Source organism: Paramormyrops kingsleyae, chromosome 19 (genome assembly GCF_048594095.1).
Source record: "Paramormyrops kingsleyae isolate MSU_618 chromosome 19, PKINGS_0.4, whole genome shotgun sequence".
Lineage (NCBI taxonomy): Eukaryota > Metazoa > Chordata > Actinopteri > Osteoglossiformes > Mormyridae > Paramormyrops > Paramormyrops kingsleyae.
Window position 1 is genome coordinate 17,297,399 of NC_132815.1, and position 102,391 is coordinate 17,399,789.

Below are 102,391 nucleotides of genomic sequence, written 5' to 3' on the forward strand. Positions count from 1 at the left end.
TTGGTTACCAAGTTACTGAAAACAAAGCGATTGTTTTATCATGCGTTGATGACAATTTTCAAGTATTAAGAAAAATAAATACCCTACTATAGGATTTATTTCTTTGGCTGTTTGCAAATCACAGTTAACATTAAGGTAGGCTAATTTTAAATTAAGGAACCTTGACTGACCTTGATCTTGACATTTCAGGCTCTACTCAGGAACCTCATGTATACATTTATGTGCAGGCTAACTGAGTCAAGGAATTGAATTATTATGACCTTAACTGATCCTATGAAAAGTGATACACGATATTCCTCTGTCTTATGGAAATGTTGGAATAAACAACAGGACATTTTGAAATCTCTTTTTAACGGTACAAAGTGTCGTGTGTATATGAATGTAATATGTTTTGTATGTGTGCATGGTATGTTTGGACCTTGAGTCTGCAAATAAATAAGAAAAAAAGGAAAGTTAAGTAAGGAAGTAATTTTCTTTATGAGTTCCTTTCAACACATGATGGTCGACATCTGCAATGAATGTTTGTCCGCATCATGGTGGCGACGCATTCAAGACGCCTTCCCAGCAGTGTATAATGATAACCTTAATATTGCTAAAACAGCTCAGCCAGAGGACCGCTGTAACAAATCACAGCAGCCCCTAAACACCTGTATCGGGTAACCGGGGTAAACAGTCAGCCCGTCTATGTAAAGCGGACGGCTTTAGGACGGGGCGGAGAGGGATGCGCACCGCCGGCTCTCTGTTCCCTTTGCAGGCTATAGAAGTTTCGCCCTTTATTGTAGCGAACAGAATAGAGGGACCTGCCGGGGATGACTTCACTGTCTCCGGGCAACCAAAGCCCCGAGCAACCCCCACCGGGACCTCCTCTCATACTGCCGGAGCTGCCGGTTCTTTGCCCACTACCTAAGGCACAATTTAGAGTCACTTTAAAGCAACTTTAAAGGTGGAATCGCATGCAATAACAACATCTGGAATCTGACAGGTGAGTCCGGGGATTTTTGTTAGAATCAGTCGCAGTTATAACGTTCCTCTAAACAACTTTATGAAGTTTTTTTTATGGAAATGCGATCGCTATATCGACGTTTTATGTTGTCAAATGCCTTCATATAAATTAATATAGATTAGCCTATAAAAAAGAAACACTGTGATCATGGATATAGCCGTTTTATTTGTCCGTCCGGTTGTGTCGCAGAACGGGAAAGCCGCGCTTAAAGCGATTTAAGTTTTATTATTATTTATTTATTTTAAATCTGAACCTCGCTACCGGGCTGTCGGTTTATAATATTAATATCTAGACCTTTTATGCTGATGCTGATCACATGTCGTTTACCCTACTTCGGACTTCAAGGGTTGATTTGCGCCTTCTGTATTGTTGCTCTGCTTTCTCCAGCATTGTCGTGCACTGATACGGTACACTGACATCACGCATGGTTTTTATATTCAGCAGATGATACTTTCCAAAAAGTTTCCAAAAAGAGCGGTACGGATAAACGGCATCTAATGCGCACAATAATATGCACAATAAGCCTACAACATGCCCACAGACTGACAATATTGCACAATAATGTGCTTATTGTGTCACCATAAGCCGGTAGATTTCAACCCATGACCAGCGGCAGTCTGTGCAGGTTTTCCATCCATCTAAGCTCTGTTGAACCAATTTAACAGGCTTTCTCATTACGGCCTTGTCTGTGCTTTTTTTTAATATGATCACGAGCCACTCTTATCAGAAAAAGTGGAAAAAAAATTTTGAAAAGTTTCTAGTATTTTTTCATTTTAACTGGGTACTCGCAGGCTGCACGCTGTGGCTCTGTATTCAGCTTTTATCATAATAAGCATGTGGAAAAGTTACACCTCTAGGTCGAAGGAGCCTGAAGAAGCCCAAAGATGGTGAGAAAAATGAAGACAGCAAACGGCGATGAATGACCTATAGTTACACAGGAGTGGCTGTAAGTTCACAGCAGTCCTGAAGTTAACCCTGAACTGCAGCCATGTTAATCATGTAGGACTATCAACAAATCACTCATTTGTCTTCTTTAATAAACGACATACAGTCAACAGCGACTAATCTTGTTTGTTGTTGCATGAGTGTGTTTCCATTTAAAACACAGCTTTTCAATCAAAGATCAATTTGTGTAGCTTAACAATGCACATGAGTCATCATATGAGAGAATTGAGTATGTAAGGTGGTGCTATATGACTCTATGACAGGAGATTTCTGTGTTATTGCCTTGAAATTAATCCCAAAAGAGAGCAAAGAGAGACCGAGAGTGAGAAGCTCAGAAGACTTTGGCTATCGTCCACTTGGCAGCACGTGGATTACATGTGTGCTGTGAGTTGATTACCATGGTACAGTGCGTCATTGGCTTTCCTGCTATCTACGCCTACCTGAGATGGTGTCTCACCACCGAACGACGAGCGTCTGACACCTACTGATGTCCAGCTCCAAGCCGCTTCAGACCCCTCGCTTAAAAAAATCACTTTAATAAGCAGGGTATTCCTGTGACAAATGAGGACCAGCTTCAGATCACTGGGTTATAGAGCAAAGGGTGTGGTCAGTCATTCTTCTGGGGATATACTGGCTCTTCAAACCACAGCGGCTCATACTTAATGCAGTGGGATATTTTATTGACTTGGTTCCTTATCTCAAAGGTCCAATGACCGCATGCCTCTTTTGGCTTCGTGGTGTGAATCCATTTTCCAAATCAGTGTGTGCTAACTGCTATATAAATAGCCTGACTACATAGGTCATTATCATTCGTTGTCATGGTTCTAATGTACAGGCCTGCATGAGCTGCATGCAAATACATAATGTGAAGGATTCCTTTTGCAAGGCTGGGCTTTGTGTGCTTGTAACGTCTATAGAAATCAAAGGCTTGGAAAGATGTGTACTGGATTCACCAGAATCTCAGATAACCTACCACCTCCCACTCAGGCTATCCAGAGGTTTCGTCCCCTAAATCTTTATAGATTATGCTTCTCAAGTCTTGACCAGGAGAGGGTGCCTCACACACTTTTAACAAAGTTGATTATAGGAATCCGTGAGAGTATGTGTGATAGTGAGAAGCGGCCAGCAGGATTACAGGAAGCGTGTATTGGCTGGTATCTGTGTGGCCGGTTTGGTGACTCTGTGGTAGATCACAGTAAGGGAACTGACTGAAGAGCATGTTTACGGTTAAATGAAATCATAATGGCAGGTATAGAATGCACTTCCACTAGTCACCTGCATGTTTAAATCTATGTAAAGTACCACAAAGTGATCAGATTCACATTCTTTTCATTAGGATGTTGGTCTGATTATGCTTTTGTTAGTAATAATGCTTTTGTTCAGCGCCATGGGGAAAATTCTCTTTTTGCCTACGCCATCTTGCTTTTCATAACACGCACAGACACATATGTAGGTGAGAGCAAGCTTGGCAGTGAAGGACAGCCACCTGCAGTGGCACCCATGGAGCTGGGGCTTAAGGGTCTTACTCCAGGACCCACAGACATGATTATTTCACTCAAGCTGGGCTGGAGCTGGTGACCTTCTGGTCACAGGCACAGTGGCTTAGCCCACTGAGCCACAGATTGAATTGGCTACTTAAAACTGCACAATGCAGTACTTCCTGCTTATAGAATACTTCTACTGAGTCCAAAAATGGAAGATACCACCTGCTTAGTATCAGAAATCCAACAAATACATGTCAATAAATGGCATTTTCTTTAATTAACCACTTAGAACCTAGTAATTATCTGTTATTGGAAGCTGATTCTTTTTTTTTAGCTGTCTTTCAAAGTATGCGCGCCATATATTTTCAAGAAAATAAAGTGGAGAGATGGATCGTGCTCAGTAGAATGGAGCTCACTTATTGAGAAGCACTTCTGAAAACTGAAAGTATTCAAAACTGTCGTGTCTTTGAGGCAGAGGCCATGTAGCAAACCTGTGCTCTATCATAGACCCTGTAATAATTTCCTGGTACCACTGGACTTTTCTGTGAACTTGGTGTTGTGTACATGGTCTTCAGTACACAACACCAAGGCAAGTCCTGGTGTTTTTGAAGAGCACTCCATAAATGTAAATGTTTATCATGTACTAGTGATGGCCAAGTGAAGCTTCATGAATCATTTGTTGTATTTTCTGATCCCACTAGATGGTGCTCTCTGTTCAAAAAAGAGCTCAAAGCATGTCCCAAAGCAAAGTCAGAGCACCATCTAGTGGGGTCAAAAAATATAGTGAATGGTTCATGAAGCTTAATTTGGCTATCAGTATCATTTACCATTTTCTTTCTCAATGGCTTGTTGGCCCAGTCCATTCTCAGTCTTGACTATACTTGTGTTCTTGTGTATCGGTTTTTCGTCATCGTCCACTGCCAAAGACCAGTTCCTACCCCACACACCAGTTCCTAAGTACAGAGACCGGTAAAAATCTGCTCCAAATATCAAGGATACATCGGTTGCATCCTTGCAGCATGAAACCAATCCCATGATTCATTGCACCCCAAGTTTGTTCTTGGAATGCAAGTTAGCAAGCCCGGTCTTGCCAAGACCACAAGTTCAGTCTTTGCATTATCAGATTTGAGATTCATCTCAGGTATGGTATGTTTAATTCCGTGTTTCACAAGAAGTTAAAAGGAAGTTTGAGTGATTGCCATCTTGCTGTCCCAGAATTTGTGAGTTCAGTAACGTACTGGAAATGAGTACCCTGAATGGGTACCAGGAGCGTCAACACTTTTGATTCCATCTGTTGGTATGGGAACCAGTTGATTATGGAGTGCAAAAGTTCCCACTGCGATGCTGAATTATATGATACCGAAATATTATATATCATGAAGTATTCTCTTTCTCAACTGTAAGAATACTTATTCTGTCGTTTGTCTTGTGTGTGTGTTTTTTTTTTACTAATGGTGGACATTTTGGCTTCATTTAGAAGCAAGTGTTGATGTATTAGTGATTAGGAACAGGTTAATGACTGCATGCATGTGTTCTCTGCTGTATGTAGAAACAGTAAGCACCATTTGCTGTACCAGAATGAAAAAGCAGAAGTTACTGTTTAACAGATAAATAGCTTCTATTATGCAATACAGGGTTCAGCGCATAGTTTCTGGACTTTAGGTCCACTGGGATAAAGATACCGTATTTGTGTCATCCATTTCAGAGTTAGAGGAGATGATGGAGGAATTGAAGGAGCAGTGATTCAGTGAAACTATTAGGAAAAGAAGAGGCGGAAAGTTCAGGTCCAGAAAGTACAAATCCAGACCAAGATTTTGTTTCAACCAACCACTTGAGTATAAAGAGTCACAGTCACAGAGTACTGAACTAGTTGGTTGAAACAAAATCTTGGTCTGGATTTGTACTTTCTGGACCTGAACTTTCCACCTCTATATCCTGTACATTTTCATGGTATGTCACCTCATCGCCTCCATCTGCCTTGGTAGAGTAGAAGAATTCTCATTTTGTGGAAATAACTTTGTCAGCACTTGTTCATGTTTCCAAAAGGAGAAATTAGTTTGTTTGGATGTTAATGAATAAAACATAAAAGGTCATGATGTGGATTTCTTTTGATTTTTCCAGGTTTGGCTTTTTTTAGGTCTTAAATGGTGAATTAACCATGGATGCAGTTGCAACACCCCAGTGTGACACAGAGGCTGCAGGTAGACCAGAACTTGCTGGTCCCCATGACGACCACCTCAGGAGTCTAAAGGCACTGACAGAGAAGCTGAGGCTGGAGACCAGGAGGCCCTCCTATCTGGAGTGGAAGGCCCAGCTGGAGACTCAGAATGCCCAGGATCAGCTGGCCCGGGATCAGGGCCAGACCAAGTCAGAGGAGCAGAGGGGAGCTTCTAGGAGATCCAGACGAAGCACCGTAAACTCCAGTTTGGTCCGGGAAGGTCAGCTGCCTCCAGCAAGTCTGAAAGGGTTTGACAACATTGATGAGGCCCTTGAATGGCTCAGGAAGGAACTGGTAAGAGTTTACTGAAGGGTGATGGGGCAGGTATGTTATATGTTATCTGGGTTTTAGGATTAACAAACTTCCTTTTAATTGTGATATACCTGGTAAACTTGGCATGGATGGTTTACTTAATGAAGCTATTGAACACAGCTCAATTATCATCCTCAAGATCCATTGCTTTAGGAGTGCTTGCAGATTTCTAATAGACATACAGTTGTTGCACTTCTATTTGTGACCATAAGCTCACCCAAGCAGCCTTCCTGTTGACAAATACAAGTGTGATAACTGCATGTCACCAGAAAATAGAACAAGCTTCACAAACAATTGATGCGATCAGGGAATCAGCAGTGGCATGGAATTAGCAGAAGCTTATAAGCACAATCGGAGAATCAGCACAAGCTATCAGCACAATCAGAGGATCAGCACAAGCTATCAGCACATTCAGAGGATCAGCACACGCTATCAGTACAATCAGAGGATCAGCACAAGCTATCAGCACAATCAGAGAATCAGCTCAAACACATACATCTGGTGTCTAGTTTCTGCATTTCTTTAGACTTAAAGTGACAGTTACGATCTGTGCAGGAGAGGGCGGCTCTGATTAGCTGCCTCGTTCACACACGTGTCCACTTCCTGTTCACCCACTGACGTGGTCTTTGGCTTTCATTCACGGGCCGTTAAAGCCAGACACGTGAAAAGGGAGCACGTCAGAGGAAAGGCACATTTTCCTGCTGCCTTGCCCATCTCGCCATTGAAGCTGCTTTGCGTGAGGGGTCGGCTGGCACGCGTGCTTGCCGGAGGCTCCTGGGGTGACTGCATCGCTGCCTCTTCCTTCAGTGCTCCCACCATCTTTTCTCTTCCCTTGATCTTAACTTTCCACCCCTGTGTACCATCAATTCAGCATCGCTCTATAGCCACCTGCATCTCTCCCTTCCCTGGGCACTGGCGGCGACAAACTGGACGGTCAGTTTTGTCTTCTGCCAGGTAAAACCTCTGAACAAACAACAACTCTGATCCACCCGAATCCCAGGCCTGGATTCGTAGCACATTTCTGTGGTTGTTCGTCATGGGTAACAGCTCCTTGTTTCCCGTCGGCCATAATATTTCGCTATTAAGATTCATCGATGCCTAAACGGGAAAGCAGGGAACGGGAACAAGAGAAAGTCGCCAGGAAAATAATCCCGCACTATCTTTAGCGTTTCCTAGCATGAGTTGTATAGCCTGTGCAGTCACGCCCTGTCCCCCACTCCGTCTGTGCAGGCAGACATGCGCGCACAGGACCAGCAGCTGGCCCGGCAGCTCATGCGGCTGCGCAGCGACATCAGCAAGCTGAAGATCGAGCAGACGTGCCACCTGCACCGCCGGATGCTCAATGACGCCACCTTGGAGTTGGAGGAGCGTGACGAGCTCTCGGACCTGCTGTGCGACTTCCCCGTCACACCGGGCCTCGGCCTCTCCGCCCCCCTCCGGCTCATCGGCGTCACCAAGATGAACATCAACTCCCGCCGTTTCTCCCTCTGCTAGTGGCCACAGCAGGGGGCAGAGGGGCAGGAGCCAGGCGGATGAATCCCCAACCCACCCGAATTTCATGGACAGACCATGGCGTGAGAATAATTAAAAATTAAAATGACAGACAGTAAAAATCGTTATGCCTTTAGATGCTTTAATCTGCAGTTGATTATACCTGGGACCAAAACCAGTGTGTTAATAGAATTGTTGTTATTGTTATTATCATTACATCCTTTTTCTGTACACTCTTGTCATTTTGTTTTTGTTTCTGTTGTTCTTTATTTTAGTATTATTATTTTATAGAAGGTAGAGGAGCATATACTCCTCATTCATTTATATAATCAGTTGAGGGCTGTAAATTTCCTCCCCCCCCGAGAAGCCAAACCCTAGAGTATATGAAACTCTTCATCGTACTTTACAATGACATTCTTATACCTGTAGAGAAAATGAAGTGCATTCTGGCATCTCTAAGATTTCCACAGTTTCTGTTTCATTTACTTTAGCTTTTAAGGTTTGTTTGACTTTCAGACATTTAGGACCTTTTGTTCTGTAAATAATTACTTTTTGTTTGTTCTGCTGCATAAACTCCTGGCCACATCAAAATCAGGTTTGATGCATTATTGCAATGTATGTACCTATTGAGACCAACGGTGACCATGGTCTAACATCAGTCCATCGCTTGGATAAAAGGTGCATCTGTTCATCTGTCAGTCCCCTTCCTCTTCTCTTGTTCATGTTGAGTTTTTCCACGATACCACAAGACTCATTGCCATGTCCTTCCTGTTGACTTGCCCTTGCTGGAACTGACCACAGGCTAATGCACCACCGATTGATTGATGCCGTGTGATCTGTCAGTTGCATTTTATCTAGATGCCCATTTCCCATGAAGCTCTGGAGTACGGTGCACTGGTCCCAGTGGGGGCGATCCCAACACGCCTTACTTTGCATCCTGTTGGAAAGTTGTTTCTACAAAGACTGTAGCAGTTGTACATGAGATGACATAACTTTTTTTTTAAATTGCAGATAGTTTGGCTTTTGGGCCCTATGAAGCATATCGTATTTGGCCCCCAACTCAGACCAATCCAATTGTTTTCCAAAGTTTTAAGGGGCCCTGGAAATGATTCTAATTGTCTTCCCCTTTACAGCCCCCCTGCAGATAGTGCTGTGGTTTTTTTTTTTAACTTGCTGTGCGAGGAGGTTAAATGTCACATTGTTTCCCAGACAACAGCAAGCTTCCCGCCCAGGTTCAGGCCCGGCTCCATAGGGAGGCTCCAGTCCATCCAACTCACATGCCAGGCAATCACAGAATTTTTTTTTTGACCACTGTGAATAGGAAGGAGGAAAGCAAAACTACATTTTAAGCCTGACTTTGTGAGCTCTCACACAAAAATAACCCCCCTCCCCCTGCAACTGGCCCTTCCAGAGAGATCTGTGGCCCATTCAGTACAAGGAATAGAAATGGATGAGTCAAGCTTCCATTCTCAGAGTCGGTGGGGGCGCACCCGTCTGCGGACTGTTTCTGCAGTGACTTGCAGAAATCAGCTCACTTCCGAAGGGCAGGTCAACGGGGCTGGTTTGGAAATATCACAGACACAAAGGCTAATTCCACATCTCTTTCTGCTGCCAAATACCAGCGAGGGGTGTGGGTTTTAATTGTATGGCTCCCGATTTTATCCTACAATATAAGTGCAGGAAGGCAAACAGGCGTTTGCTGCTCATTTATTCTGTCTGTTGTGCAGCCCTCTAATCCCTGGCATGATGAAGCCGGGAGCAGAAACCATAGATATGAGACAGGCCGCCCTTTCGACGTCTCCCCGTGCAGCCAGAGTTACACTGTATCTGCTCCGCTGAACGATGCCCAACTGGCTCGGCTTCACAGGCATCTCAGCTGGAGAAGATGATACTCTGCTCCTGAGGCCACTGAAGTCGCAGGGCTTCCATTTTTCCCTCTTGGCCCATTTTTCACAGTAATGTCTCGGAAAGGCCAAAAAAATTGAGTCGGTGCTGTTTGACATCATGCCCCCGTACCATGCATGTGTCTGTGTATATGGGTTTAGATGATAGATAGATAGATAGATAGATAGATAGATAGATAGATAGATAGATAGATAGGTGATAGATATATAGATATATAGATAGATAGATAGATGATAGATAGATAGATAGATAGATAGATAGATAGATAGATAGATAGATAGATAGATATAGATGAAGTATTGCACGGAATTCTGTAGTAAATAATATCAACACATCAAACACTGCATTCTGTCAACTCAGATGATAAATACTATGGATTTGTAGTCACAATAAAGCAATCAAAATGATGACGACTGGGTCCGAGCTCTGATGGTTTGTATATCAGTCCCACTATGTGCTCCGACATTATGGAGAACTCATGATGCAGCTCTAGTAAGATGCAAGACATCAGAGTTCAGATCTGATCTCCATTATTTAATAGTAAATATACATACATACATACACATATAAATAAATGGATAGACAGACAGACAGTGGGAGACCCCCTTACTCCCTGGGGATCGTGGTGATAACGGGGGGGACTATTTGTGCCTCCCTGTAGCTGGGCCCCTTTCAGGCACATTGTCTGCCCCCCAGTTCCTCTGGGACACCTCCTGGGAACATAGATACCGCATTTACATCCCATCCCTGGCAAACTGGAGCACGGACCTATGAGAGAGGTACTTTCTCGCATAGGCATGTGGAAATAAGCCGGTCACGTGCACACGCTTCCTGTGTGACCTTCAAGACTGCGTCTTTCATCAACAATCTCCGGGAATTCCTCTGTGGGTGCGATGATTTATGAGTAGCGGTGCGGTAAGGCGATGGCAGTTAGCGTCAAGCTAACCCCTCATTATTACCTGCACCGTGCACCAGGGACATGTGACGTCTGTGCTGTCTGCTGGCAGCAATGAGGATGTTTAGCATTTTAAGCAGAAGAAGTCGATTGTGCAACGTGTGCGGAGATAAATCGATACATTCCTGGTGGCGATGGAGTAGAAAGTATTATCTCTGTCTTTCTTGCACTGTTCTGGTGTCCAGCTTCAGTCGTCATCAGTTCGTCAATCAAGATTTTTTTTTAAATGCTATTTGCAATAGTACAGTCGTGGCTTTTTACTCCATTGCCTTCTTTAAAAGCTCAGAGGGTTATTTTCAACTTTTCCCTGTGCTGGCAGTTTGGGTTTTTGTGTTTTCTACTCCTTGTGGGAAAATCCCTAGACATAGTTTTGCAGTAGCTTCGTTGCAAAAATACTCTGTGTAAAAATGGTAAGATCACCCAGCAGAAGTGGTTTAAAGATGGGTGGATGGATAGATACACACACAAAAAAAACTGAAGCAATTTCTTAGAGTTTAGCTAGTTATAAATCTGCCTTTCATGCATCCAGTCATAGCTGTTGTGTAACATTGTGATTCGTCATGAGCATCTGTAAAGTGGAACAGTATTTGGATATTTATTATTATTTTGCAGTAATACACAGGGATTTTCAGTATGCTTCAGTGTCACCTAGTGCTTAATGCCTGTATTGTTAGAAAATAAGATGCACGACTCAGTAATGAACACATTAAGCCAACCTGAAGTCAGCTCTCTGTGTCAGTGGCTCCCATTCTGTGTTACACACGCGTTTGTGTTCCCTCAAACACAAACCAAGAAATGCTTCTTTTGTGTCAGCATGATTAACTCATTAATAAATCATTTTAATGCATTCTAAAGCATGTTTTGTAACCATCACCATGTGTTCGCACTGATCACTCTAGTGCGTAGTTAATTATTTAATTTGTCCCCTAATTAAGCAGTAATTCCATACCACTCTAAGTCCCCTTCCAGACCGGCTGTGCTGTAGATGCCACAGGACCCCCCAGCCAGCCCCCCTACAGCAGACGCAAGGCGACCTGCGAGTGACTTTAGGGTTCCTGACCTGTCCAAAGCTGCTGCAGAGGGTCGCCATGGTAACAAGTGCCACTCCACATCACTACTGACCGTAGTCACATACTGACCAAACCGCTGCTGGTTCTCTTCATTAAGCCAGCAATACTTTACAACATGAATGGGTGAGGAATTAAGCCTCAAATGCACAGAATTTATTAATCCCGGTGCAGAAAATCTCTCTCTGCTTAACCCATCTTGCTCCCCACTCGACACACAGTGCTGGGTCAGCGCCCTGGGAGCTAGGGGTTAAGGGCCTTGCTCAAGCGCCCACAGGCATGTGACTTGGCTGTCTAGGCCAGGGTTGGAGCCAGCGAGATTCTGGTCATAACCACAGAGGCTTAGCCAGCTATATCACATACTGCTCGAATACAAACATATACATAGCATGCATAAAAGAGGAAGATTAAGGGGCAGTGGTGGTCATAGGGTAGAATGATACGGGCAGACTTCACTTAGTTCCTTTACAATAAATCTACAAAGGCCATATTTCAGTTGAAACATTCCACCAGCAATGTATGCACATTAATGTAGGGGGTTTAAAACCAAACTCCAGTCCTCAAATTAGCCATTAATAAAGTCATCATGCCAGTTGAGGTAAAGACACCCAAAAATGGAACATTTCCTGAGAAGGATCCCCATTGTTCATTGCACACTAGCGGGGCATTTACCAAAATAGACTGGATTACTGGGGTCACCAGGTGGTCATTTAATGTCCCACACCCTTTGAGAGGGTCTGGACCTACTGCAGGCAATCAACCTCGCCCGAGAAAGTCAAGGATCTCTAGCGCCACCAAGGGGCCATACGGTGCCTTTGGGCTTGTGCTGAGAACAAATAATGACCCTCTGTTTTCTAATGGAGCAGGAATTTATAAAAAAACATGAAACTGCGTGAGAAGGCGTGACTCCCTCTGCTTAAGACTTACGCACAAAATACAAAAATACACAACAAAGGCGTGATGCAAATCAATCTTTATCGCACAATGAAAATATTCTACAAAAAAAAAGCAATGAACAGAATTTTATACACAAAGCAGTACACAAACCAGCACATACAAAATAAAATGAAAAGTTAAATTGAGAAAAAAAAAAAAGCTTTTTGAACCTCGTCTGATTCAAAATCTTGTTGCGCACAGTTAAAACATTCCCGGTTATGTGTGATAGGTGGTGGACGGGCGGCCATTTTGGTGGGAAAGCGGAGGTAGAGGAACAGCACTTCTACAGCATGCTCTGCCTTCCAGTGGTACAAACGCTACACAACATAGCCACCCCTTTGGGTCAGCAGGCATGAGGCTGTGTTCTCTGACCACAATAATGCTCAACACCTTCAATGTTAGGCATAGTTCACATGCTCGGTTATTCCTTAGAAAACCGCGAATGAAATAAAGGCATAAACTAGAGCATTAGTTACGCTACATGTGTATGTTACGGATTTACAGTACAACTTCTCACAAAACTGGTGTGGTTTCCTACCTCTTGGCTCTTCATTCTGTTGCAGATTAACAGAGAGTAGTACAGTACTGCCACAAAATGTACTCACCGAAGGACCCTTACTGCGGTATCCATCTCATAATTACCACCACGAACCAGGACTTCAAATACAGATTAATAACAAGGTGAAATATTTTTTAGGATTAGAGAAAAATAGCAGAGGGACAGTCTAATTTAAAAAGTGTTGACTAGGCCATAAAAGCAAAGTTTTATTAAGTTGAGGAAGGCAAGTTAAAGACCCCAAATTGCGAACCCAACCCTGCAAACCCAACCTAACAAACAAATCCGGGCTTACTCTAGCACCTACCCTATCCTCACTCCATTTCTCATTTTTGGGGTGGTGGAAATCAATAACTGCCCTGAAGATGGGGTGTGACACTGCGCAGCAATATCCAAAGCAAAGAAAACATGCAGCCTCTCAGACAAGCCAGCAGAACATCACAGCAAACGTAATTGGGGGTGAAAAGTATCAAAAGTATCATCACATGAGTTTATACTGGCTTTGCAAATCAACAAAACACATTAGACAACTTCCATGATTTTACTGGATCTATGTTTACATTTATTAGTTTAACAGACACTCTTATACAGAGCAAATTGCTGCATTTTATATTGCAGTGTGACATAAATATCTTGGACCGTGAGACAACCGCATGTTTTCAAAAAGTCTCTCTACATGAGGATTAGGTCCCGGTTTCCTTCCAAATTATTTTCATTTTGCAAAAGTGCGTGAGTTTGTCCATAGTGGGTGTATGTTTTCTGTTTTTTAAAGGCATCTGGCGTTTAGGAAAGTAGTTGCTTTCAAACTTGCTGACAAGTGTTTCCCCTTTAATCTGTTAAGAACAAGCAGTTCTGTAAGAAGGCATTAATAGGAGTAATTCTTTTAGAATTTTATTTCTGCATTTTTGGCATTGAGTACCACCTGACTGGGTATATAAATAACCGCTTGTGTCATTTGAATGCAAAATCAAGCAGAACCGAGGTTTGGGAATCAGTCAGGGGGAAGAATCTAGCGGCACAAACCTGCTGCTAAGCAGTTAATGAACAGAAAAAAATGATGTGACAATGAATTTAAGACATTATATCCAACAGACTTCATCTGACATCAGGGTGAAAAATAATAGCTATGAGAGACAATTCAGGAATTTGTTCTCTATTGGTATCCTTACTTAGCCAAAGTCTCTCAAAGGCTTTCTGTGTGAAATGTTGTCGAGGAATTAAGGCAACTCTTGTTTTTTTTTTTTTTTTTAATAAATTCTGTTAATTTCTAACATAACTGAAAAAATCTAGACACTGCTTCATGTCACATGCACGGCACATATTTAGGGAACCATTTCTCGGTTTCTTTTATATCAATTTTTTAAAGTCAAGTTTTAAGCCAGCAGGATAATTTTCTACTATTGTATTTGCTGGGAGTAGGTCCTTGATGGAAATGTGACATTCCTATTACACTTCTATGTTTTATTCAAATTTATTTGCTGGAAATTCGCGCTGCAGATGTGAGGCTAAGTGGTGCATTGAAACATGACAATCCTGAACTGACATCCGGTTGCCTGGTGACGGGATTCATTTCCCTTTCAATACTTTCAGCTGGTTCATGCACTCAGCAGTTATTCTCCCAACTGAAATAAACACAGACCAAATCGTCGCGCGAAATTTTATGGTGATGCAACTTTGACACCAGAGCCTAAAGAAAAATACACAAAGGGATTTAGGAGTCTTAAGAATTATCAACCATAGACTGGCCTTGTCAAATTCAGCTCTTCTTCCCAATGTCTAAGAGGAGCACTCGATGGAAGCGGCCGAGCATCAAATAAACGGTGCCTTCATGTAATCGAAAGCAAAGCATCAACTGTAAATGTAACGTACGGCTACCAATAATCGGGTCGGACTGGCAGCCGCAAAAAGCATTGAGTACATCTTGCAATGTGGAGAGGAGAAAAAAAAAAACAGTAAAACATGCTTCAGAATTAGCCACAATCTCTCAAACTCTGCATACATTTCAGGATACAGTGACCTTGGGGATGGAGGATACAAACCAAATGACGATATTACAACCGCAGCTATATAAAAGCAAGACTTCTGTACTTTCTTCAAGCCTTTGAAGTTTGGAGGTCTACGTGGGTTCTCGTAAGGCGGCTCAGACGTGTCCTCATTAAGGTTCAGCAGATACTGCCGATACAGGGTCACCCGTGTGCGCAAAGCTTTCGGCACCAGCTGTCACACTCTACAGGCTACAACAAGGCAAGAGATACGGAGGACATCGAACTCGGCTACAATACTGCTGAAATGGCATCCGGTCCTCAGAGCATCCATGTCGCGACCGTCCCAGGTCGGCCTCCTCACGAGGAGTCCTGGTCCATGCTGCAGCCCAGCGCCTCGATGTCGTTGCTGATATCCGAGATCATGCGGTCCCAATCGTCGCCTTCGGTGTTTACTGGCTGCTCGTCGACACCTTCTGCCGCTTCATTGCCGTTGGTGGTCGAGTTAGAGGTGGTGCTCAGGGTCCGCCGGTACCTCCCAAAGCTATCGGTGATGATTCCCCGCCCGTCCTTTACACCGATGGTCTCCAAGAAGTTCTCAAAGTGCTGGCTGTCCTTCTCGGGGATGAAGGGCCTGAGTCCTACATAGGGGTCACCAAAGGAGTGCAGAAGAAATGGAAAGGGATAAAGAAGAGAGCCTGGTAGATGCTACTAAAGTCCAATAAAGAATGAAAAATCCCTTTTGGTAGACCATCCTCATCTAGCCCAGTAAGAGAGAAGCAAAATAAAAAGAAATTCAGATTCTTAATTACAGAAAAGGAGCATATGCTCCCGTTATTTTTCCATAATTTGTTGTGTGAAGCTTTGCAAAACCAGTCCTAGGAGGAGGACCACAAACTCTTACCCAGGAGGAGGAACTTCCTGCTGTCACCGTAGAGCTGCCGCAGGTTGATGCAGAACTCGTGGATGGAGGAGCCGTTCCTGTACTTATGCAGCAGCGTGGCAAACTGCTGGATCTCCTGAGAGGACAACTTGGTCCGAAGCTGGACAGGCAAACAGATGGTTTGACAGGTCTGTCAAAGAGGAACTAAGAGATTTCTCGGTGCCTACATTCCCTGTCTTGGGACCTCTGCAAATTCATTATGAATAACATTCAAACTAGGAGGCTGTAAACCAAAGTCCTCACATCTGAGACCCGGGGCTCCGGCCAGACTAACGCTAACCCTGGGCCTTAGCGTACCGTGGTCATGTAGTCCTGCAGCAGCTCTGCAGCCGTGGTGCTCAGCTCACTGTCACTGGTGGCGTGTGCCTGCGGAGACGCCGGTGTGGAGGGGGATGAGGCCAAGGAGTTTCCCCCCATGTCTAGAGGGCCCTGGAAGGGGCTGTGCAGGGGCAGACGGGAGTGTTACAATAAATATCACCAAGCTCATGGGTACCAACTCTGCTTTTTCAGAAAACACCATGACCCTGATCTCGGTGCAGGAAGCCATCTTTTTTATCTTAGCGTTTTCAACATTTGAATTTGACTTGCTGATCATCTATCTTCGCGGTTAAATTTGGTTTCGTTTCCCTTCTGATTTCCAAAGAATTTCAGAGACACCAGTCCAAAAATTACCAGGGTTGTCAGAATATCTGTAAATGTAAATTAATCCATTTCTCTCTTGCTTTTGGGATGAGTATATAAGGCTCCTCACAATCACATTGGCCATCTCATTCTAAAATTAGAAGATCTGAAACCCATGGCTGATGGGATTGCGTCAATCGGTTATGCTACTGGGAAGTAAGACTGAGCCAGTGACTGACACCACATTGCAATCCTGGTCACCATGGGTGCACATGTTTAATGAGAAAGTTAGCAAGATAAAGGATTAGTGAGTGAGTAGTGAAAAATGGCAGTTGTTTAGGAAAAAAAAGGACATTGTGCTATTTACTTATGATTGTCAACTTCATTGTGACAAATCTTCTGACTGGTTAAACCTGCTTCCCATTGATTGTTTCCATTGAATGTAACTGTCCCAAGCCTGAGAATGACAACCTAAAATTGGAATTAAAGCTTCTCAAGACTTACAATTCTTCAGTGTCGTAGGGCTCCTTCACATCGACTTTGCTTGAGGAGTCATCTGTGAATTAAACACATAGAACCGTATGAGCTAAGACTCAACTTGAATGGCTGAATGAACTTGGAAAAAAAACATATGACATTTGAAATTTTTCTGATAAATATCGTGGTGTTTAAAAAACAAAAAATTTACCCAAAATAATAAAATCTATTTAGCTATAGCTTATTATCTACCAAAAGATTTTGTCAAATAAGCTGGTGTTGCCACAGTTGTGCCAACAGGCAGAAAGTGGTACTGACTACTCTTTTGTTTTTGCTCAATATCATCTCTAAGGAATCCAAAACACGCCCATATGGCGGAAGATGAATGTGACCAGTTTTTCTTCTCTTTTCTCCTCCTCGCCCATTTTTGTTAAATTTCTCTCAAATGCGCCGAACATATCGTCCAATAGCAAGGACGAAAATTATTCTGATTGTCTCGAATTGTGAATGCAGAGCAGCAGCGGTAAACTTTACACGTGATTTTTTTTAAGATACTAGAGAAAATCTTGAAGAGGAACAATCATTAACATTGCGAAGCTTGTTACGTTATCACAGGATAAAATGTCAGGCCTCTTCTCTATTTTTAAAAAGCAGATTAAAACATACTTTTTTTATCCTGGCTTTTAGATCGTTTTTGCTGTGTTAAAGTCATGTTTGTTTGTTTATTTATTTCCATATCTTAATATGATTTCCTAATGTTTGATTGATTTATTTTATTATTAACTTGATTCTATTTTATATTATTTTTATTCTTTTTGCTTTTATTATTTTTTTGTTTGCGCTCTCTAAAAAGCACTTTGAGCTGCATTCAGATGTACAAAAAGGTGCTACATAAAAAAGCTATTATCATTTGAATAAAAATATTTTAGTGAGGCCTGCAGATGGTCCTCCTATGATGTGACAATTCATGTGTATGACATCAGAATTGGAATACCTTTACCATTCTGCAGAAAACTGTTCAACATGCATTGTTGATATTAACATATATATTCATTAGCACATATTCTGTAAATGGTCCCATATATATTATCATAAAGAATGTATATCAACAAGGAAATGTACTTACCGCTGTACAATGACAGATGTCTGGTGGGTGTCGAGGCCCCATCGAATATCGCTCTGTCTAAGAAGTCGATGGTAGATTCTGTGTAAACTATCTGGAAGACCTGGCTAAGAAGCAAACACAGCTCCTCAGCGGCAGCCTGTGGGAAACATGAGCACGATCAGAAATCAGGCACTATCGTGGCCGCCTCAGGATCACTGCGCTACTGGGCTTGGGGTCCTGATGGCCATACTTTGTTCTCCACAGCGAGCACCAGCAGGCTGCACACGTCCAACAACATGGGGCCACTCTCGGGCAGCGAGCTCAGGGTCTGGGTCTTGGACGCGTCTGGGCAGGTGCTTGGGCAAGGGGAGCCTCCAGGTTCCTGGGCTGGAGGGCACAGGGCAGAGGTCTCAAGCTGGGCTGGGTCTGAGGGCAGGACACGCAGCCTGCATGCTTTGTGCATGTATGTTAGCATGCATGAAAAGATGTGCTGAACACTATTTGAAAATATCACATTTGGGTACCAATGGAAGAGAAAAAAAAACTACAGTGGGTGGGATTACCCAGCGTTGTCAATCACTGGCTCACCAATAAGGAAATAATTATAATTTGTGTAAAACAAATAAGGACCGAGCTAAAGGCCCCCAAGTACTCTTCCATGTTGCCAAATTCCAAAGATAAGTAGGTTTAATTTTGTCTTCCCATACCTGTCTTAAGTATTATGAGGTGCAGGGAGTCGTCACGGATGTAGGACACGGCGGCGATATCGTGGATAGGCACCCGCACGATGATGTCCTCGCCATCACGCCACACCAGCTTCACGTTGTAGGCTGAGAGGCTGACCAGCGCATCCTGCTCAGCTGTCAGCTGTCCTGGGAGCTGGTGGGTCTTCTGTGGACAGCGGAGGGAAACAGTCTGTCAGCCGGCTCCTTGCACATCGCCAGGGGAGTGTTCAAGCAGATTTATTAAACAAAGTCTGGCTGTAGTTTCCAAAGCAAATGAAGTAATTCAAAGTGTCCAAAATCTTTCAGCTGTTCCCTGAAAGGGGGCTGGGTGGCCCAAGTTTGAAGCAAACAGCTGGATCTTGAATCTTGAACATCTTAGCTGGCACACTGTTTTACACTATGCCATTACATTACAGTAGCAATTCCGTACCTCATGCTGGTAAAATTTTGAAGGAGAAACCCTTACCCTGGCATTATCAATCAAATGCAAAACTTCTGTCCGACTGGAAGGATTTAGGTACCCCGGAACTGATGTTAGCTGCCCTAAATACTTTAAAAACACAACAAACACAATAAAATTGATTTCTTTATAATGCACACTGTGAAATTACTTGGGCATGAATTTCAAAAGTACTGAGACAGCATCTTTGGATACATATCTAGTGAACATTGACAGCTTTCTGACCTTGACTTCCTTCTCAATGTAGTCATTGAGCAGGACCTCAGGGTCGACGCGGTGATCGGGCTGGGACACGGAGACTGTATGTAGGGCCCGACGCTCCGTCGCCTTCTCCTGGGACTTCTTGTCCCTCCCCTTCTCTCCCTTCAGGAAGACGCGCTTGAATGGAGACGCAATACCAGGCTGTGAGAGACGAAAGATGACACGCAGGGGCTCATGAACGACTCCCGGAAGGCCCTCACTTAATCGCCATGCACAAGCGAAACCTACGGGAATTCCTTTGGCCAGTGCTTCCCAACCCGGCCCTCAGAGACTCACAGATGGTCCATGATTTTGCTCCCTCCCAGCAAAACCATGAACTGTCTGCGGGTCTCCGAGGACCGGAATGGGAAACACTGCCTTTGGCTATTGAAGTAGCATGATGCCACATATCACATATTGCATCTGCTTCCTTTTTAAGTGGTTATTTGCCCAGAAAAGTAGATGATTCATAACAGGAAACTACAAGCAGACCTGAAGAGGAAAGGTGGGAGCTGGGTGTGACCAAGACTGCAAGAGCAACAGAGGTAAAAATACTTGCCGTTGCGAATTGTTTCACGGGGCACCTCAAAAAAATAAAAGAAAAACCCAAACGCAAGCATAAAACAGACTAATTTACAGCCTGATAACAGATCTTGCCTTGTATTCAGTCAATCAGGAGTCCAAATCAAAGAGATTAAAGCTCTTTAAAGTATGGGTTCCAGCCCACAGCCATTTTTTCGCTGAGGGGTTTGGAGGAGGGGTTAGTTAATTTCTAAAAAGAAACTATACATTTTCAAACCATCTGAAAAAAATGGAAATGGTTAAACTCATGAAATCAATGACTAATCAATCCACTGGTAGCTCCCCACTGAGTGAAAAGTTCTCCCAGGTCATGAAATATTTGTATGACGTAAACCATTCCACGGACATTAAAGGGTTGAGAACTCCTACTTTAAAGGATTAAAGTGTTAGGCCTGCTTGGCGGAGTGTCTCTTTGCCTGAACGCAATGTGCTGATCTCCACCAACAAGTTTGTACGACAAATGTTACTGTATGCTCAACCACTCTTTCCGCCCTTATTTCACTTTTAATAAAATAAAATACAGCAAAGTTCATTTCTGATCTTTAGGGGTGAGCGCTGTGTAGATCTGATGGCCTCTTAGAACCAAACTCGCACTTCCCTTTCTCTTTCAACTGAATCTGTCAGCTATTTGAATCATATTTTTGCTTTCCTTCAGCTCAAAAGCGCCTCGGACCACGTGCGCGGTATAAAAATGAGCTTTGCATAAACTTTCAGACAGAAGAATGCAAGACGCAAAAAGCCAAAGAAACACAAAGGCCGGCCAGCCCCCCGGCCAAGCCGCCCGCAGCAGCGCCGCCCTACCTCGCTCTCCATGAAACTTCAAGCCCGTCTTGAAATATTCAGGAGGTGATGCCTATCCCATGCCACTGCCTAGCCAACTGAGCACGAGCGCAGCTTTCGCCTACCTCCACATGCCTGAGCAATAAGAAACGTCTCTATGCTCAGGAGAGGAGCAGAGCAGTGGCGGAGCAGATGAACAGGAAGCAGAACCACCACCACTTCCTGTCAATACACTTGCTGCTCACACCAACACAACTTTTCACTTTCTTGATCTTACAAACACCATTACTGGAAGTGACTGTGGCGGCTCAAATGAATGTTTCTCGTTATTCATGTTTGTTTTTACAATTTTTAGACATTTAAGCACTGTGGCCAAAATCCCATATGGGAATTGAACAAAAAAATCAGAAATCTTAATGGCACAAGGGCTGAATGCTAGCTCCAAAAAGAAAACACCAAATATGTATCTGTACCATCTTGTTGCTTTAACATGACCTTGTGTGATCATATGAAACCATCAACCTTGGAACAGCATCCAAATTCAAGGTGCATTCATATTTTATGTATATAGCCCTATGACACATGGGTGAATGTATAATATTCAGGTTCTATCTTTCACAATTGCTAGTAAATAAAATAATGGAACACAAGGCTTCAAAATACATGGTGGACAGAATTACAGCTTACTGTCAATCACTGGCTCATCTAACTTCCAGTTGGTTACATTAATCATTAATCAGTCACTAATGATCTGTAAGCTTTTAAAGTTGTATTTTTACATGTTATCACTTGGTATTATTGGACTGACAAAAAAAAAGAAAAGATACATGTGGACTGTCAAGTGTAAGAATCCGTCGAGATGTTAAGTTAGCTGGGTCCCCTGTGTGAAGTGAGTTAGAGAGACTTCCCTTTCTAAAAATTAAACAAACTAAAAATGATCAATGTGGTTACCTAATTCACTTGGTCATTAAAACCAAAACTGGACCAAATTTAAGCAGAAGAACAATTAACACTGGCTTAAGTAAATGAGCAGCTGAAATGTGGGCCTTTGTGACAGTGGAGGAATACAGTATGTCTGACATCTTATCTGCCTCTATTTAAGGATTCCCAAGAACAGAAAAGCAGTGACTAGCCAAATATGATCAAGCAGTCAATTGTGTTTTTAAAGCCTGTTTGTGAACAAATGTACTGTTTAGTGCTGCCATCTACTGTAATCAAACTCAACTTAAAAAACAACAGCAACAGCCTATAACCAGGATAATTCTGCAGGTAGCTTGTTTTGTTTTTTCATATTTTGGAGAGATATCAGCATTTTGGTTAAATATTTATTCTAGCGGATGAGCCATGACAAGATCAAACCCTACTTACCATTACATTGCGGAAAAAGCACCCCACACATAAAGTATTAGGAGCACATGCAATGAGGAAAAACCAAACAAAAACAAAAAAATATCCAAAAACCATTCTAGACTATAGAGAGCTCAGCAAAATGGATTGGGAGAGTGAAACCAGAGCAAACATTCTGCTAAAGCTGGAAAGCAGCCCGTGGGCCATCTTCACAGATAACCGTGAAGGGACTTGCAGGTCACTCAGGTTGGGCCAAGGAAGGGCTCAGCCTGAAAAGGCAGACCAGTATTTCCACTGAAGTGCTTCTCCGCACTGCTGGTCTGGGCTGATAGGAGGGAGTCACATCCTGTCTAACGTTTACATGCCCTGCCCTGCATTCTCTCGTGTGAATACACTGGGAAAATACAGAAATGGAAGAGTGTGTGTGTGTGTGTGTGTGTATGTGTGTCTGGTTAAGAAATATGACATTGGAATAGAAATAATCATGGTCTTTTTTTAACAAAACTTTCCTTTACTTGTGGTTTCTTACACTAGTTTGCTGCTTTGTTATATAATAATATATACATAAAATAGCAAATGAGTGTAACAAACCACAAGTAAAGGAATGTGATTAAAAAAATCATAATCATTTCCATTACACACACGTCAAATACTATATGTTTATAATAGGCTAACTTGCAGAATAAAACACAATCTGAAAATTATGTTTACCTAGAAATCATTTCCTACTTGGGGATGCAATAGAATGCACTAAATAACTATAGATATTAAAATGTTAAATATTCATAAAATACATTTTTTTTCCCTTAGTGACAACAGTGATTCTAACTATTTTGAGACATGACATTGTGTAACTAAACATGACAAGTATTCTGTCTCCAAAATACCACCAAAGCAGTTAAAGTAATTAATGAGATTAACAGACTCAACTAATAAAACTCATAATATCAAACAGACAGTTGTTTAGGGGAAAAGGGACATTGTGTCATTTACTTATGATTGTCAACTTCATCATGACAAATCTTCTGACTGGTTCCAAAAGTATACACTGTTAATCCTACAGTTTCACAACGATATGGTTACATGTTCATGAAAATTACATGAAAATTACAACATATGTTTTGTAGGGAGGAACTAATACATTTATCAGGCTGGTTAACAGCATCGTAAGTTGATAGTGTTAATCAGACATGGTGCTAAATCCAAACACACATGTGCCCCACAGCAAATAAATAAACTGGGGGCCGTGTGCCCCAGTTTACCCCAAAATAATTAATGTTTTATTACGTCTATTCCCTTTTGTCTTGCACTGTTTTGTCTCTTATTGCACTGCTTTTTGTTCTGCATTGCATAGGTGTTTGACCCTCCATGCACCTGTTCCCTCCAATGTATTTGTGGCATAAGAATGTAACACTTAAACCATTTCGTCAGTCACTGCCGTCTCGTAGCGACCGAATGACGCCACGTAACCACCGCATGACGTCACACGTCGGGATTTCCGGTTATGATGACGCCGCCTGCAAAGCAGACAGCAGTGGTGGCTGGCATAACAACATATCGAGCTGTTAGTTTTCTCACATAGGAGCACTCATGAACAGGACCGGGCGGTACATCCCGGTACGGTGCCCGGGGAGCGTGACGGGGCTGACGGCCGCCCCCGACTGCCGCTCCGGGAAAGTTACCTTTTTTGCCTTTTTGCCGTCATCCTCCATCTCTATCTGCAGATTCTCCTCGCCGTCATTTTAGCGTGTGAGGTGCCCAAAGTCCGACCGGCATGGTCGCCGCGGCGAAAGCGTCCGTAAGCACTTTCCATGCAAAAGTAACCGGGCGACGAGGTCCCGGGCTCGCTAACTTTGCTGGGTGACACAAAACTTACGGTTCACCGATGCCGCCACTCGCACGTCCGACGGAGCGCAGCTTCCCCCTCTATCCTAAAAACGAGGGACTTTCTTAATAGTAAAACACACAGGATGTAGTATATTAAAAATAGGAGGTTTGATAACTGGAATGAAACATCACCAACTTTTCAACCCTGCCGCCATTTTGGGCGTAGAGCGGTTTTTCCCAGAATGCAGCGCGGCGCGGCGTTTGGAGGGGGGGACAGTCAGCTGGCGGGGGAAGGAAGGTCTTACCCAAGCCGCAATTCTCCTCCGTGCATGCCACATCATTTTAAAAAGCACCCAGATGTGGCCGTTCGCAGTGCCTATAGATGTTTTTTTATCTTAAGGAGATGCGCCCCTCTTCTTACTGATCTGCGAGCCGAGCGTCTTGTCCTCCGGCGAGGCTGCGTCATCTGCGGTGCCACCAGATGGCAATTAAATAAAAGCGAAGGAGATCTGATGTGTGAGAGTGAGGGAGCTTTTCTGCGCTTGCATTGCATTATGAGGTGGAGCAGCAATACAGCAGCAGTGGGGTAGTGTTTATATTTTTGCAGCGAATTATTTCTGGTAGGCTATAGACACACTGACATCATACACAGCCTAGGTATTCGACGCATACCTGGGCAAATTACACGCACAAGAAATATTGGCGACAACATTAAATTCTTACACGCCTTCACATTTTAAACACTGCAGTGGGACCTCCTTTGTTACTTTCTTTGCCAATCGGATTCTTCGGTTATTATATCAATGCGATAGTTTACATCTTTGTGATGTTTTCACATAGCCTAATTTATTTTAAAAATGACTAATATGGTGAATGAATGAGAAAGGACAACGTCTTTGGCAGTGTGTTTAGAGGTAGTATTTAATATGATATTAATATAAATTATTTTGTATTATGTGAATGAATCGAAACTGTTTACTGAGCGTTATTTGTAAAAAAAAATACACAAGACAAAGATGTTAATAAAAATGAATAGTTTATATTCTTCAGTTCAGTCACAACATTATAATGTATTAAAATGGAAAGATACAAAATCGAAATAAATGTTTCTGATTCATGTGTAATTGTACTTTTTTATCCAGATGGTCTGAGTTCATACAGGTTAAATAAATTGTTTACATTACCTAAAACCTCTGATGTTGTAATCATAGTTCAAGCAGTACTCAAAGGGAACCAAAGTACAAAATTATACAATAATTGTATCTTTGTAAATCATTCGGCCATGAAATCACATTACATGAATTGGCAGGCGGTGATATGTTTTTTTTTAGTATTGCAGAAGCAAATTTAAAAACAAAAAATAACAGCATCATATTCCAACCAGTCAACCTGTGTATGTTCTTGTGCATTAGATACATTCATTATTGTCCCAAGGGAAGACAGCCTCAGATGGTCAAAATTATTATAATTGTCCAAAATAGCAAAACGTGGTAAAGCATTGAATAATATGCACATAAAAGGAAAAGTTATATGTGGCAAAGTGAAAATTCAGTAAAATGGCACATTTCTTGAAAGCCGCAGAACTAATAAACGTCTTCATTCAAATAATAAAATGACACTTGTATAATATTGACAAACTTACAAGACAAACTTGTAAGCCGTGTTTTAATTTAGTTTTAATCTTTCTCGTTTTCACAAGGGAAACAATTTGAATTAGGCTAACTGTAAATGTAAAAATTGTATGAAAATGAAAGCAAATTTTTATATTACTATTATTGGTCCAGTTTCACTTTTTGATTTTCAAATTTGGTTTAGGTGTAACCTGTGATTTGAAACAGCTTATTACATTTTTCCGACCGAGGGGAGGGGTCCCCCTCAACATATTTTAGGTGAACGCCGATTATCATCAATAAAAATTGAGGACAATTTCAATCGTTCGGGCCAAAGGGGCACCCCACCCCTACCCCCTGCACGTGTCTGATAATTTATATTGCATACATGTAAAATACATGTAATACAGCACACTTAGCATTGTGAAGTAAAAATAAAGGAAAATGTTTCATTTCTGAGCCTAATTGTAATGCAGAGCGAAACCTTGGATGACGTTGCGGTGAAAAGCTGAGGCGCGCGCGTTCTGCTCGCGGACTTTCCGAACACGCGCGGAGACAGAAGGAAATAATGAAAGCAAATGTTTAAATCCCTTTAACCGCGTAGCTCAGTTCTCAATAACAAATCTCAATGCACCAAGTACATCTTAACCATGCAGGAGTTCACAAACATCTTACGAGATTTTTTTTTTTTGGTAATTTTATAGGTTTTTTAAATGTGTTTCCAAAACACTAACAGTATGCATTTCGTTAATTACATCAGAAGACTAAGTCGCCATTTGACTGTTAGATATTGGATATATCATATATATTTTTGATTTTATACAGAATCTGGACAACACAGCATTACACAGTCCTAGAAAACATTATTATTCTTTGTTTGCTTTGATTATAATTATTAATTTAATTAAAATCAACCAGCAACAGAATGCACAGGTCAATGCAAATGAAAGATAATAAAACTAAGGAAAATACCATGATTTGTAAACACCCCCTCAAAAAAAGATTGAAAATGGTTTCCAGTCACAGTATATATTAAAAATGGCCAAAATGTAGCTTTACAATGAATTACTATCTTCACATATATATGTATATACTTCTCTTTTTCCCTTTAATCGAAGAACATCAAGACAGCAAACACGATAGGGTATAAATGTAGTATAAAAACACAAAATAAAATCTGGTATTATATTGTATAATTTCTTTGTTTAGCACTTAAATAAATACATCTTAGGGGCTAATGCATCGTTTTTAACCCAGTTTGTATATGCATTGCTCGACCACTCAGAACAGGGAAAAAAAGTAAATTCAAGATGTAAGAAACTCGGTCATCTTTAATTGTTATGTTTCACAATGTGCTGAACATTATGAAGTTTTAAAGCAAATAAAAAATTAAAAAATGGTAGATGGGAGTTGTTGATGATAGTACACCATACTAAGTACACTACATTGTATTCTAAAAAGAAAAGGTATGTTCCACCAACTTAAAAAATAACACAGTTTTGGTGAGCTTTGCAAAGTCCAGATAAAGCAGGAGTAGAGTGCTTCGATCAGTGTATCACAACCTGGTGCTTGGGTACCCCCAGACAGTCCACATTTTTGCTCCCTCCCAGCTCCCAGAGCAAAAATGTGGACTGTCTGGCAGGGACCTATGAGGGAGCAAAATCATGGACCATCCTGTGGGTCCCCGAAGACCAGTTTGAGAAACTACTGACTTAGATGCATTTAAAACATATTCAATTCACAGCAAGGCCCAAAAAAATGATTAGAAATAATTAGTAATCTGGTGGTCCTCATTACCAAATTGGATGAGCTTGGCCTTAAATTAATTAAAAAAAAGCTTAAATAATTATGGTATAAAATCAGCATGAAGACAGGTTATGACAGACATATAAAGTTCACACACACAGTGTATAAAACTGTTGTAATATTCATGGCAACTCACGTTAATTAAAATGCGAAAGAATAAAAATAACTCAGCAAAATTGCTTCAAATAAAACTAACATTTAGAGACATTTAGAGACAAACGGTCTCACGTACTATTATAATTTTTTTTTGCAATAAAAAATTATGCACTTTTATCTATTCACATGTTCACAAATGAAAGAAAGTCACTAATGAAAATATTAGCTCTTAGTCACAGCTATCCCCGCTGATGTTCTTAGAAATAAGAAGGTTATGGATCTCAAAGAACAACCCAAAAACACAAGACCATGTCCTTGTTGGGGGGGTGTTACTGCTATTATTACTGCTACAATAATACAATAATTCCGGAATCTTTGTGTGTGGTATAACCTTAAGCTCAACTGAAGCCAATGCCTTCAAAAACAATCACAGCTGCAAAGATTTTGTGACATACTCTGAACAGCCTTTAAATAGCCCTTTAGGTCCTTAAGACGCAACATCTACAAATACATTTTTAAAACACGCCGAATGATATATTTGTGTAATATGTAGGCTTCGCATTAAAGCCTCCACAGCCTCTAACCATAATGTCGTCTATTAGACTACAGTATAACCCAGTCTTCATACACCACAAATGGTTCATTGTGGAAGAAGGATGGAGTTTTCACATTACTCTTACTTCCTGAAAAAGAGATTCAGGAATGTTGCTTATATCTAAAAATGCAGTGTGCTCCAGGTGAAATCAAAAGGGCCTATTCTTGGATACTATGGTCCTCCCTGACATGAAAATCCTTCCTTCTACAGACCAGTTCAAAACATATTAAATAAAGTACAAATATAGATATTGCAGACTACACTGTATATACATACATACTGTACATACATGACCAGTACAGATCAATACCGATCACTAGTCAACTTGTATAAGAACTATTTTCAAGTACGACTTATGCCAATTAGTCACTACTAATTTCCGCCTACGTCCTCATTTCTGATTAATGCCTGTCCAAAATGTTTTAGTAACATTTATAACACTAAGACAGAAGTACAATACTAGCAATTTCTGCTGGTGACCCAACAGACAGGACACAGCACTGACCTACAGGAGATTAATCTGGTAAATTACTGACAAGTGCCCATTCAATCTAACTTCCTGTGTCAAACAGGAGTGAGTCTGTCTGACGCCATCAGCTAGCAGAATGATTACGAAGCTACATCATGCTGCTGCTCATGTGATGGAAAATGTTTCATGGCTCACAGAAGCAGTGTGACCATGAGCACATTAAAGCAGATAGCAATAACATATCAAGCATGACGTCCAGGAAATAATACTAAAATTGGTCCGTTGCAATAAGCAAAGTTTAGCTGACTAACATGATCCCAATTAGTCTGTACCTCTGTACTTCAAATAATAAATATACTTTATTCATAAGCTGTCTATATACTATATGAGGTTAAAACACACAGTTGCAAATTGTATAGCACCAGTTTGTGGTCTATTGCAGTATAAATGCGTAAATGACTCCAATTTTGACACAGTCGAATCCATACCAGCAAGATTTGAACTTGTACTATAGAATAGTAAGACGACTGTGTAAAATAACTTAAATAAGGCCCAGTAAACATAAATAACCTATACATTAAATATGCTAAATATCTACTAACAATTTACCTCATGCATGCAACTGGAAAAAATGAGTATACAATGAAATGTATTAAACATTTAACTAAAATCCATAATTTTAGAATTGTGGTGATAGTTAAAATAAGGTGAAAAATGTTAACAGCATCCGAACAATGTTGATTAATATTAGGAATCCAATAATACGTTTTTGGAGTGGATACGAATCGTCCAAGCTATACATCTATTCTCTTTAAGTCATTTTTACATTATAAGGAACATGCCAGTTCACAATCAATAGATTGCAGTTAATGTGCTTATTTTTAAATCAAATAAATTGTGCTTTTCATATACATAAAGAAACTTAAGATTTCTTTTAATCTGTGATTTCATCTGCATTTTTCAACACGTGTACTGAATCACATAAGTAACATGAAAAGACCTGCTGGTCACCAACCACAATCAGATGTCATCAATGCTCATTAACTTCATATTTCTGGACTGTTGGGTTTGCTCCTTAGTTCTTCCATTACAGTATATCTTGCTTAGTAAATAAGAATAATTCCCTTAAATTAATTATTTGAATTCGGAACTCTTTAAAGGTTAAACATCTTTGCTTTCAAATTCTATAAATATTTCATTCATTGACTCAGGGGCCAATCAATTGTGCATATTAATAATTCTCTTATCATTAGGGCATTACCTATTAAGATGCATGAGTAAAAATGTAAACACTGAAGATCCATTACATGACATTAAATCAACAGATGTTTGGAGTTCACCTTTAAAATACAAGATAACTTCAAAAACCCTATGATGTTAATACAAATTAGTATTAGTATTTTGCAGAGCAGTAAAAATTTTGTCTTTAATCGCATGTGTCAGTTGTTTGTTTTGGAAGCCTTCATAGGCACCATTACCTGTCATTTAGAAACGCAGACCCCAAAATACTATACAGACCTAGTGATTCTGTGATCTGCTGATCTGTGGTCTCATGTCTCATGAACTGCACACAAAAGTCAAAAAGGAAAAAAAAGGCCAAAATATATGAGGTAAGAAGGGAAAATTAATTTCTGAAATATAAACGTGTAAGTGAAAGGTTACTGTAGGCTCAGGAGAGCTCTATCAGCTGGTAATTATTTAACGTTTTACAGTGTCAAATCTCTGCAGGAGGATTATGCAAATTTCATTAATAAAATGCAAATATGAGATAAATTTCTAAAGAAAATAGAGTTCAGTAAAAAAAAAATGCATACAGCAAAATGTCAATTTACCTTATGACAACATTCATACAAATTTCATATATGATTAGAACAAAAAAATATAATAAAATTATGAAAATGAGGTAGGAAAAGATTACTAGTGAGGTGGAGGGAGGGGTGGGGTTGTGAAGCATGGTGTGCACCCCCCCCCCCCCATACCTGACTCCCTAACATCTGGATTTGATGCCACACGAAGTGTTCATTTTTCACAGCATGCATGGACGCTAAAGCAGTTCCTGGTGGAAGAACAGCTGCTTCTATTCACGCCCAACTGCGGGGAATCAGCCAATGCGCTGACATCACGAGCGGAGGTAAAATGAACTTACGGACAGACAGTCCTCCCTGTCACCTTGTATGCCCGCCACAAGACCAACAGAGCGTCTGATGAGACACGTAAAAGTAAATCCTGAAGCACTGAGTGCATGTCCATTGTTTTCGGCCTGCTGTCCAGACTTCACAAAGTGACCAAAGGTTCTTTTTTGTTGGTTCAATAAACTTGTGTTATTTTGTGAATAAATCAGCTGTCGTACACCCACTTGCACAAAAAACAAAGCTTTTTACGGACTGCCTCGACATCAGCCCCACGTGGCAGTGACCCTCTCACGATTATCCCCATCAGTGCATTTTTAAGAGGAGGAGTGGCCCCCAAACTGAACTGGAAGGGGAAAGGACCGACATTAGAACAAAAAACATTATATTGCCATTTTAAAAGCTGTGGCTTTAGCCAGCATAATGGCCTAGTTTTTTGGATGCTATAAATTCTCCACGCAGGAAACTGTAAATTTAGTTATTGCTGGTTCATTAAACTTCGTTGCTTCAGGCCGGGATTTCAGTCCCTCCTCACCTTCGTATTTGTCTTTTCACAGACATCAAATGGCAATCCGAAGAAGGAATTTTATATTTTACAAACGCATGCCGCGGAAGGCTATCTCATATGGCCAGTTCCTGTCTTCCGTGGGACAGAACGCCAACGGCTTAGAAGATGGGTTTACCCTGAACTGCACCACGTGTGGACCATGGGCCATACATGGTACTTCCGGAAGGTCGCTGCCACAGTGGAGCTGATGTTGTGTACTGGAGGATGCTGAACCAAGTCTGCTTTGCCTAGAGTTTTTATATTACATCATAATCACGACTCCACACTAATAACAGCAACAAATACCTCAGAAAAGACAGTATAAGTAACATACTGTATCAGCTGTCACTTTGAATTCAGAAACTGCATTTGTTTCCTTCAATTCTTGTAATTATCAATATCAATTACACAAATAGACAGTTCTGAATGCTCTTTCGGCATTCATTAAACAGTATTTCTTGTCTTCCCCCATTGTTTTTGTTTGGTCAAAAAAACAAACAAAAGACACACACCAGCAAAAACAAAGTTCTAGATCTTTGTGTATTAGTGTAACCAAATAAATTATTTATAGTTAGAGGAGAAAAGACATCACAAACACTACCAAGATGCACTGCAACTTCAAAATGACATTGTTTGTTTGTCTTTACAGTATTTATTTTGGTGATTGTTTTGCTGTTTGCTGATTTGTGTTTATGTTCCCAGATTTCATTTCATTTAAATTTGACTAGCACTCTCACCTTGAACTAACGTTGAAAGTCATTGCACAAATACTGTAACAATAAAGGTCCTGTAGCATTGTTCCAGTCATTGATTAATAGACTAAGGGGTTGCATAGTTTTGGATTGTGGCTTTGCATCAAGGTGAGGATGTGCGTTAGCCGTTGGTGTTTACACAAAGCCTTTAATAGCTAATGTGAACCTTCAAAAGTAGCTTCAGTTGTAGTGCTACCTTTAGAATGGCAGCAAGCATATATATCAATATGCACATGCTTATGTTAAAATCCTTTTTCTGAAAGCCAAAATATTGTTTTCATGCACTTTTTAAAAACTATTTGGTTATTCTTAAACTTTCCTAGTTTGACTGTCAAAAGAGAGTAGAGCACCTGTAGTTGAAATTACTGTTTTGTATTTGTTTGTTACCCCAATGAATCTTTCTATTTTGTGTATACTTCCTCTGAGTATTCTGCAATTTCTTGAGGTAACAAGGGTTAATGAAGATGACCCCTAGGTCTTTAATGGATACAAAAAGAAATAATGACAATGATAAAATAATAACAGACAATAGAAGTGTGTTCTTTAACTTTGCAGTGCAAAAAACACATTTGTTTTAAACACATCATTAGCCTTACAGAGAGACACCACGCTGGGCGCCATTTAAATGCCACGCTTAAAAATAACTTTTAGGCCATGTTTATTTAACCAAGATCTGTCAAAACAGAGTCTGGACCAAAAATGTCCATCTGCAGCTGGGGCTGTCTGATGGAACCATTCCTTGGTTATCATAGCTCCAAAACAGCAGAGAGCGTGAGACTCTTCTACTAACTCTTTAAGACCAGGCCTTCATGTTCTGCCCTCCGTACTTAAGACAGTGGAGGTCAGAGCTTCGCTCAGCCTTGTTTATTAGCTAAACAAAAGTGAAAAGCACCTAATTGATTAAAACATAAAAATATCAGCAGTGAGCACTTCCCATTAATTACAGAGACCACTGACTTACAAATTACTTTTAGCTAAATAGCAAAGGCCTAAATGTTATTATATTACTAATAAGTTCATTTTTATTCTGGGAATATCATCTATCATTATAATATCAGTGTACATTACAAACTTTAGTATATACACATGTATATATGTAAAAATTGTGAATGTAGAAAGAAACAAATTAATGTGGAGTAAAAATAATTTTGGGTGGACTTTGTAGCGTTGATTTCACTTAGTATGCTTAGTACAATTAAATGACTTTTTGGGGTGAACAGTCTGTTACACTGATCTACAATAAGGCTTTACATAAAGTTTTCTGCATGAGTTTCTCAATTTAACCTAAAATTCAAAATGTTTAGAAGAGCTATAGCACCTTATGTGTTTGATCCCAAATAGCAATACTGGACATCATTTTGTTAAATGAGGGAAGCCTACAGAGGGTTTGAAACAATTGAGACATTACATTGAATGCCAAAAACATTGGTTACTCCAGTCATTTTTAAATCATTTAGCCAGTGGCCAGGTGACTATGCTGACTTTGTTAAATTCCCCACATAGATGCATAACAAAAATTATTCATGGACATCAATTGTTCAGGTACACCAATAATAAAAATTGGAAAAAAAAAACATAAATAAAAAAACATTCTTTACACATATTACTCAAATTTACAGCAATGAAACTTAAACAAGGACATGTTATGTAGAAAGTATATAATTTTGTACACTATGTCATGAATTTGTTGTTTTATAAAGTTTTACAAAAAAGGAAAATTCACATATATGTAAATAAAAACGAAACATGGCCATTTGAACGCTGCAGTTGAAAATTTTTGAAAAAAGGGCCACCTTTTCCACAAAGTGGGTTCTGCTGTAAACTGATCTGAGCAGAAGGGGGCGCTAGTCATTCCAGAGCGAAGGGCAGTCTGGAATGGCTTTGAGGCACGCCCTTTGACAATGATGTAACCACACGGGATGAAGTTACAACGTGGTCGAACACAGTTCACTTCGTGGTAGCACCTTTGGGTGTGTTTGTGAGCACCAGTGTTTGGGTTTGTGTGTGTGGTTTAAAAGAAAAATCTTCCCGCAAAGTTTGGCTCAAATTCGGAAGGGGTTACCGGTAAAGAAAAGTACAGATATAACAGATCATCTGAGGGAAAACTTGATGGGTATGCATACTGTCGAAAGCGGCTGGGGTTCCAGGTAAACCATGCACATTACATGCTATGATGGGCAGGAAACATGCTTTTCGGTGTCATGCTGTGAGAACGCATGACGCCAGCTGACAAAGTCACAACTGCAGTTTGGAGCCGCGTGGAACCGCGTGCCACCGGGTTAAATTCACACATTCGGCAGAATTAAACAACATGACTGGAGACAAACAGCACATTTGTCGAATACTCACATCACCTGATGCTTCACATTTGTCTTTGTCGGTTATGTTTAGTTTACAGGGTGAACAGCGTCAGGGTAAAGATCTAGATGTTGGCACTAAATACATTTTCTCTTGCTGGACATAAGCCATGTGTGTAAAGCTATAAAGCATAATGAAACACATCAATCATATTAATTTCAACCAAGCTAATAAACATATCACACAATGACCTAAAAACTGATTCATGTATAACAACATTTGAAAAATAAGAGACAAAAATCAAGTCTAACTTTAACTAACTAACTAACTAACATTATGGGGTATTGTTAAATGAAATTTAATGCAGAAGAGATAATTTAGTTTTACCCACAGATGTCCAGTATTGCCTTACTTTTTACACAAAAAAATTCTGTCATCAGGAAAACAGTGTCTAGAACTGCAGACACAATGAGCTCAACTTGGAGTCAAAGCAGGACCTCAGAAAAGGACTAATTTCATAGCTTTGATAACACACATCCAGGATATGACAATATTTTCCAAATCGACGTTACACGTTTATGTACAATTATCAGTTACTGCACTGTCACGTGAAACAGAAAAAACGACACAAAATAATTTAAAAAAAAAAAAAAACACAAAACAGAAACACTGGCATTGTTGTTTGCTGAATTGGCTGTCTTAGAAAGGAAGGAAAGCACCTACTGTATAGGAAAGGCACCACAGGCCCAGAGAAGCGGACAGCTGTTGCCATGGTTTCAGTGCGTACGGTTGGGTGAGTGTGTGTGTAGTGTAGTGTGGAGTACGGAAGCTTGATGCTTGAAGGAAAAGTTACTGTAAGCCTGCAACAGTTTAGCATCTTTCTTTTTGGGTGAGGCAAGCTCTTCGTGGCGCGGAGAGCAAAGCAGCTCGATCGCCGACAGCCATGATGTTAAGGGTGGGTCTCTGACTCGTTTCCATCCATCATATCATCATCTGCCGCGGGAAATGCGGCTGTCAGGCTGATTCAGACACTCGACTGAGGATCATCGCACATCGATATGGAGTTTAAATGGTTTCAAGGGCCAAAGAGAAACTAAATGCAGAGGGGTTTCAATTCAGATTACCGGAGAGCGTTTGTTTCAATTCGATTTGTGTTGGGTTTGGGTGCTATACCGCCAAACTGAAAATGCAGAGTACAGTAAGGATTGAGATATTATTTATGTCATTTTGTTTTACACAAGAATCAGCTTAAAATTCTGTGGCTTTGATGCAGTACGAGGTGAAACTGGAGCTGTAGGTATGAAGCTTCCTTGCAGCTCCACATTCGGACTGCCCTGCCTGGAAATAGCTGAATCTCTCATAATAACATAAATGCTGTCAGAAGAGCAAAGGTTTGGAAATACTGAAATCAGCGCACTAGTTGGAACCCACTTGAATTTGGGAAAGTCGGTCTTGACGTCAACGTTAAACGAAGTATGCACCCGAAAGTCTGAGTACCACCTACCACCGATGCTAAAACTATTCACGTCCTGTTAAGTGAGTGTACCAAAAAATAAAAGCGGACTCAGCATTATTTCACGTGGAGCTGATGTCGGTTTCCGCAGGTCAGATGTAGAAAGAGATCACAGTGTACTCGCTCACAGAAAAAAAGCTCTCTCTCCCTCTCTTAAAAAGTAGACTAACACAAAAAGTGAGGATCACCACAGAGGCGTCCAGCAGCCACGAAACCCGACCAGATGGGGGTTTCCTGCCGCTGCTGGTTTTTTTCTCCCAAAAAACTAATGAAGATGAGGGACAATAAGCTAACGCTTGCGGTTAGTAACATACCAGCAAACAACAGTGAACCAGAATGCTGTTAGTAAGTGCGGAAATGGAAATCCCGCGGGGAGGTCGTGCGGGGGGCACGGGGGGGGGAGAACGCAGCTCCGCTGGAGCAAACGGCGAGGGTCGGCTGGTGATGCGTGCAGGCTGGAAACACCGAGTGGGCTCACGGTCGAGGACACGACTGCTCCTCTTCACCCGAGGATCTGCTTTCCTAACAGGCAGAGAACGCCCACCCAGTAGCACACCTCACATGCTCCCGGGGGAGGGGATTTTCATTTCTAGTGTCGCTCCCCCCCCCCATCACCCTTCCCCAAAACCCACCCCCACCCCCATCCCCGGCTTAAATCCTGAAAAGAGAATCTGTGCACCAGAATACACCTGAGCCCCACACGGACGAGGAGGAAGAGCAAGCAGCAACCAGGCCTGGAGCTGAATCCTGCCTGCCAGCGGACAGAACAGCCTACGTGGATGGGTCACGGTCCATGTGCTCCCAGGACTGGGAGGAAGATCGGCGTAGCACCTTCTCCCCAAGCGACCTACATGAGCCAGTCAGCTGGCAGATACCGGCAGTGCGGGGGCCCATGCATCCCAGAAATTGAAGGAAATGGGCAATCTCCTGGGGCAACGGCTTGCCGGTCTGGTATCTCAGCGGGGATCTGGAGAACCGCCGAAGCCTCCTTGATGTGCCACACAGACAGCTGTCGTTAACGTCGGTGTCACTGAACATACTCCACCCTCTTAGTGACCGGGTGAATGCCAAAAGGTCCAAGAGTAGAAAGGTAGGACAGTGGCAACGAGGAAAGCAGAACTAAGGAGCTTTTTGCCAAACCAGCACTGCCACCACAATAGCTTGTAGCTGGGTTCACATGGATTCCTCCACATAGCCTGCTGTTGGATTCTTTTCCAAGCCTGGCAAGAACCCTTCTCCTCATTAGTCTATACCTGGCAAATATCCTACTTCCCATTGGTCTAACCCTGCACAACATCTGCTTGCAAAGATCTGAGCAGGCACAAGAGGGTCAGAAAAGCATTGTCCTCCTCTTTGTGGTGCACCTGGACAGCTGTTAGTGTCACTGCATAACAAAACAACAGGCAAACGCAAAACGACCAAACCTGTAGAGTATGTGGTCTACCACACAAACAAGACCAACAACCAACAATGAGCCCAATTTTCTGGTTAAGGTGCATATTAAGGAAAAGGCAAAATTCTTTTTTTTGAGAAAATGCATTTTGGGCGACCTTTAATATGTGGCCAATTGGGCGGGAACCCGGAGTTTTGTTAGAACATATTTTTGTGTGCTGTTTATGTCAAAAAGCTAATCCACCTCCAGTAGTTTTGAACACAGGAGTCCAGGGGCACCAGAAACTGGGACAAAAGTACAGTAAAAGGTGTGATTTGGCTTCATTAATTACCGCATGGCAAGTGCCAGCAGCAGCAAGCCCTGTATGCCGAGAGACTAACCTCTGTTGTAGCAGATTTTGTCTATAAAATAATCCGTTTAAACACTGCAACGTGTTGTTAAACTGTGTAAAAATTCAGGTATATTCAGGCAAAGATAGCTTCTAGTTTCATTATCTTTAAAATGTAGACTCTTAAAAATATCCTTAAATAAAATAAACGTAAAAATAAACCAAAAGCAAAACAACAGTTAAACAGTCACTGTAAAAATAAATTACATTTTAAAACAAATGACAAATATGTGCATGTCAAAATTCATTCTGGCACCTATGACATGCATTTTGCACCCCATACATTTATTACTTGAATTTCATTGAGCTTTTTTAAAGTTTTTCTTTTTTTTTTTTTTAAAGAACCATTACCAGAGGAAGGCGGAGGATAGGAAGAGGTGCTGAAGGGTGGAAAATGAGGAAGTACAAATACATCAAAAATGGTTTTTTTTGGGAGGGGAATGATGGAGTATACTGAACAAGTGACCTTCAAACAACATTCACTCATTCATTCTTCTTTTAAACCACTCGTCCTATAGTGTCACAAGGCAGAGAATAGCCCGGGACGAGCTGTTTCAAATAATGTATTTTTCATTAATTATTTTGTGCATCTATCTTCCTATTTTAAAATATTTCTGTGGAAGTTATAGATCTGTTTATTCCAGAAAAAAATGCCAAAATTGTGCCTTTAGTTTAGATATTGTGCTCTCTTTAAACCTCTTTTTAAACTTTTTTAAACTTAAATATAACAAAAACATATGCATATATACACAGCCATATGTCAGATTCTACAGTCCTTCAAACTTTATTTATTTTTAAATATAATTTGATATTTTATTTGTAGGCCTGGTACGTATCCTCCTGATCCCTATGGGGATTTCGTCAGTAATATTAGCAGCGGTAATATCGCCACCCCTGTTAACTTAACAGCCAGTTAGATGCTAGACAGTGTCATTTAAAATGATGCATTTACCCTAAGATTTTACTGGGCTTTTTCTCCATTCCATGGAAAGAGCATTAACTGTATAGATTTTGTCAATTTTATCACTTTTGAATTATAGCAATGTGCCCTAAAAATGACATTTGGTATTAAGGGGTACTTCTTGGACAAATACAGGCATTCTGAACTAAACCCTGACGAATCACAGTCAGGAAGATCAGGTTTATCAGGGAATGGAAATGGAAGGGATCAAAATAGTACTAACTGGGAAAGGGAAGAGTAATTAGACTCATCAGTGTTGGGGAATGACAAACACTGAACTGCAATCGGAAATGTCCCACCTCTCTGTGCTTCCCGAAAAGCTGTCAGTCTGAACTCTTTGGGTTTTCCTCAACCCTCAAGTTACACGTTGTGCTTTGGGCTGCTGCGCATTTACACGCGTAAACCTTTGAGAAATAACTTCACCGGTGGAGATGTTTTGTGCATATACTTTCGCTGCTATGAAACTAAAATAATGCATCGCACTTTGCAGTATCATGTTAATTTTATCCCTGAAAAAAAGAGCTTTATGTAACAATACTAAGAAAACAGAAGGAATTGCGCTATAATTAGCTGTGCGCTATGTAAATCCCTTATCCCGATTTCTTCACTTCCAGGAGACACATATCAACTCACGCAACGCAGCACTGAGATGTTGTTAGCACCAGCTGAGTGATCTTCAGCAAATCTGCACCTGGGAGCGGCGGCGTTTGCGTGAAACCGAGACGGGAAACCGGGGTCACCTGATCGCACTGCTAAAAAGCACAAAACGAGCGGGATCAAGTGTATATCTTTAAATTAAGGCTTCAGAGGATAATGCCACCTCTCTCTCTCTGCTTTTCTCTCTCTCTGTCTTCCTCTCCTGCCCTCTTTAGAAAAAGACAGCAGGGATTCGCTGGAAGCCTATCTGCTGTTAACAGAAAATTTTTGCCCATAAAAAAACTCTTTGATCCTATCTTTGATTACATTTGCCGTTTCTTCCTTACGTAAAAAAAAAGAAAAGAAAAGCAGAAACAGAGCGCGAGGTGTGAATGAAAGGGGGCGTTGAGAAGGACACCTGTTTTTTCCTCCATCATTCCCTTTATCAGGAGCTCTGGTAGCATGAACGAACGATTCAGAGTTTTCAGTTTGGCTGCAGGCTCCAGCCCCAAGGGAGTCTGACCGTTACACACACTGAACACAATATTAAACAATTAAAAAAGGGATTTTTTCCCTCCTAGACATAAAAAACTTACAGGAACAAGGTAAAATCAGATCTACTACAATTTGCAGATTTTTGACACAATGTTTATCAGAATTCTTTTTTTTGTGTGTGTAAATACATTTCTTAATTTGATAATCCCGTAATACTGGTCAGGTGTGCAGCGGCCTGATTTAAAACACCTGAAAAGTAGCTCCTGTTTCATCTTTTGGGATGTAATGCAAATGAAGGAATGAAAAGCTGACGCATGGTGAATAGACATGGGGAGGTAAAGAGAAGGAGAGAGAGGAGGAGGAGTGTAGGCGGGGCCGGGGGCGGGGCCGGGTCACAGAGAGGACTCGTACTGGAGGAGCTCGTAGAGAAGGGGCCCATCCCTGTAGCGGATGCCCACGGCTGTGGGCGTGATGTACTGCAGGATGTTGATAGTTCTCCTCAGACGCCGGTCCACGAAGTGGGCGTCCCACGCGGGGTAACGCTTCCTTGGCATGTCGATCTTGATGAGGGGCCCTTCGGGATGGGAAGGACGGCCTGAGGGTGTCGTGGGTGCGGTGGACCTCACCTGGAACACGGGCAGGCACGTATCAGCAGATAGCTCCTCCTGCTCAGTGTAATCCCCCGTGGTTGGGGTCGCCTGGGATCCACGGGGGCCCGGGGTGGGGGCCATGGGCTCAGCTTCTGGGGGCAAGGGAAGACCCCACAGGAGCTCGGCACAGCAGGAGCTAGCTAGCAACCGGACCCTGGGACCCATGGGATGCAGGACCCCGTAGTAGAAGAACATGAAGAGCACACCTGAGACGAAGCTCAGGAAGACCCCGCACAGGGCCGATACGGCGTAGGAATCGGTGGTGGAGGGGTCCCTGTAGATGTACCACAGTAAGGTCAAGACGGTGTTTTCAGCCAGCACCACAAAGTAGTAGGCCACCATGCGATATCGGGTCCTGCCCTCCTTGACGTTGAACCAGCAAAAGATGTAGACGATTCCCACCACCATGTTGAAGAGCACCTCCTCCCACTTAGACATGCAGAAGTCGGTGCCCCCATGGATGACCCAGAAGGCCATGGCGCACCAGTGCACGACGACGAAGATGCCGAAGTAGATGTGGAAGATGGAGGCGAAGAGAGCGAAGGAGAGCACCCGCGAGGAGATGGTGAAGAGTCGCCAGAAGATGTGCACCAGGGCCCCCCGGTAGCTCATGCTTTTCGTGTCGTCCCGCGAGTCCCGCAGGAGCTTGTGGTAGGAGGCCAGCACCCAGGCCAAGGAGAGCAGCGAGGCCACTGAGGAGACACCTGTAGCAGCCGAAAGTGCCAGAGAAAGGAGGAAAAGGAGGAGAGAGCACCAAAGTGCTTATTGCTGTCACACCTGCACGTTCTGTGGTAATGCCTACTAGTAAACTAAACATACAGAGTACAAATTCAATAAAATAGACAAATAACGACATTTTGCTGAAGAGCTACAGTATTAGATAACAAACACTGAGCAGTTGTTCTGAGGTTTCAGATTATGCTGAACTGCTACTTAATTCAGAACTGCTACTAAGTTCGATTACAAATATTTCCACCGAAGACTCCTTTTCTTAAACTACCAAATATGTTTATTTCATGGGCTCTTTGGATAGCCTGCCTGAAAACAAGGAGGACACAACAGAGGCAGAAACCTTGAGTATTGTTTACTCTTCTGACACCTGGAGTATTCAGTATTCAGTACTTACAGCATGCAGTATGTTTCACTTCTTGGTTCGAAGGAAGTAAGAAAATGACCGCTTTGATGCAGTTGTATAAGCTTTGAACGATTCACGTATGCAGCATAATTTAAGGACAAATTAACCAAAAAGCCATTAATGTGATATATCTTAATCTGCCTCTCTTCACCCATTCTCTTCAAGACAGTTTAATTCTCGTTTCCTAAGTGAGCTCATTGTGATGTAATACCCTGCGCCTCGTTTACACTCCTGATGACACCATTGGATAAACGTTAAAAGTTAATTTAGGATACTATAAAATAAAGGCAGGGCTACAATGAAGCTCCTGATGAATGTCTGGGGTTCAGTCTCGTGTTCGTATTGAGTAGCTGATTTCCCTGTATCTCCACTCAGAGCTGCCTCTTCCAGGCTGTAAGTGTGCTCAGGCTAGCTGCCTCTTCCAGGCTGTAAGTGTGCTCAGGCTAGCTGCCTCTTCCAGGCTGTAAGTGTGCTCAGGCTAGCTGCCTCTTCCAGGCTGTAAGTGTGCTCAGGCTAGCTGCCTCTTGCAGGCTGTAAGTGTGCTCAGGCTAGCTGCCTCTTGCAGGCAGTAAGTGTGCTCAGGCTAGCTGCCTCTTGCAGGCTGTAAGTGTGCTCAGGCTAGCTGCCTCTTGCAGGCTGTAAGTGTGCTCAGGCTAGCTGCCTCTTCCAGGCTGTAAGTGTGCTCAGGCTAGCTGCCTCTTGCAGGCTGTAAGTGTGCTCAGGCTAGCTGCCTCTTGCAGGCTGTAAGTGTGCTCAGGCTAGCTGCCTCTTGCAGGCTGTAAGTGTGCTCAGGCTAGCTGCCTCTTGCAGGCTGTAAGTGTGCTCAGGCTAGCTGCCTCTTGCAGGCTGTAAGTGTGCTCAGGCTAGCTGCCTCTTCCAGGCTGTAAGTGTGCTCAGGCTAGCTGCCTCTTGCAGGCTGTAAGTGTGCTCAGGCTAGCTGCCTCTTGCAGGCTGTAAGTGTGCTCAGGCTAGCTGCCTCTTGCAGGCTGTAAGTGTGCTCAGGCTAGCTGCCTCTTCCAGGCTGTAAGTGTGCTCAGGCTAGCTGCCTCTTGCAGGCTGTAAGTGTGCTCAGGCTAGCTGCCTCTTCCAGGCTGTAAGTGTGCTCAGGCTAGCTGCCTCTTGCAGGCTGTAAGTGTGCTCAGGTTAGCTGCCTCTTGCAGGCTGTAAGTGTGCTCAGGCTAGCTGCCTCTTGCAGGCTGTAAGTGTGCTCAGGCTAGCTGCCTCTTGCAGGCTGTAAGTGTGCTCAGGCTAGCTGCCTCTTGCAGGCTGTAAGTGTGCTCAGGCTAGCTGCCTCTTGCAGGCTGTAAGTGTGCTCAGGCTAGCTGCCTCTTGCAGGCTGTAAGTGTGCTCAGGCTAGCTGCCTCTTGCAGGCTGTAAGTGTGCTCAGGCTAGCTGCCTCTTGCAGGCTGTAAGTGTGCTCAGGCTAGCTGCCTCTTGCAGGCTGTAAGTGTGCTCAGGCTAGCTGCCTCTTGCAGGCTGTAAGTGTGCTCAGGCTAGCTGCCTCTTGCAGGCTGTAAGTGTGCTCAGGCTACTCCCTACTGTGTACACGTCGTACAGGTGTCAGCAGATCCCTGCTAGAGCAGAATACTCAACCTGGACTGCTCAAGTGAAAAATTCAGCTGCGTTTATTGTAAAATACAGTAAGATGCTTTTCATCTGAGCATCTGTATGACTGTGATCGGTGCTATACAGCTCTGGAAAAATTAAGAGACCATAGCAAAACTTTCAGATCCACTCATTTTTTTATTTATGGTTATACATCTGTGTAAAATATACATTTTGCAAACTGCAGTCTGATTCTTCTGTTTCTCATTAATGAAGGGCTTCTTCCTTGTTTCATTGGACTTCAATCCTGCTTCTTGGAGCCTGATATGAACTGTCCTAGCAGTGCACTTCACACCTGCACTTAATGTTTCCCATTCCTTCTGAAGGTCACTCCGTATGTGATTGGCACATACGGCACATGAATCCTCCGATTCATGAGGCACTGTCGGAAAAGTTGTCAGTAATCTCTGGCATTAGAATGTCGCTTCTGCCCTCTACCTGGCTGGTTTCTGGTCGTTCCCGGTGTCTCCTGCTTCACCTTATTCTTGTGTACTGCTGTCTTAGAAGCTTTGTGCTTGGAAGCAACCTGCCTTGCAGTGTAGCCTCTTCTGCCGGCAGAGCCACGATTAAACCAAGATTAAAAACAACGCTGATTTGTTTAAAAACATAGAGTGGTCCCTTTATTTTTCCCAGAGCTATACAGTATATGCAGTATGTATGAAATTTTTCAATGTATGCTTTAATGTAAAGAACATGGCTGCTTATATATTTTTTCTTTGGTATTAATGTATTTAATTCCAGAAGCAGATACTGGCACAAGCTTATTCTCAGTCATAATGGTACCACTGGTTTCTTTCTCTGTATACTTTTTGTTTGTGCACCTGGATCTTGTTTTTCAGATACAGCAGCTGGTGTGATGATACAATGTCCAGCACTAAGATGCAGAAGCTGTCCTTTTGTTACTCTTTCCTTTCGCTCTACTTTTTCTTAAGTTGTCATGTATTATTTTTCTTTCCCTGTTTCTAACCCTAACCCCCCCTTTTCTTTTTTTTCTCTTCTCTCTTTTCTTTCTCTCTTTTCCCCCTCTCTTCTTTCTCTCCCTCCTCTCTTCCTCTCTTTATCTCTCCTATTTCGGTTAACTTTCCCTGTCGGCTCCAGCTTAATAGCGCAATAATGTAAAATGGTGAATAAAGAGTATACCTCAAGTAACAAGAGGAGCTTAATCCGTAGCTCCAGTTGGCACAATAAAAGTGTTGGCACAGTAAAGCACCCAGACTAACATCCTGCTTCCTAAACTGCCGGACACGACAGGGGTTAAAAAAGAACATGGCTGCAGCTTACAAAATACTGGTAAAATTCATGAAGTGACATCACAAATCTAAATATCATACTTGACCATGGACCTCCTATGACCCCCAACCCAAACTGCATTTTTATTGGCCAAGTGGCTGAGGTAATGGATGCTGGTTATCTGGGGCCATTATTAATGCTAATAGCTTTCCTTCTAATACAGAGACGCTTTCTCATAAAACTTTCCTAATTTTTCTCTTTTGTTTTATTATCTGTTCCTGTGAATCAAGCAATATCGGCACGTAAAGAAGGAAGCGCTGGTATTTACCATGTGCTCAACACATTATGTCTGAGGGCAACGTGAGACATCCTCCCGCAACGGGCCTTACATTGCAGCGTCTCTGCCCGGTTCTTCTGGATCATGATGCAGAGCTGTAGCACCAGTTGGGGGGCGCTCTCCAGGAAGGTCTCCAGAAGACGCAGCATGCTCACGTCCGCGTACTCGTACATCATGGCCCAGTAGAAGCGGCGCTGGTGTTCCTTCTGCCGCCGGCTCTGGATGCCCAAGTACATGGTCCGGATGTATCTGCAAGATCAGGGGGGGGGGAAGGTGAGGAAGAGGATGAGGTGGTGGTGGAGGAGTGGGTCAGTGTCATGGGTCACCCTCAGTGCTGTGTCGCTGTCATTACCACACGCTGATTTTGAACTGTGCCGCAGTAAATTTTGCATTTCCTATATAAAAAAAAAACAATCCATCCATCCTTTTTCAGCTGTTAATCAGCATGGGGGGGGGGGCTACCAGGAGCTAAACCGAGGCAGTTTAGGGCTGGGGGGCAGGGTGCCAGGAAATGGTTTAACAAATTAGGATTACATTAATAAAAAAAGATTAAGTGCTCTGTTACTCCGGTGTGAACCTGCTCATTGAGATACCAGGTGCCACGTGAGCCGATGCCAAAGACCGTTGTTCATCCAGGTTCGGTTAGCCGGAGGTCCTTCTCCTGTGCTTCACCTCCTGACCATCTGCCATGACCCAGTACACGGCGCCCATATCACCTTATTTACTCATCCGGGTCAGAGTTCTGAAACCCTGACGTGACACTCTGTTCTGGACGTGCTGACGAGCAGCTACTCGCTGTGTCTCCACTCTGGCGGAGCAAGTGAAACTCCCCGTCCATGTGACACCAGGCCACGGCAAGGTGCACCTACAGGGCCAGCAGCTACAAAACCCCAAGATCATCTCTCTGCGCTCAGATCAAAAGGTTCCCCCCTACCCATGTACCTCATATCTGATGCGTTTAAATAATTTATTTCCTATGATATTAGCTCCTTGAACCCACCAGATGGTGGTGTGATCAAATGAACAGGTAGAAAAAAGAAACAACAAGATGAAAACAATCTTTTTCTACTGAGATGGAGAGACATGGTGCCCTCTGATAGCCCTTTCTGACCTCACCATGGATGAGTGAGGGTGGTAGCCCCTTTAGTGGCGGCCCAGAAAAGCTACCTCAAGACAGGGCTGCGGACAGACAACTGTAGCCTCAAGGCCCGAATTTCACTGTATATAATTCCATAATTAGAATCAGTCCAGCACATAATAATAAGAAGAGACTAACAAAGGCTACCATCTCCTGCATATATTAAGTTACTCTTCCCACACCAGACCTTTAATGTTATCTTCTTTTCCTTGCAGCCTTTACATTTCATGTAAGTATAAAATTCATTTCACCTACTGTTTGAGATCCAGCATCGCTTTTCTATGCAATAAACCTGGTCTGTTTGGATACATCAAACTGAACCGTAAAAGACATTTGACTTAATTAACACTGGCCATGTATTTTTAAGATCAAAAAGATCAGTAACCATGTTAAACCACAACGCGGCAGTGAGAAATAAGTTGTTCACACTACATCATCGACAGCTCCGGGCAGGAGTACACAATGTCCTCCCCACCACATCATCCACAGCTCCTGGGCAGGAGTGCACAATGTCCTCCCCACCACATCATCCACAGCTCCTGGTCAGGAGTACACAATGTCCTCCCCACCACATCATCCACAGCTCCTGGGCAGGAGTACACAATGTCCTCCCCACCACATCATCCACAGCTCCTGGGCAGGAGTACACAATGTCCTCCCCACCACATCATCGACAGCTCCTGGGCATGAGTACACAATGTCCTCCCCACCACATCATCCACAGCTCCTGGTCAGGAGTACACAATGTCCTCCCCACCACATCATCCACAGCTCCTGGGCAGGAGTACACAATGTCCTCCCCACCACATCATCCACAGCTCCTGGTCAGGAGTACACAATGTCCTCCCCACCACATCATCCACAGCTCCTGGGCAGGAGTACACAATGTCCTCCCCACCACATCATCCACAGCTCCTGGGCAGGAGTACACAATGTCCTCCCCACCACATCATCCACAGCTCCTGGGCATGAGTACACAATGTCCTCCCCACCACATCATCCACAGCTCCTGGTCAGGAGTACACAATGTCCTCCCCACCACATCATCCACAGCTCCTGGTCAGGAGTACACAATGTCCTCCCCACCACATCATCCACAGCTCCTGGGCAGGAGTACACAATGTCCTCCCCACCACATCATCCACAGCTCCTGGGCAGGAGTACACAATGTCCTCCCCACCACATCATCCACAGCTCCTGGGCAGGAGTACACAATGTCCTCCCCACCACATCATCCACAGCTCCTGGGCAGGAGTACACAATGTCCTCCCCACCACATCATCCACAGCTCCTGGGCATGAGTACACAATGTCCTCCCCACCACATCATCCACAGCTCCTGGGCAGGAGTACACAATGTCCTCCCCACCACATCATCCACAGCTCCTGGGCAGGAGTACACAATGTCCTCCCCACCACATCATCCACAGCTCCTGGGCATGAGTACACAATGTCCTCCCCACCACATCATCCACAGCTCCTGGGCAGGAGTACACAATGTCCTCCCCACCACATCATCCACAGCTCCTGGGCAGGAGTACACAATATCCTCCCCACCACATCATCCACAGCTCCTGGGCAGGAGTACACAATGTCCTCCCCACCACATCATCCACAGCTCCTGGGCAGGAGTACACAATGTCCTCCCCACCACATCATCCACAGCTCCTGGGCAGGAGTACACAATGTCCTCCCCACCACATCATCCACAGCTCCTGGGCATGAGTACACAATGTCCTCCCCACCACATCATCCACAGCTCCTGGGCAGGAGTACACAATGTCCTCCCCACCACATCATCCACAGCTCCTGGGCAGGAGTACACAATATCCTCCCCACCACATCATCCACAGCTCCTGGGCAGGAGTACACAATGTCCTCCCCACCACATCATCCACAGCTCCTGGTCAGGAGTACACAATGTCCTCTCCACCACATCATCCACAGCTCCTGGGCAGGAGTACACAATGTCCTCCCCACCACATCATCCACAGCTCCTGGTCAGTAGTACACAATGTCCTCCCCACGTTTCACGTCTCATACCTAACTTGCAATCTGTGTTCCTGAGCCTTGTCTCACACTGCCATGGACACACAATGCCCCGCATTTCCCTTTTCTGCCACTGGTGTCAAAGGAGCAGGGCAATCAGGCCTCAGGTGATTTAGGTGATCATGTCAGCAGGCTATGACCATGAAGTCACAGAGAAGAGAACAGAGATCATTTTACTGTTGATGATATTAACAATGTGCCACTAGGGGGTGCTGTTCTCTAAAATTCATTCAAGTAATGACGACTAACCACTTCAGCTATATTCAGGGCACGTTCAAATGACGACAGCCCAAAGGATTTGGCAGAGGGTGGATTCCCTGTCTTATATACACACTGTACCATGTGATGTAGACACTTGAGCATAATAAATCTCCCCAGATTTTTTCTGCTGCAGTACAATCAGGCTCAGTGAAGGATTGACAGCCTTTTTTGTCCCACTTCAAAGCCCTCCACAGGTGCTACACACAATGCCTTTTCCCCGCATCACTCCTCAGTGCCCCTTGTCTTTAACCTCTTCCTGTGCATCTTGGCTTCTTCATAAAGCCAGACCAATCACATACAGTAACTGCTTGTTCTGTTTTTTATACACCCACCCATGCTACTAGTACTCGTGTTCTGTTCGTCTGGCATCGCTGACAGCGCCATCTGTTCAGCAGCACCTCATTCAGAACAGCACGCACTGGCCTCCACTCATGTATTTAGTTACCTACTATGAAGCGCTCCACCTTTCCCCCATCGACATCTCTGTCCTGACTCAGCCTGACTGCTCCATAGCCACTCAGCAAGAGCGTCTCAGGTCGGACCGGTAGGTAGAACTGTGCGACAACGGCACTTGGCAACTAGGGTTGATTTTGGGTCGATATGGAGCCACTATGAGTCACACATAAAAAACAAAATCCAGGAGACTGAAAAAATCGAAATAAACAGATACTTGGGGTTTTTTCAGGCCCAAACATGGACTGTTTCGAACCTGGTGCCCACACTGGAGTTCTGGGTTATTGAGGTCAATATAAAAAGACTCAATATTATATTCAGTTGATGGCTAGGTGGAACGAATGGAGATGAGTAAAGCAGATCAACAGACTCTCCCACCTGACCTAGCTGGATGGCCACACCCTCACTGAACACACATTTTATTGTTAGCGTACTATGTTTAGGTAAGAAAATCGGAAGTAATTAAGGTAAAATTCAGCCAGAACTTTCTAGCAAAAACCACTACTTATGTCCTCCGTCAGTATTCTCTTTGAAGTTACTTAGAATCTTCCACTTAGCTTAACTGGCTTGACCTTTCTTCATCAGCTGACTGGTTCACAGTGGATTTAACAAAACACACTTGAACAACGCAGTATAATTTTATCTCCCTGCAGTTTTGAGTGGTCCAGACTTTGCTAACTGAGGTGATAACTGCCTTTGGGGTCCTTACAAATTGTAACGGTTACAATCTAAGCAGGCAATTACATCAAAACAAGGATAACATAATGATACAGCAGGCAATAACAGCAAAAGACTATCAACACAAAATGCTTCCTTTTAGAACAATGATACCAGCGCTGATCTGCTTCAGTATGTAACCTGGAATAACCTGAGCTTAGGGAACTGATTTACCAAGACTTTCTGTCAGAATTCATTGCACACAACCCTGGGACAGTAATTTGACAAGTTGGCATCAGCACTCTCCTGAACTTTAGCACTCAGTGTCACTTGAAGCTCGCTCTCGCTGAAACACCAGCAGGCTGTGACATCTTAGTCACCCTTCCTGGATCACTAGAGTCAACAAAGAGCAGATATCATTGCTAGTCAGATTCCCACAAGACTGTATCCACAAAAGAAATGAACATGAAATGATGTCTCTTTGACAGATACCCTTGCACAATGAATTTCATCGGTGTCTTCTACTCTTCGAGGAGGCACTCCGCAGATGCTGACTGTGGCACCAGGAGAGGCGTAGTGAGCATGTAGCACATCTGTGACAACCTGCTATCCTGGCGTTCACCTGTGAGACGCCACGCGCTATCCGAGGATGAAGGCCCGGCCACAGCTGCGGCATCTTGAGTTAAAACAATCCCATGACATGCTGACTGCGAACAAGTCAACAAGTAGGTACACTAACAGACACAAAACTGGGCCAGACTAGCATATATGTTAGCAGATAAACTGAGAATCGTCAACCACGGATTATTCCCCTGCTACAATGAGACTTTCATCAAACAAAAGGGATAGTAAAAACATTCTGGAAGTAAATATGTCTGCGTGTACCACCATGCGTTCATTAGCCAAAGTTCACTGTACATAGTGGTAATTTCAGCAGACCTCAGGAAATAACTAATTAGGTTATGTGTGCAATATATTTTTTTTGGGGGGAGGGGTCTTTGCTATATTTGTTGCAGCATATAGTACATAAGAACATAAGAAATTTACAAACGAGAGGAGGCCATTCGGCCCATCAAGCTCATTTGGGGAGAACTTAACTAATAGCTCAGAGTTGTTAAAATCTTATCTAGCTCTGATTTAAAGGAACCCAAGGTTTTAGCTTGCGCTACACTAGTAGGAAGACTATCTTATACTATTCCAGCTTTCTCAAATTCATTTTAAAATGTTCTCCTGCTAATTTCCACTTATGGCCACAAGTTCTAGTATTTATACTAATATAGAAATAGCCATTTGGCTGAACAGCATCCAGACCTGTTAGAATCTTATATACCTGGATCATGTCCCCCCTTAGTCTCCTTTGCTTGAGGCTGAACAGATTCAGCTCAGCTAACCTCAGTAATTTATAGTAGTAATTTATGACTCTGATATAAAGTCAATCATTTGACAGAATCAGCAATTTAGACATGATCTTGAAATAGTTTCTATTTTTCTTTTTTTTTTCCTGTTTTTGTTCCTAACGATTTATACATTTCTTTCCTAAATTTATTGCTTTGAAAACATTACCGCAAAATTAATTTGTATATTCATTGCATGATATTGGAATTGGTAAAATAGTGCATTACAGTATTTTAATTCTCATGCTGAGGAAGGTAAAAATACACCCAAAGACATATTACATATTATTATATGAATATATTGACCTAAACCAGGAGTCTCCAACTTCTGATGAACCACAGCTGTTCTCAGGTAAATACCAGGAACAGGTTTGGCACATCAGAAGCCAGGTAGGATAGAAAACCTACTGGAGAGTAGCTCTCCAGGACCGGAGTTGGAGACCCCTGAGTCCTAAACATTTCTATTATGAACTTTCATTTGCTGTCACACTCTCCTGACAGGCAGACCAATGAACCCAAATGCTAGAGAGCTTGTTGCTAATGTCGCTGCTAAAGACTGACAGCGTGGGGTTGGTGGCTGCAGCCCACTTCACTAACGCTAAGAGTAATTCCATAAAAGATGTACCTGCGCAACAGTACCATGGTTCCATCTCCCCTCCACGGGTGAATTAGCTAACAGCGGGAGATGGGAGAACAGCACAGATCTCGCTAGGGGGATTTTTATTTTTTTTAAACGAAATGGGTTGGAACTTGATTTATCACAATTGATGTCCACTCATGCGCTCGGAAGTCAGGCTAGAGTCTCTCGCCAAGTCACTTAAATGCATTTAAAGTCCTTCAGAACTTTCCAGAATCTTTGTCTGAGAATGACGAAAACTTCAGCTGGAGCATTGTTCCTTGATAGCAATTCTGTGGATATTCCCGGACAGGTCACAACTGGTACACCACTCAGTTTGCATGATTTTGATGCAAACTGAGATCATCTGTATATATCACATAAACAAATTGTATATACATGTACAGTTAGCGAGACACTAACACACTGGACCCAGGAAGTGCAGACAAGCTGGAAATAACGAGCCAGAGCGGCAGCTTGCTCAAGCTGCTCGACGTGACAGACTCACTGCTCAAACAGACAAATCGTGAACTCCAAGGACCAGCGGCGTGACCTAGACAGCCCACAGCCCTGGTATCTTCAGCCAGAGTCCAAGGCCAGTGTCAGGCTTGCTTGTCATTATAGCCAGATTTTAGCAGTAAAAAAACCATATGTCTTCCCACTCTCTGTCCCTCGCTTCCGATGTCCAGTCCCAGGGGATGTGTGAGAGGAAAGAATGGATGGTTCAAGGTAAGCAGGAACTGGGAATCGGAACATTGGGAAGGTGGGGCTTGACATCCCTTGGGGAGTGCTCAAAGCACACTTGTAAAGTGTGACATTCAGTGACGTTTACCAGAGAGCTGTAGAACATTACCAATGCCAAACTACCCAGCCGCTAAGTGCCCATCTACACCCTTCCTTTGGTGATGTCAGTTTTTGCCCTTGAATCAAAGACACAAGTCTTGGAAATAAAAGTAATTTTTATGGAGTCTGTTTCTTTAAAACTCACAGTCTGTGTGCATTTTAGGCTACCCTCTCATTTTTAAGGGGCATATCTCACAGAGCTGGGTGAGCTGAAGTGCAGGTTGGGTCTCGGGGGAGACGCTATGAAGAAGTGGTCTTGTGACTAGAGGTGAAGAACTTGGGTAATAGCGAGATAGTGTACATGTGTATGCCTCTGTGTTACTGCCAAAAATACTGAGATCTTCCAGGGTTATTCAAAAAGGCTGATGGAGACCTGGCCAGTAATGTAACGGCACGTTCAGAGAAGACACCGCGATGCTCACAGTGCAGAAGACCTGCGAGATGGGAGTAGCTGATCGAATTCTCATACTTGTGCCACCCAAACCAAATGTACACAGCGTTCCACAGAAAAACAAAACTGTTTCCAAGGAAACTCACAGGTTCTTCGTAGCATCTAACAGACACCAAGGCATCCATGTCAACCCTAAAACAGAACCTAATGGATCCCCAGCCCGTTCCTTCTGTCGCACGCTAATCACGAGGTAGTCATCGCTCCTCGTACTCGATCCACATCCTTGGCTCTGCTTGAAGAAGAAGAAACGGGGAGAGAGGAGAAGACGTGACAGGTTAGAGCGTGACAGGGATTAATAGGCAGGCCACCACCAAAGTGCTGTGCAGTGAGAGCAGGTGGGAGTGGGAAGTGAGGAAAGGAGTTAGGCTGAAATTAAAAGTGACACTATTGATTTCAGCACAGGCATTCTTCAAGGCATCTACTCGGGGCCTTCCGGTGCTGCTTGGCAGCTCAGGATAAGCCCTCTCTTTCAGACTCACCCCGCACAAAGGCTGCAGGCCCTTCGCCAACATCGACATTGAGATCAAAAGCACCCCAACCCCCCAGCCACCCCAAAAGAAACACTTATGCTGAAACCACAGCCAGTACTACCGTCTTACAAATTAATCAGCCCGTCTCCAGTCATGCTTAAACACGCTGTAGCTGCCTTTCGGGCTGATATTCAATTTCCATCGAACACCAACGCGACACCCAAGGTCAACTCCGGCCCACTTTTGCAACCTTGCTGGAGTACCTGCGGTGGGATAGCTGTCACTTTTTCAAGGGAATTGCCTTCACATCGCCGACACTGACACAAAGCTCTGGCAAACCCACAGAAAAACAGGAGAAAATAGCCTCGCTTCTTCATAGACAGTCCTCTGAGAGGATGAACCTGTCTTAGAGCCAAACCCTTACTGATGAAAGACCTACTACTTATTATCAATCTTACTCTAAAATCTTGCTCTACGACCACTTGTGCTACGTCTCCATTACGCATCCTACCTGGTTCCACACAGTGGACCTGCAATCTGTCATGTCAGCTCCCAACCCAGCAAGGAATTAACCTAAATAGTAAAACAGGCTCAGTATTTCCAGTAATGTTTGTCATAATTTGCATTTTCTGGGTGGCTAAGATGGTGGCGGGCACAAAGAGAGGAGGTCGGAGGACAAAAGATGTCAGCAAGCCTGTGGTGCCTGATTAGCCTGCAACCTACTCATCTGAATGAATTTCTTTTTGTTTTCTTGGTTCTTTTATAGCAGTTTGTCTGGTTTCTTATTTTAGTCTGTATTGTTTTCTTTTTCTATGCCTTCTGGCCATGTGGAAACAGCTATGAGCACGACTTGATTATTAGATTTTTTTAGCTCTGAGCATGAAAAAGGTTTAATCAGATCAGACTACTCAACTACAATCACAATCAGAATGCTTGAAATAGGATCATTCTTTGCTCAAACATTTTCCAGCACTGTTGCGGCACAATGCGGAAGAACAAAAGGCTTGTCTGTATAACTAATATGTCCTTCAAGCTGTGAAAAGCACTCGTTTGTTCTCCTAAATTTAGTTGCTTAGCTGATGCTTTTATCCAAACAACTACTACCGGTACACTTTCTGCCCACTGAAAGTGTTCAGTGTTCGGTGAGCAGTTCTGTTTCAGTTCCTTGCTCAAGGGTTCCATGGCAAAATTCCACTGCTGCCACTATGTGTAGTACTGATCAAATCATCTCTGGAGGTTGGCACCATATTCATTAAGCTGCTTGCTTTTTACCCCTTGGCAGCCAAGGCTGGAAAGCTGAGAGAGCCAAAGCAAGCTATGCCAGGTCTTTGGATGAATCATACCACGAGTCATAGGATGATGGGGCGATGGAGCTCCCTCTCTGGTCAGGGCAGAACTGTGACTGTCTCACAGATTTCTTACTGCAGTGTAATGGGATTTGGTGAACTGCACCACTCCCAGATTAACAAATTATGATGTCACATTGCTGTCTCTAAGGCTGACACTGCCTCTAAGATTATTGAATTATCAGGTGTGAAGCTGACTGCCTCTAAGGTCGACGCTGTCTCTAAGATTATTGAATAATCTGTCTCAAACTGATGCAGCCTCTAAGGCTGCCACTGCCTCGAAGATGATCAAATTATCATATATATTCCTCTATGGCCAGGGCTACCACTAAGCCTTATGCTGCTTCAAAGTACTACCGCAAGCTGATGCTGCATTTGGGGCTGACGCAGATATGATTTTTGAATTTGGGGGGACCAAGGATATTTTTTCCTTATGCAAAGACGGCAGATGCTGTTTTTTTGTCCTGTAAGTGGGGGGGACGGATCGAGGTCACTCTGAATCTGAAGGGGACCCATCCCATCCGTCCCTGGTGCTAACTGCGCGCCTGGGGCTGTCACTGCCTCTAAGGCTTCTGCTACCTCTAAGGCTGATGCTGCCTTGAAGGCTGACAACGCCTGACAATGCTGATGCCACCTCTGAAGTTGACGCTGCCTCTAAAGTTGATGCTGCAACTGAGGCTCAAACTACCTCTAAGGCTGACACTACCTCTAAGACTGATGCTGCCTCTGAGGCTGACTCTACATCTGTGGTTGACACTGCATCTGGGGTTGACATTGCCACAAAGATTGAACTGCCTCTAAGGCTGACACTGTCTCCAACGATCCACAGATCATCAATGTTTATAAGTAAAAGCGATCATGCTATGGTGGTACTTCATATCACAGGCTAACACCATTTTGGACAGTGTCTGACAATGAAGGCCTAAAGTTTGAATCTCTCCTCTGTCAAGATTAACTCTTAGTACACCCAGTCAACGTCATCAATTCATCTCCTTCCCACACTGCTGAGGACTTTTGTATAAAATGACTTTATAATTACCATAGGAAAGTTAAAATGAGTGATATTTTCATTATGCATGCAAGCATCCAGCACTTATTGTCAATACCACCATTATCCTGGGTGATATAAGACTCAATTTTGCAGTTATTGTTTAACTTGTAAAACTGCACCAAACCATTTAAAACGTTAAGTTGCACATTTCTGCATTACTCCCTATAGCCACTGAATTGTAATGGTCAGACATCGATCAATGACATCCAGGAAAACAATCCAGCCGGGGGAAGGTGAGAACTGGCTAAATGATAGCCAGCTAGTAACAATGAGCATTGGCTTTACTGCCACAATGAGTCAGACGTGGTAGTGGACGGTTTTGTGGATGGGCTGCTGATGATGAACATGGAGGCGTGATGACTGAGTACGGGTAATGTGGCACATTAGAACTTTCTAGAATCGCCCCAGTATCCATCTGAGCTTTCACCCACACAACACATTTTTCAAGACAGCAGACCAATTAAAATATATCAGAATGTATGAGCCCAATGCCCCTTTTCTGCCTGAGAGAGCGGACAGAATGTTGGCCAGTTCGGATTGTTCTTATTTTTCTATCCATATTCAAATTAAAATTTCACTTCACAGGATCATTTTTACATTTTCATTTACAGAGCAGACGCTTATAGCGACATGCAGGATCAGGCAGTTCCTGCTGCATTGGGGATAAGGACCTCGCTCAGGGGCTCCACCTTGATGACCCTGGGATTTAATCCAGTAACCTGTATGATCACAGGCAGAGCACCCTAACCGGTTAAGCCATACACCATCCCCCAAAAAACATTTTTATATTTAATTAGCAGATGCTTTGATCCAAAATGACATTGAAAAAAATGGATTTTTATGAATGTTTAGCCTTTGAGTGTGATTCTGAAAACTGGCAGAACTGAAACTGCCACTGTCAAAAGTGAATGGTAGGTTTGCAGCCTTTGCCCAGAAGGTGGCTGGTTCAAATCATCATGGCTGATAGAGTGACGTCAACATTAGGCCCTTGAGCGAGGTCTTTAGCTCAAGATATTCCAGGGGAAACGTCTGATTTTCACTTGTACATCGCTTTGGCCAAATGTGGCAGATAAATATGTTCCAAAATGTTCATTTAAGAAAACAAAGGAAACAGTTAGTGATTTTGTGAGGGGGGGGGGGGGGGCATCAATAGATAAGCAAACGATGAGCCAGGCTGAATCCACGGTGATGTACTGCTAGCACAGCCAGCACAGCTGGGCTTGAGAGCAGGCAAATGAGGCACGACCAGTCATGCCTCTTATTTAAAAGACGAACACTAGAAGAAGTGCTTGAAACTTTGGGAAAGGCAGTTATTCACCTAATGTTGCCAGTTTATTTTATTTTAGTACCAGTGACAAGACATCTTGAAGCCAGTTTTGTGTGCTCTGTGCTACAATAAATGATTTATCCAAAGATTTGTATTTTACGTCCTGGCAGTTTATTTGGAGAAATGCGGGATGTGCTACACAATCAGCTTTTACACCGTGAATGTGACTCTACTGAGACATGAGCTTATTTGCTTCTTTAAAAATGCTACTGATTATTTAATGAATATTTTTAAATGTCACAAGTCAGATGATTTTACTCAAATAACGATAGAGCTTTCACTATGGCATGATATATTGAATTATTATTGCACTATATCCATAGGTACTGCACTACTTTTTATAAGCTGCCTTATGTTCTTCTGTCTCGTAACTAATGGATGAATCTACACAGAACCCACTGAGATTATGGTTCCACTGAGTCTCACCTGAAGAACTCCGTGCCACAAGATTCCTTTGTACCATCTCAGGTCCTACCATAATGTGACCGCTAAAGAACCCATCCATCCACCTTCATGACTGCTTACTCAGCACAGGATCGTGGTGGACCTGGAGCCTATATCAGGCAACAGAGAAAAAGGCCAATCATGCATCATGGTTGACAGACTAGGGGAGGAACCTGGAGAACCTGAAGGACATCCCCAGGGGCCACACTGGTGATTCCATGCTGCCATAAATATACCATCAGGTCGGCCTGGTGCTCAGTCTGGACATGTACTGCGACATGAAACGCGGAGATAAGGGCACACCCTTCATAACCAGAGAGCCCCAGCAGAATCTGCAAGCCCGGCCTGACCCAACGGTGCCGACGCCATCCCGGAATCGCCGGCGTGCAGCGGATGCTCCTGGCGGAGCTTTCCAGCAGAGAGCCACAGCGATACCGGTGTGAGACGTCACCACCTGATTATCACTTCCGATTTCCAGGGTGGAGGACGGCTGAAAACGCGCATGAGTAACAATGCTGCCAGCGCTCACAGCTCCACCGGCCTGCATACATATTCAGCAGCCATCAAAGCGAAAAAGTGAAATCAGCGAGGAGTCAGGCAGCAAGAAGACGGAATCTCGCTCCGCCGACCGGCTGATAATGAACTCCGAAGTCAGACGCGTCTCAGGAAAGGGTTCCCATGATGTCAGATAACTCGACAAATGCCGGATCATTGATGCAACCTGGGTTTTCCACAGTGTGTAGATGAGGGTGGAATCGCTACTCCAGAAGTGCCGTTTGATTGTGCAAGAATTCCAGAATTGTTCTGCAGTATCTGATCTATATCTCACATCTTCATGTTACTGTACCTACAGCCTTTATACAGTGGGGCTTATGGAACGGTGCGTTTCTGTAGGATTTCCAAGTCACACTGTCCACCCATATTCAAAACATTTACCGGGATGCAATGAGCAGACACTAAGCGTCCCAAGACACAGAGACAAGGATCTAGGTGCTTTAAAGCTGGAAAGCTTGCAAACCAAAAAATAAAAAAAACATCAGATCATCCGTGGATTATTTCAGATTTATCTAGTTTGTGAGTTTGGATGCTTAAATAATCCAATAATTTCCCTAAACAAGCTTCTCTCATTTCCAGGCAATGAAACAATGGTTGACAGAAGGATGACAGCACTGTGTGAGGAGCACACAGCTAGAAGCTGCACCTGATGGATTACGCACTGCATCTAGTTGTTATGGTGTGTTATTTTATCGCTGACTGTCTGTTCCAAGGCTCAGCATGTCTGGAACGAGCACCGATGGCAGACTGAATGGATGCAACGTCCTATGTTATACAGACGCATTTTTAACTGTGAATTTCCATACTCTTCTAACAATGGCCACCGACAATAAAAGAAACTAACTGTATTAATGTTTGATACTGTCAAGCCACCAAGATATAATTGCATCAATTGATTTGAATGATTAAAAATTCTTCAAAATACCTTTAGTACTTCCTCTACCTGGCATTCCTTCTTTGGGGTGCCCCCCAGCCTTGTGCTCTGTACTGTCTCTGCTGTTCAGGCCCCCCCCTTATACAAAGCAAGACAAGCGGTTAGATAATAGATGCTATGTTTATACAATATGTATATATAGAGTGTGCTAATCAATAACACATTCCGGTATCTTCCTCAAGGACGTATGTAAGCACCACGGATTCCAGTTATTGGCACAGCCTAGCGGGATGTCTGGACGTACCCGCAAACTCTCCAGTCAATCAATTACTCCACAAAGAGTGCGAGCACCTTGGTGGGCCAGCCCCCACACGGAGCTGCTGCCGTGTAGGACATCACTGCATCTGCAGGCTGTGATAAATGTTCTCCGTAATGAAGTGTGATCTGTCCAGTCGGATGGGAGAGTTAAACGTCGGTTGGGTGGAGCATGTTATCCGTTATCAGAACAAGAGCGCAACCCACCTCATCAAGCTTACTGATGGACTAGAACGTTCTCCAGCAGGGACCGTGAAGCACTGTTATTGCAATTACTCTGATTATTTAAAAAAAAAATTGTAATCACTCAAACAAATACTGCTCTCTGGACATCAAAGTCACTTCTGTTTTGCAGGACATATCGTCCCATATTGTTTCACTTTCCTTAGCTTTTTTTTCTTGCCCGTAAATACCATAAATGAAGAAAAATACTACCTGTTACCTAAGACATGGCGTATTTAATCTGTAATTCAGTAACCATGACTATATCACTGTATGAACATTAGGTACTGTCCTGCAAATCCTTATAGATGTTCTGGATTACTGTGTAAAACACTACAGATGGACTTATGGTCTTATGGTTACAGATAAAATGTTGTGTGGGGGTGTTACAGGGACCCAAATCCCCCCCCCCCAAAAAAAAAAAAAAAAAAAAACATTACGACAATCTGTTGCCACTAGCGACTGCTAAGTCACATTCTTCTCTGGGGAGACATTGGTTCTTCTGTGAGAAATGCCAAACATCTGCAGCAGAAATGACAGGATATGCTCTGTCGTTATTTGTGTTTCATGGAACTGTTTTGTGTTTACATGCAATTCAGAGTGAAGGACTATATGAGTCAGATGGATGTTCCAGATGTTTCACTGGAGGCAGGTTGTGGCTCACCAGGTTAGGACACTGTACTTGTGACTAGACGGTTGCCGGCTCAAATCCTAGAACTGGCAGATTGAGGTCAGCTTTGGGTACTTGAGCAAGGCCGTTAACCACCAATTGTTGTAAGGACTAGCTCACCCTGCTTCGGGTTGAATGGTGCTTTAGATCAGTGTTTCCCAGCCCAGCCTTTGGAGACCCGGAGACAGTTCACATTTTTGTTCCCTCCTGGAGAGCGACTCTGTGTGGCACATTTGGTCAGGAGCTCCAATCCCCCCATTCTCACTTCACATCTTCTCATTTTCCACAGGCTTCCTCCAGGTTCTCCGGTTTCTACCAACAGCCCAAAGAAATGCAGGTAGTTGCCCATGGAGGGTGAGTATACTGTGCCCCGTGATGGACTGGTATCCCGTACAGGGTGCACCCCTGCATTGTGCCCTGAGCTGCCTGAGATAGGCTCCGCCCTCCCAGGCGACGGATGCTTGTCTCCGCCCCTCACATTAAAGCGGAGGGTCGTGCCACGCTCCGCACCATGAGACACAGACGGTGTGACCCCACACACGCTTTCTCTCTCAGCCAATCAGCAGTCTTCCTGCTAATGTGCCGAGTTGCCAGCGGCACTTCAGTCTGACGGAGACGTATAAAAGGCACTAACTCATCATTTGCATAATTCCAATCAGCCCAAATTAGTTTTTTTTAACTCGTATGCTAACTCATATTCTTGCTCCACATGCAATGGATTGGATACAAAAGCTGATGAACTAGTGATGATGTGGAGGGTTTAGTGAGGAGAAAATGCCTCTTTATTTAATCTCAAGCCTTGAATTCACTACACAATGGATCAAAACGTCTTGTCTGTTATAAAAACATCATTGTCTCCTTGCACGTATGATGCTTTCAGGGTGTAAAATTACCCAGTAATGTCATTATGGGAATAATAAGTTTGGGAACAATTTCGTTTAATTTCCAAGAGTAACTGTAACTAACATTTAATGCACATCGGATGCTGGACATTGTCTATGTTATTACGGCAAATTAATGTTCTTAGTTACCCAAAATCAACATTATCCTTTTAAGCACACAAGCCCCTCCCAAGCTGTGCTATGTAACTAAAAATGCACTGTTGACATCAATTATATGTTCAGTCATTTGCAGTTATATAGCCGTGGAAAAAATTACGAGACCACAGCCTCAGTTTTTGTTTTGCTCATTCCTCAGTTTATGGGTGTGCATATTTTTATTTATTTTTATTTTTTTTTACAAATTGCAGCCTGGTTCTTCTGTGTTTCTCATTAATGAAGGGCTTCTTCCTTGCTTTTTGGGACTTCAGTCCTGCTTCTAGAAGCCTGACATGGACTGTCCTATCAGTGCACCTCACACCTGCACTTAATGTTTCCCATTCCTGTTGAAGGTCACTTGATGTCATCCTACGATTCATAAGAAACTGTCAGATAAGTTAACGGTCATCTCTCACATACCAGCCTTTACCTGGTTGTACCCAGTGTCTCCTGCTTTACCTTATTCTTGTGTATTGCTGTCTTAGAAATTTTGAACCTGGAAGCATCCAGCTGCTCAGCGTAGCCTGAAACCACGATTTAACCAGGATTTAAAAATGCAGATTTGTTTAAAAATATAGAGTGTTTTCTTCATTTTTTTCCATGGCTGTATCTGTTATTAAATATTGTTGTGTTCAATGCTATATACATATGCGCCAGGAGGGGGCAATAGACAGAATAGGTGGGAGATGGGAGAGAGATGAGGGAAAATGAGAAGTGAGCAGACTATGGAGAATATATCAGGACGCAAATCTTTCTTTCTAGAACATGGCGCGTCACAGCTAAAACCAAACTAGGTAGTAGACTGAGGCTGACATTAGCAAAGGCCTGACCGACCAGATTCACCAAGAACAAGCGGCCATCCTCTACGAAAAGCAGCTCACAGTAGCTGCCACCGGTTCAAGTGTAGCGGGACGATGCATGTTGCTGATGCACAGCTGCTACAAAACAGGCCGAGTCACAGACCAACATCTCCACAGAGCACAGAAGCATGAGTCAGATCCGGAGCACAGAGACGCCTCTAACGACCACTATCGCCTTCCTACAACACGGCTTCGCCTGGGTTTGGGAATACAAACCATGAGAATGAAACATCTGAACGCACCGGAGAAGCGGAAAAGGGGTGTGGGGAGTGAGAGAGTCAGACCCGGGAGGTAAACTAATCACCAAGCACGCGATGCAATTTTCTGGCTCTGTGCCCCTGCTCCCCGCCCCCCCCCCCCCATCCAGCGAGCACTGCTGGGCTCTTTTAATATTCTGCTCACATCTTCCATCTCCTGCCCGCCTATCTATCAGAGGCCGCCGCTGCTTTGAGTGTCGTCGCCGTGCCAACCTCTGTGTGAGGGAGGGGCAGCGCCCCCGCTTCTTAAAGGCCTGCCCCCCGACACGTGCTGGCCCCCCAGGGGCCAAAGGGGGTCCCTGCCCCTCTGATAGACGCACCGCGGTTCCGTAACGGCCCTCTGATACACTAACAGCATGGAGGCAGCAGGGAAACAGTTCAAGGTAGTAACAGCTAGATTCGTGTCATACTGCTGTGAGGGAAATCCTGCTAAATTAGCAAAACTGGGAACATCGAGTGTTTAGGTTAGTGAACTTACATTTTACATAGTTTAAAAGCTTTGTTTTGGGTCATAATTTAATGCTGAACTCTGACAACTTTCCGTATTAAAGTCTTGTTTCGGAGGGGGACATTGCTTTTTGTAAAATGGTGAACAGGTCCTGGTGAAGACAAATGGGCTGTGTAACACAGGAAGTGAATTACATTTTTTTTTGGGGGGGGGGGGGGGGTTCTATAGCACATTCACATTGTGTAAGACAGGGGGAGAGACTGGCAGAGATGACCCAGCGCATGTGCAATTTAGTTCGTTTGAGTGTGGCGCTCAGGTCACCTTCCCAGCATGCCCTGCGGTTGCTGGCAGGGCCAGCTCTGCACCATGCTCCAATCTCAGGTTTCTCACATGGGCATTTCTCTCTCTCAGGACGCTGCGCCACTTCGAGATGCTCACCAGCGCAGTGTCGCTAGCAGGGTAGCAGGAGCCGTACGTGGCACTGAATGGGGGGGGAGGGGGGGGGGGGGCATCGGCGTCTCCGCTTCAATCACAGAGCAGCAGGAGTGTGGCTCTCGGGACAGAGCGTAGTGTGACTCAGAGCCGGCTGACGCCACCAGTCGCCCGCAGACGTCGGAGAACATGGCCCGCCGGTGCCCGAGGCCAGCTTTCAGTACGAGACATATGCTGCAGGCGGAGCTGCCAGCGTGGGCGCATGACGGGTCGGCGGCCTGCGGCAGCCATGCAGGGCTCCTGGCACGCCGCCCTGTCACGCTGACCCCTCCCCCCATCCTGAGTAAATCTCCCAGTCTGATCAGAGTAAGCGAGAGAGAGAGAGAGAGAGAGAGAGAGAGAGAGAGAGAGAGAGAGGCCATCTTGCTGCCCCCTGAAGGACTTGCATCTTATTGCTGAAATCCAGCTGGACGGCGTGACGACCCCCCAGACTGACACGTTCACACATGGCCCTGCAGACGCGAGCGGAGAGCCAGCAAATGTACATATTTCACACAGTTTAGGTGTGAAATATGATGAAACAGCCGATGCCACGATGATTAAGGACATAGGCCACTGACCTGATAGCTGGGGGGTACAACCCAAACAAAAATGAGGATGAAACAGCAACTGTTGTCATTTCCTTATACTGTACAGGAAACAGGAAACTAAAGCCATCAATACTAAACGCTAAAATGATCGCTAATGCCATTGATTCTAAATGCTAAAGTCATTGCTAAAATCATCACTTCTAAATGCTAATTATTGAAAGAGCCGTCGATTCTAAATGATAATATCACTGAATCTTTTATTCGCCAAGTACAGAGAAGTACAGGGAGTTTCTTTTGATGCAGGTGGTGTCATGGCATAAGCAAATGCTAAAACCAATGCTAAGACATTTTTCTCCACCTGCCAAAGCCATTGCAAAAGCCTTTGACTTGCATAATAAGACATTTCTTTCCATATGCTAAAGTTAGTACCAAGACCAAAGCAATCAACTCGATATACTAAAATCACTGTTAAAGCTTTTGTTAAAGTCATTGAGTTCATAACCTGCCTACTGGCACTCAGAGCTCTAATCAATATCCTTCACTGCAGAATCCCTTACATGATCTTTTCAGAAATTCTATTGTGAACGGAACAACCATTGTGTAATTATCCTCAGCCACTGGGTTATAATGACAGTTAAAACCATCCCTCACCGATGGCAGCAAAACATCAACAAGAGTTTCCTTGTCTGACCACGATCACATGCTTTAAAGAGGAGTGAATACAACAAAGTTTGTACAGAGTGGGGGACAGATTGAGAGAAACCCAGGACAAGAACTGAACCTCACAAATGCTGAGACTAAACAACAGTGCAAAAGACCAGACAATATTAAGAGGATGAGTGGATCTATGGGAGAAAACCTCTGCAGCTCTTAGTTGTGTGTCGACTTTGATACTTTGTGAGTGCCTTTGTTTTGTTTTGTGCTGCCTATTCCTGTTATATGTTACATGTTACTGACTGGATGGCGCGAGTAAGGATTTCCATGTACCGATGTACAAAAATAAACAACCTTGAATTTTGAGTCTTAGACCCCAGGAGAGAAGTGAAAACAGGAAACAAGAAAGCGATAAGCAGCCTGGCAAGGAGGGGAATGGCATCGATCACAAGGAAGCTCTCAGAAGTAGACTGCAATTGATCAGAGCGAGCAGTGTTCCTTACCTCAGTCTGGGTACACTTGTGAATTTATCGATTAAATCAGTTTTTAAAATAAAATAACTGACAACTCATGAACGCGTGTACATCAGTCCAGGCCTCAAGTCCAAGGCAGCTAATGCCCTGGCTGAGTTTGGACCAGCCTCCTGCTCTTTCTAGCTCTTCTGCACCTGTGGCCAGTAATGGTCATGTGACAGATCACATGACCTGACCAGCAGGGACCCAGCAGCGGCCAGGAGAGATAGAATACTCTGAATTCCTATTGATCTTTACTGAGCTGGAATGTCAGGGGAAGAGAAAGACAATGCGCCACAAAGGAAGAGAAAAGAAAGACAGACAGTGAAAGAGAGCGGGAGAGAAGAACAGCAGAGAAACAAGTGCAAAACAAACTTTATTGTCTAATTTAATGTTTATCATAATGTTACCGTTTAATATACATTCATTACATTTAAAAAGTGCATACCTTTCAGACTAAAAATAAAGTACTTTCTGAGTGACAGGACAGACAACAGCGGCGGGGATAAGAGACAAGGCAGACAATGGTGACATTAGCTCAGGAGCCTATCATACGGTACTGCTGGCATGGATAATCCCAGGGAGACATTACCAGTGCAAGGACACATCAAAGTGTCCCTTTGGCCAAGGACAGTGGACCATAAGAACATAAGAACATAAGAACTATACAAACGAGAGGAGGCCATTCGGCCCATCGAGCTCGCTTGGGGAGAACTTAACTAATAGCTCAGAGTTGTTAAAATCTTATCTAGCTCTGATTTAAAGGAACCCAAGGATTCGGCTTGCACTATGTTATCAGGAAGACTATTCCATACTCTGACTACACGCTGTGTAAAGAAGTGCTTCCTTAAATCCAGTTTGAAATGTTCTCCCGCTAACTTCCAGCCTGGGTATAGCCTCTTACAGTGATGCCACAGGTCTATCTTTGAGTCAGGCAGCCCTGCTGGTTACACTGACAGCTCCCAGTAATGCATGAATATCAGCCCTCACACAGACCCTGTCCAGCTCGAGGAGATCCAAACGACAGAAAGCACGAGGAGGGAAATGACAGTGCAGGGTTCTGGATGTGACCGATGTTGCGTGGCTGAGGCCTGGGAGACAGGTCATGTGACCAGGGGGCGCGCATACTGAGAGCGTATGACCAGCTCTGTGCCGTTAATAGTCTGGACGCTCCATGAAAACCAAGGCCACTCTGACGGGTGCATCCATAACCATCTACAGTAGCGGCAAGTCCACCGGTGTGATAACAAACGCCGCGCCGCGTTCCTGCCGTAAGCATACTCGTCAGCGGTCATCGCCGCGTCCACGGCTGCTTCATTCAGCTCCTTCGCTTCTCGGATGGTTTCCATGGTGCTGTATTTGTACACACAGACAGTGATGGAAATAGTGGCAGCCAGAGCGTAAAATACCCCCCCCCCCCACTCCAGATGACAGGCGGAGGCTTTACAGGGCGGTGAAAAGGAGGACAGGAGCATGCGGTCCACTCACAGTTAGGGCAGCCTTATGAATAATAAATAATCAGCTGCTACTGCACCATCAGCCTCAAGAGGCAGCCGTTCTTAAAGGGGCACGTCTCTCCACCCTCAGACATCTCCGATTTCTGCACTTTTTTTATGGGGAGTGGCGATGTGTTTCTTAACCCCCCCCCCCCATTTCTGCTCCCCCACCTACGAAAAAAAGCAAGCACACGAGAACCACGTAAAAAGTCTGCACAGGCGCGAATAATCAGTGTCGACTGGTCGAATTGCTGTTCTGAATGCCGGGAGAATCACAATGCACACAAATGAGCCACACCCACCATCCCGAAGGTATGGGGGGGGGGGGGAGGTCCTCCACCCGCGCAGAGCGACTCTATGCTGAGGGTGAAAACCAACATCTGCAGCCAATCACGCGGTGAGCTGAGGCTCAAGGGATGTTCTGAGGTTCCTCCCTGCTTATAGAGGAAGCTGGGGTAACACCCCCGCCTGTCAGGTGCCCCCCCCCCTGCTATTTCTGCTTCCCCTGGAGTGATTTCCACAATCATAGCATGGCTGTAATACTCCAGCTGCCTCTATGCTATGACATCTCTTCCCTCTGTCCTTCTCCCTTCAGAGCTGCATCGTGCCCCATTGTGTGGGACCACTGAAGGGCCACAGAGTGGAGGACCCTCCTCCCTCATGGACGCTGGCTTCCTGCTGCCGTGAACAAAGCCCAGATGTTTACATCCGCAGCACTGTCAGCTCCGCATTTGTCACGGTGGGCTGACTTAACCCCCGCTTTAAGAGGTACAGGGGGAGGATTGTTCTGGTAAGCGCCCCCCCCCACCCCAGTCTGCCTTTTCACACACAGAACTAGAGTAGCTGCTTTTGAAGCATCGCGCTCGGTACGTGACAAACGGGATTTCAGGAGACTGAGCCCCAGGGGAGGCTGTTCACTACAAAAGAGCTAAACAGGTTGCTGTGTTTCAACCCCTCCTTCCCAATCACCCCCCCCCCCCACATCACTGGCAGTACCTTTAGGTAGGTAACCCCCTCGATATGAGATTATGAAGAAAGAATTCATGAGCATCTTTTATTGGTCATATACACCAAAAGAGGATGGGATTATTTAATCAGCGCACAGCTGAATTCCACGACCCCCCAATAAAAATCACTCAAAGATAATTTTCCTTTCCTAACCATAGCCTTACTTTAATTACAACTGCAAGGCCAATACCTAATATTTTTCAGGTTCCTTGCAACATTACATGCAAAACATTAGCATGACACTTCATTTAATAATAAGAAAATTATTAACTAATTTCAGTGTTTTTTTTACTTTTAGCTATACCAATCACTGTACGGCAGTAAAGCCACTGGAATAAGCATAAATAATGTATTTATGAAATCTCAGAAGAGCAACATTAGGAGGATGCGGCTGTTTTTAAGCAGGATGCTTTTTTCTTGCAACAGATTACACCAGTTTGGGGAATTGACATGCCCAGCATTACTGGTTTAGGCTTGTGATATTTGGAAGACTTGGATCTTGCACCCCCGAGAGCCAAACATGCATCTCCTAATTCTGGAGCTGGCCATAGCTCATTACATTGGTCTTTGCTCTGATTTTGAGTCGGAGCAGCTCATGTGAGCCGGAAGGAGGAGGGGGAATGCGGCCAACGGTTTTATGTTGCCATGGCGATTGATCACCAGTCCCGTGGTAACAAGCATCATGGTTAATGAAACCCAGCTGGCCTGAGATGGACTGATTGTCATGCTGGGAATAAGTAGGGCTAGCTGGGTGATTTTTGATTTTTTTGGGGGGGGTGGTATCCACTGCAGGTCTTTTGGATTTCGTATATTCCAGCCTCTCATGCATGCCTGGTATTACATCTCTACCATCCATATGGACTGAAGGACAAGTGGCGCGTTATACCTCATAGAGGAACGTTTCATGAGGTGCAGGTGACACAATTCAGCAGATTTCTCACTGGCCTACAAGGCAAATAGCTCAGTAGCTCTATTAAGGATATCTATCCATCTAGCCAGCTTCCATAACCTCTTAGCCAGTTCAGGATAGTGAGCCTGAAGCCTATCCCAGAATTCACATATACACACAGAGTACACTCCTATAGAACAGTGTTTCCCAATCCGGGTTGGGAAACACTACTATACAGGATGCCAATCGATTATAGGGAACACACACTCACACACTAAAGGCGATCTAGCGACAGAGATTCACCTAACCGCAGGTCTTCTATCGGTGGGAGGAAATCACACTGGCCTAAAATGAACCAATAATCTCAGGTGAACTTTTTGTTGACATGGTGCTTTTGCATTATGTACATTCAATGGTACTCTGAAGTCCGTTTCCACAAATTCCACGCAGTTTAGCTGGCATTGAGCTCAGCGTGCTCTATTAAGAATAATTAACAAAAATCCGATTGCCAAATGACACGCAACAGGTGCTGTTTGTAGCTTTCCATTCCTCTAGTCTCCATATGTCAGCTGTCGAACTGTGAATTACAGCTTGAACGTGATGGATGCCACTAATGATCCTTGGTGGTTGAGGAAAGGAGAACATAACCAGCGTCTGACAGCTCTGCAGCCTGCTTTAGGAGGGGGGTCACCTGACATTCCATAGCCAGACTATAGAACTTCCAAGGGAACCACCCTGGAGATCTAACACAGACCTATAAGATGAGTCATCTGAGTTCACAGAGCCTGCTCCAAAATCTCAGATCATACTACTATTGACCCCACTGTCTCACTGTAGCGGAACAACATGTCGCTGACATGGAGGAACCTGCCCCTCGGAAAAAAAAACATAGGGAAGGTTCTCCTTCCAGTAAGACTCGCTTTACATCCTCCACCCAGCTAGAAGATACGATGTGAAATATGAGGAGGGAAGGCTTGACGTGATGTTGATTAGCTTAACCCTATAGTCGTCGACTGCTCTCCATCATCACCGATGTTTTTCTCCCCTCTCATCCTACATATTATGGTAACTGCGCCATAAAAGCAGTAGACTGTGTACAATTTTATTCCTATATGGCTATACACTCCTATACTCTTTCGCTAAGCAAATATTATTCCGTCGCGCCTATCAAACAAACGTACAGTATTCTTGGGTCCTTCATACCATGACAAACATTTGGCTCTGTAGCTGTCAGAAAGGCCAGCAAACTTTTATTTTACATATTTAACTTTATTTAGCCGACGCATTTATCCAAGTGATGCGCGACTGAGAGGGTGGGGGGCAACCAGTCGCTTCTACAACTGCAGTTAATGGCCTCGCTCAAGGGTCCAACAGTGAAATCACTTTGCTGACCATGGGATTTGAAACTGCAACCTCCTGATCATAAACAGAGTCCCAAACCAGAGAGCCACACACTACCCATACCTACATGTTTCGTGCATTCCTATGCACTAAGAATGTAGTGGTGCAGCCTAACACCCTACAGGTACTGATCAGTCCCCACTTGAGCTCCAAATGTAGCGCGTGTAGGGAAATGTCACGGATCCCACCTCTCCTTTCGACCTGCTGTCGCGATTTCCTGCCTTGATCCATCAGGCAAAGCGGGGGACGCACGTTGGGGGAGACGCATCGGCTAGATCAGGGAGGTAGACTACTGATGAAGCCGAATCGATACTGGATATACGCACAGGCTGTATTACTCAGGCCCACAGTGAAGCTGAGGTGAAATAAAGGGGGTGCTGGCTGAGGATTTCTGCTTGAGACCCAATGCTGGCCCCACCGTCAACTTAAGGAGACGGAGCTTCCCAAAGAACAGACTCCAGGCTGCTTTTACTGTTTATCTTTTAGTGGGAAAGACAGACAAGTCATTAAAAATGCAGAAAAAATGGGTAGTGCATCTCACAGGCCACGCCCACTGCGGTTTGTTGCATAGATCAACACGTTGTCTCGTTGGTGAGGAGCATCTGTACCAGAGTATCTCTCTGTTCATGCCTGTTTACCAGTCAGCCAGTCTCATCTAGGGCAGAAGACCAAAGGCTGGCCCATCTTAGGACAGAGACACACACACACTCACAGACTGACAGACAGAGACACACACACAGAGAAAGAGAGAAAGAGATAGACACACAGACCGCCACACGATCACAGACAGACAGACAGACAGACAGACACACACACACAGAAAGAGACAGACACATAGAACGTCACACAATCACACTGGAGACAGACACACATTCATAGACCGACAGACACACACATACTTACACAAACAGACAGGCACACAGACACACATTCACAGACACAAACACACACTCAGAGACAGACACACTCAGTCCCACAGCTAGCACTTTCACAACAGCCCCTTTTACATTAACCGAGACCAGGAGGCAGAGTGTTGCTAATGGACCGCAGACACTGCGCTGTAATCACCACAACGGCCTCAGCGCGAGCAGCGCGAGCCTGCGGAAAACAGCACAAACACAGAGTCTGTCTGCACAGCACTGTGAGGACGGGCCACAGAAACTGCCTCACCCCCAAAGCAGAGTATCAAAGGGCCTCGGGGAGGGGGGGTGATCGCAGATGGGATTCCCCCGCCCAGGCATCGGTCTGATCCCAAATCCCACCATCGAAATTTGCCATCAGCACCGGGATAAAAATCATTTTAAAAGCACGTAAATGTGAATATTCTGTTGGTAAATCTTGTTGATCTTCACAGAACATCAAAGAAATGTTCTTAATCAGTCATGAATTCATTAGCTTATGGTGCAGAAATCATTTGTGTTACATAGAATCACATCTGACGATTTTCCCCAAAGGTATATATAATTTAACCTAACAGACATTTCAGCACAAAAAACAGGTCAAGCAGAAGTACCTAAATTAGTCTTTTTTTACCTGGATTCGATCCAGCAACCTTCAAATTATAAAATTGGTGTCTTTAATTCCCATGCCACTTACTGTCCAGGGCTTTTACTATATATAGTTCAGTATAGTATAGTTATTTTATTAATACAGTTTAACAACAAAAGAAACTTCAGAAAAGCTTCCTGCGATGGACAGGCATGGAGACGGCGTGGTGCTCGTTACCGTGGCAATACAGCCAGTCTGGGAGGGGCGGCTGATCCTCTTTGGTGGCTGTGGTGAAGCAGCAGTTTCGCTGCCAGCTGCTGCGAGTCCCTGATTAAAAAACACAGACATATGGATGGGATCTGCCTCAGCTTCCGCGTGTCTCCAATTAAACGTCCCGCAAGGGAGGCTTAACAAGCGGGATTTCCCTTCCGCTCCATCGCCAACGAAGAAGGATGACTAGAAACCATCACGGGGTGGGGAAAGGACGTATTTTATCTGAGGCAGAGGAAATCATTTACGTATCTGCATGACCGCATGGGAGAAAGAGAACTTCAAAACTGCAGAAATCGTCTTGACGTGCAGTTTCCTGTGGTTACGACACACGGGAGCTTGGAAAACTGCAACGTTTTTACTTTGTTCCTATTACGATATTTTTTTTTATTCAACGGACACTTCTACACAATGCGACGTGCTTCTGTTTTTTCAGAAGGAGGGGTCAGGGAGTCCCAGGAACTATTGGAATTAAGGCTCCGAAAGTTAAATAACCCCTAGGATTTAAACCAACAACCTTCTGGTAACAAGCACAGCACCCTCACCCTCTAGGCCACATACCCCCACTCAGACAGCTTTAGCCCCAACAGGAACTTGAACTGGGGAATGCTGGATTAACAGCCTGACGCTCTACCGACCGAGCTAATCCTTGTCCACAGACTGCAGCTCCTCCGGGCTGCTCTTTGGCAGGATCTCTATGCGCATCCCAAAAGGTGACATTCCATAAAAGGACGTGACGATTCCCAGACCATCGAAGCCCGCCTGCGTCAGCCACAGGAGACCAAGTCTCTGGTGCGTATCTGACATGGGCACAGGCAGCAGGTATAACCTTCCGGTTAGATCTCCCCGCACTCTGGGGACACACAGGTCACTAATGTACTATCAGTATGGGTGAGGGATAACGGGCGTGTTGCTATATAAAGCAGCACACTGCAGAGCGGCAGCTAAATGGCAACGAAAATATAGGTTTTACTGAATCCACAGTCCACCAGTTTGTGCCGTTTGCGAGTGGTAAACAGAAGCAGCTGTTTCTGCCACTTTTAGGGGTATCGATTTATTTTTCTCCATCACCAGGGCCCGTTGGTAGCAATGAATTTGTTTTGTACCCCAGCCTTGATCTAAGCTTTGCTCCTATGTACAGGACGTCTGACTTGGGGAGGGTCCAGCATGCTGCTATAGCATACTACAGAGAATAAAATGACAGAACAGGGACTTGTACTCTCCCCAGGAATGGAAGGTGACTTCCGCCCCTGTGTTACTGCTCCATTCTAGCCTGCTGTCCAAAACCACTCTGCAAGTCTCCACCACTTACACCCACAACTTCCCCAGCTATAGAGGTAGAGATGCTGATGTTGTGCAGTTCATACCAGGATATACAGTGCTCACAGAAAGTCTTGGGATGCTTGCTTAATATAGCTAAGTTATTGGTTTTATAATAAAAATTATTGATTCATTTGTTAGCTATATATGTACACTACCCAGCAAAAAAATTAAAGTTGCCATTTGAATTTATATCAGCAAATACTTGAGAGCCAATGGCTGGATCATTATTACAGCTCAGCAACGTTATGCAGCAATAAAGTAAAGTCAGCTGAGTACCTGAATCTACTGTATGGCCAGGTTACACCTCCATCCATCATCAATGGATTTTTTTCTTCCCTGTTGGCATGGGCATATTCCAGAACAAGGATGCCAAGATTCATTTGGTTTGAATTGTCAGAGAGTGGTTCAGGGAGCATGAGGAATCATTTTCACGTGTGACTTGGTCACCACAGAGTTGTGACCTTAACCTCATTGAAGGTCTCTGGGATGTGCTGAAGGAGGCTTCATGGAGGTTCAATTCACTTGTCAATACAGGATCTCGGCGAGAAATTAATGCAAATCTGGATGAAAATAAAGGGTGAGATGTTGCATAAGCTTGTGGAAACAATGCCATGACAAATGTGTGCCATAATTGAAGCTAAAGGCGGTTCAACGAAAAATTCATATATCACATCACATTAGAAACCACTATAAATATTTAAGGTAAAACATTAATTTCAAATAGTAATAAACTGAAACCCAAATTATAGTTCTTAAAGAGCAGTTCTGTGTTAAAAAGTTTATTGACAAGCATCATCAGGCGCCTTTTAAATAGTAACACCATTGCAACAACATAAAACAGAAAACATCTGTGATTAATATTCCTTTGAGAGCCAAACTCTACAATTGCAATTAATGGCAAAATGGCAGGAACAGAACTGAAACAGTCAGTCAAAAACACAATGACACTTATCACAAATAAAACTTCTATATGAAGATATGTGAAGATCTGTTGAACACTGCCTGTCAAGGGACTGTTGTTATGAAACCACTGAATTTAGAAAATGATTACAGAATTAAGCAGTGTCCCATTTCTGTGAGCACTGTACCTGTATATAGATCTTCTGCGGCCGTGTCGATGAGGAGCAGTGAGGGGGGGTGTGCCTTGTTTGGGCATCTTCACATTGTCCATGCAAGGGAACAGGCCGAACAAGATGCCACAAATTTCTGTGTTAATATTAATATCCATCCATCCATTATCTACACCGCTTTATCCATCTGGGTCGCGGGGAAGCTGGAGCCAATCCCAGCATCATCGGGTGAGAGGCAGGGTACACCCTGGGCAGGCCGCCAGTCCGCCACAGTAATATTAATATTAATATGCTAATATATTAGCAGGCAGAAGCCAGGCTATACCCAGAAGAAACAATATGAATTGAGAGCAGTAGTAGGTATGGCTCTTTTTGATTTATAATTAATATAAATGCTCAAGGAAAAGGGGAGCTAAAGGACATGAAGCAATAATGCACAAGATGCACTTTTTTAATGCACACTCTTCACACTGAAAGCACCTGCAGTGAAATGAGGGAATCATGTGATCTTTTTTGCCGTTAGACTGACACTCTGCTTTTCACCCTCTGCTCTGTCTGTTCCTCCCGGAGATGAGGAAACCACGTCCTCGGAAGAGGGCGTGTTTGGCCGGAAAGCGGAGCGGGGTCCTCTCACGCGCTTGTTGTTTTCCCCCAGCCGTTCTTCACTCGGCGAGTGGCGTTTATTAGCGCCGCGGCGCTACATCCCGCTTTCGTCTGCGCTGCCGGAAGATTCACTTCTTGCGCGTCAGAATCTCCCTCCCTGATCTCCGCAACACGGGCCGGATGGAAGTGGCCCCCAGTTCCCTTGCTGCCGACGCGGGCCTTTATGGGCTTATCTGATAGCACCTGGCAGATCGCGCAACATAATATGATGGAAATCAGATAAAGCCTATGAGAATTTGTGGATAGCTAGACTTTCGCCTAACTATGACCCTACACTGAATAGATATTTTGAAGGCGGATGGATGGATGGATTTTAAGGTTGAGAGGTCCTACCTAAAGATTACAATGTGTTAAGTAAAAAAGACGTTTTCAAGGAACATATTTTAGCTAAGAACCGTCAGATGCTTTACGATAAAATGATGCGCATTTACCGTATTTATTATTTAATGCTGTTTGTAAGTAGACTTAATTGTGAGATCATACCACCGCAAGCACCATGAACTTACATGGCCTATGAAGCTCACCATGATCCGGATGAATTGTGTGAATCGGTGTTTGAAGCAGAGAAGTGCACCAACAAACCAGAATGGGTGTGCTTGTGTAATGGGTGGGGGGGGCGCAGGCACTTACGAGGTCGCCCCGTGTCCGGAGGGCTTACCGTCCCCTTGCACTCTGCTCAGTGAGGCTTTGCCTCCCCCCACTCCCAAACCCTGTGGCACAGATGGGAGCGGGGTGTCACCATCAGTGCCGTCGCCGCCGCTGCCGGGGGGGGGGGGGGGGCGAACTGAAGCAAACAGAAAATAATGGATGAACGGGGAAATGTGGATGAATCGAAAAGAACAAATCATTGGACACACTGAAAACGTCAAAGAAAGGATGAGGGGATGAAAGACGGAGAGGGGAAAAAAAAATGAAGAGATGAGAAAGCTCTGGGCATTCCGTGGCGGCAGAGAGGTAATTGAATGAGACAGGGCTCTCCAAGATCCAGAAAGCCAACCATGTTATTGTGATGGGGTTGTCATGGAGATGCGAAGCCTGTCCCACGGGCCAAACGGCAGTGCACCTAGGCAGAGTGCTCACAGACACGGAGAGTGTTCAGACATGCGGAGTGTTCACAGACACCTCAACACGCTCACCCGAGTAGCGTGGGACCTGGAAAAAGCCCTCATAAACATCACGAGAAGATCCATGAAAACACGCTACAGATGTAACATGCTATGCTCAAGATCTTCAGCAATAGATTTTCCTCAACCATAGACCAATGCTTCTGAAATTAACTTAGGAATCCAATTGTCCCAAGTCAGTACGATATAAACAGTTGAAGTATTGTTAGTAACAATGAGCTGGGGCGTGCTTTAGCAGTCACCTGTCTTCATATAAATAGACTGTTTGAATCCTCTCCGGCTGCATTTATTCATGCTTCCACTTAGTAGCTTATAACACCTTCATGCTATTTGGCATCAGTCACTCCAATTAATATTTGTACGGTATGTCGGTGTGGCGCACCACGCACGTTGGAAAAGCAAACATGGAGAAAGCACCTAAGAACATAAGCTGCGCAAATAAACGGTCAAGTATTATTACCACAGCCCGCTACGAGAACGATGCTAAATCGCATTAAGCCCTGATAAATCGATGACAACCTTCTGCGCGCTGGCTGACCGCGACATACTCACGACTTCGATAAAAATGTCAGAGGGAGGCCGCGGGCAGCAGAGCGGCCGTGTGCGAGGATTTCTAGCCATGTCAGATCTCCCGGTTCCCCCAGCCGACCAGCAGGAGACCACCTACTCTAATCATCTCCTGTAAGAGGAGGGCCAGCGAGGTAAAACCGACAGCTACACTATAAAGGCTCAAATGAAATAACGAAAAAGAGGCATCGCCATCTTAACACTCCTGAACAAAAAAACCTCCGTCCTAAAGGAGAATGTTCCACTGGGACTGGGATAAAAGAACACCAGTTGAGTCCAGTCACTTCTAGAATCTTCTATTGAGAAAAAGTAAAAAAAAGTCATGAAGCGTCAGGTGAGAAACACTTTGATGTTATTTATACAGGAAGAGAACGAGCGGCGGACTCCTTTACCGTCCATGTCCCATGAGGCAGGATCAGCCATAAAACCACAGGAGAAACACCAGAATATTACCCATAATCCTGCTGAAGCCCACTGTGCGGCGGTTCTCTGGCCCACATGACTAGGGGATGACTGATGTTTCAGCTGACGGTCCTGCCCCACTTCCAGATCATTCTCCCCTCTCTCTCAGTGCTTGGCCTCCATCACAAGCGACATCCTGTCCACATGATGCAGAGCCTCCGTTTATCAAACGAGTTAGAAAGTGCTCAGAGTCTGATCTTCGGTATGTACACAGTTTACACAATATGCATTAATCCAGCTGTGAGAATCCTGGACAGGCTACAATCAACAAATCAACCATTTGCAGATATTACGAAAGCTTGAGTGTTTCCCCAGGGACTCTATCTCTCCTCTCCTCCTTATTTCTCCCTTTCCCTTCTTTTCTCTCTTTCTCTTTTCTCTCTAAGCGTAACAGACTTTCTGACAGCTCCAGCAACGTAACCCAGCTCTAAATGCCCTGAGGCTTACAACCTGTTTTCTTCCCAAAGACCTCAGCTGTCTCCTCTCTGATGCCACCATGGCTGCCAAATCAAGTTGGCACAAGGGGCGGACGTAAAAGTTCCCGTTCTGAAAGTTCCCACGGTGCGTTGCAAATGCCATAGGCTCCACCCTGTCAGTGACATCATTCATGGTGGCACTCAGAGGGGCCACTTATGCTCCCTCTTTTTGAAACCTACATTTTAAAAAGGGAAATCTTACATATGACAACGGGCTGCGTTTGAACTGTCTGTTCTTCAAGATGACAGCAGGCCAATGGAGACGATATGTGAATTATCAAAGAGAAAAACTGAGCATAGACTTCACAGCACAAATCAATATTATGTTTAATTCAGTTCAATTCAATTTATTTTTATATAGTGTTCACAGCATAGTCACCCCATGGCACTTGACAAGAGTGTGTGGCAATCCATTACCAGATCATTCATACAAAACTGTGCATACAAGGACCCAGGGAAAAGGGAAAGAATGGCAGAAGATAACAGAGGAAAGGAACCAAAAACTCCTGAGTAAAGAGAAGGGAAAAAAAGCGATCTCACATGGTTTAATTAACCAACGAGCACAATTAATTAGACATATGGCATAAAGAAACGGCTAAAATAGGGGTAAATTTTCTCTTGCACGTCTAAGAGCTTTAAATCAATCAAATAGATATAGAGGCCCATTCTGAAGTGTTTATCAAGCAATACTAACCAGTTCGAAAGAAAAGCTGTTGAGTTGCCAGAAAAGCCACTTTTCCTGCTTATTGGCAGCACATTAGTCATGACTGGACCCACCAGTATCACAAATCCTGGTCAACTGGTCAATCCTGCCCGACCCCAAAATGCCACATGAGGCCTCACCTTCACATTACATGTGCTGAACTGTAGAACCTTGGTACCATGTTCAGAAAATTCAAATTCCCCCATGCAGAGCTAAGCATGCTGGGAAAGAAGGAACCTCTCTGCTACCTTAAGCACCCCGGGGGGCAGGGGCATCACAGGAGGTTTCAGGGGTACCTGATAACGGCAGCTGGGGGGAGGAGGGGGGCAACCACAGGAGACTTCAGGGGTTCCTGATAACGGCAGGCCGCTCCAAGCCCACCTAGAGTGTTGGCCTTACCGCTGCCTAACTGCTCGCCTGGATTTATAGCTCATTCCTCACAGCTCTCAGGGGACCCAAACTGCGCAGGTTTATGCTCTGCCTTATAATTTCTATCTGATTTACAAAGTAAATCCCAACTCGGAGCACCGTATTACTGAAGAAATACATCAAAGAAACGACCCACGGCTGAAGAAGAGCAAAAAAGAGCCGCGTCTTACGGTGTTAAATGATTCCTGGGGTTAATGACGCCCAGCTGGAGCCCCTTTGCTGAGCTACTTCCTGAACTACATGTACCAACCGGGCTGAACAGAGTCAGGACAGTCAGCCGCTGAAGTCAGCGAACAAAAGCAGGCACCACTGCCGGCCTAGAACTCGTTTCTGTCAGCGTTTCACATTTCGGTGTTTGTTTTTAGTCCAACTCAGCAGTTCACTTATCTACTGTTTAGAGTTTCCCGTAACAGACCAATAGCAATCTTGCATATGCTTTTTAATACACCCTCGTCAATCTGCTTATCGGATGTCCTGCCATCTTGCCTTCTGTGTCCCTGGAGTCATCTTACCCAAATCATAGGGCCTTTCAGTACCTACAGACAATAGTTTAGGACAGAAACAGCTGTGTTCATCACTTCCACCCCTGGACACACCATACCTGTGCTAAAATCACTACTAAACAGACTATAAGGTGAAAAGGTCATTGTGAGTACATACAGACACTACCTGGCACTGAAGTGACCTTGAGACTACCCCCCCAAAAAAGCCCATGTGGCATCCAAACGAGAGTCAGATTCTGGGACGGGAAACGTGCCGCTCACTCGTGCAGATAATGTACTGTGATGATGTTAAAGTATCGAATGACCTAGCTTATGCGAGCTCCAAGTCTCTATTGTCCATTTAAGCTCGCTTAAATGCAAATTTAATTTTGCACAGAATCTGAACCGTCCTCTCGAGGATCCTGGCGTTACCAGCTCTCCCTTGGGAACTGTGCCACAATTAAAAGACCGGCAGAAAACAGGTGCTTACTGCACCCCAAGAGAGGAATCCAGAAGCCTTGCCAGCCTCCAGGAAACCCAAGCACCACCGGGGGGAGAAGGGGGTGGGCGGATGCGGCCAACGCCTTGGATTGCCGCAGGCGACCGAGCTTCCTGTCACTCGCGTTCAAGCTCGATCGCAACCACTGACATTTTAGTTGACTCCCCACGCAACGTGCTGGCGAGAGCGGGAGAGCGGGACACGGCAGGATAAAGGACAGCGAGATGTTTTTATTATGTCAAAAAACTACCAAGGATGAGAAACTGAGGATAAACAGACTCACGTCAGCTGAGTCATTACCTCTTGCTTGTTAAATCACAATGCATTAAACTTTTATATTGTAAGACAACTTGCCTTATTGACATGCACACAGTCCATTATAATGAAATATCATGCATTACATATTATACAGTGTTTCACATTATATAGATTAAACACAGGAAAATGAGCTGCTATTGCAATGAATCTTTAATAGTTACACAGAGTGAGTGTGGGTATATTTTAAGGTTCTCTGTCATGTTTCCCTGAACATGGTATTCGACTTCCTTCCTGATATTGCGTTTGGAGTCCAGTTACTGATCATAGCAAAAAAAGAAAAAGTCAGAATATTATATTGTAGGAGCATTAGAGAAAGAAGTAGTGTGATTAAATGGTGTGGGGGGGTATTTCTGATTTTTCACGTCAGTGACGCAGGACACAAAGATGACTCAATGTATCTTACTCATCTGCAGGTTCAATAAACACATTAGAAACAATGACGGTATATTTTGGAAAGTCTATTTTCAAATGAATGCAGGAGCAATCCCCATTGGATAATTTGATATCGTAAATGGGACAGCACAGTGGATCAGCGAGCAGCAATGTGGCCTCGGACCACGGCTGGGCGGCATATCGACTTTTTACGGTATATTGATATTTTTTCAAACGAGATATAGGATGAGACAATACTGTGCCCTGTTCAGCCGTGACGTTGCACAGAATCCCAGAATTCAGAGCTAAAATCAAAACATTAAGGTAATATTATGGTGGGGGGGCGGGTGGAGTCAAGGAATCATTGTTACTTGGTTCATTTCTTTTCTAAAAAATTGCCAGATGCCTCAGAGGACAAAAATCTCATAATTTGCAATATTTGTTTTGTTTTATTTAAGGCTAATCCCTTAAAATGAGCATCTTTCTGTTCATTAAACTGACTTCCAATGTTGTCGTGCTTCTGTTTTTAGAGCTATTTGCCAAATTGGTTTTAGATTTTTTGTTCCTAAAGATTCACCTTCTGATCTGCGAGCAAATGTCACTGATTGAAACGGGTGGACACTCTGCTTTATGGTCCATATCACCCAGCTCTACCCCAGACAACATGGTTTACAGTTCACCTCCTGTTCCTTGCACCATATCTGGATTTTGCACATTCCCCCCTCGTTTAGGTGGGGGCTCTTACCACAGTCCAGCGGTTTAGGTGAATGGGTGTCTTTATGATTGCGAGGGGGAGCGTGAACCCCCCACCCATACGATCATTACCTACGCTTCCTGTGGAAGGTTCCAGACTCACTACTGGATCAGTGGATATGGAAGATAGATGAACGTTTTAAACATGCGAGATGTTGGAAACAACCTGTAAATGACTTGCATACTGTAGTGGCCAATTTTTGGACCTAGTCACCAGCAATAAAACTTTGAAGTCAAAGGAAAGACTGGATGGTCAAAAACTCATGGAAGTTGATAAAAATAAAAACGGATTAGGGCATGTTACTAAGTTTCAACAAAATTAACTTTTAAAATGACATGTTGCGTCTACACTATTGTTTTATTGTTCTTTAGTTCCAATTCCTTAAAGTCAGTCAGTTAAAAAAGGCAACAGAAAGCCATGATGTACAGAAACCATCCAGATGGTGTGTGACGGTTTAAAACCAAATGTATTTCATTCCCACTCGGGTGATGGGGCACAGCAAGGTGTTGGAATTGGGCTCCAAAGGGCTGGCCCAACAGCTAGTCACTGCCGGGGGGGGGGGGGGGACAGGAAGGCCAGTGTGACACTAGGCCAAAGCACACCCCCGACCGCTCCCTGGAACTTCCCGTACACATCCACGTCATATTGCTGTGGTGCCATGACATTCCCCAATGGCTAATCATTTACAAGAGTCTCATCTGTTACATTATTCATTTTATCTAAATGCGAACTACTAGCTTAATGAATTAAAGTAACAACTTAAAGGAGTATGTAAATGTTTTACATTACAGCTTTTCCAATATATTATTATATTCCCCATACTACGTCTGTTATTATTACTGGGTCTAAATGAGCACAAGAGTATTTTACAGTAGTTTTAACACATATGCCAAATGCGAGTCTCCCATCACCATTTTTATTACATCACTGAGTCTGCTATCACAGTCTGATTATTACATCACTAAGTCTCCTATGCATTTATTTATTACATCACTGAGTCTGCTATCACAGTATATTACATCACTGAACCTCTATCACAGTCTGCTTATTACATCACTGAGTCCGCTATCACAGTGTTCTCATTATATTACTGAATCTGATATCACAGTCTGATTATTACATCACTGAGTCTCCTATCAGCCTGTTTATTACATCACTGAGTCTCCTATCACAGTGTTTCCATTACATTACTGATTCTTCTATCAGTGTTCTCATTACATTACTGAGTCTCCTATCACAACATGCATTACATCTTTTATCACAGTCTGATTACTACATCTGTGAGTCTCCTTTCAGAGTATGATTTTTTTTCATCACTGAATCGACTATTACTCCCTTTTGTTATATCACAGTGTCACCTATCACAGTCTATTACATCACCGTGTCTCCTATAATCTGTTTTATCAAATCAGCATCCCCTATAACTCCTTTTTGTAATAAATCACAGATTGCTATCACTTCCCTTTTATCAGATCACTGTGTCTCCTTTTGTTGTTCAATCAATAATTAAACTTCAAGGATCACACCTGAAAAACATACATTTGACAGACCCACCATCAAAGCACTTGAACCTGAGAGGCATCCTGTGCCGTTCCTGGCTTACTTACATCAGAGCTGCTGCACTCAGGGACATTAACAGACATATATGCGAAGCGGGTGGCACAGTTTAAGTTACGCCACCAGAAGGGAGTGAGCACCGTGGGCCGGCACTCGGAGAACGCCGCAGGCCTTGACCGCACGGCGCCAGGCTCACCGGCACAAGTAGGTCAGCGTCGGCAAGGCTGCACCGACCTTCAGCATTAAGGGAAGCTGGTGAGTCTCTGCGGCTCAGACACCAAGCATATCATCACACCTCCGGGCTGATGAAGAAGGGTGGCGAGCGGAAGGCAAACATCTCTCACGCCGCTCGCAATTTCGCGCAACACGGAACCCCACCGTAGGACGTCATCAATCAGCGATGTTGTAGCCCTGGCAGACTGGCTGCCTGCACCATTAAGGACAGCCACTCCAGGATCCAGAAAAATAGAGTATGCAGAGACACTGGCTGGGAGAAGCACGCCCCCAGTGGCTGGTGATAGGTCTCTGGGACACTGCGTCGCTGGGTGTACTTTGTACCAGCAGACCTGGCCAAAGACGGGTGATCAGCAGAGCTGCAACGAGGAGGAACCTTGGGAGATGGGCTGAGGCGTGGAAATCCAGGCTGTCAGCACGCGACCCAGAACACGCACGTCCTATGGGGTCTGGAGTGGTGTGAAAGGTCAACGGTTCAAATCCGAGGGCCAGCAGGGTAATTTCACTGCTGGGCATTGGATAAAAGTGCCTACTAAATAAATAAAGTGTAAATGTCTGGAGATTTAGCTTATAGTCATATGAAAAGTACAACTGCAGCTTTCCCATGAAGGAAGCTTCTAGCGACCAAGGGTTTTCATGACCAGGGTACCACACACGGAACGGCATCCGATAGCATCTCTACCTGCCGCGACTGCACAGAAGCTATTGAGCACCCGAATGCAGCAAGATCAGCTGCTAAACAACGCTCGTGGCCAAGGCACACCGCGCAAGTGGGTGGCCCGAATGGCAGGACTCCCCACAGCCCGTACGATTCCACCGTCATGAGATTCTCGCAAGCTTCGGGGCGCGAACGGAAGCGTACGGTATCTGATTAAGCTCGCGGGGGCTGCTAATCACTTGGCTCAGGGACTGGCACTTTAACAACTCCTCCGCGCGGAAAAACCGGTACAAGCTGTTCCCCTGGAGAATGTCCACTAGCTCCGGTACCACGCGAGAGAGACTCCAAAGCACTGCTTTGTCTTGGATTCCCAGGGCTGTCTGCCATGGTTCTGGTAGGATTTCGACGGTGGGTTCAGCTGGCTTGCGGATAAATGTTAAGCCCGTCAAAGACCCCGTGATTAAAAACACCCCGCTAATCCTGGGTTTCGCTGCCAAAAAAATTCCAGCAAAATGGCTTAATGTAAATCTAGTTACACACAATATGGCTGGGGATGGCGCACGTTTTGTTTGGCTCACGACACTGAGAGAAAACGCAACCCCTTGTCACCAAGTGCCAAAATAGCACCAATATCAAAAAATAGCAGGAGCTCAGATCATGCAGTAATGGAAAAACATGTACAAAATGTCCTTTCACTCATCATGCAGGAAAGGACAGAATAGTGCCATCCCTTGAATTGGATTCACTAATTCTCAGAAGAGACAGACAGTAACTTGTGCAAAAGCTCCGACAGAAGACGTTCCCTCCAAAATATCTGTGGGTTTTCCTCCCACATCCGAAGGCAGCTGAACGCATTTCAATGTCCGCAGGAGCGTGAGCATTCAGGGGTAAACGGTGAAAGGGAGAGGCAAGTACTTGAACCTTCCCACAGAGAAGTGTCCGTATTTGGCTATGATCAAAATCAAAATGCATTAAAAGGTGAAAAACAGGAACTTCCTCAGACGAAGGGGCAATGCTTGAGAAGCCAAAGGAGAACAACTCCAGTTACGGCCCGGGAAGTTGCATGAAGTGGCATGTGTAGATCATGAGTGTCACTGACAGGCCAGTGCTCCAGTGATGGGGCCATTTTGCAGGGAGTGGCATGTGTAGATCATGAGTGTCACTGACAGGCCAGTGCTCCAGTGATGGGGCCATTTTGCAGGGAGTGGCATGTGTAAATCATGAGTGTCACTGACAGGCCAGTGCTCCAGTGATGGAGCCATTTTGCAGTGAGTGGCATGTGTAGATCATGAGTGTCACTGACAGGCCAGTGCTCCCCCGGGTCCGGCCTGCCAGCATATCCTCAGCATGCTGAGCGCCGGCCTGCCTTTGGGCTTCCCCTCCTGTGGAAAGTCGAGTGAGGGGGGATGTGCCGGCACACTCCTGCCCCCCCCCCCCTCAGATTCCCCTCCCGCTTCGCACATCAGACAGCCTGCGATCACGCCTTGCCAAAGCGAGGCCCCCAGGGACGGGGGCTCGACAGCCACGGAAATTAAGCTCTCAGTTTGTCCAGAAGGTTCTCCGCTTTCCATAAACCTTATCATTAGTATAAATGATGAATGTCCTTTTTGAATTTGAATAAGTAAACAATCAGAAACCACACTGCATATAAACTACATTTCCCAGAATTTCCTAAAGTCCCCGACACACTATACCAGGGTTATTCAACTCATGGTCCTCGAGGTCTGAGCACTGCTGGTTTTCCAGCCTTCCTTTACCTGTCAGTCAGGTGTGAAGCCTCTGACCAATCAGAATCAGTAATTATTAAACAACTACCTGGGAGAACTGAAAACAAGGCCTGGATTTGGAAACGAGGTCCAGAGTTGAAGAACCCTGCACTATACTGTCAGAAAAAAGGGTACAGCCCTGCTGCAGGTTTGTACCCCAAGGTACAAATAACATTAATGTACCCCCAATAGTACAAAAATGTTCCTCAGAGTCAATATCTGTACCATAAAAGGCACATTTGCCTACAGTTAAGGTACAGTTGCAAACACTTGAGGCCCAGTGACAAGAATTGCACCCTGAAAAGTACTGGTACTTATTTTCTGAGAGTGTAATGCCAGGCACGCCAATCCTGAAGGGTGGGGTATAGGTCGTCCCCGGAGTTGGGCGTGACGCGATGCTCGCATGTGGCAAGTGGTGATGAATTCACCAGAGCTCCTACCATTGTTCGACTCTAGGGTTCGTCATACAAGACCCACTCAAACATGGAGGGAGGCACTTTGGGTGGAAGTGGGACATTTTCGCATCACCTATATGTGGCAGCATTTTTAAATAGAAAATGTGATTCATACACAGGTCATGATTAGGTCATTTTTCTATCCTTGTACATCAAAGTCTTAGTCACAGCTGAATATTTTATTAGTCAGTCAGGGTAACTAACTCAATGGTACAAAAGCAAACCCCATTAAACACCATGTCACCTTCTGTCTCCGCTAGTACTAAAATGAAAACCCCCAAAAATTGCATCAAAATATTTCATATTGTCAAGTTAATATGGAGTTCATATTGTTGCCTGAGTCACAAAGGTGTAACGAAGCCACGCAATGTTTTCTAGAAAGTTCTTTGGCTGAGTCATTCTCTTCAAAACGAGGACTGCACTCAAGTCTACGTCGATGCGAAGGCCTTCTCAGGAATTCCCACCCACTTCCCCCACCATTCAGAAAATATTCTCACATTTCCAACATTATTGCAGCGCCGTTCGTCACCACCAAAGTGTCCCGTGCCACCGAGTCGCATCTCGTGCGCTTGCCACGCTCTCCCCGTTTCTGTGGGAGGGCTCTGCCGTCACACAAACAGAAATTCATCAGCTCGTATGGCTGTGCCATTTACGCTTAACAGTTTACCTGTTTATACAGCGGGGGGTCTATCTGGAGCGGATTAGCTGATGCAATGGTGGGAGGGAAGGGGAGGTAACCTGGACCAGGTCAGGTTATACAGCAGGGAGGTTAAACCGGGCCGGGTCAGGTTTGCTTAATGCCCTATGCAGGACCTAAACCAGAGACCTTTGTCGAGTGTCAGCCCGCTGCCCCAGATGGTAGGTCTGTGCATCCGCAGGGCCTGTGCGTGAGAGCCGGCAGACGGCAGGTGGGGGGGGGGGGCAGAGGGTACGCAAGCGTGAACAAAATACATTTTATTACCTCTCGAGCCTCGCGGTCCAAACCTGGCTCACAGGTCCAATTGGCAGCCGTTACTGACCAGCTCGTGCCGAAAATGGGGAAAGGCAGACTGAAACAGCTCCCAGTTTAAGCCATTTCTGTTATGCTGTGCTAGGAAGATCTGCACGACTTCTAACACTTCCCAGGAGAAAGCTAACCCAGCCCCCACCTTCCAAGTGCAGCAAAACCAAAATTGCCAGCTGTTACATGTTAAGACGAGAAAAACGACGAAAGGACAAAAAGGCACTGAGCTAGTAGGGAGAGTTTTCTGCTATCGGCAAAGCCGCCGCATTTGTGTTGCATGTGATTTCATACAGGCACCATTTCCTCGTGGCGTCTCCATCGGAGGGACTGACACACGCGTGACGCTCGCGGAACCTGCCGACGCTGCAGAGAAACAAGCAAGTCAGCGCTTTCCCACACGCCGTTGGCGGAAATGTGTTCACAGCCTCCGCTACTTTGCACCACACACACCCGCCCCCCCCCCCCCAAGCAAATAATCACAGGCAGGAAACTACAGTTTGCCAGGCTGGGAGGGGTACACAACATCGGGTCTTGTGTTTTTCAGGAATGTGTGTATGTATGCATACACATACACACGTGTGTGTGCATTGAAGCCTGAAACTAAAAGGTGACCCAAGCATGGTGTCGCATGCTTGGTACCCTTGAACTAAATGGCCGGCTCAGGTAAATTAGCAGATTTTGTAAATTGCCTGGATTAAGCACTTTAGCATCTAAAGATACTTTCAGAATACAAAGTTCACATGCAAGCAAATTTCAGAGTTCTGGCATGTAAAAGACACGTTTCCTGTGCCAAAAGGGATACACGCAACACGTATCTTCACATGCTGCAGAACCACCTAATCATGCGGATGTAGACGGCTTTGCTAATCTGCCTTAATTGGCAGCTTGTTAACAAGCCCACGAAGGTGCAAACATCAGGCCCCCCTTGCCCTCCTCCCTTGTTCAGGGCCTCCTCACTTCAGGGAACCTGGCAACACCCTAGTGTGTGATCACAGCAGGCCCCCTCCCAGTCTGGGTGATGGAGGGAGCGTGCTCCTCTCTGTGTTACTCCCCCATGTCTGGGTGATGGAGGGAGCGTGCTCCTTTCTGTGAGTTACTCCCCCATGTCTGGGTGATGGAGGGAGCGTGCTCCTCTCTGTGTTACTCCCCCATGTCTGGGTGATGGAGGGAGCGTGCTCCTCTCTGTGAGTTACTCCCCCATGTCTGGGTGATGGAGGGAGCGTGCTCCTCTCTGTGAGCTACTCCCCCATGTCTGGGTGATGGAGGGAGCGTACTCCTCTCTGTGTTACTCCCCCATGTCTGGGTGATGGAGGGAGCGTGCTCCTCTCTGTGTTACTCCCCCATGTCTGGGTGATGGAGGGAGCGTGCTCCTCTCTGTGTTACTCCCCCATGTCTGGGTGATGGAGGGAGCATGCTCCTCTCTGAGTTACTCCCCAAGTCTGGGTGATGGAGGGAGTGTGCTCCTCTCTGTGTTACTCCCCCATGTCTGGGTGATGGAGGGAACGTGCTCCTCTCTGTGTTACTCCCCCATGTCTGGGTGATGGAGGGAACGTGCTCCTCTCTGTGTTACTCCCCCATGTCTGGGTGATGGAGGGAACGTGCTCCTCTCTGTGTTACTCCCCCATGTCTGGGTGATGGAGGGAGCGTGCTCCTCTCTGTGTTACTCCCCCATGTCTGGGTGATGGAGGGAACGTGCTCCTCTCTGTGTTACTCCCCCATGTCTGGGTGATGGAGGGAACGTGCTCCTCTCTGTGTTACTCCCCCATGTCTGGGTGATGGAGGGAGCGTGCTCCTCTCTGTGTTACTGCCCCATGTCTGGGTGATGGAGGGAGCGTGCTCCTCTCTGTGTTACTCCCCCATGTCTGGGTGATGGAGGGAGCGTGCTCCTCTCTGTGAGTTACTCCCCCATGTCTGGGTGATGGAGGGAACGTGCTCCTCTCTGTGAGCTACTCCCCCATGTCTGGGTGATGGAAGGAGCGTACTCCTCTATGTTTGCTACTCCCTCACTTCTGGGTGATGGAGGGAGTGTGCTCCTCTCCGTTTGCACCCCCCATGTAGGTGATGGAGGGAATGTGCTCCTCTCTGTGAGCTACTCCCCCATGTCTGGGTGATGGAGGGAGCGTGCTCCTCTCTATTTGTGCACCTCCCACTGTGCAGGTGATGGAGGGAATGTGCTCCTCTCTATTTGTGCACGTCCCACTGTGCAGGTGATGGAGGGAATGTGCTCCTCTCTATTTGTGCACCTCCCACTGTGCAGGTGATGGAGGGAATGTGCTCCTCTCTATTTGTGCACCTCCCACTGTGCAGGTGATGGAGGGAATGTGCTCCTCTCTGTGTTACTCCCCCATGTCTGGGTGATGGAGGGAGCGTGCTCCTCTCTGTTTGCTACTCCCTCACTTCTGGGTGATGGAGGGAATGTGCTCCTCTCTATTTGATGGCTGCCCTGAGGTGCACATGACTCATGAAGAAAAGTCCACTTCAGACACTTCCCCAGCGAAGAAGCACTTCAGTTTAATGGTTCCTGGCTGCTGGTCCTGGGGGGGCACTGAAACCCCCTCCCATTCTCAGCAGTGTTCAAGGGCCCCTCCACCAAGCGAAGCACCAAAGTCGGAGACTAATGGACGGCAGGAGTGAATGGGTGACACCCGTCATACCGTTGGTGTAACCAGATGGCCCATTGATGCCAATATCAGAAATTAAGCCGTTCTAACAACACATCCTTGTCAAATAAGAACAAAACAATCACAGAATATTAACCTTCATTATCTGCCTTGAGACAGTTGCACCCATTTGGCAAATCACATACAAAACACATCAGTCGGTTGCTTTACACCAAAAAAATAGCAGATTTTTTCAGCCGTTTCCCTGACCTTTATCAGAGCCTTGATTATTCCTCAGTACCTGGAGGACAGCGTAATGGAGGAAACACGTGACGGATCATTGGACAGACACAGCACCGCGGGAGCTGTGTTAGCGGGATTACCCCGGGATTAAAGAGAGCTTTTCTTCAGAGGGGGAGGGGAGGCAGGTCCACCAACCCGTGTTCCCTCTCTGTCAGAGAACACCCAGCAAAACGGGGAGCAGGAGATGAAGCTAATGGTGATAATGGAGAAGCCAAGCGAATGCCCCAGATTCTGGGCAGGAATGGAGGTCAAGTGCAGCTATATGCGATGGGGGCGTGTGATGACTGTAAGCGGTGCGTGGGGGGAGATAAAAATGCAGCCCGGGGAGGGGGTCACCGCTCAAAGGAGAAAGCACCACTCCCTTAGGGTGGGGGGGGGGGACCTCACATCTCAGGGTTTATCGGCCGCAACTTCTCTCAAGTTCAGAAGAAGGAGACGGCCATCTTCAGGCCGTAGAGGCCTTCTAAGAAGCCTCGGACGGAGTTTTCCAGATCTGTCGGCAGGCAGGAGCTATTTCAGGGCGAACAATCTGACGGAGTCTGTGAAGCGCTGGCCCGGGTGCCAGATCATCCCGCGAGGCCTGACCCGATGCACTGCCATCAGGAAGAGTGCTTACGGCTTGCTTTTAACCAAAACGTCTGTTCCCAGCCGAAGCGGCTACCTCCCTGGCAGTGACAGGGCTCTTTGTGTGATAATTAGTGCCTTTCCTGCAGTGTTGTGAAAGGGATACCACTCTCTATTAATGCCTGCGTGCAAATTAATAGTGTGTGAAGACCTGCTGGCCCCCTGAGCCTTTCAACATCCAAACAAAGGGAGGACACATAGGCATGAAATACAAACACGCACTTAAGAAATCCTGTCTATGCCACAAACAAAGCCTCTTCAAAGCACCAGCTTGGTATTATGCCTAATAATAAATAAAAATGCATTAAATGATATTCAGACATTTAATTACACATCTTGCGAACATGTGCCTCATCCCCCACGGTATATATGATTATACATACACTTGGCGGCCAGTTTTTTAGGAATGCCTGCTTGCCAATGCAAACAGGTCGCTCCCACAAACAGCGAATCATGTGATTATGTGTCCGGGGCCGGATACAAACAGCACAGACGGGGTGAGGAGACTGGCTAAGCAACACGCTGGCTAAGAAGCAGCCTGAAACGTGGTGCTTCCTGCTTCTCTGAAACAGCCATTTAACCGGGATTATCACACACGGCTTATAGATAATGGCACAAAAAAAAACATCCAATCAGGGACAGCTCTGTGGCTGAAAACACCTTGGTGATGAGAGAGGTCAGACCCATTAATGGTATCAGGGAGAAAAATCATAGCTCAGTACAGAAATGTGCAGAGAGGCTTCCCTGAACGTGCAACTTGTCTGCCCTTGTAGCGGTTCTGGGGGTTCCAGTGTACATACACCTAAGTAGCTGCAGAGTGTACATACACCTAAGTAGCTGCAGAGTGTATATACACCTAAGTAGCTGCAGAGTGTATATACACCTAAGTAGCTGCAGAGTGTATATACACCTAAGTAGCTGCAGAGTGTATATACACCTAAGTAGCTGCAGAGTGTACATACACCTAAGTAGCTGCAGAGTGTATATACACCTAAGTAGCTGCAGAGTGTATATACACCTAAGTAGCTGCAGAGTGTATATACACCTAAGTAGCTGCAGAGTGTACATATATCGTAAATATTTATAATTATATATAAATTCTTCAAAGCACACTGATATCTATGCTCTTTCAGCCTTTGTATTTCCTCTGTCGGTTGCCTTCGTATTACAGGTAAGACACGTATGGGAATGGAAAATAAATGCATTTAACTGTAAGTTTTCCAACTATCCCATCCATCCATCCATTGTCCAACCTGCTTATCCTACTGGGTTGTGGGGGGATCCAGAGCCTATCCCAGAAGCAATGGGCATGAGGCAGGGAACAACCCTGGATGGGGGGCCAGCCCATTGCAGGGCACACTCACACACCATTCACTCACACATGCACACCTATGTGGCAATTTAGCAACTCCAATTAGCCTCAGCAAGTCTTTGGACTGTGGGGGGGGGAAACTGGAGGAAACCCCATGGGGAGAACATGCAAACTCCACACACATATGGCCCAAGCGGAGACTCGAACCCAGGTCCCAGAGGTGTGAGGCAACAGTGCTAACCACTGCACCACCATGCCGCCCCTCCAATTTTCCCACTCTACAAAATTCATAAATTGACAAACTTAACGAATTAATAATGAATTAATTAATTCATTCATGTTAACGCAGCTATCCATTACGAAGCCATTCACACAAAGGCAGTAGGCTTTAGTTTATGAGTTTATATACTTCAGCACCGGACAGCTCCCAACCTTCAAACCGGGACGACATCTGCAGATCCCGTCAGAGGCCCAGGCGAACTAGACACGGCCTCTCTAAAAAGGGGAACTGGAGACCTGATCGAGGTTTATGAATGGGGGAGCAGGGGGGTCTTTACATGAAGCAAATCTGGCGTGAGCTTGCGCCGCCGCTGACAGTAGTTTGGCTAATGCGGGTTTACCTGTTCATCTTCCCTTCGGAAGACGTGGCGGGGATAAAGGTGCCCAAAGTGACGTCAGCTGGGAGTCTCCACGGGGAGACTCCGCTTAAGCCCGTTTGCTGCTTTTAGCCAAAAGTCAGACGAATTAATGTTACCCACGAATGCCACTAAAACTACAGGCAATCAACATAAAATAAAGAAGGAGCAGGGTCACTGAAAAGGCCTAGCAACAAATAAAGGTGCTCGTTCATAGCCAGCTCATTATGGAAATCCACTTAAAGGCTAATAGACAAGCTCCTTCCCATACGAATCCCATTAAACGCTATTCGGTGATTTACTACAAGCGCGACAATATCAAATACATTTTGGCCAACTGTGAGGCAGTTTTTTTCCATTTGTTATTTTTTTTTGTGTGTGTGTGTTTGCTATTCTTGCACACATACTATTTGACATGAAGGCTGAGTTAAACTTCCACCGAAAACCCGTCTGAATGTCCCTATGGGCGGATGTAAGCCCCGTCTCTTTTAGGATGCAGGGAAAGTAAGCCGGGGAGAGGAAGCCAGGGTCTGCGCCGAGCTGGACTGGAGGAGCGGCGATGATCTCTCCGCAGGGTGCCGGGCTGGCCTGTCAGCAGCGATGTCTCTGTCAATGGCACAGATGTCTCCACTTCTCCGCTTCCTCTGTTTTGTCCGCAAAAAAATCCTTACATCCCCTTGTATATTATTTAACAGACTCGTGTGAGGGAAATCGAAGTAAGCCTACTGTATTTTTCTGTGACACCGCAATATAGCCCTAGACGTTATTCCACATTTTTGTTTTCTTTTTAGATGCACAACCACGTGTTTCAAATCAATCTACAATAATATAAAAGGTTCCAAAGGGAAAGATGCAGCGCCTCAGGTTAATAAATTAGCGAATTACTGAGTTCATCATATGCCAGCTGGAGTTGGATCTTCCCGAGTCGCGGGTGGGCGGAAGTGCCGGGTCTTTTAACGGGGGCTGACCCGGCACAAGATCAGCTTCAGTTAGGGCCGGACTCTTAAGTTATTATTTATCATTTTAGTAAGAACTCGTCGATTTAACATTTAGCAGTGAAACAGCAATCACCCGGGGACATGATTAATTTAGTTAGCTAAACAAACAGGTATGCCAGCTAATGATCTCTCCAGCTACTCCCCTTCGCCGTCCGGGTAATAGGCTATAGCTGCTCCCCTCAGTTTGCTCAGGGTCTAGCGGGGGCGGCACGATCTGAAGCTGATCTTACGCCGGGTCCTGGGCCGGGTAGCCCCCCATCATAAGACCGGACACTTCCGCCCGCACCCGGCACTAAAATATCCACCCTCCCTCTCTCATTTGACGTAGTAATTAGTTGCTGGGGCGACAAGCTGATGGCATTAGGTATTTTTCAAGCCACTGATACGAGTGACAAACACATGGTCCCGATCCCGACAGATGGCAACACATCGCAGTATAAAACAGCCGCTAAATCTCTTTTTGTCTCATTTCAGAAAAGACAGGAAAAGAATCCGAGAGATTAAAATTGGCTTAAAATAAAGAGCAGAGTGGCCTGCTGGTGACTGAATCCTGTCCAACTTAGTCATAATGTTTAACCGATGTGTAAAGCGTATCTACAGATGGTTCCTACTACTGCTGCAAATCTGCATATAACCCTCCAAACACATATCGAGAGCAATCCTAACTGCTGTGTGACAGTAAATAATTATATCATGCATTACAATATGCAATTACCTGCCATGTTATCGAGGTGCAACAAAACTGTATACCATGCCAAACATCATGAGAAATCCCCCAAACGGCTGTCTGCAAGAAGGTCAGCCAGATAAATACATCTTCACACGCACATTGAAAATACGCAGCAAAAGCAGCGGTTGCAAACAAGCACCTGCTGATCCCGCGCCTCCATCCTGCTGGACCATCGTGAGCCCTAAACTTCCCCCGACCTTCTGGATCTCCACCGAATTTGGCACGCCAGACACCCGGCTGCATCCAGACCACCTCCGATCCGGTATAAAATCCCATCAAATGTCGCAGACACCAGAAAAAAAATGGGGGAAAGAGATCAAGCAGTGGATGCGCAATGTTTGGGTGAAGGAGAGACGCGGGCGGGCAGTCTGCTCCCTCTTCTCATGAGGTAGAGTAACGTCCTTACACGCATCCGACAATTCACACCAGCCCCATCCTTATAATTGCATCTGGGAAACTTAGAGAGAAGTTTATCGCAATCAGACGTGTGTGAAAAAAAGCAAGGAGAGCACCGCTGATATGGGGTTCCTTTTTATATATCTGCTATAAATTTGAAAGAGGTCTAGCGGTCTGTCAGCTCAGGTCGGCACCGTGCGCTGATGCAGTGCAGACGCACACAACATAATAATCATTATAATAAAACAGAACTGTGAGAGAGCAGCGGGAAAGGGGGTGTACGGGGCATCAAGCTGATCCCTCTGTGGTTTAATATTGCAGTGAGGGGTCGTGCATGCACTTTGGGGTTATCTCAGGTGAAAAAGGCTGGGGGAAAGTGCTGGACAGAGCATTAACGAGATCCCTTCGTGCAGAAACGGTGAATGAGGAGTCGTGCGTGTACTTTGAGGTTATCTGAGGTGAAAATAGAGTGGGGAAAAAAAGAAGCGCACGGAACATTAAACAGATCCATCTGTGCAGAAACAGTGAAGGGTCGTGCATGAACTTTCAGGTTATCTCAGGTGAGAAAGGCTGGAAAATGCGTGCTGGATAAAGGGCATCACGTTTAGATGATGCTTAAATATAATCCCACCATGCTTACCTCCACACTTGTCCCATCTGCAGAATATGAATGACGGACTGCCAGATCCACACCGACAACTGGCAGCACCTGTTCCCCCCGCGGATGCCGCCCACGCCAGCCGGCGCCCTCCGGCTGCTGAGCCCCTCCACTGTCCCCAGCCCGCCCCCCGTGTAATCCTGCACGAACCACCTGAAGCTCAGGATCTGCACCAGAACGGACGGGACGAGCACGAAGAAGAGGGTGAGCCCGAACCACACGTAGTCCCGCTTGGAGTAGTAGTCCGCGGCTAGCCACAGGTCCGTGCCCACGTCCCAGAAGAAGACGAGTAGCGCCAGCACGATCCACAGGCAGTCCAGCCACAGGCGCTCCTCCCGCGGCGGCCGCCGGGCTGCCCTCCCCTTCCCCAGGAGGTAGCGCAGGCAGGCGCTCCGGCAGCCCCAGTAGCAGGACGACGTGTTGCAGCAGTGGCAGATGTGCAAGGAGCTGCCCTCGTCGGGCTCCTCACAGCCCCCCGCCGTCTCGTCCAGGTTGTGCAGCTGGGCGAAACCGGCGACGACCCCCAGACCATCGGATTTCGCTGCCATCTTGCTCTCTGAAGTTCCCGCCCACGGCTTCCGGGACCGATTACGTCACTTCCACTACACCTGTCTCCCCCCCCCGCATCCCCCCCCCCCCCACCACCCCGGACTCTACCCCCACTAGACCTTGGCGCCACCTAGTGGTCGGGCAATTGCTGGGACGGGCTTCCCCTTAACGAAGGTCTCTAGATCCAAGGCACTCTTCTGCATCACGGCATCCCCAGCCAAGTGTTAAAAACGCAACTTGGCGTCTGGCGGCGCACCAAGCATATATGAAATAGGTTATATAACATAAGCATTTTGTTTCTTTAAATGTGTTCTTCTCGGCACTTCACATGCTTCTATCCATCAGTTCCCTGTCGACAGTGTAAACACGCTGTAAAATATTACCCCCCCCCCCCCTTCTCAATACGTAATGTAGTCCCCCCTTCAAACTTTCCGTTGTTGCCACCTAGTGTTTCCTTCAAAATATCAAAGGGTGAGCACATAATGTGATGGAATGCTGTAACCATGGTAAAAAACGAATTACTTATGATACGTCTTAATTATAAGCACGTCAGCTGCTACGCGCGATATGACTGATGTCCTCGTCAAATATTTTTCTATAAGAGCAACCAAAAAACGTAATGTCTCTTTACTTCTCACTGTCCTTTCCTATTTCTGACATTTTAGTCACAGTTACTCTCCCCGCATCGCACTTCCTCTCGTTTCATCTATATCAAAATTATTATTGTTACTCCTTCAATTCATATAACATCAAGGGCTTTATTTTTTCTATGCAAAGGAGAAATTAACGCGTTATTTAAGAACAAACAAACGTAGCCTGAACAGCAGCAGCATCGGGTGAATAATATGAAGGTACATTTTTGTGCAGCTTGAAAAAACAACAGAATATAATCCCGTGGCTACTGTTTGGTCTGTCCGCCCACCCATGCCTTTTCAATAACGGTTTATCGGGCTGCTGTTCAGTCATTTTAATTAATTCGGCCGTTTCCTGTAGTATCATCCGAAATTGCACGGCACAACTGCTGCAGTGTGATGTAATGGTCCGCACTTATAAGCCGTGGGTTGAGCGTCGTGATCAGACACGGTTATTATATCTATAAATACATTTCGCGATTGAATCCCTATAAACACCATATATAATTTTTTTTTAGAATAAAGATATCAGGATTATATTGCCAAAACAGCAAGTGCATAATATAAGTACACTTCTCATGGGGTGCGAATAAAAAAAAATGCTTTGATATCATACCAGGACAGTTAATATGTTTGTACAAATCAGAAATGAAATAAGTGAAAAACGAAAAATGTTTTCCCAGAATTTTGCAGTTTTCGAAGTCCGGCTGCTCTTGATAATGGCACGCAAAATGTCTAAAATTAAAATTAAGATAACTTTGGTTGGAATACAGTTTTCTTCCAATCTTCCAAACTTCATATGCAGTATTATTTTATTTATCGACATTGACCGCATAACTTCAAATAACTTCAAAAGAAACGTTATGATATAAATACCAATGTTTCGGGACATTATGTCTCTTTAGGCAATGTACAGTGACGCCAGCAAAAATAAATAAATAAATAAGAAGAGCGCCCGCTGTCTCTGCTGTTGAGCGCGCGCACCCACTACTGGAGAGGCATTACTGGGATTAGTGCACATGATTATAACCGCGACTGTATCCAGAACTGCAGACCGCGAGGCTACAGGCAGTAGTGGAGACCTAAGTGCCTCCGAAAAATGATACACAGCTCGTCTGGGTCTCAAGCTAAATGCAGGGAGAAACGGTGAATTTAGTCAAACGGACTCCATTTCGTAGACGCCGCGTGCTGCTGCTTTGAGTGGAAATATTAAACTAGAATAATATTTAACAGGCTTGGGGGGGCAAACGTAAAGTTTTTTTTTTTGTATTCATGCATACAGAAGAGGGATCATGCGTGTATCATGTGTGGCATGCTGTCTCTGTACAGGCTGTGACTTCAAAGTCATGTCTGAAGTCCGCCATTTATTTGTTAGGATGACGTGCTCTAATTTCCCGCTTTGCCAAACTATTACAGATATCAGCGGTTTGATCTTCATGCGAGATAACAGTTAGTAGAGGCTGAACGTGTATATGCATTTTCCAACGGTGGACTGGAATCTGACAGCAGATAAACAGCCTGTTTTCTCTTTGTCCAAAGACCGACCTTTGGCGCAGCTCGATTTCCAACACGTGTTTTGCGGGGCATAATTACAATGGAGCTAATATTTCAAAAACATGATCAGCTTCTGATCCTGACTTTGATAATCACATAGTTGCTAGTATTTTAAAAAGAAACTGCTGTGTGCACAACAGGATCTGTTTTTAATAGAAATAAAATTAAGTGTCCACAACCTGATGTACTGCCAAATATCAGAGCACATTCACCGTAAGGTGTTTGTATTTCCACTCGAATCCTAAACTGGGCTGTTATGAAACAGCAATTCAGCAAAAAAAAAAAAACCACACTTCAAAAGAGTAATGAATTTGTGTGTGGGCAGGGAGAATGGGCGCTGTTGAGAGAGGTCTTTAATACACAAAATGTGTTATCAGTTTGCTTACAGCACAATATGCAGGTCAGGTACAGAAAGGGAAAATAATAAAAATTACTACAATTTAATAGTTTGTCAGTCTCTTCAGGGATAAGGTAATTATGGGAAATGTTTGTTTAAAGATAATAATAAATATATGATAAATATATTATTTAGGTTACTAAGATAGTCCTACTCTGTTTTTAAAACAAATATCTAATTGACCGAATTCAGTTCAAATTACAATTGAAAATAAATGTCTTTTTGCACTCCCTGCCACAATTTTGTGGAAACACAAAGAAAGCTTTGCTTGTTATCCTCACCGCTGAGGTAAACATGGGTTATTCTGATTTAATGGAAAACTATCTATCCCCCATCGGTTTTCTATATCGCTCGTCATATGCAGGGACGGGCCCCCACAACCCTGAATGGAAAACAGATTGATAAAACACATTTACTTACCTGGTAGGTATGGCATTCTTCTGAAGGGAATATTGAGGAAATAAAGCAAAAACGTTTTAGAGTACCCATGTTTCTGTAACCATGGAAAACTGAAGCAGCAGCACTGTGATCATTTTGCTACTGAATCCAGTTGCTGACTGGGGAACATTTACTGTAAAAATCAGGTTATGTTCTTATGAACTAACTGAGCATTAAACCAAAATAAGCCACCCATGGCTGCTGGTAGTTTGGTGTCTAAAACACTGATCATAACAGGATTTCAGAAAACTCAGAAACTTTGCACTTATTTATAATGCCGGGTTGACTGCAGGTATTTCCCATGTGTTTGTACCTCCAGAAGGCTTGATCTAGACTGAAGAAAACAAACGGCAGTGTTCTACTCGAGCACTGTTAGCCCTTGAAGTCAGAATGTAGAACCTCTGTTCTACCTAAATGTTTTGTTCGTTTGAGTCCCTGCCACTATTGAAAATTTAGCTTTAATGCTGGGAGATGATAAATTAAATAAGGTCACTGTTGCATGCCGATGTTTTTGTGAGTGAAGGCGACTCACTCATAAAGATATCCATTGTTATAATTGTGATTGTTTATAATTATCAATAATTTCTCGGTGGTGGTGAGGCTGGAGTCCGTGCCAGCAAGTGCAAGGCGTGATGCGGGGGGGCAGCTTCTCAGCCCCTCCCAGGGTGCACACTCACAACAGCGAGTGTGTGAGGAAAACATCCACATTCCCAGAGGTATTTGGCCACTGTGCATTCCACAGCATCAGTTAACATATCAATAAATTCATTGTAATTCTGCAGCATACCATGCGATAAAAATGCCTGTTTCTAAGACATACCTGTATGTATTTGCTGTGGAACCAGTTTTCTCCATTGGTCATTATTTTGAAAATATACTGACAATTTTTTTTTTCTTCAGGATGAGCTACAAATGTGTTGATATTTGATTTTTTTTTAAAGCATGTTACATATCCAGCCGGTGTCAGAACCTCACTGTCTGATTCGAGTGCAGCTCATCTGTTTCACAGGAAGATTTTTGCTTATAAAGCAGAAAACGGTCCCGTCTGTGTTTCAGTCAGGGGCACAGACGGTGGGTGGAACGGGGAGCATGTTCCCCCCCCCCTCTTTAAAAAAAGGTTGAGACCATGCATGCTCATTGTTTGCCCCCCCCCCCCCCACATCAAAAATCTCTCCTGTGCCCCTGCTTTCAACACATAATTGGTGATCAGCATATTTGTGGAAGATACATACATTCACCAGTTTAACTCTTCAATCCTTTGCCTGCATTTCATAAAAGCTGCTATAGATAGTGGTCCTCTCGAACCTGGAGCTTAAGCCTAGATTAAGTGTGGAAGGTCATTTTAATGAGCAGGGGGTTCAGGGTTCTGGGGTGGTGTTTCGTGTTTTTTGGTTAAATCATGCGGCTCATCATGTGGAAGAAGCTCTCACCCCCATGGCCATTTCATGACCTCAAAAAAAAACCCTACACCTCCCCCCCCAGCGCATCAACATATGCCCATCTCATGTTTCTATATGCCATCTGAACCAGAAGACGTTTCACAGTCACATTGCAAGATAAACACAGCGGAAACATCTCAAGTTAATGTATTAACTGGTTGTGAAGATTAGTTATTATGATAGATATATGGTAACGCTTTCCAATAAATGTGCCTTCATAATGCATTCATAGAACATTCATAAGCTGCATGTAAGTCTACGTTAACATATTCATTAATATACATTAATAACAAACATTATAATCAAATATTATATTCAAATAATGTTTGTTATATATGTATATTATTTTTACATTGAAAATATTACAAATGCAATGCTTTAAGACCTGTTAAGATATAATTACATACTGCTTATGAATGTTCTACGAGTGCATAATAAATGCATTCTGAAGGTACACATACTGTACAGCATTACCAGATGTATTAAGGACCATTATGTACTTTTAAACATGAAAGATATTTCTGTTATCCATCAACTGTTTATCCTGGGGAGGATCACAAGGGGAAAGCTACATCACAGATGGGATGTTTTTCACGTTCAGTACATTATTTAATAAATTACACAAGATATTCAACATGCGCACATTTTAAAATAGGGCTTTGTGTTAATGCTTCTGACCCAACTGTAGACTGATGTAAGTGTTCTAAGCTTGTTTAAGGTAGGCTAGGCTAGGCTATGATGTTTACTAGGTTAGGGACTGTATTAAAATGCATTTTTGACTTGGTTTATCGGAAAATAACCCCATCGTCGTCTAGGGAGAGGCTGTGCTCAATTGGAGATTTTGAAACAGACACCCATTAGCTTAAATGCATGTCTTTGGTTGGTAGGGGGAATCTACATGACATGGAAAATCCACATGACATGTGAAGAACATGCAAACTCTACCCATAGTGTAGGGATCGGATTCAAACCTATAACCCAGGAGGTGTGAGGTCACAGCGCTGGCACTGAGCCACCATGCTGCACATCAGCTTAGTTCAATTTAGCCAGACTCGTTTTTGACACAGTGCCTTTTGCAGCACAGTCACCCTGGAGCACTTTGAGATTGAACAAGAACAGCCCCATAGAATGACTGCCGGCTAATATTATACTGTAGTGAAACGAGTGTGTGACCAAAACTCCTCAGGGGAAGTCCACGGCCAGTTATGCAACTTTCCCACTATTTTGCCATCACAATTTATTAGAAAATGAGCAGACATCTTTCTCATACTTTTTCTTAAGGACTGTAACAGAGTGAAATTTAAATCTCCGTCGATTCTCCTGGAGCTGGTCGGTAACGCGAGGAGGCCGGGCAGGCAGTAACGATGAGCGATGCCTGCGAGTGCGTCGGCTGAACGACCACTTTCCCATGATGAGCTTTATCTCTAAGCACCATAAACTGCGGCGATAAGCGTGAAATGCCCCCGCAGGAGCACTGAGCAGGAAGTGGACGAGGGATGCAGCAATTTTCAAAAGGTATCAGCCACGAGTGAATTCCCTACAACCACATATTTCCTACAAAACCTCTGACGGCATCTGGAAGACCAGCATCCCAGATGGTCCAGCTGAAGGGTACAAAGTCCTGAAGACCCATCCATGCTACACCGTAAATAAACGGACTCTTCTTCAGTGATGTTGATTCTGTGATCTATAGTATCAACATGGGTCTCCATGTTCTGATTGCTTGTTATCAGTTTATGATGACTTAGCAATCACTTTAGAGACAAGCAGGGCCAGCTGGTCGGCATGTAAGCAGTGACAGTAGTAAGGAGTAAAAAAAATAAAATAAACACTGAGCTGATTGCAAAGAGTCCTGCACATGGTCAGCTACACTTCTACTACTCTGGCTTCCTGCATTTGCATGTTACTTACTTAACAGCTGCTCACAATCAAGATGTTCAGGAATATAATCCCTGAGAATATATTTTGACTACAACAATAACACAGCTAAATTTTTTTGTAAATGCTTATCTTTATCTGAGTTTACAGTGCTGCTTCCTGTTTCTCAGGATGGAGACATAGCAGAGACTCAAGCCCTGGTCCCAGAGATGTGAGGCCGGACTTTCCACTTCATACTTTACTAATGACATGACCAGAAGGAAATACTGCATCCACCAATTATCATATCAAATCATTTGAATAAACCAATAAGAGAAGTAATAATACACTGTCTCATGAATACAGTTACCATACACACAATCATATGCACAGAATACTGTAAATTGAATTGCTCTTGATAACTAAATCAGTCGAGTCAATCTAGTAGAAAAAAGCTTATTTTCAAATTTTTTTGTTTCTTTCAGAGAAATCCTTTGACTGCCGTGTCCCTATATTTCTGAGGTTTATGTCTTGCTTGAGCTAATTCGTTCAGTTATTGTAAAACGACAAACGTTTGCCGTTGGCAGAATGGCCGTGAAGCTCCGTGTTTAAACGGCAGTTTTATGACTGACAGAAGCTTACAGCGGGATGCAGTCCAGATTCATTTAGGAAGAATATCCCCCTAGTTTTTATCACTGTGAATACATTAGCTAAGTAATTAAATTATTATTCTTTCAAGTCATAATTTCCAGATCCTATCCTCAAAAAAAAGTCTGTCATTAGCAGAATAGAATAGAAGAGAATAGAATAGAATATAAATGTATACAATTTTACTATATGCTCATACATAGGATGACGACATACATTGAGAGGGACATACATGCATGAATAAGTAGGAATTACTGAATAACAGAATGTGCTGATGGGTGGGGGTGATTTTCAAAAGACATTTATTAGGTGCAATGAGATAACTTTGCATAGGCAGACATAGAGGTGCAGTTCAGTGTCCTGATAGCCAAGGGGAAGAAGTTGCTCTTGAAACAGGAGGTTTTGATTAGCAGGGAGCTAAATCGTCTGTGCCATCCGCATATTTCATGATTTTGAAGGAATTGTTTAATGATATGTGGCTGTTTAGTGCAGGGAGAAGAGGAGGCAGGAGACAGCAGCATTGCGGTGCTGCATTTCCGACATGCAGATAAAAAGATCTGTGTGCTCTTTCAGCGGCACTGTGACAGGGGGTGAATCTCAATATGTGCACTTGACCGTACTTG

The 102,391-nt window shown here is 44.4% G+C and overlaps 3 protein-coding genes across 8 annotated transcripts; 1 reads left to right on the forward strand and 2 right to left on the reverse strand.

Annotated features, from left to right (window-relative positions):
* Window positions 1–777: 777 nt before the first annotated feature.
* fam167ab (family with sequence similarity 167 member Ab) lies at window positions 778–8,142 on the forward strand. Of its 2 annotated transcripts, XM_023799432.2 has the most exons (4): window positions 778–982; window positions 1,861–1,949; window positions 5,554–5,944; window positions 7,193–8,142. In XM_023799432.2, exons 3-4 carry the CDS (start codon window positions 5,591–5,593, stop codon window positions 7,454–7,456), a joined length of 618 nt encoding a protein of 205 aa, XP_023655200.1. In that variant the 5' UTR covers window positions 778–982; window positions 1,861–1,949; window positions 5,554–5,590; the 3' UTR covers window positions 7,457–8,142. The 2 variants fall into 2 exon arrangements, with proteins under 2 accessions (XP_023655200.1, XP_023655192.1); XM_023799424.2 differs by lacking the exon at window positions 1,861–1,949.
* Window positions 8,143–12,338: 4,196 nt separating this feature from the next.
* Window positions 12,339–24,205, reverse strand: ccm2 (CCM2 scaffold protein). 5 transcript variants are annotated; one of them, XM_023800253.2, is made up of 11 exons: window positions 23,817–24,205; window positions 20,809–23,651; window positions 19,411–19,563; window positions 19,192–19,275; window positions 18,708–18,891; window positions 18,251–18,387; window positions 18,022–18,157; window positions 16,923–16,974; window positions 16,095–16,236; window positions 15,759–15,927; window positions 12,339–15,495 (listed from the first exon to the last, which is right to left on the reverse strand). In XM_023800253.2, exons 2-11 carry the CDS (start codon window positions 20,818–20,820, stop codon window positions 15,215–15,217), a joined length of 1,350 nt encoding a protein of 449 aa, XP_023656021.1. In that variant the 5' UTR covers window positions 20,821–23,651; window positions 23,817–24,205; the 3' UTR covers window positions 12,339–15,214. The 5 variants fall into 5 exon arrangements, with proteins under 5 accessions (XP_023656021.1, XP_023655991.1, XP_023656002.1 ...); XM_023800223.2 differs by having other exon boundaries at window positions 19,411–19,587; XM_023800234.2 differs by lacking the exon at window positions 20,809–23,651.
* A 14,222-nt stretch (window positions 24,206–38,427) lies between these two features.
* Window positions 38,428–94,810, reverse strand: xkr6b (XK, Kell blood group complex subunit-related family, member 6b). Its single transcript, XM_023800024.2, has 3 exons — window positions 94,237–94,810; window positions 44,659–44,855; window positions 38,428–41,003 (listed from the first exon to the last, which is right to left on the reverse strand). Exons 1-3 carry the CDS (start codon window positions 94,800–94,802, stop codon window positions 40,042–40,044), a joined length of 1,725 nt encoding a protein of 574 aa, XP_023655792.2. The 5' UTR covers window positions 94,803–94,810; the 3' UTR covers window positions 38,428–40,041.
* Window positions 94,811–102,391: the final 7,581 nt, after the last annotated feature.

What these genes read in the sequence shown, in the direction of transcription:
- ccm2 (XM_023800203.2), bottom strand. Translation starts at nt 23,846, where the DNA reads ATGGAGGATGACGGCAAAAAGGCAAAAAAG. An exon ending in ATTTGATTGATAATGCCAGG is followed by an intron (nt 18,892 to 19,191) that starts GTAAGGGTTTCT and finishes CGCTGTCCACAG; the next exon opens with AAGACCCACCAGCTCCCAGG. An exon ending in TGCTCGCTGTGGAGAACAAA is followed by an intron (nt 18,158 to 18,250) that starts GTATGGCCATCA and finishes TGTTTCCCACAG; the next exon opens with GCTGCCGCTGAGGAGCTGTG.
- xkr6b (XM_023800024.2), bottom strand. Translation starts at nt 94,802, where the DNA reads ATGGCAGCGAAATCCGATGGTCTGGGGGTCGTCGCCGGTTTCGCCCAG. An exon ending in CAGATGGGACAAGTGTGGAG is followed by an intron (nt 44,856 to 94,236) that starts GTAAGCATGGTG and finishes CTGATCTTGCAG; the next exon opens with ATACATCCGGACCATGTACT. An exon ending in CCGGGCAGAGACGCTGCAAT is followed by an intron (nt 41,004 to 44,658) that starts GTAAGGCCCGTT and finishes CGGCTGCTACAG; the next exon opens with GTGTCTCCTCAGTGGCCTCG.
- fam167ab (XM_023799432.2), top strand. Translation starts at nt 5,591, where the DNA reads ATGGATGCAGTTGCAACACCCCAGTGTGACACAGAGGCTGCAGGTAGA. An exon ending in AATGGCTCAGGAAGGAACTG is followed by an intron (nt 5,945 to 7,192) that starts GTAAGAGTTTAC and finishes CCGTCTGTGCAG; the next exon opens with GCAGACATGCGCGCACAGGA.